Source organism: Malaya genurostris, chromosome 3 (assembly GCF_030247185.1).
Source record: "Malaya genurostris strain Urasoe2022 chromosome 3, Malgen_1.1, whole genome shotgun sequence".
NCBI classification, from domain to species: Eukaryota; Metazoa; Arthropoda; class Insecta; order Diptera; family Culicidae; genus Malaya; species Malaya genurostris.
Genome location: NC_080572.1, coordinates 105,669,099 through 105,778,864, shown reverse-complemented (window position 1 = coordinate 105,778,864; position 109,766 = coordinate 105,669,099). Strand labels below are relative to the sequence as shown.

The following is a 109,766-nucleotide window of genomic DNA, read 5'->3' as shown; positions in this document are numbered from 1 at the left end:
GTATGTAAATTTGCTATGAACTGAGGTAAATCTGATATGAACAGTACATTACATTTTACCTATGAAACTCTTACTGGATTATGCATTAAACAGCTTTTAAATGCCAGTCTATTAAAACCTACGTGAAAAGTAGGGTGGAAGATAATCACATAACTTTTCACGTAACTATAACATGATTATTATTTTGGGTGTATAAATGGCATCTCTGTGTGGAATACACACAATCAGCGCTGCCACCTATACCAATCCGATTTTTGGACTCGATACATGAATACAGATATGCTCTCTCAAAATACCGATATTTCAATTTTCATACAGTCAATCAAAGTCTTGGCATTATATTCCTTTTGTGGAATTTGGCCTTTCTGTTTCAACAGACTTCGCAGCCGATTCTTAGTGTACAGAATCATTGCATGGCTAGTACTATGGATCCTACTGACACTAAGAATCCTTCCAGGTCGGAGCTCGAACATACGACAACTGGCTTGTAAGACCAACGTCCTATGCATTGAACCGCCAACCCGGGACCAATTTTCATACAGATAAATACCTATTTTCAGTTTTTGTGTTGGGTTCCATAGAGGTAAACCAAACTGAGCGACCTTTTTTCACTTCCTTGCGATGTTTAATTTTTGGAGATAGATTTTGTACAGATACATTTCTCCGCCAAAAACAATTTTTGAAAAAAAAAAAAACAGTTGGCATTTTGTTTCACAACAAATTTGTGCGACTAGCACACACTCAAAATAATAATCATGTTATAGTTACGTGAAAAGTTATGTGAATATTTTCCACCCTACTTTTCACGTAGGTTTTAATTGACTGGCATTTAAAAGCTGTTCAATGTATAATCCAGTAAGAGTTACGTGTTTCATAGGTAAGATGTAATATACTGTTCATATCACATTTACCTATCAGTTCATATCAAATTTAGATACCAGAGAATTATAATTTTATATATTGGTTGAAGTCAAAAGGGAAATTTCAGATTCTTATATAAATCTAGGAAATAAAAAATAAAACATTTATTTCAGAAAATTAGCATAGAATTTCAATGGCTGAAAATAAAAAGCAACTAATAACGTGGGATCTCGAATCGGAAAGCCTTCATAAATCGTGTTGTCACTGCCATCCAACCGAAGCCGAAGTCGAGATACGAGAACTCCCACAACACTACCGATGCAGGTTGAAGTCGAAATACATGGTTCCAGTGTCTCTAGCTTTATACCGATTTTGAACTCGTTTTTCGGTGGACCAACGACATGTTTGAAGCATTCGGAAGTGTAGTGTATATCAGAATGGTTATAGAAATTATAAGAATGAATGTGGAATGCTTATTATAATGCTTACGATCAAGAAAACATGACAGCTTGAGTATGTTCGACTGAGAGAATCGAAGTAAGCTACACTTGGAAACAGTGACAGAGATATTAGAAATATGGAAAATGTAAATCGAGAAGTGATTCAAGAACAGTTGCCGAAGAAAGATGTCTTGTGCTGTTCTTTCTTTCTTGTTTTCGAAGAAAGATGTCGAAGAAAGATAAATGGAGACAAACTGAAAAGGACACGACAATGGCGCAGCAGCTCCCGTAAGTTTGTAGGTATTTGAAAATTATTTAATAAAATATTGCCTGGCTTTGGAACTGCTTGATAACAGCTAGTGTAATGTTGTGGCCAGCTTATTATTCCGGTTTGTGCTAGAAAACCTACGTGAAAAGTAGGGTGGAAGATAATCACATAACTTTTCACGTAACTATAACATGATTATTATTTTGGGTGATATAAATGGCATCTCTGTGTGGAATACACACAATCAGCGTTGCCACCTATACCGATCCGATTTTTGGACTCGATACATGAATACAGATATGCTCTCTCAAAATACCGATATTTCAATTTTCATACAGTCAATCAACGTCTTGGCATTACATTCCTTTTGTGGAATTTGGCCTTTCTGTTTCAACAGACTTCGCAGCCGATTCTTAGTGTACAGAATCATTGCATGGCTAGTACTATGGATCCTACTGACACTAAGAATCCTTCCAGGTCGGAGCTCGAACATACGACAATTGGCTTGTAAGACCAACGTCCTATGCATTGAACCGCCAACCCGGGACCAATTTTCATACAGATAAATACCTATTTTCAGTTTTTGTGTTGGGTTCCATAGAGGTAAACCAAACTGAGCGACCTTTTTTCACTTCCTTGCGATGTTTAATTTTTGGAGATAGATTTTGTACAGATACATTTCTCCGCCAAAAACAATTTTTGAAAAAAAAAAAACAGTTGGCATTTTGTTTCACAACAAATTTGTGCGACTAGCACACACTCAAAATAATAATCATGTTATAGTTACGTGAAAAGTTATGTGAATATTTCCCACCCTACTTTTCACGTAGGTTTTAATGGACTGGCATTTAAAAGCTGTTCAATGTATAATCCAGTAAGAGTTACGTGTTTCATAGGTAAGATGTAATATACTGTTCATATCACATTTACCTATCAGTTCATATCAAATTTAGATACCAGAGAATTATAATTTTATATATTGGTTAAAGTCAAAAGGGAAATTTCAGATTCTTATATAAATCTAGGAAATGAAAAATAAAACATTTATTTCAGAAAATTAGCATAGAATTTTAATGGCTGAAAATAAAAAGCAACTAATAACGTGGGATCTCGAATCGGAAAGCCTTCATAAATCGTGTTGTCACTGCCATCCAACCGAAGCCGAAGTCGAGATACGAGAACTCCCACAACACTACCGATGCAGGTTGAAGTCGAAATACATGGTTCCAGTGTCTCTAGCTTCATACCGATTTTGAACTCGTTTTTCGGTGGACCAACGACATGTTTGAAGCATTCGGAAGTGTAGTGTATATCAGAATGGTTATAGAAATTATAAGAATGAATGTGGAATGCTTATTATAATGCTTACGATCAAGAAAACATGACAGCTTGAGTATGTTCGTCTGAGAGAATCGAAGTAAGCTACACTTGGAAACAATGACAGAGATATTAGAAATATGGAAAATGAAAATCGAGAAGTGATTCAAGAACAGTTGCCGAAGAAAGATGTCTTGTGCTGTTCTTTCTTTCTTGTTTTCGAAGAAAGATAAATGGAGACAAACTGAAAAGGACACGACAATGGCGCAGCAGCTCCCGTAAGTTTGTAGGTATTTGAAAATTATTTAATAAAATATTGCCTGGCTTTGGAACTGCTTGATAACAGCTAGTGTAATGTTGTGGCCAGCTTATTATTCCGGTTTGTGCTAGAAAACACAAAAAAAAACATGATTGTGCGATAAAACATAAATCATGAGACGTAAATTTAATTCGTACGAGTGGACACGGTTCAACCAAATACAAATTTGTATTTGGTGCAACTTCTTGTTCAGAATTCGTGCGAGATAGTACGAATTGAACAGATTTATTCTTGAATTCGTGCGAAAGGACACGAATGGAAATGGTTTGTTTTGTATTCGTGCGAGAGGAAACGAATTAAATGTATTTATGTGAGAATTCGTGCGAGAGGACACGATTCGTGGGGATTCATGGTTGTTGGTATTTATAAAACAATTTATGCTCTAAATAATAATTTTCATGTAAGATTTTATTACAAAAATATGTTTCATATTTACTAATAGAGTAGAGGTGAGAAGATATGTAGTGTATATCAGAATGGTTATAGGAATTATAAGAATGAATGTGGAATGCTTATTATAATGCTTACGATCAAGAAAACATGACAGCTTGAGTATGTTCGACTGAGAGAATCGAAGTAAGCTACACTTGGAAACAATGACAGAGATATTAGAAATATGGAAAATGAAAATCGAGAAGTGATTCAAGAACAGTTGCCGAAGAAAGATGTCTTGTGCTGTTCTTTCTTTCTGGTTTTCGAATTCAAAGTATTAATAAAGTATTAGAAATCAGCTGTTTTTCAAAGAAGGACGAATCTTACATTGACAGCAAATGAAGAAAAACGTCGATGAATGTTTCGACTTTGGTTTCAAATCCTATTTAGAAATTTTCGTATATTCTCAGATCAATTTTTGATTAGACGATGAACTGTTGGTTCATCTTGAAAATGCATGCAAATTTTACCACTTTCCTTCTATATCTACTGAATAAATCAACATAAAAGGAGTTTCGCCCTTTTTCGATTTGTTTACTTTTATGCTTCCTGTGTGAATTATGAAGTTACGCCCTTGCGTATTTTTCGTGAAATTAGTTGGTTTTCGCGACTAAGATAAATCAGCGAGTAATTTTATCGTCCCATTCACTATTTCCAGTAGTAATAGGTTCGGAAACCATCTAAAATAAAGAAAATAAATAGTTTCGCCCTTCCTTACTAACGATTGAAGTATCGCCCTGTTTGTTGGCATGGAACACGGAGGGCGAAACTTACGTAAACAAATGGAATGACAGTTTCGCCCAGTTTTGTTCTTTGTATTACAAATATTGAGATTTTTGTAGAATCCGAATTTTTAGGCAAAATTGTAGGATTTTGAAGCTTTTATTGGCAGGTGAGAGAAACTCAATTTGTTTACTTTTGTAAGATTCGCCCATCTTTGAAAAACAGCTGAAATATGGAAAATAAAAATCGAGAAGTGATTCAAGAACAGTTGCCGAAGAAAGATGTGTTGTGCTGTTCTTTCTTTCTTGTTTTCGAAGAAAGATGTCGAAGAAAGATAAATGGAGACAAACTGAAAAGGACACGACAGGAAGGAGCCTCAAACTTCCCAACTCACGCAAGCACTCGGTCCAGTCGAACACATGGAAACTTTCATACTGGAATGGTCCGGTAGATGTAGTAAACAATTGTAATTAAATAACATTTCTCGCAAATATTTACACTACTTACACTCAAAATAATAATCATATTATAGTTACGTGATAAGTTATGTGAATATTTCCTACCCTACTTTTCACGTAGGTTTTAATGGACTGGTATTTAAAAGCTGTTTAATGCATAATCCAGTAAAAGTTACGTGTTTCATAGGTAAAATGTAATGTACTGTTCATATCACATTTATCTATCAGTTCATATCCAATTTAGATACCAGAAAATTGTTATTTTAGGGTAACAGAGGTATTTTGGCCCACTTTAGGATTGATTTTATTTTGGCCCACTTTATAAAAATATCCACCAAATATTGTAATATCTTTGAAAACCCCTCCCGCAATAGGTAATTTAATGTGATTAGCTTCAAATTGATGCAAAATGAGTTACTTAACATCGATAAAATCCGATGAAATCGATAAAGTTTGTTAGGTGGGCCAAAATATATGAAGTGGCCAAAATACCTTTGTTACCCTATATATAGGTTGAAGTCAAAAGGGAGATTTCAGATTTTTATATAAATTTATGAAATGAAAAATGCCATGAAATATAAAACATTTATTTCAGAAAATTGTCATATAATTCCAATGGCTTGAAAAGCAACTAATAACGTCGTGGTATCTCAAATCGACAAGCCTTCAGAAATCGTTTATGTTGTCACTGCCATCCAACCGAAGCCGAAGTCGAGATCCAAGAACTCCCACAACACTACCGATGCAGGTTGAAGTCGCATTACATGGTTCCAGTGTCTCTAGCTTCATACCGACGGCCTGTTTGAAGCATTCGGCAGGAGCGGGTAAACTTCCGGACTCACGTTCACGTTCGATTCACTTGAAAAATCACGTAAAATGGTTTCAAATGTCAAATTGAATATTTTACGTGACGGAAATGAATGTTATACGAACACCCCCTAAAATGAATACAATCATCACATAAGGTTTACGTGAATTGACCAAACGTCAAACAATCTACGTGAATTTCAGGTGTGAAAAACTCGATTTTGAAAATGGCGAACAGTGGCCCTCAAGTATGAGTAGTGTAAATATTTGCGAGAAATGTTATTTAATTACAATTTTTTACTACATCGACCGGACCATTCCAGTATGAAAGTGTTCATGTGTTCAACTGGACCGAGTGCCTGCGTGAGTCCGGAAGTGTGCCCGCTCCTGTCGAATGATTCAAACAGGCCGTTGGTCCACCAAAAAACGAGTTCAGAATCGGTATGAAGCTAGAGACACTGGACCCATGTAATGCGAACTCAACCTGCATCGGTAGTGTTATGGGAGTTCTCGGATCTCGACTTCAGCTTCGGTTGGATGGCACTGATAACAAAACGATTTCTGGAGGCTTGTCGATTCGAGATCCCACGACGTTGCTTTTTATTTTCAGCCGTTAAAATTCTATGCTAATTTTCTGAAATAAATGATTTATTTTTCACGGCATTTTTAATTTCCTAGATTTATATAAAAATCTGAAATCTCCTTTCTGACTTCAACCACTACAAAAACTAGTAATTCTCTGGTATCTAAATTTTATATGAACTGATAGGTAAATGTGATATGAGCAGTACATTATATTTTATCTATGAAACACGTAGCTTTTACTGGATTATCCATTCAACAGCTTTTAAATGCCAGTCCATTAACACCTACGTGAAAAGTAAGGTGGAAAATATTCACATAGCTTTTCACGTAACTATAACATGATTATTATTTTGAGTGTGTTTGACCAGTGTGTTTCTAGCATAGAACAAACACTTTCAAACTGAATTATATATAAAAAAGAATCAACACTGTGTGTATGCTGCTGGAGTAATATTTTTGTCTGCTGATTATTGTGTTGTACTTGCCATCGTGGAACTACGTTTCACCATTTCTAAAAGGTATAAATCGAAAACAAGTTCACTATATTCATTTAGTGTACTATTATTTTTGCGCATAATCAAAATTTTAGTTCGCAATTGCTTTACAAATATTTTACCAAACTGTGCTTCTTCGAAAGTGTGTACAGCATTTTAACCCCGGATTGAAAATGGCTGATGAAGATAAAAGTCTAGTAGCTGGCCATCCACCTGCAGGTAAATTCCCATTATCATGTGTATTTCATGAATAAATGAAATATAGCTCAGCAGAAAGCAAGGTGTCTGAAAGGAGATGGTATGCAATAGCTAATTGAATTAGCTTCAAATGCATTTACTGCATGCAGATTTTCAGAGGTTGCAGTTAATACGAATAATAATTACCTCTATACCTTTTTAGTCAAGGCCGGTGGAATGCGCATTGTTCAGCACAAAACCCCAAGTACAGAGAGGGCGGCTAAGGATCCAGTCGATGTTATTGGGCTGTCGGTAAGCATAACTCAGCATTTAGTTTTTGTTGTCTTGGTCCAATCACATCTTTTACAATGCAATGTAAGAATTTGATTTTCTTCTGTATTCCAGAATCCTGCTCCAAATGTCAATACTGGAGAGGTAGTACAAAGTTCCTCTGCCAGTAAACACAACGAGCATTCAGTAGAGGCAAGCCAAGTTGCCCATGCTCAGAAACCTGCGGTACAGATTCCTCCGCGGCCAGTCAATCATATCCAACAACCGCGGAAATGTTGAGTGAAAAAGGTGATACTTATAATGTACCTTAGAATTAATCACATTTATCCTACACGACGGTGGATCTAACTTTCGAACGAGAATTACTTTTCTATCCAGAAATTAAGTTACTCGCCAAAAAAAAAAAAGGTTCGGCGATCCGTGCAGGAGGAATGCATATTATTAAAAACGTTTTTTTTTATTTTCTTGATAGATTTAACATTTTGGGATGTAATCCTCTACTTACATGGATAGATCGGACTGTACATTTGTGCTTACAAAGCAAATCATTCAGTATCCGGACTTTTGCATCCATTATTTAAAAAAAAAAAAGATTGTATTTGTCATTTTTTCAGTCGGTTTCGGGATTAGTATATTGATATCGTTTCAATAATCACGGCAGCATGTGTACAGAAACACATGTGAATTGTTATTATTAAAACTAACTCTCTAAAGTAAGTCATGTTATCCGTTAACAATTATTTGGAATCAAGAAATAAATTTATATATTTAATGTCCATATATATAATTATAAAATAAAAAATCCTACTGAACATTACGTCGTATGAATAATATTCTTTTTATTCACTATTTGCTTCAAAAATGCAACTCTATCAGAAGCTTATCGCTTTTTGCATTATCAGCCGTAACATTGTGCAATTTATGTACATCATCAAGTTTCATTTGTTTATGCCGAGAGGTATCTCTTCCACGATTGCAAGTATGTATATGTGATAGACAACATTGTTTCTTGTCATTCAATCTTGCGAACGTGAATACAGTCTGTGTGTGTTTGACGTGTATCGGGCGATGGTTGTATAGAAGGTATTCTCAGTATTACTGGATTAACGCGGCGCCCTTTGTACACGTACTCCGAACGGCTGCAGTTGACACATTATTTTGCTCTCGTGAGATGTATTTAAAATAGTGCCATTCGCAGTTCTCAAGACATGTTATACCAAGATCTATCATTAGTAAATAGTCAGTAAATTTACTAACCGAAATTCGGAAAGCCTAACATTGATAACTGAACAATTAGCGAAATTGCGTGCTACCGATCTGTCTCTGCATTTTACTATACCGAGCTAGAGAATTGGTTTTAAGTCATATATTATAGATATTTCCAATTGACATGTCTGTTAACTCTCGTATCGATATGAGATATTAGAAAAAGTTATGACACAATTTCAAAAATATGGTACTCATGTACCATACTCCTGATTAGATTAGACATATTTCACAGTTGCTGCGGCGCTACGACACCGAATGTACGAGTTTATATATATTAGATCTCATCCTTGTTTCATTTCCATGTGCCAAGATTCCTATCGTAGTCCTTTAATCGTCGCCTGTGAAACGCTAGTACATTGAGGGTTTGAACTTCATTATATAACATTTCATCACTTCTACCCATACACTATCATCAAAAATTTAAGTCCTTGCTACAGGGTTGCCACTGTAGTGAAGACCCGGTACTACAATTTTGACTAAACAGCTTCAGGCTCAGCATTCAGTGATCGAGACAATATAGAATCGATAGTTGTCTGTCATAGCATACACCTCGTGTATCTTTTTAGCTAGTGAATATCACTTCCATACCAACGTAATATCGGATATGACAACCCCTTCATCCTCAGTCCTAAACCGGAGATTTATTCCCGTAAGGCTGGGTTATGGCGGGAAGCGAAATATTAAATTCGTAAAGCTGAAAAATATATTTGACTTTCTTTGATTACATTTTGTACTTGTGATAACATAAAAATAACACTACCTCTTCTTCTTTTTGTGGTTAGCGTCACCTCACTTAAGATGACGCTGATTTGAAGGCACTGCAACTGAGGCTATATTGGCAGTTAATTTTCGTTTATAGTTCAATGGACTTTCTTTTCACTGGACTACAAACGAGAATCTCGCTGTGTTGCTAAGTCGAGTCGTCAAAGTACGGATAAAAATTCTTTCTTTCTCGGGAAGTATTCGAATTTTCTCCGCACAAACACGTGCTCGCCCGTTGAGAATTTCACCGGAAGTCAAAGCAATCTCGTATATTGGTAAATCGAAAAAAAAAATAATTTCATAAGTTGTAACTTATGAACCAGTACAATATTGATTTCATTGGAGACTAATGCTTTCAGTAAGCACACTTATGAACTTCATAAGATGACTTATGAAATTCATATCAATGACATATGCATTCCTTAAAACACAACTTATGATTTTTATAACAGTCTATTTTGTGAAAATGTCATAATTATTCCTTAGAAAAACAGTCAAACCATAAAAATGAAAAACGAAGACACCGTTGCTCTAAATGAACACATTTTGGTTTAAAATTATGCACCATCTGAAGGGTGCAAAACACTTTTTCAAAATCGAAATTACAATCGATAGAGTTGATCGCCTGCGCAGATGAAGAAATAACAGATCGGCTGAAAAGTTCGTATCGTTTCTATGAGAGGGCGCCACTAGAATTAAATCCATACCATCGGCCCCCTGTCACGACGCCATCTTGATGAGATCAAAATCGGAACTTCAAAATCAGCTGATTGCAACGTAAACAAACAAACAGTAATACATTTGTTTTACGCGTTTACCTTGTTTAGTGCACGAGAATTAGTGAATTTTGGGTCGACTCTCTCACAATAATTTGTCGGTTTACCTAAAATACGGCAGACAGTGTTTTGGGACATCAAGTGGAGATAATTTTCACAATTTGAGAGTCGCCATGAGTATCAAAACATCGCATTGTTTGGGGCTCGAAACGCGAGGGGCTCAACGTAATCGGTATACTTTCAAATGGCTGGTGCTTACATACCGGTGTCAAATGGGTGCATACCATTTTCAGTTAGTACCAACCTTCAAAAGATACGTGTATAAATTTGACAGCTGTCTGATTATTAGTTTGTGAGATATGGCATTTTGAGTGAAGCTACTTTTGTTATTGTGAAAAAAATGGAAAAAAAGGAATTTCGTGTGTTGATGAAACACTACTTTTTGGTGAAAAAAAGTGCCGCCGATACCAAAAAAAGGCTTGATAAGTGTTATCCAGACTCTGCACCGGGCGAAGCAACAATTCGTAAGTGGTTTGCAAAATTTCGTACTGGTCATATGAGCACCGAAGACGATGAACGCAGTGGACGTCCAAAAGAGGCTGTTACCGATGAAAACGTGAAAAAAATCCACAAAATGATTTTCAATGACCGTAAAGTGAAGTTGATCGAGATAGCTGACACCCTAAAGATATCAAAGGAACGTGTTGGACATATTATTCACGAATATTTGGATATGAGAAAGCTTTGTGCAAAATGGGTGCCGCGTGAGCTCACAATCGATCAAAAACAACAACGAATTGATGATTCTGAGCAGTGTTTGGAGCTGTTATATCGAAATAAAACCGATTTTTTTCGTCGATATATAACAATGGACGAAACATGGCTCCATCACTTCACTCCGGAGTTCAATCGACAGTCAGCTGAGTGGACTGCACGCGATGAACCGAACCCAAAGCCTGGAAAGACTCAACAATCGGCCGGTAAGGTTATGGCGTCTGTATTTTGGGATTCGCATGGTATAATTTTCATCGACTACCTTGAAAAGAGAAAAACCATCAACAGTGACTATTATATAGCGTTATTAGAGCGTTTGAAGGACGAAATTTCGAAGAAACGGTCTCATTTGAAGAAGAAAAAGTTTTATTTCATCAAGACAATGCACCGTGTCACAAGTCGATGAAAACCATGCTGAAATTGAACGAATTGGATAGCATTTGCTATCCATGAAATAGGAAATCATTTTCTATTCAGACCAAATGAAAATATTTTGTAGTAGGTAGGTGCTTTTTTACTGATAATACAAAGAATAAATTTTGTATTATGAAAAATAATAGCATTTGCTATCCATGAAATAGGAAATCATTTTCTATTCAGACCAAATGAAAATATTTTGTAGTAGGTAGGTGCTTTTTTACTGATAATACAAAGAATAAATTTTGTATTATGAAAAATCCGTTGTAATCGTCATGAAAACCATAAGAAAGTAGCGATGAATTTCATAAGTAGGTTATGCAATTTGTAAATAACTTATTACATGCATATCTATATTTCTACATTAATCATAAATCTACCTCACGAACTTCATAAGTCAATAAAAATTTTGTTTTCTGAAGATCATAAAATTTTTTATAGAAGGTCGTCAAATGGTGAGATAACTAAGTCCTCACAAGTTCCTATCTCATGCCTCCCCTTGTGTCTATGATGACATTTGGTATCGCCTTCTGCGTTAGTAGCAGAATGAGAGGGTGCGAAATGGCTTGTAGTTTGAAGTCCATCCTAAAGCGCAATATTTATCATAGTATATTGCAACATGTGGTTCTGTTGTTTGTTGCATTATTTGTTATATATTGAATTGAATTTTATTTCATTGTATTCTATAATATTATTATTCTTATCATTATTATTATAAAAAAAGATATATTATATTTCCTGCAGTAATGCGACGAAATAATAGCATAACTTACACTGCGACATCAACTGTTATATATTTTATCATAGCATATTATTTCATATATTATGTTTTGTTATGTTATACTATGTTGTATGGTATTATACCGTCGATTATACTGCATTGCATTATATCATATTATATTGTATTATATTATATTATATTATATTACATTATATTATATTATATTATATTAAATTATATTATATTATATTATATTATATTAAATTATATTATATTATATTATATTATATTATATTATATTATCACCCTCATTCTTGTTTACGGCCGTATGCGATACGTTCGAAAGTATAGCAAATTCGTATTCCCGTTTACGTTCGAATCAATCACACTTTTGAACAACGTACATGCATAAAAACAACGCCCATCCAACTTTAAACTATCAGTTCTGGTACAGATTTGAGTTGTAAATAAATATCTTTGATATCATTTGTTATTTGACTTGTTTTTTCACTGATTTTGTATCATCATGTTTGCTTACGTCCGTATCGACCATACGACGAACACATGCTTTCGAACGAATGCGAACAAGCCATTCTTGTTTTCACTCGAACGTGTACGTACACGACTCCTGTGCAAAAGAAGGATCGGTAGCGCAGGTAGTTTTTTAAGGAAGATTCCAAGCATCAAGGAAGTGACGAATGCTACATAATAAATAAATATCGTACTCAGGACCAAGTCGGTAAATGAAATTTTCAAATTAAACTTCGTGCGAAGTAAAAAAAAAAAGCATTTGAAATAGCAGTCCGATCAGTAGTATCTGCGAAAAATATATTGCATTTTTCTTGCAATTTTGTCATGTTTTCGATAGCCTACATATTTATTTCATTGGTAAAATTTAATATAAAATAAAGCATGTTTACCCATGGCGTATTTTCCATAAAAAACTTAATAGATGCAAAATTGATGCGTAAAAACTTTGAACCTCGCATATATTCAAAGGCTCCCCAGAAAAAACAGCATTTTACTATACTGCTATGCTTTCTAAATGATTTATGCAAAACACAAATTTATGATTTGATTACAAATCACCTTTAGATTCGAAAATAATTTTGTTAGATATCGGTTAAACTTTTTTCAATGTGTTCGAACGGTTGATTCGCAACATTAAACTGACGAATCGAAACCACGGCATTTCGTCTATTCGTCCGTAAACGGGAATGGGACACTTCGTTCGTACGAATGATGTTCGAATACACGTTTCGTTTGAAACTAAAATGGCATACATTCTAGCGTTTCGCATATGGTTAATCACATGTATTGGACTGATTACATCAAGGCTTAGCATTTATTTTAAGAAGTTTACTGATATTTGAATATTTTGTGGCAAACGAGTCGCGTTTGAATTCATTCGAGTGAAAACAAGAATGGCTTATTCGTATTCGTTCGAAAGTACCCGTTCGTCGTATTGCGGATACGGACGTAAACAAGAATGAGGGTGTATATTATATTATTTTATTTTATATTTTGTTATATCACAAAGAACAGATATCCAACAGACATTCATACGTGCAAAGTCTTGTACAACGGTGATTTTTAACGGATATTCACTTGAATGAAAAAGTTTGTACTATCTTGGATGTCTGTTCTCTGTAGTTATATTATATTATATCATGTTATATTGAATTGTATTATATTATATTCTATTATATTGTATTATGTTCATTGAACTATATCATATTATATTGTGTTATTGCATTAGGATGTGATATATTGTATTGTATTATATTATATTATTTTATATTATAATATATTTCGACAACGGGGAGGGGCAGGGAGTGCATCAGTGTATCTTACAAGTGAATGACTGGATGATCGAGTGGATCGCGAACCTGAGTCACGTGGGGGAAGCTTTATGTTTCTCCCTGAAGGTCTGAAATGAGTGAGACGCACCCTTCTAACAAACAAACCATCAGGCGGGTTTAAGCTGGTACAGCGAAATTCTTTATTATATGGCCGGATGTTCTTGCTGGAAGGCGCCGGGTCCTCAAAACCCATTTTGGCCTTCTTAACAGCAGTTATATGAAAGCTATCTGATAATCAAATTCGGATCTACTGTAAGTCTACCCGCATACACTGCTAATGCCTTGAACTGATGGTGGCTTCACACATACATACATACATCATAAGATTTCCATATAGAAAACTTGGAGCGAAATATCATAAATGTTTCTTATGGATTTCAATGGCTTTTTTGCATCCATGTAGGGGAGCGTTTTTTCCTTTCTCATATAGAAAGGTTATGCAATTACTATAAAAACTGACTTTTGAACGGATGCCCGGAAGGCCGATTGCCATATACCATTGGACTCAATTCGTCGAGATAACAATGTGTGTGTGTGTGTGTGTGTGTGTGTTTGTGTGTGTTTGTGTGTATGTGTTTGTGTGTGTGTGTGTGTTTTTTTTTACAAGGTGAAATACCTACTTATGTACTTTCCCAGTTCACGCGCGCAGTAGTTGTCAAGCTACCGCTATTGTGAACCAGCGAGTGGGACTCGCTGAACCTTACCCACTAAAACACCTTGGACATCTTGCCTTGATCCCCCCGGAACTAAGCTAAGCTCAATACTTCGGGGGAGGCTGTGCTCATGCACTTCTTCGTTTGGGAGAAAATGAGCTCCTGCTCTCTATATACATCTCGGCTGTGCTCATGCACTTCTTCGTTTGGGAGAAAATGAGCTCCTGAGTTTCTCTCTTTATCCCTCTCGATCCACCTTTGGCGCCTCGACAGTCCAATGCCGCTACGTCGCGCCGCACTACTCAACTGATCCCCGACGATGGATCTAGCCTACACCGACTGAGAGTTTCCCCTTTTACGCCACGCGGGACACCCGAAGGAGTGCCGAGGTCTGCTCTGCGATTCCGGTTGGAGCATGGCGTCCGGTTCGCTGATGCCCCGACGACTCGAATCGGTGTTGTGGCGTCTGCTCGACTAGTCCCCGGTGATGGATCTAGCCTACACCGACAGAAAGTTCCCCGACGATGGAAGTTCTCCCGAAACCGACGTTTTCGATACCCGTCTACGGCCCGACCGTAAGGATGCCTGGGTCGATCCAATGATGCCGATTGGAGGATGGCTTTCGGTTCACTGGTGCCCCGACTATCTTAACGGTGCTACGCCACGATCTACTCGTCTAATCCCCGATGAAAGATCTAGACTACACCGACGGAGAGTTCCCCGGCGAAAGAGGCTCTCCCGACACCGAGTCCCCTGTTGCACCACTCGGGACACACGAGAGAGTGCCGAGGTCGGTCCAGCGATTCCAGTTGGAGCATAGCTTCTGGTTGGCTGGCGCCCCGACGACACAAGTCGGTGTTGTGGTGGCTACTCGACTAGTCCCCGCCGAAGGATCTAGCCTACCGCGACAGAGAGTTCCCCGACGCTGGACCTAGGTCATTTGACGCTGCTCTTCTCGCCAACTCCTCTGCAGTGTGGACATAATCTGAACAACTGTCCAGTTCACCGCGTTCCATTTTCCTTCGTCACTGCACATCCTTTGAACGATGTTCTCCACACTGACATCGGCGCCAACGATGGCAGTCATTTCGCCTGTCCAGAAAACCGAGCCACATTCCACACGCTTCGTCCGTCTTCTTAGGGTGCCGAAAACAGTCCGGCATTTTTCGTCTTTGGACCTAGGTCATTTGACGCTGCTCTTCTCGCCAACTCCTCTGCAGTGTGGACATTTTTTTTTTTTTTTTTTTTTTTTTTTTTTTTTTTTAATAACTATTTATTGGAATATGAGTTAAAATTAAATTATTAAGATTTAAATTGGGTGTTCAGCCACAAGTGGTGACTTTTCAGCCCTGTTATATATACAGGGTGATTTTTTAAGAGCTTGAGAACTTTTTTAAACAATAAAACGCATAAAATTTGCAAAATCTCATCGGTTCTTTATTTTAAACGTTAGATTGGTACATGACATTTACTTTTTGAAGATAATTTCATTTAAATGTTGACCGCGGCTGCGTCTTAGGTGGTCCATTCGGAAAATCCGCTTTTTTATCGACAAATTTTGTTCAGCGATGAGGCTCATTTCTGGTTGAATGGCTACGTAAATAAGCAAAATTGCCGCATTTGGAGTGAAGAGCAACCAGAAGCCGTTCAAGAACTGCCCATTAGAGATGGTCGGGTATAGAAATTCTTATACCCGAACCCGACCCGTACCCGAGTGATCAGCAAAAAAATTTACCCGTACCCGACCCGTACCCGATTGAAAATTTAAAAAATTACCCGTACCCGACCCGTACCCGATCAATAATAAATAAAAATTACCCGTACCCGACCCGTACCCGAAAAAAAATAAAAAATTTTACCCGTACCCGATTAAAAATTACCTGTACCCGTACCCGACCCGAATGAGTAGTAAAAATTTTACCAAAATTCAGTATGGAAAAAAATGTGTTTTAGATATCGAGCCGTATCAGGCTCTAGTTGGTAAGAAAAATACATTAAAATGCTTGTTTACTTTTAAACATATAAATACACTGTGAAGCATGAATAATGTAATGTAACTTTGTTTTAAACATGCATAAAAAAACAAACGGTTCATCCGAATTCAAATTTTTTGTCGTGAATACGACTTACTTTACTATGGGACGCCTTTTCAAAATTAGCCATATGAAAGAATGGGCAGAAGTTAATCGTTAATATCTCGACTTGTATTAATGGCAGCAACATAATTCTTCCACTATTTCATTAAAAATATGATCAGGAATTTGGGATAATATTTTGAACAGTGTGAAATAACCACAAATAACTCAAAAACTAAGTTTTCTGAAAATTTCAAAACAACGCGGAGAACTCTTTACCTTTGCTTGGGTTTTTCGCGCAAGGACGACGATTTTGAGGTAGTCAGGCACACATCTTCAACTGAACGTTATAAAAGAGGAACCGTGGTCGAAAATCGATCATTTCTTCTTGAGCGTTGGAGGGAAGTAGACGTCGGGGCCAGAAGAACACGCATTCAAACAGCGACATTGGAGAGCGCAGCTTCTGCGTGGTTAAAAACCTCTAACGCTCAGCTCGTAGTTCTCGCCTTCCGATCGTCAAGGCGAGAAGACGCATTAAACCAGTTTCGCATCATTTGGCACTGCGAGCGGATGTGTCGGTTTGTACGCAAAGCTAGTTTCAATTCAAGCAAGAACGATTGCATCAGTGAAAATCCAAAATAATTTGATTTGCTTTGTGCACTTTTCGCTGTGCGGAAATCGTTCGAGATAAATGCTAAATATCGTAGACAATTCTACAATTTGGTCCTTCTAAAAGGCAGAAATGAATCCTGTACAGCATCCAGGGTTGTTACGAAAAATTTCAAAATTAAAACGCGCGAAATCCGCGCGAAGTCGAAAACAAAAACGCGCGAAATCCGCGCGAAGTTGAAAACTAAAACGCGCGATATTTCAGCGAAGCGTTTACACCACTATTTTTGTGCAGGTAATGCTTACCGCAGAACTAACAGTGAAAATTAAATTGCTTACAGTTTTGCGATTTTGAAAGAAGTTAAACAGATTTCAGCAAAGACAATTATTTGCTTCGACATCTTCTTGCTCGGTAAGCTTGTCCTTCTCGGAAAGAATAATTTTAAGTTCGACCACATCATGATGATCTGATTTATTCTTTCTAATGACAGTTTCAATACAATTTATCGCTTCCTGTTTAGCTTTCGTTTTCTAAGGCAGCGCCTTTTCCTGTTGTCGGATTTTACTCTGAATGTCTTTCTTTTCCTCCTCATATTTTATTCTTTTATTTGGAGCATGGAAACGCCCACCGGAGTTAGTTTCTGTCAAACTTGCTCTCCGGCAGGCGTAAAACCTCGTCATCTCTTACATCAATAGATTACAATCATCCAAATGATACATTTCTTAAAATCTAGTGCTTCTACAGCAACTAAATCTAATGAGACAATAACATGAGGAACGATTTCCTGATAACATTACGTGATAAATGGAAGTATGGCTTTGAAAATAGTAAAATCTATGTGCTCTTTGAAATTTAACTTGGAATTCAGAAGAACACCCAGGTCCTTAACAGACGATGCGCGTTCGAGGACAGTTTATGAAATATTATAGCCGAACTTGAATACAAACTTTTTGCGACTAAAAGAGATGACGCAGCATTTTGAGGTATTTGAAACCATTTTGCTGATTTTACACCAATTAGTTAAATTATCTAAAAGTTCTTGTACGTACTCTGAGTCAGCTACAGATTTGATCATATGAAATATTTGAAGGTCATCGACGAACGATAGTTTCATACACTTGATCGAAAAATTTAGATCGTTGAGATATAGTAAAATATAAACGGTCCAATGCGATTTCCTTGAGGAACTCCAGAGGTTACAGTAACTGGTGATGTTGTACAGTCTCTTATTTTCACTATCATTTCACGACCAGTTAGATATGATCGAAGCCAATTTAAATATGATCCATTTAATCCAAGTCTATTCAACTTGTAGTTTGTTATGTTATGATTGATTTTGTCGAACACAGCAGAGAAATCGGTGTTTATAAAATTACTTGTAGACGTGCTTGTAAAGAACATATGATTAAGGAAATTTAGGTTACTAAATTTGTGGAAGTTGAACGCTTTGGCATGAATCCATGCTGAGTCTCAGATATGCAACCAGAGCAACTATGTGTAATTAAATTCAGAATTATATTAATTTCAAACAACTTCGATACAGCGCAGAAAGCAGCAATTCCACGATGGTTAGATACTATACCCTTGTTACTTATTTTGTCGTGAATACGACTTACTTTACTACGGGGGGCCTTTTCTAAATTTACACTGAACAAGAATAGATAGAACTTAATCATGAATATCTCTTGTTGTACTAATCCCAACAACATTTTTTTCTTCATGCTATAGAAAATATCATATGATTAGCAAATTGTGATAAAATTTTCAGTAGCATTAAATAACCACAAATAACTCGAAATCATAGTTTTCTAAAATGTTTGGTATCAACGAGTATCAAAGTGAAAAACTCTTGAGGCTTGTTTGTTTTTCTCGTGTTCGGACGACGGTTTTGATGCAGTTCTCGTGGTACCTCTCAGTAAATTATATATTTAATTAGTAAAGAACTTTTTGATACTTTTTCCATAGAAATTCTTGCTCTGGAAATTAAGAACCTTCCATTTCAGATATCAAAAAGTGTGAAGAGACACCATGTCAACTTTTGTAAACCGGAACACATGGAATTTCTTCCATATTTCAGAAGAAAAAAAAATCCAGAACGCAAAGAGCAATTGAAAATGTTGGATGGTGGAACCAACAAACTTTTAGAACAATTTCTTATCACCACGGATGGAATCCTGTCGGGTCCAGCACTAGATGAACGTTTTAACTTTTTCTTCTCCGCTTCTTATCTTGTCCAACTTCGCTTCGTACGCCTGTCGTGCAAATTTTGCTTTAAGAATGAGATTTTCATCACAAACAAAATTTGTGATAATATTATCGAAAAATAGCATTCCATTAATAAAGTTATTTGCATTATTGAATGTGTTTTCACTGAGACGATATCTTCCATCAGACATCAATATCTTTGAGTGCGAAAAGCTTCTTTCGATTTCCGCTTTAGAATGGGACAACGCAAGTACATATATCGAAATGTTTTTGTAATTCCTGGTAACAGCCTAGCTTAAATAGCGATATGTACCACTCGAGATTGGAGAGTATAAAATCGAAGTTTTGTCCACTAAAGGAAATATTTTCTAGAGCCGCATCCTCGTAAAATTTGGTTTTATCAAATTCACAATTTCGGTCAGTTTGACCTGCTGGCTCGATTGCTGAAACGTTCCCCATCTTTAATTTTTTGGGGTTTCGAAAAACTCACAAGCTTCAAAAATATGTAAGAAACCGTTTATTCTCGAACAAATACCTCACAAGTCTGAAATAATGATACTTGCAATTCGCGCGAAATCCGCGCCATCGCATCAAAATCTGACCAAAAACCGCGCGAAATCCGCGAAAATCGCGAAACCCGCGAAAACCGCGAAATCCGCGCGACCGTAACAACCCTGAGCATCTTAATAGTTTCTTTCAATGCAATATGCAAATCCGAAATGAGATAATCGACGTCAAAAATCGTTTAAAATTTTAGTAGTGAAAAGGGGAAAAGTTTCGCAATTCACACAATCGATCAACTATCAATTCTAATTCGATAGTGTAAAGAAATCGTGTCAGTTTTATTCGTATTCATGACATCCATTTATGTCTCTGACATTACACACCCGTACTTTTTTTTTCATATTAAAGTACAATCCTTCCGGGTAATTGTGGAATATAATTTCATTCAAATGGCTGCCTCGGCTGGCCTTGCAGTACGCCATACGGTCGGTCCAGCTTTTTAATACATTTTCGATTGTATGCAGCTTTATTTCAGCTATGGATGCACGAATGTTATCCTTCAAGGCTTGAATTGTCTCTGGCTTGTCCACATAACACTTATCTTTGACAGCCGCTCAAAGATAATAGTCTAACGGTGTCAAATCACAGCTCCGAAACATCCGAATTTCGACTGATAATTCGATCTCCGAAGACTGTGCACAGATGATCGATCGTAGCGTTGGCTGTGTGGCACGGAGCGCCGTCTTGTTGGAATCAAAAGGTGTCCAAGTCTACCTCTTCAAGTAACGGGAAGAACCAATCGCTAATGATGACGCGGTACCGCTCGCCATTGACCGTGGCGGCGGCTCCTGCCTCATTTTCTAAGAAAAAAGGCCCAATGATGCCGCCAGACAAAAATCCGCACCAAACCGTCACTCTCTGAGATCGGCTTCTCCATGATGACGTGCGGGTTTTCCGTCCCCAGATGCGACAATTTTGCTTATTAACATACCCGCCGAGATGAAAGTGTGCCTCATCCGAGAAGATGATTTTTTTGCACACATTCCGCAACATTACCATGATTTTGAAAGTAAAACTGCACTATTTTCACGCGGTCCTCAAGCGTATACACAACCATTTTCGTTCAGCGGAAGGATACAACTAAGTTTCTGTCAAATCAGAAGTGACATTTAGGTTACCAATGTCGAAATAACCGCTAGTTCAAAAATAAATGTTAGATGGCGGACCCTGTAGATTTCCAATGTCTTTGGTACTTTATACTCATTTACAAATGTCAACAAAAGGGGGTAATATCAACTCAAATTTTTCGAGAAGCATATTTACCCAAAATGTCGTAATACCCGTTGTATTCAATTTTGGGTAGGTATGGTTTTTACGAAACAGTGCGACTTTTGATCCAATTCTTTAGAACCACAAGTAAGCGTGCTCGTTATCTTGACACACAAATAAAAATTCACATTCGAATCACTTGAAAAATCACGTAAAATAGTTCCAAATGTCAAATTGAATATTATACGTGACGAAAATGAATGTTATGCGAACATCCCCTAAAATGAATAGTGTGTTATCAGTTCGTTTACGTGAATTGACCAAAGAATCAAACAATGTACGTGTATTCCCGGTGTGAAAAATTCAATTTTGAACATGGTGAACAGTGAGTCCTTCAAGTGTAAGTAGTTTGAACATTCGTAGGAAATTTTTTTGGTTACAATTTTTTACTACAAAGCAAAATGAATTATGATTTTGATTTAAATTAATCTGTCAACTATGCCCGTTTTGTAAGCTTCACAAACCCACACCCACGATGTTATCGGTAGCTGGTGGTTTTTACAGCCATTGAACCGGTGGAACCCTCAACGAATGAACACGGTGAAAATTTGAGTATTTCGCAAGAAAAGATTTTCACCCTTACTTTTGCGACTCCACGTTGTCACGCATCGAGATTTTCACTTGTAGTCCAGTGAAAAGAAACGAAAATTAACTAGCAATATAGCCCAACTTGCTGTGCCATCAATCGGTGTCATTTCAAGTGAGGTGACACCACCCAGAAGTGCAGAATAAGAAGAACTTCTATGCAGATTTTCTGAAATAAATGTTCATGTTTTTATGGTAAGAATCCTAATGATTTTTATGAAAATTTTGAAAATCTCCAACCAATATTTAAAATAACAGTTTTCTGGTATCTGAATGAGATATGAGTACTACACTACATTTTATATACTGCCCATACTTGCATATCAGTCCCATATGGGAAATCGGCATGTTGAGAAAAAGACGATCAAAAGTTTATTTCCGATTTTTTTTATTTATTGTGCTCCCTAATGCTGGTCCCGGGTTGGCGGTTCAATGCATAGGACGCTGGTCTTACAAGCCAGCTGTCGTATGTTCGAACCCCGACCTGGAAGGATTCTTAGTGTCAGTAGGATTCATATCACTAGCCATGCAATGATTCTGTACACTAAGAATCGGCTGCGAAGTCTGTTGAAACAGAAAGGCCAAATTCCACGAAAGGAATGTAATGCCAAGACTTTGCTTTGCTCCCTAATGCTAAATCTTGGTGTTATTACATGAAATATCGGTAATACACCTTTGCTGTTCCAATATTGCAACAAATGAAATTATTGAAATTTTGCACTGAATGGGACTGATATGCGGGTACTTTAGCATATGGGACACAGAAATGAGTTGATATTTTTTTATATTTTACTGAACAAACCCTCAACTTTCATTGCAATTTCTGAGAGTTTATTGAGGAAAGGCTCCATTCCTCAAGCTAACTCAAAATTGGCGAAAATCGATATGAGACTGATATGCGAGTATGGGCAGTATATGAATCAAATAATGTTTACTGGATTGTGCATTAAACTGCTTTAAAATGGCAGTCCATTAAATCCTACGTGAAAAGTAGATTCCGACCGCAACACCATAGAGCTAAGGCAGTGTGTCTTATTAAATATGTTATAAACAAAGTAGGGCGGGAAATATTCACATAACTTTTCATGAAGAAAAAAATGTTTTTTTCTGGAAAAAGATGCCGTTTGACAGGTCTGGTCCTAGGCGGGAATGTCAAAACCCCTTGAATCAAATTGATTATTTTTCGGAAGAACTGTTTTGCAATGAAAAAATCTCGTCAACGTGTAAACATATTTATGTGAAGTACAAATGGTCGGGTAATCGATCCGAAAAAAAAATTTACCCGTACCCGACCCGTACCCGAGTGAGCGATAAATTTTTTTACCCGTACCCGACCCGTACCCGAGTGAGCAGTAAAATTTTTTACCCGTACCCGACCCGTACCCGATTGAAAATAAAATTTTTTACCCGTACCCGACCAAAAACCCGTCGGGTACGGGTACGGGTCGGGTTTCGGGTAAAATACCCGATACCCGACCATCTCTACTGCCCATGCATCCCGAAAAATGCACTGTTTGGTGTGGTTTGTACGCTGGTGGAATCATTGGACCGTATTTTTTCAAAGATGCTGTTGGACGCAACGTTACAGTGAATGGCGATCGCTATCGTTCGATGCTAACAAACTTTTTGTTGCCAAAAATGGAAGAACTGAACTTGGTTGACATGTGGTTTCAACAAGATGGCGCTACATGCCACACAGCTCGCGATCTCAAGAAATGGACCGGTAAGTTGGCCACCAAGATCATGCGATTTGACGCCTTTAGACTATTTTTTGTGGGGCTACGTCAAGTCTAAAGTCTACAGAAATAAGCCAGTAACTATTCCAGCTTTGGAAGACAACATTTCCGAAGAAATTCGGGCTATTCCGGCCGAAATGCTCGAAAAAGTTGCCCAAAATTGGACTTTCCGAATGGACCACCTAAGACGCAGCCGCGGTCAACATTTAAATGAAATTATCTTCAAAAAGTAAATGTCATGTACCAATCTAACGTTTAAAATAAAGAACCGATGAGATTTTGCAAATTTTATGCGTTTTATTGTTTAAAAAAGTTCTCAAGCTCTTAAAAAAATCACCCTTTATATGATTTGGTTATTACCATGAAGACATCATTTGCTTCCGCAATTCTGAGATTTTTGTGTAGGGAAAATTCTAAACCTACTTGTATTGTGTAATGGGGAAAAGGAACTTATATACTAACTTACTAACTAATACAGAGAGCGAATCGATTCAATTGAAGATTGCATCGATTTTTGTCGGAATTTGCTTATAATATTATGTGACATTACATCTAATGGTTCTATATTTGTGAGTCTGTGTAACTCATTTGTACTAAACCAGGGAGGACGCTTCAGAATCATTTTCAGAATTTTATTCTGAATCCTTTGAAGCGTTTTCTTCCTGGGGGAACAACAGCTTGACCAAATTGGTACCGCATAAAGCATGGCTGGTCTGAAAATTTGTTTATAAATTAACAATTTGTTTTTTAGACAGAGCTTAGAATTTCTGTTTATAAGAGGATATAAACATTTAATATATTTATTACACTTTGCCTGGATTCCTTCAATGTGATCCTTGAAAGTGAGTTTTTTGTCATACGTTAAACCTAAGTATTTAGCTTGATCAGACCATGTCAATTCCAAGCCATTCAATTTGAGAATGTGATTATTGTTTGGTTTTAGAAAAGAAGCTCTTGGCTTGTGAGGAAAGATAATTAATTGCGTTTTTGCTGCATTTGGTTTAATTTTCCATTTTGACAGATAATCACTGAAAATATTTAAACTTCTTTGTAGGCGACTGCTGATCACTCTTAGATTTCTACCTGTGGCTAACAGACTTGTGTCGTCACAGAATAGCGATTTCTGACAACCAACGGGTAGATTTGGAAGATCAGAAGTGAAAATATTATACAAGATTGGAGCTACACTCGAACCCTGCGGAACACCGGCTCGTACGGGTAGCAATTCAGATTTACAATTCTGATAGCTAACCTGAAGAGTACGATCAGTTAAATAATTTTGAATCATTTTGATCAAATAAATAGGAAACTGGAAATCAGACATTTTTGCTATTAAACCTTTGTGCCAAACACTGTCGAATGCTTTTTCTATGTCTAGAAAAGCAACTCCAGTGGATAACCCAGAAGATTTATTTGATTTTATCATGTTCGTTACTCTGACAAGTTGATGAGTAGTTGAATGTTCATGACGAAATCCAAACTGCTCTGGTAAAAAAATTGAATTCTCATTTATATGAGTCATCATTCTTAACAAGATAATTTTTTCAAAAAGTTTACTGATAGAAGAAAGTAAACTAATTGGGCGATAACTTGATGTTTCTGCTGGGTTTTTATCAGGTTTTAGGATAGGAATTACTTTAGCGTTTTTCCATCTTTTTGGGAAGTAAGCTAATGAAAAACACTTGTTGAAAATTTTAACCAGGAGTCTCAAGGCAACATCGGGAAGATTTTTAATAAGAATATTAAAAATTCCATCATTACCAGGAGCCTTCATGTTTTTGAGTTTCCTAATAATTGATTTAATTTCATCAAAATTCGTCTCAATAATGTCATCGTGTGATAACACTTGGGTTGAAATATGATCATACTTCAGTGAGACTTCATTTTCAATAGGACTCACAACGTTTAAATTAAAATTGTGGACACTCTCGAACTGCTGAGCAAGTTTTTGAGCTTTTTCACCATTTGTAAGAAGTATTTGATTTCCTTCCTTGAGAGCAGGAATTGGTTTCTGAGGTTTCTTAAGAACCTTAGAAAGTTTCCAGAAAGGTTTAGAATATGGTTTAATTTGTTCAACTTCTTTAGCGAAATTTTCATTTCGCAAAAGAGTAAATCTATGTTTAATTTCTTTTTGTAAATCCTTAACTATGTTTTTCATAGCAGGATCACGAGAACGTTGATATTGTCGTCGACGAACATTCTTCAACCGAATGAGCAGTTGAAGATTGTCATCGATGATAGGAGAATTTAATTTAGTTTGAGCTTTGGGAACTGAAAGATTTCTAGCTTCGATAATATAATGATTCAAATTATCAATTGCTGTGTCGATGTCCGCAGAATTTTCTAAAATAGTTTCATGATCCACATGATTTTCAATGTGAGATCTGTAATCCAACCAATTAGCTCTATGATAGTTGAAAATAGAACTAATTGGATTAATTATAGCTTCGTTGGAAAGTCTGAATGTTACAGGAAGATGATCTGAGTCAAAATCAGCATGAGTAATCGGTTCACTACAAATGTGACTTTGATCTGTTAGAACCAGATCAATTGTAGACGGGTTTTTCACGGAAGAGAAACAAGTAGGATTACTGGGATGAAGAACTGTAAAGTAACCAGCTGAGAGTTGATTATGAAGTATTTTACCATTACTGTTATTTTGCCTACAATTCCACTGGACATGCTTAGCATTTAAGTCCCCTATTACGAAAAATTTCGATCGATATCTTGTAAGTTTTTGCAAATCGCCTTTAAAGAAATTTAATTGTTCGCCGGTGCATTGGAATGGCAAATATGCTCCAGCGATGAAATAAATTCCATGAATGGTTTCAACTTCGATTCCCAAGCTTTCAATAACTTTAGTATTGAAAGAAGGTAAAATTCGATGTTTAATTTGCCGTTGGACAAAAATGGCAACTCCACCACCAATTCCAGTAAACCTGTCAAATCGATGAACCACATAATGTGGATTACTTTTCAATTTTACATTTGGTTTAAGAAAAGTTTCTGTCACAATGGCAATATGAATTTTGTGAACTTTGAGAAAATTATAAAATTCATCTTCACTCGATTTCAAAGATCGAGCATTCCAATTTAAAATATTCAAATAATTATTTAACATCACTGTTAAATTTTAAATTCATTATAATATTATTTGCAAATTTCCATCCGATTTGAAATGCTTCAAAAAGTGATGAAGTCGAATTCATTTGGATGATCATTTGAAAAAGTTGATCTTGTAGGTAGATCATTTTATTTTCAGTTATATCGCCTAAATCGACTTCATTTAAAGAAGCGAATGGCATTGAAGGAATATTTGTAGGTAGACTGCCATTAGAAGAAGATGATTTGGCCGGTCTACCTATTAATAAATTGTTTTCGTTAGAAGAAGAACTGCAAGGCACTCCTGTGTTTTGATTATTTACATTAGAAGAAATAGGAGATAGATTTCTACCTAATATACCAGCATAACTGACATTAGAAGAAGATGATGACGAGGTCGATCTACCTGTCAATAAATTGTTTTCGTTAGAAGACGAATTGGCAGGTGCCTTAGAAGAATTTTCAGGTATATTCTGTAAATTTAAGGTCGTTGATTTGACTTGTTGTCTAAGCGAACGAGCGTTTAAAATTTTTTCCCTGACAGGACATTTCAAATAATTGGATTTATGATTTCCATTGCAATTTGAACATGAAAATTTATCAGTGGTTTCATTCATTGGACAAACGTCTTTCGAATGCGATTTACCACAATTCAAACACCGTATATCCATATGACAATTTTTGGTTCCATGACCGAAGCCTTGGCAACGACGACATTGCGTTAAGTTAGCAATACGATTATGCCGTTTATAATGTTCCCAATGAATTTTAATGTGGGAAATGAAACGTACTTTTTCTAAAGTTTTCAAATTGTTTACATCACTTCGATTGAAGTGTATTAGGTAAAGTTCATGGGAAATTCCAGAGCGTGGTTTAGAAGTACCATTCGCTCTTTTTTTCATAAGTATTACTTGGGAAGGGGCAAAACCAAGCAATTCTTTTAGTTCATTTTTAATTTCATCAATACTTTGATCATTTGATAATCCTTTCAAGACAGCCTTGAAGGGTCTGTCTGATTTTATATCATATGAATAAAATTTATGAAGTTTTTCGGACAAATATCGAATAAGACGTTCGTAATCTTCCAATCCATCCACCAAGACTCGACATTCTCCTCTTCGTCCGATTTGAAATGAGACTTTTACTTCCGGGAGAAAAGTAGAAAGCTCAGTACGGAATGCTTTGAAGTCGGAAATCATCACCGTCACTGGTGGCATAGATTGATGTTTCTTCCCAGAACGACAAGCGTCCATTTTGGGAATTTTTGAAGAATTTTCTTCTATGTCGCTACAATCGGATTCAGGAAGAATCTCGTAAATATTGTTAGACGGCATAGGATCAACGGAAGGGAAATCCGTCCGTTGTCTTTTATTTTTACATTCAGATTCTATAAGATCGTGAATGTTATTAGAAAAATGTTGAATAACGGATTGTGATTTATTCCGTATTGAATTATTTTTAGCCTTAGGCTTGTTGCCTTTCCGGTTGGACGCAGGCATTTTTGAAATTAATGAAATTTTAAATTAAATTAACTAGGCTAAATTAGTCTTCGATTAGACTCCTAGCTAGCCTTAAAAAAGGCTGATTAATTTCTTAGTCACTCTAATATCACTCTTTGTATCACTTAGTCACTCTAATATCACTCTTTGTATCACTTAGTCACTTAGTTAGTGATTCAGGTAGCCTTGAAAAAGACTGAAGCCTTGAATCAATGAAACTCTAGGTAGCCAGAAAAAAATTCCAGGAGCCAAGAGCTATACGCGTGCGGTGCGAACGACTGTTCAACACCGACTGATGCAGTGTGGACATAATCTGAACAACTGTCCAGTTCACCGCGTTCCATTTTCCTTCGTCACTGCACATCCTTTGAACGAGATTCTCCACACTGACATCGGCGCCAACGATGGCAGTCATTTCGCTACGCGGTTGGATAAACCGTGGGCAGCTGAATATTACGTGCTCCGGCGTTTCTTCTGTTTCCTGGCACTCAACACACAACGGCGACCTTGCGTGGCCAAATCTGTGCAAATATTGCTTAAAACAGCCATGTCCAGACAGGAATTGCGTCAGTTGAAAGTTTACCTCGCCGTGCACTCGAGTTGTCCAAACCGACAGGTTAGGAATTAATCGATGCGTCCACCTTCCCTTCTCCGCGTTGTCCCACTGCTGTTGCCATTTAGTGAGCGTATTGGCTCTCTCTCTGCTCCGGGCTCGTCCTGTGCCTTGATCCCTGTAGCATAGGCTATCCTCTTCCAGTAGCAGACAGATGGGGATCATTCCGGCTATCACGTGCACAGCGTCTGACGATATTGTTCGGTACGAACTTGTCACGCGCATTGCCATCAGTCTGAAAGTGCGGTTCAACTGGGCTCGGTTCCTTGCTGTTGTCAATGCCATCGACCACGCTGGAGCTGCGTATCGTACGATCGATGATGACACGCTCGCCAGTAACCTCCTCTTGCTACTGACAATCGCGGAATTATTGGGCATAATCCGAGATAACGCCAATATCACCTTCATTGCCTTCTTGCATATGTAGTCAACGTGACTATTAAAGTTCAGTCGATCGTCCAGTATAGCGCCCAGATGCTTGACCTCACGCTTCGAATTGATGATGCACTCACCGACCGAGATGCTCGCATGTTGCACCGCCTTTCGGTTGCTGATGATGACCATTTCAGTCTTTTCATGTGCCAGCACAAGCTTCTTTTCCCGCATCCAATTCTCAACGACGTCTACTGCCTCCATGGCGAGAACCTCCACCTCTTCTCGAGACTCGCCGATTACTAGGAGCGCCACATCATCCGCAAAGCCGACAATCCTAACTCCCCTGGGCAGATTTAGCTTCAGCACTCCGTCGTACATAATGTTCCACAACGTGGGACCCAGGATGGATCCCTGTGGAACGCCAGCCGTGACAGACATATTTACGTATCCGGCGTCTGTCTCGTATATCAGCGTCCGGTTCTGAAAATAACTTTTCAGAATCTGACATAGGTACTCTGGTATCCTCAACCTGTGCAGAGAGTCGGCTATTTCTACCCAGCTGGCACTGTTGAAAGCGTTTTTCACGTCCAATGTGACCACCGCACAGTAGCGGTTTCCCCTTTTCTGCTGCTTCTGGGCCTTTTCCATGGTTTCCATGACCACTCGTATGGCTTCTACAGTGGACCTGCCTTTCCGGAATCCGAACTGCATGTTCGACAGACCGTTCTCGCTCTCAGTGTACTTCGTGAGCCTGTTAAGGATCACTCTCTCCAGCAGTTTTCCGACTGTGTCCAACAAGCATATAGACCTATATGCTGACGGATCGCCGGGTGGTTTGCCTGGCTTTGGTAGCAGCACCAGCTTCTGCCGCTTCCAGATGTCAGGGAAACTACCATCCTCCATGCATTTTTGGAATGTAGTCCTGAACATGTCTGGATTCTCCAGAATCGCAGCTTTAAGGGCCACATTTGGAACCCCGTCCGGGCCTGGAGCCTTCTTCACCGGTAAGGCTTTCGCTACAGCAAGCAGCTCCTCGTTTGATACTCGGATTTCGTCGCCGCGGACATCCTGTACGTCGTACAGTACTGGCGGCCATATCGTAGGCTCATGCTTCGGGAACAGGGTCTCGATTATAGTTTTCATCCTTTCCGGGCACCTATCCGGTGGAACTGCTGGACCTTTCATCTTTGCCATGGCCATCTTATAGGCATTACCCCACGGATTCTCGTTGGCGTTGTTGTTCAGCTCTTCTAAACACTCTTTCTTGCTGAGCCTGATTGCCTTGTTGAGTGCGGCTCTTGCTATTCTATAGGGCAACCTTCTTTCCTCCCTTTCGCCGCTGTTTCTAGCTCTCTGCATCCTTCTCCTGGCATGTAGACAACGTGCCCGCAGGTCAGCGATCGTCGAATTCCACCAGTACGCCGGACGTCGCTCATTTCTGGGTTTTCCCATTCTAGGCATGGTTGCATCACACGCACGTGATAGTGTTGCAGTCAGCTCTTCCGCGCTGAGGTTTATTGTGTTGCGCTCGAGCCTCAGTGCTTCCACAAATACGTCCTTGTTAAAGTTCGCTGTTTTCCACTTTCGCTCACCAAACTGCGTTCTGCTTGATTCCACCTGCGAGTCGCGTCCAACACAATACCGGATCGCTTGGTGATCGCTGTGGGTGTATTCTTCGCACACTGTCCAGTCCATGCTCCTTATCATTCCCGGGCTGCAGAAAGTGACATCTATGATGGACTCTCGACCATCCTTACGGTAGGTGGTAGTGGTACCGTCGTTGGCAAGATCTACGTTCAGCTTAGCTAGGGCCTCCAGAAGACTGCTTCCCCTTGAGTTCGTGAGGCGAAGAACCAGCTACTACTACTGGTCTTCGGTCGGTTAGCTCTTCCGTTAGTTTGTCCAACATCCGGTTGAACTGTTCGATCGTCCATCGTGGAGGTGCATAACAACTACAGATGAAGACTCCGTTGATTTTGGCTATAACAAACCCTTCATCTGCGCAGTGCACCACTTCTTGAATGGGGTATTTTCCCACTGCCCATATCGCTGCTGTTTTGGCTCCGTCTGATGTCCAGTTTCCATCTCCGGGTGGAATTTGGTATGGCTCCGAAATGATCGCAACATCGCATCTATGTTCCGCAACAGATTTCCGCAGAAGATGTTGTGCCGTATCACAGTGGTTGAGGTTGATTTGCACTACCTCCACTGGGACTTCGTTGCACTCGCTCGTTTGAAGGCCGGGCATCTGCTACCGCCTGTAGGATGTTTGTTATCCCCCGTGGCAGCGCAAATTAGGCATTTCGGAGGCTTCGTGCAATCCTTTGCCTTGTGACCTTCCTCGCCACACCTTCTGCATAGTTTACTCCTATCCGGCCCTTGACAGTTCCGTGCGAAGTGACCAAAACCCAGACTCTTAAAGCACACGTCCGGTAGCTGGGAAACGCTCAGTGGACACACAGACCAACCCACACATATTTTCTCCACTTTCAACGCTTTATTAGCTGCATCTACTGGCAGCTTAATTGAGGCTACCTTGGTGCCGTCAGGTCCATTCCTGATACGGATGGTCATCTGGACCTCTCCTAGCTCGCATTGCTCCTTCAGGGCTAATTTTACCTCCTCCTCCGTAGTAATCTCGTCCAGATCTTTACACCGGAGAGTCACTTCCGGGCACAAGGCTCTTACTTCCACCTTGTTTCCGAGGGCTTTCTCGGTAAGCTCCTTGTACGAGATGCTGCCTGCTTTGAGGTTTCTTTTCAGCTCGAGAAGCATCTCACCATTACGAGTGCGCCTGACCTTTTGCACGTCTTCCCCTAGCTCCTTAAGATCTGGGTTCATCCGCATAGCGCGTAGGACTTCGGCGTACGAGTCGTCGCTCGCTTTGACGATGAGAGCCTCGCTCTTATTCCTCGTCCTGACGACCTTACGTTTTTTGGGCGGGTTTTTTTTGCTCGCTTTCTCCTTTTTTTTGCCGACGACCTCCCATTCAGTGCGGCTGTTTACCGCGTCGGTTGCTTCTGGTGGTAGTTTAGCTCCAGTGACACGGGCATCCTTGTGTCTCTTGGGACCACCTGGTCTAACATCTCCAGGCGATGCCCTTGGCCTCTTTGGTGTGAAGAAGGGCGTGGACTGCACCCCAGGGGGGACCCTACTCGCTGTGTTGACCTCCCTCGTAGCTGTGTCGGCTTCTACCCTTTGCATTTGCGCTGCGCGACGTGCCTCTAAAGCAGTTTTCGCCGCTAACAACTCCTTCTCCCCAGCTTCTGCTCTCTGCACTACGTTTTTCCATTCCTTTACAGCAGAACCAAGAGCGCCTTGGAGCTTAATCACCAACGCCTTGATGTCTTTGTGCACGTTACTTCTCTTATCCACATACTCGTGCAGCTCGTCCACCAACTTTTTCGCTGCCTCTACCCTCGGTGGTTGTGGTGGTTTCGTCCACGCGCTATACTGCTGCTGACCCTGCTGCTGAGCTTGCTGCTCGTTCGTGTGCTGCTTTTGCACCTGCTGGGTTTGCGGCGGCGGTGTCCTCACCAAGCCACTCTTGACAAACGGATTTGTCACTTCTTTCTCAACTTCGATTTCGATTACTTCCATTCTTCAGGGTCCCCACTCCGGGCCGCTATCTCCACTCGTTGTACTAGTCGCTTATGATCCCTAGGTTATCTTTGCGAGCAGGGAGGCCTAGCGAGGGTTGAACACGTACCTTCATAGGGTTCGTGTCCAGAGCCGGATCAGCGTAAGCCAGGAGTGCTCTCAACTGGGCCTACTACCCACCTTAATTGGTGCGAGTATTGAACGTACCCGGAGGCCTGCCAAGGTTTTAACGGGACGGAGGCAGACGTACTGTTGGCCCGCTCGCCGTTTCAAGTCGGTATCACCCTTCCTTACTCAGGGAACAGAACAGCACGAATGTCAGCCCATCATCGTCATCCGATCCGTTATCCGCATCATGTCCGTTGTTGTTCGCCGTGGCCAGTATATAATAATCAGGGTCTTACTGGTATCGAACCTGATGTGCCGGTTGGCACTCCTGCTGGGCTTGTGTGCTTTGAGCGGTACACAGTCGCTTTGCTAGGGCCTACTTGCGGACACATGCAGCTTTTTATAGAAGTTCAACAGAGCCCACTGCCGAACCCCACCACATCCTAGGCAGGCCCCCTAACTCGCAGTGACCATGGGGAGGGGTCGTTAAGCCCTTGGACTAGTCCCTGCTGCCCCCTATGTGTTTGTGTGTATGTGTGTATGTGTGTGTGTGTGCGGTGTGTGTGTGTGTGTGTGCAGTGTGTGTGTATGTGTGTGTATTTCACAAACTCAGATTCAAATGAAAGGTCTTATGATTGGTGATATGCACCAAAAAATGACAAAATTGTCACTCACTTTTCTTAGAGATTTCAATCCAACGAAAAGTCTTATGATCCCATTAATTATTTATAATTATTGCTGTTGAATTTTATCTTTATTCGACTTCCAGTTCCGGAATTACAAGGTAATATGTGCAAATCTCTGAGAAAGTTCACACTCAATTTTCCAGGAAAGTTCTTAATCGGTTTTTAAATAAGTAGTTAATTTAATTAATTAATAATTCAAATTGAATAAAAGTTCTTGAAATTCTTTAAAAAGTCCCCGAAAAGTTGATCCAGAACCACCTTCCGGTTCCGGTATTACAGCGCGATCAGTGGAAAATTTTCGTTTTTCATGAGTATTTTCTCACAAGCGATAGCGAAACGAGGTACAAATTTTCATAAAACTTACTGATAAATTTTTCTAGTTGGTAGACCTTGTTAGTTAGTGGATATATAAATTTACTTTGGGACTACTAGTTTCCGGTTACCGTTTCTGAAAGCTCCAAAAACGGAACTTGCTTCTTTTTATCAGCAACGGTTAAACCAATTCAAATTGAAGCTCTCATTGTCTTAAAAGATACTGTGCATTTTCATCCAAATCCGACTTCCGGTTCCGAAATTATAGAGCAATGAGTGTCAAAACTTTCAAACTGTCATACAAAATGATGCAAATCGGCACGTGCTGGTATGGAAGAAGAAAACTTCACCGCCTAGCATACAGAGTGCTTTGCTCAATTTTGTATAGCGTGCAGAATTGCCACATTTAAATCTATATAACTTGACATAACTGTTTACGAATTGAAACGGTTATGGTATTTTATACCCAAAGAAAGCTTTAGATTTTATTCAAGTTTGAACAAAAACTCTTGACGAGATCATCTAGTGATGTTTATGACATCGATTTCACCACTAGGTGGATTAAATTTATGAAATGTTCGTCTTCTGAAGCAAACCAATCAGACACCCAGTTTTCGACTTCTTCGTAGGAATCGAAGTGCTGCTTCAAAAATGTTTAGCAGATGATTAAGGCTTGTTCACACCAAATGTTAATTATCGACACATTTTTATTTGACGTTCGCTTCATACCGGGGTATTTGGCATAATTTCTTAAATTTTTTGTATGTAGCTCATTTTAAAAAAATAAATAGAACGTTTATCTCTGTTCGGTAGTTTGGCTCTGACGGTAAGATGTAAATAGGTGAACTCGCTTTGAATTTTCGCGTTGCTATAACAGCAGTATTGCATAATTTTCGAACTATTTTTTCTGAGGTATTGCTTCTTAAAGCCGAAGCAAAGATATTTTATTCAAATTTATCACAATTCGTTAATTAAACGTCGAGTAATCGGTAATATAACACGATGCAATAGCCCTTTAAGAAACAAAGAGAAACGGGGTTTCTAGGGCTGTGAACCATTTCGCGATTAATTTTAACTTTTGGTTGAAATCTGACACTCGAGCGTTTAATTTGATGTTGTCAAAAATAACTTTTTGACAGATCGATGATTTTCCGACACTGAAAATTTCATTGAAAATTCTAATATTAATTCTTTAGTTGAAATTATTTACGTTGGGAATAAATCTAAATAACTAAGCAGTTAAATTCAACTAAAACTGCGGCCCATTTCAAAGTTTGACGGATGGAAAGTTATTTGGGTTTATTTGCACTGGAAATAATTTTGACTAAAGAATTAATATTATAATTTTCATTGCAAGATTTTTTTCAGTGTCGGAAAATAACCATCGATCTGTCAAAAATAACCATGCTTTCGAGCAGGGTTATTTTTGACAACATCAAAATAACAACTCGAGTGTCAGATTTCTACCGAAAGTTAAAATTAATTACGAAATGGTTCACAGCCTAAGTAGAAACTTCTCAATAGCGGCCCTTACACGAGTCATTAAAAATGTAATTACTAAAAAATAATATCATTTTATTGAACGTGTATAGTGCAGTAATGACGAGTTTTCTATGCAAAATTGAAATATCATTACTTGGTCATCATTAAAAATGACAAATATAATTTTCGTGTAAGGATCGCTTATCAAATTTGAAATATATCATTACTTAGTCATCATTAAAAATGACAAAAATAATTCTCGTGTAATGGCCGCTAATAGCGGCCCTTACACGATCATTAAAAGTGTCATTACTAAGTAATGACACTTCTGCTCAAACGTACGTCATTACTGCATTACTGTACATCATTACTTTTTAGCATTACGCGTTCATTATTAATGATGAGTATTTGTAACTACTTCAGCAATAGCAATATTTTTATTTTCGTTTAGCTGAAAATAAATTTGATTTGCCATTGAAACGTTAAGGTTAATGAAATATTAACAATTTTAATCTACACATCTACATCTGTCATTTTTTCGCGTATAGTTCTAAAGATATTCAGCACTTCCACAAAAAAATAAGAAGAAGAAATAATGTTGGTAATGATGGAAAATCCGGAATTCCATCATTTTTCATGTCATTACTGAACTCGTAGACCTTACACGATCATTAGCAGTGTCATTACTTTTTAGTAATGACACTTTTAATGATCGTGTAAGGGCCGCTAATGACTACGCATAACATCACTTTATAACCAAGTAAATCAGAATATAATTCATGGAGATTATGAGAAGTGCATTAAAAAAAGCTTTCATCAGTTAGCAAGATCACTTTTGCTTTAATTGTCTTCGACATTCGTTGTATTACAAAAATGCTATGCATTATCTTGATTTATGACTAATAAATGCATATAGTGGTGATCACTTATTTAGGCAGGCTCATACGAAAAATTCCTGAGTATCGCATTTCGTAGATTGTTCTTTATTCGCTGGTAAACTGTGGTGCACGCTTTTCAACGAAAGCAGTCATGCCTTCAAGGCGATCCTTGGTTGAAAAAGTTGCGTGAAAGTGACGTCTTTCGAATTTCAATCCTTCATTTAGTGTGGTTTCATAAGCTGTATTTACTGCTTCCTTGCATAGTTGTACTATCAATGGTGAAAAAGTAGAAATTTTTTCACCCAGTTTGATTGCCTCATCAACAACTTTGTCAGTAGGGAAAACTTTACTAACTAGTCCAGCACGTTCGGCTTCTTCAGCGCTTATCATATTACCAGTGAGACACATTTCCATGGCCTTGGATTTACCCATTACACGTGTGGTGCGCTGAGAACCACCAGCACCGGGGATCGTTCCAAGAGCTATTTCCGGTTGCCCAAACTTAGCCTTGTCACCCGCATAAATGATGTCGCACATCATTGCAAATTCGCAGCCTCCACCCAAAGCGTAACCGTTCACAGCTGCAATGACAGGCTTTTGAGCTTTTGCAACACGGGTCCAATTGTTCAGAAAATTTCCGGTGATGCACTTGGCATATGTGTTATTCTGCATCTCCTTTATGTCAGCTCCAGCCGCAAACGCCTTCTCGCTGCCAGTAATCACGATTGCTCCAATGGAAGCATCAGCTTCGAACTTGTCTAGTGCTTGACTTACTTCGTCCATTAATCCGTTGCAAAGCGCATTTAACGCCTTTGGGCGATTCAATGTAATCAGAGCAACATTCTTCTTCTCCCCTACTAACTCTGTTTTAATGAATTCCAGTGTCTTTGGAGAAGCTGTGAAAATAGTAAATGGAAAATGTATTTTCTTCAAATTGTATTTGTCGTGCATTTTACTCATATAAGTACAGTGTAAGATTTTTCAGTTACATAATATTGTAATCAACGTTATCAATAATCGGTTTTTGCTATTGTCGTTGTTTTCTAAAATCTGAAATTCAAATCAAATCTTATTTCATTTTCAACGATGCTCTGGTCGCATTTTCGCGACTTTTGTTCCAAATCTTTTGAACGGTATTGTATGTGACATTTTTCAGATCGGCTACAAAATTATCAATCAGACATAACAGAATGACCTTGAATTTCTGGTTCCATATTACGCAATCAAAAATGAAAAATATAATAGATACTTCTACAAACAACAATGAGTACATGTTATCTAAGTTTCTTTGAAGATGAAAGCATGTACTAAACATAATGAGCAGGCGCAGAACTATGTAATCAAATAAGGCTTACATCATGTTACCACCTTGGTAACCATGCCAATAAAAAGGATATCTACGGGTCTTGAGTATACAGCACCACTTACCGCAACAATAGAATCGCACGTTGTTGATATTTGCAGCTTTCACCAAACCGCTAGCGAACAGTTTTCCAATATTGGCCATTTTAATCTCTGCCGTGATATCAAACTTGTTCTTGGAGTAGAGCTTGTTCCAAAGAGCACACCCAACACACTGTACTATTGCTAGCTTTATTTGACTGAGCGTTACGAGACTCGACAGACGTAGTCCAGACGAGCACACACATTCTCAGAACCGGCATTTTCGTGCGGTATATAGGCGTGTTTGTTTTTTACGTATACTTTTTGCCAACGAGGATGCATGCAACAATTCATTGGTTGCTCGTTGCATATACGTATAATTTTTGAAATATTTTATTAGTGCCTTCCGTGTCATTCCTATTCACGGTTAGATTTGATTTTATAATTTATTTTGGGTTGGCTTACAGAAATTATATTCAGTTTATCTGATGCGTTTCTTTAGTATTAGGCTGATTGGGCTCAGTGTCAATGGCTGTCTAAATTTGTAAGACTCAGTAGAATCTGTTCATAAAATATTTCGGCTAACTGAGACAAATACTATTTGTGCTACTGGGACAAAGACAGATGAATGAAACAACAGAAATTTACTTGAGTCCGCAACATTCTCCTGTCCGGCAAAATGGCCAAAAAAACAACTTCGTATGTGCATTTGTGCAGAGCTCGGAACATGTTCAGATTTTGCACGGCCGGTGCGTGGATCAATTTTCAGTCTTGCCACTGTGTCTTCATTCCGCATGAGAGCACTGCACACGCAGTCAGCAGTCTAATTTTCTATCTACTTCCGCAGGATACTGAGTTATACGTCAGATTTTCATGATGACTTTTTCACTGATTAGGTATTTGAAATGTTTAAATGATCTATTTATTCAGATATTAAACAATTTAAATATTCAATGAAGTGCTTATTCCGTTCTATAAATATAAAAAAACCTTAATGTAATCCATAACACTGTGATTCAGGGCCGCTTTTACAGAGGGGTAGCGGGGGCACGGTACATCTAAAGCATAATTCATCGACAAAGGAAATCTTCCTGCAATTAAAATATTACCTATATTTGCTCAGTGTCTCTTCATGCTAATCATCCTTGCTCCGGAATGCAACAGATTCTTTTACTATTGGCATAGAACTAAAAGCACAGAGAACAGACATACAAGCTAGTACAACCTTTTCAAAAAAGCTATGTAAAGCATACAAGTGAAAATCCGTTAAAGATCACCGTTGTGTACGACTTTGCCTGCATTAATAACCATTGTACGGAAGCTCAAACGCAAGATCCCATAAACGGAGCGCCTCTACAGGAGGATTGCTACTTGGTGATTGCTTTTTTAAAACAACCGTTAAATTTCTTATATACATTGAAATCTCTACTTGGCTCTCTGTTCTCTGTGATTGTAGTTTTCATGTTTCATTGACAAAACTGCCTGATATCGCTGACGTTGACAAAGTCTGCGCTTCATTTGATATTGTTGTTTGTATCTGAATTAAAAGTTTTTTTTAAATGATTTTATGTTTTGAACTATTAATTTAGTGAATTCTAAATCAAAGATGACAAACTCCCATCCAGAACCATTATTGTTATCTTTTATTTGCATTTCGTTACATTTACTTCAGTGTAAAATTCTGCAGCACACATGCTGGATTCGGAACCTTCGTGAGCTATTCGCTTCAGAGCACAGCGATAGCGTGACGACTCCACTGCTAATGGATCTGATAGAAGTTTATGGTTCGATACGGAAATCAACGAATGCTTTCCAGAAGTAACTTCAGTTCGTGCTCTTCCGCTGCATTTCCGATTGAGTTCTTGTTCGCGCCGCAGTGCACATTACCAGTAACACCTGGTTTTAATCTAATGTTAATAATAATTAGATTCGTTATTTAAGTATTATTTAATCACCAAAGCTCGAATGCACCGAACTTCCGCTTGAAACCTTCTGCTGTTGCTGTCTTCTGTGCTTTGGTCTGTTGCTGTTGTTCTCCAGAGACCGATATCAATTCTGGCGGCCAGCGTCAATTCGCCATCACTTCCTCTGCAGCTCAGAAATTATCCGTGTGACTGCTGTGTCGACCACGTTCCATGTGCTTTCCTCGCGACACATCTTTTCAACGACGTTGTCCACTCGCACGTTGTGCATTTCCCTACGTACTTCCTCGAATCTAGGGTATTTGAATAGCACGTGTTCTGGTGTCTCATCGACGTTATCGCACTCCGGGCATTACGGTGAAGTTGCGTGCCCGAACCGATGTAAGTACTTCCTGAAGCAGTCCGTGGCCGGACAGGAACTCGCCATGCTTTCTATCTACCCACGTCGACAGGTTTGGGATGAGCCTATGCGTCCACCTTCCTGTCTCCGTCTCATCCCACTCCAGCTGCCACCTTGCCATCGAGCGGATTCTCACAATCTTCCTGGCGTTTCTGGTGTCTCTCTGCTGGTAGCACTCGATATCCTCTTTCAGTGTGATGCAGATGGGGATCATCCCGGCGATAACGCATACTGTCTCCGACGATATTGTTCTATACGCACTTGAGACTCGCATGGCCATCAGCCGGAACGCATTATTTAGCTTTTCACGATTCCGCTTTATTTCCAGCGCTGCACTCCAAGCAGGTACCCTATACCGCAGTATCGATGAGGAAATACTAGCTATCAGGCGTCTTGTGCTGCTTCTCGGACCGCCGACGTTTGGTATAATCCTCCCTATTGCGTTCATTGCTTTCGCCGACTTCTCACAGGCGTAGTCTACGTAGTCCACCGTCGATACTCCTTTGTGGAAACCGAACTGCATCTTCGACAGTCCGCGTTTGCCCTCCGCACATTTAGTCAACCCGGATGCCCCGGTGGCTTCCCTGGCTTTGGCAGTAATACCAGCTTCTGAATCTTCCATATTTCTGGAAAGTTGCCTTCATCCATCTCTGCAGCACCGTCCTGAACATGTCCGGGTATGCCAAGACCATCCGGGCCGGGAGTTTTCTTCGATTTCATTCGCTTTGCCGTTTCTACAAGTTCGTCATTGTACACTTGTCGATCCTCGACGTTTGCTTGTGCTTCTTCCTAGCCATACAGTGTTGGCGGCCATGAAGTCGGGTCGTGCTTCGGAAAGGGACCTTCCACGATTACCTTCAGCTTGTCTGGACATATTTCAGCAGGCATCGACGGCCTTTGATCTTTGCCTTTCCGACTCGGTACGCATCCCCTCAGGGATTAGCATCTGCTTATCGGCACAGCTCCTTGTAGCAATTCGATTTGCTACGCTTGATCTCGCGCCTAAAAGCAGCCCTATCTTCCCGAAACTCCACCAAACGCTCCTCTCTGGCTTGTTCCATTCTTGCTCTCTGAAACCGCTTCCTAGCTCTGAGACAAGCAGCGCGGAAATTATTACAGCAGATTTTTGCAAAACTTTGATTTTTGATGCAGCGACGAACGACTTTTAAATCAAGTCGGATTTTTCTACGTGAATTTTATAATAGATTATGTAGCTTTTGTGATTCATTGTTTACCCAAGGTAGACAAGGAATTTCAATTTAATTTTACAGTGTTTTTGATTAGTTTAAATAATGAATACCGAGATACTAATATGATGTTTGAAGAAACTAGTAATATTTTATTTTATTAAATAATAAACGTTGTGACTGGGTTCTAAATATGCGATTTAAAGTACTATATATGATGGAATAAATATTATGGAAAAAATGTTGCTTTGGTGATGATGCAACATGGACATGTTGCATGCAAGCATGTATTCCTTTAAAATGTCATTCGCAAGTCATTTAAAAACATTTATTGCGGAATTCTGATAATATTGTCAGTTTCATTCTGAAGTTGGAAACAAACAGAACTGTTTTCGAACAGTCATATCGCACAATATGTCCATATTGTTTCGGCAATACAGCTCTGGTTCCTGTCAGTTTTATCGTCACATGAGCGTTGTTGCTTCGATTCTACGGTATAATGAATTCGGCGATCCTGCGAAGGTTCTCCAAATCCATCAGGAAACTATGCCTGATCCTGGTACCGGAGAAGTTCTAATAAAGACAATCAGTGCTCCAATAAATCCAGCAGACATAAACACAATTCAAGGTATAGTTCTATATTTCGTATGTCAAATATAATATTTCATAATGTCTTCTTTCAGGAAAATATCCCGTTAGACCTGAGTTTCCTGCTGTTGGTGGAAACGAATGTGTTGGGGAAGTTGTCGCTGTTGGTGAGCAAGTGACTCGATTAGCAATCGGTGATCGCATAGTGCCATTCGCTTCCGGATTAGGCACATGGCGATCACATGCCTTGTATAACGAAACTAATTTGATGAAGGTTCCAGCGAATATTGGCATTGCTGAAGCTGCCACCATAACTGTGAATCCATGTACAGCATATCGCATGCTGAAAGATTTCGTAAATCTAAAGGCTGGAGACTCGGTGATACAGAACGGAGCAAACTCTGCTTGTGGACAAGCAATCATTCAACTTTGTCGCGCATGGGGCATTCATTGTGTGGGAATTGTCCGTGATAGACCAGAAATTAATCTGCTCCGGAATTATTTAAAAGATTTGGGAGCAGCGGAAATTCTGACCGAGGAAGAGCTCAGAACCACGAAAATATTTAAGGATGGAATATTCAAGAAACCCAAGCTTGCGCTGAACTGTGTAGGGGGAAAAAATGCATTAGAAATTTCACGTCATCTGGACAACCACGGAATTATGGTTACGTACGGAGGAATGTCGAGGGAACCTGTCACTGTGCCGACTGCTTCACTAATTTTCAAAGATCTGCAGTTCAGTGGTTTTTGGATGACTCGCTGGACGAAAGATAATGCCAAGAGTTCCAAACGATCTGAAATGTTTAATGAGTTGTTCGGATTAATAGAAAAAAATGCTTTTAAGGCACCAGCACACGAAATGATTTCCTTTACTGATTACGTGACTGCTGTAACAAATGCTTTGAGCATTCAAGGATTTGTGGGTAAGAAATTTTTATTTAAGTTTTAGGCACTTTGTTTTACTTTCATATGTTGTTAGAATAAAACCCTTTTGAAATTTGAAACAATTTGATTATATAGAACAAAGTCCCCTGTATTTCATTTTTCTTGACTGTGAAGAATAAACTATTTGGAAACATCGTAGTAAAGCCTCTTGAACAGAGCTGACTTCGTAATTGGGGTACTGCGAGTCGTAATCATTCAAAAAATCACAATATTCCGGAATTTTTTTCAAAGCCATTGCAATATCATGCTTTCTAAGAATATCTAGTTCACCTGCACTAATCGGATTCTTATGGCCGGGTAATAGTTTGGCATGTTGCAAATCGTAGTATAGCGGATAATTATTTTTGCATGCTTCACATTGACATTTGAAGCAATATTGTTTATCAAGACTAATTTGTCGTTCTGATAGTATTTCAAGGCAGTGGTGGTAGCTTGAAGAAGAAATTGATTAATCGATTATGATCATTGGTAGTTGACTTAGGCTTACCCATAATTATCGAATAACTGTCCACCTTTTTTAATCGGTCGATTCAGTAAGGCTACAACCTGTCCGGTTGGCAGTGTCATTCGTACCAGATTCGGTGCGCAGGAGTGATTTATCATGCTTAATATCGGAAATGATGCGCATCCAAGGTCGCTGTGCTGAAACTCTTCTACTTCTTCCGGACAATAGTTCATATATGCAGTAGAGTGCATATTTACAGGAGAAGTTTGTGCATGACGAAAAATGAGAACTCGAATGAGATTACGATGAGATTCACTGGTTCCACAGAGACTTTTCAATGGAGTATAACTTAGCAAAGCTTCGCTAATTATAATAGAGTAAATAGCGCGCTGAGTCAGATCACTTGGACTGCGTAAAGTTTGATTGGTTGCTAAAAGATGTATGGTGCTATAGATTTCTTTAGCGTGTATATTTCTCCAGTCGAAATCAAACGGACTCAATTTTTGTACTTCAAGGGATTCCACGTGTTGTAATAATTCTCCCAAATCAAAGTTGAATGTACTTATGGCCATTGTTGTAGTTCTGAGAGCCATCAAAATTACTTTGCTAAATAACAGTCGCAAATGTTTTATAATAGAACATTCGATACGATGATATTCATCGTATGCTTTTTCAAGACACTTCTCTGAACAAAACATCGTAACTGAACAGCTATTGCAGGGTATTAAAGTTAAGAATTGGTCTCGTTGGCAATAATCACAGTTCAAGTAGCAAAGCTTGGCTTCTAGCATTGCAGAAAAAGGTTTTTCCATTATTAATAAATCTCCTGCTTTTAAATTTCGATTGGTTACCAAGCATCGTCCAAAATTTCCATCTTCCTTCAATTCCAAACATTCAGCAATGTGAGGTATCTTTGAATTCGGTTTATAACTCAATTTGGGTTCGTGCAGAATGTGGTTAGATCGGACGAGATCTATGTTATTAATCATCGCCAAGCAGTCTTCTTTTCTTTTCAATAATTTTGGTAATAAATGTTCTGGATATGAATTCAGTTGGGTCAATCGAATATTTTCCAAACAGTCACGATATTCCTTCAATTCGAAACAAATCACTGAGCGGTTAGCGTAGGCAATGGCTAGGCTTTCTGATCCCACATGTGATAATGCAATGCTTTCGTTGTAATATTCAAGCGCCTTGATGTATTTTTTAATTTTCGGATGAAAGGATTTATTGCCCAACTTTCGACATTCGATCGCTCTAGATTCATTTTTTCCATCTGCTGTAAACTGAATTTGTTGCATAAGACCCGACTTGTCTAATAGTTGACGAACACAGTAGATTATTTCGCTATTATTTTTACACGCTTTTAATTCAGTTGATATTTGTTTTTCCTGACCACTAATCACAACTTTTCTCCATAATTTGGAGTATAGATCATATGCGTCCATTATATATGTTGCTGAAATAATAAACGGGAGTGAATTCTTACAGGCGTATTTATTTTTAGTTACGGAATCATTCTGGTTGGGTTATTACTTTTTAATTAGTACTTAGGTAAACTACGTTTGGACTGTTTTTAGATGTGTTATTATTGTGGCGTATCATTTTGGGAACGGGATAGTTTCGGAGTTGCTGGTGCTGTTTCTCTCACACTACTAACTTGATCAAGGCTTCATTTTTTCTGCCCTATTTCGGCCGAATTATTGAGGCTGCTGGTGAACTCATACATCATCTTAACACGAGATGAAATTTTATCGCATTAATGAAAGTATGTTGAATAGTGACACAATGCACGTCTCGCCAGAAGCTTCTTATCAGAAAGGATTCGTTCCATGTAAGCAACGCGCCTAATAATAAACAAAATTTATTCCTACATGACACGGAGGAACGGTTCACCATGGTTTCCGTTGCCATAAACAAACTGGAATGGACTGTTTTGGAACTAGAGTATCCATTTATAGGATACTCGTGTCGATGCTTCACAGTGCAGTTTCGGTTGTTATTTGACGTGATAAGAAATAAACATGACTATTACAAACCTATTTATTGTACTCAATCTGGGCAGCGAGATGATCTACGTAATTGATCAGCGCTTGAAGGCACAGACGATTCCTTTAGATAAGTCAGCTCAAGGTAATTTGAAATAAAAATTCGTTTTTTCACCAATTAACTCAAACCTGATAACAAATCGGTCGCGAACGATAATGCTTCAGCATTAGATTATAGAATATTAATATCGATTTTTGTGTAAAACAGGCAACATCGAATAATCTCACTGGGTTTTCATACACTTTGCATTATATTTTAGTGGCAGGATTTATTTTTAGAGTTCGAAGTCACTTGGTTGTGATACCTTCAATAAAATTGTAGCGTGACAATAACCAGTAGTACAATGCAAATGATTATGTCGAAAGCATATTTAAATCGCTTCAAGTTATTTTATTGGTTTACACTCAACTTAAAATATTTGTATTAGTGAACTACCGGTTCGAGTGGCATTCCGCGAATAGAAGAAAAGTCCAGTTTACTATCAATACTCTCGTCTAATTGCCCAATCACCGCAACATTGTCCCCTCTGATTATATGCAATCCAAGCACAACTTGTTCTATTCCGGCATTCATGGAATATACTCGTTCGTGGGATTCGTCTAGGATTATATTAATAGTTTGGTCAAATCCTTTCATTGTACCAACAAAATTTCGGCCGTCAGCAGTTATGATCGACACGGTATTATTCACGTATGACTCCAAACCTGACATGATGCTATCAAGTGTGTGGTTTATAGCACTATCTTTGCTCACCTGAAATACCGAATAATTGATTAGAAGACTTAATAGTAATACAAATTATTTTTGAAGCAAAAGTAATTAATATTAAAGTAATAGTAATAGGCAGAAGCACGATTATAGACTCGATAATAACTGAATACAGAGCGTTGATGTTAAGAAATAATGTTGCTTTCTATTGATACAACTTTGACGTTTTATTCATGCAACACACGATGCAGAATGAACACTGGTGGCAAGATATAGAGGTACATCGGAATATAACATGACTCAAAATTCTATTGCAGAGCTAATATCAGCTGTTTTTCAAAGAACGGCGAATCTAACATTGACAGCAAATGGAGAAAATCATCGATGAATGTTTCGACTTCGGTTTCAAATCGTGTTTAGAAATTATCGTATATTCTCTGATCAATTTATGATTAGTCGATGAATTGTTAGTTTATTTTCAAAAGGCACGCAAATGTTACCACTTTCCTTCTATATCCACTGAATAAATCAACATAAAAAGAGTTTCGCCCTTTTTCGATTTGTTTACTTTTATACTTCCTGTGTGAATTATAAAGATACGCCCTTGCGCATTTTTCATGAAATTGACTGGTTTTCGCTACTAAGACAAATCTGTGAGTAGTTTTATTGTCTCTTTTACTGTTTCCAGTAATAAAAGGTTCGGTAACCATCTAAAATAAAGAAAATAAATAGTTTCGCCCTTCCTTACCAGCAATTGAAGTATCGCCCTGTTTGTTGGCATGGAACACGGAGGGCGAAACTTGCGTAAACAAATGGAATGACAGTTTCGCCTTTTATAGTTCTTTGTATTACTAAGATTGAGATTTTTGTAGAATACGAATTTTTAGACAAAATTGTAGGATTTTGAAGCATTTACTGGTAGGAGAGAGAACCTCGATTTGTTTACTTTTGTAAGATACGTCCTTCTTTGAAAAACAGCTGATATGTAGTATTTTCGGATATGTAGTTTAATTTCTCAAAGTTATGTAGTATCACCGTCGTGGTATATATAAAATAAAACTTCGTTTTTGGTTATAGCAAATGGACGTCATCCGACGGATGATCCTTAAACGCTCATTGTTTAAATTTTTCTTCCCCATATCTTCTTACTTTATGCCCCGTTTACACTTCTGCTAGCTGCCAGCATGGTGGTGCCAGTGTACTGCTCTCTTAGGAAAAAAAAACGTTCAACGGTGGTCCTTTGTTGGTCTAATACGTTGGATCATTGGACCACAGTTGAACGTTTTTTCCTAAGAGGGCAGTACACCGGCACCAGCATGCTGGCAGCCAGGAGAAGTGTAAACGCACTCATACATAGAACAATCTTGCCACCTGTCTGTTTTCCATCGTGCATGCAACATAGAATTCTCTGTCACAGCCGAGAGGGACGACACTTGAAAACTTCATTTCAGATCCAAAAGGATTAATCGTCTTTTTCGGATATGCATAGTCTTGTAGCCACTTGTTCATTTTTACTGATCATAGTTTTTGTTAGGTTTTTAGTGGTTCGAAATAAAACCATATATATATATATATATATATATATATATATATATATATATATATATATATATATATATATATATATATATATATATATATATATATATATATATATATATATATATATATATATATATATATATATATATATATATATATATATATATATATATATATATATATATATATATATATATATATATATGTCGTATGTTCGAGCCCCGACCTGGAAGGATTCTTAGTGTCAGTAGGATCCATAGTACTAGCCATGCAATGATTCTGTACACTAAGAATCGGCTGCGAAGTCTGTTGAAACAGAAAGGCCAAATTCCACAAAAGGAATGTAATGCCAGGACTTTGCTTTGCAGTAGAGAAGACGTTCAATATGATACAGTTTCACTAATACGAAACGAATATCAATTTATCTTCGAGTAGTTGTGTTTGTAAATAGTTTGATTTTTCATCAAACTGGAACTATCGCATTTCATAATCGTACTCTAAAATCTCAGTCCCGCGTTCATGTTCCTAGTTATTAACAAACCAAATTATCAAATTCTTGAAATTTTAATTAAATAATGCATCACAAAACGATTTTTTTTGTCCAGCATTTTATTTTCTTGATTGGTTGCGTTATGTTGACAATTCGTTAAATGTCATGAAAATATGAGGCAAATTTAGAAGAGATCGCATGAGCTTAGACTTTCTTATCAACGGTTGGATGTTTAAATAAGGATAAATGCAATTCGATTAGTTTCCATTAATCCGATTCCATCGAATCGACGAAAAATTTTCATTCGGAATTCCATGTGGAAATCACAATGAATTCCAAATAAATAACTCCAGTGCAATAACCGACTCCGAGTGAATTTTGCCTCCAACCGGTTGGTTCGGAAATCTATCGGAATTGATTGAGAAAATTCGGAATGAATTGTCAATTCGTTTTCTTCTTATTCTGTTCCGATTTTTTTGTCTTCGCGCTGATTTTCAGTTTATTTCTAAATTAAAAATTATATAACTGATAAATTCTAATTTAAATCTTCAAATTTTTCGGATATACAGAACTAGTAAATAACCAGTTCTCTTAAAATTTCAGCATAATTTTTACACTAACACATTCATAAAAATTGCGAAAACTCAATGACTCAATGTCACTGTCAATCGGGTTGATCGAGCACACAACTCATGCAGAAATTCTAGCACTGAACCGATCGAGCACTGCGAAATCGAGCAGTCGAGTAAGAATTCATTACTCATTCCGTCATTTCGATAATGTAAGAAATATTGAACTAATTTTGACGAACGCTGACGTTCCGACGTTCTGACGCGGACCGTCTGAATCGTACATAATAGTCTGTGCCCATAAATTAAAATTCGCTGGGATAGAAAACATCATATGTTTTTCGGCTAAAGTACAATTCACACGATATATCAGATGACCGTTACTGGCAAGAAATGACAATGGAAAGGAGCTATTTGTAACACTTAATAAAACACTTAAAATTAGGTTGTTTTGCGGTTCCGTGCATGCGTGCAAAGTTGTGGGCAACGATGATTTTTAACAGATTTTTACTTGTATGTTTTAAACATTTTTTTTGAAAAAGTTTGTACCAGCTTGGACGTCTGTTCTCTGTGCTAGAACTTGAAATCGTAAGGGCATGTTCAGGAGTGTTGCATAATTTATGTCAGTTTTAAAATTTTAATCTAGAATTTATAACAAAATACACTGGCAGCTTCAGCAGCGTTTTATCTGAGTTTCAAATATAGAAAAAATAGAACGGCAGCGTATACCAGTTTTAAATTTGACGGTAGAACTGTTCGAATAAATAAAACTTAAACGGCTTGCTGGGGATACGTTTGTTTCAGTTTCAGTTATATTATAGACCACCCATATGAATCTGGCAGCTGCTGAATTTGCTCTGAGGGTATTTCGAGATGAAAACAAACATATGTTTTTTGAGAGACGAACCAGCCACCGGCTGAAAGTCTCTTTAATAAAGAAAACTAAGGGCATATTCAGGAGTGTTCTAGTTCTAGATGCATAATTAATGTCAGTTTTAAAATTTAAATCTAGAAATTATAACAAAATAAACTGGCAGCCCCAGCAGCGATTTATCTGTGTTTCAAATATAGAAAAAATAGAACGGCAATGTATACCAGTTTTAAATTTGACAGTAGAACTGGTCGAATAAATAAAACTAAAACGGATTGCTGGGGATACGTTTGTTTCAGTTTCATTTACATTATAGATATATGATTCTTGCAGTTGCTGAATTTGCTCTAACTAACTAACATATGTTTTTCGGCTAAAGTTTGACTCACACGTTATATCAGGTGACCGTTACCGGTATGGAATGGCACGTCAGAATTGCACTTCGATGCAAAACAAAAAAGTGTTCTGCAAATAGCAGAAACTTCACGTTTGCTTAGTAGTTCAAATTGAAATGCCGAGTTTTGCATTAAGCAGTTCAATTCGAACTGTCATGCACTGATAAGTCAAAGACGAAACGTAAACATATTGAATGGAAAGGAACTGTTTTAGGAGAATCACGTAACTAAAAACGGGTTTTAAAAACGTGGACCATCTCGCGAAATATTTTAACTTTTAGTTAAAATGTGACATTAGAGCAGTTATTTTGTCGTCTAGAATAACTCTTTTCGAAAGCATGGTTATTTTTGACAGCCTGATAGTTGTTCACTGAGAAAATAACTTACCAAAAATTCGGTTGCAGTACTTTAGGAAAAGTTACTTATTTATAATTTTTTTTTATACATTACCCCATTGAAAATATCAATACATTTTCAAACAAAGTAAGTGTTTGTAGAAGTTTTTCTTACGTTTTCTGTATTTTTAACTGAAAGTTAAAATAATTTGGCCTAAGAAAGTCTTCTTTGTTACCCCTAGAGTGCATATAACGTGACAGCTTTGTTCCAAACGAGCCAACAACCTATCAAATACAATGTAATTTGATAGAAGCTGCTCGATATTTCTCTATATTGTATACAACATTTTCAATCTGGTAAAAGATGCTACAAGACTCGTGCCTCTCAATGCATGAACCGTGAGAGGATTTTTCTACATTTCTTCGTTCCACTTCATACTCTGAGTATTTCACAGCCCTTAAAAAATTACAGTCTAGTAATGATCGGTGCTGTGTGGAATTCACCAAGAGAGAATCGCAAGTTGACAATTATCGCAAAAAATCGAATCGATGATTCGACTTGATGATTCTCATACTAGGTTGCAATATTTCAAAACCCTTGTGTGGAGCATTCACATACCTTTTTATAGACATAACAGTTCGGCTGAAAAGTTCGTATCGTTTAATAGAAACACACATTTTTTTGACAAAATTCGTTTTTATTATTCAACATAATTGCCATCAGAGGCGATGCAGCGATTATAGCGATCTTCCAACTTTTCGATACAATTTTTGTAGTACGATTTGTCCTTTCCCTTAAAAAGGCCTCAGTTTCAGCAATTACCTCTTCATTGCTTCTAAATTTTTTACCAGCGAACATTCTCTTGAGGTCTGAGAACAGGAAAAAGTCACTGGGGGCCAAATCTGGAGAATACGGTGGATGAGGGAGCAATTCGAAGCCCAATCCGTTCAATTTCAGCATGGTTTTCATCGACTTGTGACACGGTGCATTGTTTTGATGAAACAAAACTTTTTTCTTCTTCAAATGAGGCCGTTTTTTTGAAATTTCGTCCTTCAAACGCTCTAATAACGCTATATAATAGTCACTGTTGATGGTTTTTCCCTTTTCAAGGTAGTCGATGAAAATTATACCATGCGAATCCCAAAATACAGACGCCATAACCTTACCGGCCGATTGTTGAGTCTTTCCACGCTTTGGGTTCGGTTCATCGCGTGCAGTCCACTCAGCTGATTGTCGATTGGAATCCGGAGTGAAGTGATGGAGCCATATTTCGTCCATTGTTATATCTCGACGAAAAAAATCGGTTTTATTTCGATATAACAGCTCCAAACACTGCTCAGAATCATCAATTCGTTGTTGTTTCTGATCGATTGTGAGCTCACGCGGCACCCATTTTGCACAAAGCTTTCTCATATCCAAATATTCGTGAATAATATCACAGACTAACAGACATGACAGTATGAATAAATTGTTATAAAAATCATTTTTCGTGATGCACTAGTTCCACCTATATTGTACTGCGCGAACTATTTACTATCGGTACACCCCTTGTGTTACGTAAAAGGTTTTTTTCTAGTTGGTTTCCCCTCGTTTGTCAACACCGATCAGCTGCTTACAGGGTTGCCTGATTTCATCAAAATATTTGATAATGAATCGTCACAATAAATTATTGGAGTACGTTGATAATATATTTAACTTTTTTAGCGATGTTGGAAAGTAAACATTTATTTTACTCAACGTTGTTCATCTAGACTATTTTTGATTGTGTTGGTAATTTCCATCCGAAATTAAGACCAGAAGCAAGTAAATATTGTAACAAAACGGGTTCGATTTTGTATTGCGTTGTAGGATGACAAGTAGGCACAATTCTGTATATAGTTTTGGCAATATGTAATTAATCTGTATCCTGCATGAAATTCGCATGGAGGTATACAAATCAATACATTACAGGTAATTCTGTATGAATGGCAACTCGGTTGGTAAATGAAAAAAATAAACACAGTCTAGATGACAGACAGGATGTATTTGATATGCTAACGTGGCGCCATCATGACATATCCGAGTACTGTCCCAACTAAAGGAATATTCGAAATGACCGTTTATATGGTTAAAGAATCTAATTTGAGTGTCCTGTCTGTTAGTCTGTGATAATATGTCCAAGACGTTCCTTTGATACCTTTAGGGTGTCAGCTATCTCGATCAACTTCACTTTACGGTCATTGAAAATCATTTTGTGGATTTTTTTCACGTTTTCATCGGTAACAGCCTCTTTTGGACGTCCACTGCGTTCATCGTTTTCGGTGCTCATATAACCAGTACGAAATTTTGCAAACCACACACGAATTGTTGCTTCGCCCGGTGCAGAGTCTGGATAACACTCATCAAGCCATTTTTTGGTATCGGCGGCACTTTTTTTTCATCAAAAAGTAGTGTTTCATCAACACACGAAATTCCTTTTTTTTTTCATTTTTTTCACAATAACAAAAGTAGCTTCACTCAAAATGCAATATCTCACAAAATAATAATCAGACAGCTGTCAAATTTATACACGTATCTTTTGAAGGTTGGTACTAACTGAAAATGGTATGGATTTAATTCTAGTGGCGCCCATGACATGAATTAAGCGCGGTACTTGCGACATCATGTATTCCACGTAGAACGTGATAATAATAATTGTCGCTGGAAGTATTTTCTAGTTTTCAACTGCAACGAGAATACATCAGAGAGCCAAACGGAGACATGCACGCTCTTTGAACATAACTCATGGTTTAAGTTGCGATTACTCAAATTCATAAACAGGAACAATATGTCAAAATTTGAATTTGCTCAGGCCATTTATTCATACAATAGAGTAAGCTTTGAGTTTTCAAACATCTGAGTGAAAAAAATACTTCTAGCAGTTCAGTGCATTTTCGTTCCCGGAATGTTCTTATCGAATTTAAGAATGCAAGAATATGTCGTTTTTCATTGTCGTTTCTAGATCTGGTTTTTGGAACCATTAATCATCAATGTTTGAAATAGAAATTTTGTGGTTCCAATTATGCTAAGCGAGATGTACAACAGAAGGGTATCAAAATCGTTCAAACCGGTCAGAAGGAAACGGTTTCGAATCACTTTTTTGGGCTTCCCATTTAAAAGAAAGAAGAATGAATTGTATATAAACATTTACGAATAAGAATATTGTTTTAAGTACTTGAGTTAAACTTACTCAAATTTTGAAAAAAAAACAATATTTTCCTTATTTTTAGCAAAAAAAATCAAATTTTGACAGCTTCGTCCCTTAACTCAAAAATGAGTAGATAGGTGGTAACTCAAGTTTAGAGTACACAGAAAAAAATAAATTGTGATATCACCTCAATATCGCTGCACATCATTGTTTAAGTAGATTGTTGTAATATAGCACTCCTAAGAGCCTTATTGAAACGACGTATGAGTATTGATGTGATTAAGGAGATGTACTGTACTCATTGTAATGTAGCACGACGTAATGAAAAATTGCGTGACGGCTATCGATGTGACCACAATGTGATTTAAAACAACGTAATTTCAAACGATGTATTTCATGAAAATATGTATTATTATGAACCTATTTTAAACGGTCAGGATGTTCACTGACCCTGTTGCCCTGCGAACATAGAATTGTTGAGTTGAACCTAAAATAAAATAAACACAAAAATTAAGCTAAACGAACGCCAAAATTAGACACATTTTTTCCTTTTTTATTCCCATTGCTTGAAAATCACAAAAAGTTTGGTCATGCAGTAGCGTGCATTACGATTAATGTGCAATGCATAATACGTTAGCGGTTGCAATTCTAATTTTTTTTGTGAAAATCTATGGAACAGTTTCGTTTGAAACCGATAATAACTCAGCTTCGAACTTTACTGCTATCAACTGCAATGGGTTGGGAGCTCAGCTACAAGCGAACACGCCCCACATTATCAGATCCGAATCAATTCCGAATCGGCGTGAAATTTTCATTCGGAATTTCATGTGGAAATCATAATGGATTCCGAATCAATTCCAACTCCAGTGCAACAACCGATTCCGAATGAACCGGTTCGCCTACAACCGGTTGATTCGGAAATCATTCGGAATTGAGTGAGAAGATGCGGACTGAATTGTCAATTCGTCTTCTTCTTCTTCTTTCCTGATTTTGCACGTTTTCGTGCAAAATCAGTTTATTTTTAAACGAAAACATTATATAACTGAATATACAAGTTTAAATCTTCATGTTTTTCGGATATACAGAACTAGTAAATAACCAGTTCTTCTTAGAATCCCAACATAAACTATTGAAATTCGCTGGAAATTAACAAAACGGCCTACCTTAGTCAGCATCATCCATTCCTCTAGCTGGAGTGTAGTGAAATGGCTTAAGTCGCATAAATTTCACACTAACACATTCATAAATTGAGCGAATATTCAATGACATTTAAAATGTCACTGTCAATCAGGTTGATCGAGCAGTCAACTCAGGCGAAAATTCTAGCACTGAACCGATCGAGCACTAAAAAACCATGCAGTCGAGTAAGATTTCATTGCTCATTCCGTCATTTCGATAATGTGGGGCGTAGCTTGCATTCTTTTAAATGCATTGCTAATGCCGTTTTTCATTGAAAAGCACTGGTGGCGTAGATTGCTCTGGTTTTGCATTTTCGAGCATAAATGCAATATTCTGACGGTGTTTCATTGCCATTTGATTTATTGAAATAAAAAACATCGAACTCTGATACCGACGCTGGAAATAGAGGTTATATTAGGAAAAATTAGTCTGAATAATTTTCTGAACATTAAATCCGTGACAGTTATAGCGTTAATGATATTATTCATTACAAAATATTTCATATTACTCACCCAGAAAACGGAAAAATCTTGTAAGTTTTCCCTCAATTTACGAACTTAGCTCTTAGCTCACGAAAGGCCCACAAAGTTTGACACAAACAGCATTGCACTGGAGAAAAACACTTTAATTTATTAATGCGCGCAATAGTGTAATATCACACAATTTTTAGGGGAAGTATAGATGTGCATTAATTTCAACGTGTTAATATATCCAAGCGTGTAACAACATGCATTTCATAGGACAGAATTTCACGCGAACAGAATTATATCGATGTTCTCATGCTTGATATTACATTATTTGATGAAAAATGTTTACTATATAACTTCGATTGTGATATTATGTCGATTTGCATACAAGATTCAAACAATTTGGTGTTTATAAATTCAGTACGTTGTTTTGTTGTAGTAATAGAAGATTAGGGTATGATCCCTTAAACGCACGGTTTCACGCAACGATTTATTTTATTGAAATAGTAACAAAAGAAAATTTGGTTTAATATAGCAAACTCTACATAGCAAAAAAAAATTGAAGCAATCTCAATGTGATTATGTTAAGGTTATACGGTTATACAATACATTGTTTCGATGTAATAACGTGTGATTTATTTCTGTATTTTCAAGTTGTCAACTTTTGACCTGAACTTTCTAGCCGCCTATTCTTTGGCTGCTAGAAAATTCACGCATAACTTGTTCTGTACTTTCAAATTCAAGTTTCAAAAGTTCCGAAGTTCAAGCAACAAGAAAGAACAAGAAAGTAGATATGGGAACTTTCTAATTGCTTTAGTTGTTGTGAAACCAGTTATAGGGCTTTTTTTGGCGCATAACTAATGTAGTGAAACCTTTTATATTTTTTATATATAACTAGTTCACCCGTCAATACATCGTCTCGCTTAATTTTTTTAAGTTCATATTCCCGGACGGCAGAGTGGTCAAACCAAAGATAAACTCATGATAGAGTTGGAAGTTGCTACGAACTATATTTGCCAAGGAGTCTCTCTTCGGTTTGACTTTTTCAGTTACTGAGGGCTAGGTAAATTTGCGATACAGTTTTGATAGACGAGTGGCAGGTACTGTCGTCGTTTTAAGCTTATCGAAGTCAGTGAAGCTGTAGCATCTGGGATGCTTAAATGTTTCGTTATCTAACATTTAATATTAAAAAAAATAAAGCTTTTCTATCCCTTTTGTCTATTACAGTTTTACGAGAAATCACAGAGGTGTTATTGGATCCCAAGTTTCTTCATTACATTTCTACCGCATACCATCATAACATGCTTACCATCCATCAGACTCGTATCCTACTGACTGATATTGCTTGTTGCTCATTAATGCGACTTGATGTTAATTCTATGGATAAATTATGGGACTTAATGATAATGATATTTAAGTGGCAAATGTATCTCACAAACAAAAGTCCCCAGGCACTCATGGATCTTACATTTCGTCACTTAGATGGTATTGGTCGCTTGATCCCAGAAATGAGAAAACAAATAATGATAGATAGTGTAAAGAAATGCATAATCGAAATGTGGGAACCACTTTGTGAAGATGATCAAATTATTATTCATCGTCGTATTTATAAATGGCTTAAACCGTATGTAACAAAGATTTCAATTTTGATTCGCATGGGCTTACAAAAATCAGATGGAGAATTCGAAACTGAAATGACCAATAATGTTTTTTATAATTATTACATTAATAATATTGGAGAGAACATTTACGTAAAGACAGCAAATATTAAAGATTGGAAAGATCAGGTTGATCAGACTGAGAAAGGAATAGTGAAATCGGACGAGTTGCCTACTGAGTGTCGTGAGCTCGACACACTTGTTCAACAATTAAATATACAACATGATGCAGATGATACTGAGCCTCTTGCGATAAATGTACAGAAGTCCAGCTCGACTCATAGAGGATTGCATGAAATCGTAATTGATCAAGGCGTGAGTGGCGAGGTCAAAGTTAATGAAGCTACTACCAGTAATGAAAGTAATTTAGTAAAGTTCATGAAAAAAATTAGATTAGAAAATGACGAATTCGCGGTGATGAAAGTGGATACACAAAATGTAAATGAAGAACTTTTCAAAATGTTTGATAATAAACTAGATTAAGACAAGTAGTTTTTTGATAAATTATGTCAAATCAATATAAAATGTTGAATGATGAAGCAAGATTTACAAAACAATTAATAGAATTCATAAGATATATAAGATTAATAATGATTTCACCCTAAGCTTTTAACCAGAAAGATTGTGTCACATACTAACTATCCATGAACTGTGTCTATTGAATTGTCGAGATCAATTCTAGTTTATTTATGACGTCACAAAAAAAACTAATAATCAAGTTCATCTTGACATCCGTAGGAGAACGAACGCAGTGTATTATTCGAGTTGCAGTGCACGTACGTTGTGCTCGTATATCAGGCTTGATTTAGGTATGGATAGACCAGAGCTATATGAAAAATAGATGAGAAAAACAACAACTTATGTAAGTGAGAACAATATGACCGAATACGCTAGTATTTCCGTTTATTTACTTTTATCGGACAAATACAGATGGCTACTGCTGTGGCTAAGACTATAAATGTGGCAAAACTGACCGGGAAAACATACACTTGCTATTTTTCGGCATACTACTAGCATAGATACTAAAATTTGTAGTTCGAGTATTATATGATTGTTTTATAGTTCATTGCAATTATTAAACAGTTTCCACAGCATTGTTGGATTGATGAGCTGTTTAGATTTTTTGACCATTTTTTATCAATCCGATGAAGTTTCCACTACACGATCAATAGTATTGTCAATACTCCTTGTATTGACAATAGTATTGTCTCGTGTAAGGGCAGCTTCAGATTCTCAAAATGCTGCACAGATTTTAAAAATCCTTCTCAGCAGGCGGTTCTATTTTGTTGGTCGATGAGCGCATATTGAACGACATACTGCACGAAATATTCGTTCAGTTTGCTGGAACGGTTTATTGTTGTTTCTTCTCTTGCAAAAATAGTATGAAATCTAGGTGTAATCTTCATATAGAAAGAAGATTTGTTGTTATTCTACGTGAAGTAGAAGTATTGTACAGGTATGTAGTGTTAGTTAAAAAATAAGTGAAAAAAACTTTTTTTTTCCAAATAAAATTTTTATTAGGCTCATTTGCTTTAGCTTAACGTGGCCGATTGTCTTGTTGTTAGGGAGAGAGAAAGGGATGCCGTATTACGGGGCGGCATACTCCCCAGTTAGTAAGGGGACATAGGGAGGGTGGGACCTACACAGTATTGAATTGAAATTTGAATACATCATTGGTTTGTGGCATACATCTTTTAGACACATTTTGCGTTCGATGAATCTTCATGTTTTTCAGCTTGTAGCAATGAAGAGATTATTCTGGATTGGGATGCTTCGTTGGTGTGTTCTGACGTTGATGTGACGTTTTTGGGTAGCTTCCAGCAACTCAGTCAGTTCAAGGCAGGTGCATGCTCCGAAGCATCGTTTACACAGGCCATACTTCCAGCAACGTAAAGAAGAGTGCGGTAGAGCTGTAGACGAGAAAGAGATAGGGAGAGCACTAAATTTGAGCATTGATAGTTTTCAAGAAGTTATAGATGAGAGTCATATAAGGAAGATTTCGAGTTGCCAAGACGTCGCGGACTGGTACGAAGGGTGGTATACCTCGGGCCCGAAGGGAACCTATGAGTTGGGACCTGGCATCACTATACTCGACACACATCCAAACAACATGCTCGATGTCATGATAACCCTCACCGCAAACGCAGACACCACTCTCAGCGAGCCCCACACGACGGAGATGCGCGCTGAACATATAATGATTAGACATGAGCCTTGACATTACACGAATAAAGTCTCGGCTCACGTCTAACCCCCGGAACCAAGCTTTCGTCGATACCTGTGGGATTATTGAGTGTAACCATCGTCCCAGAGTTCCACTATTCCATGTATTCTGCCAGCTAGCTAGAGTTTTCTGACGACAGCAACTGAAAAATTCATTGAAGCAGATTGGTCTTTCATAGATATCACCTTCTAGTGCGCCCACCTTGGCTAACGAGTCCGCCCTCTCATTGCCCCGTATGGAACAATGTGAGGGGACCCAAACCAAGGTAATCTGGTATGATTTTGCAGATAAAGCACTCAATTGTTCCCGTATTTTCCCCAGGAAATACGGTGAGTGCTTTCCAGGCTTCACTGAACGGAGAGCCTCAATGGAGCTGAGACTGTCCGATACAATGAAGTAGTGATCTGTGGGCAGAGTGTCAATGATCTCAAGGGTATACTGAATTGCAGCTAGTTCTGCGACGTAAACTGAAGCTGGATCACTGAGTTTATAGGAAGCGGTGAAATTTACATTGAATATACCGAAGCCAGTGGACCCGTCTAGATATGATCCGTCAGTGTAAAACATTTTATTACAGTCGACTTCTTTAAGTTTATTATTAAAAATTTTTGGGATCTCTTGAGGGCGTACAGGATCCGGGATTCCACGAATTTCTTCTTTCATGGATGTGTCGAAAAACACAGTAGAATTAGAAGTATCCACAAAATGAACACGATTGGGAACAAACGAAGAAGGATTTATATTCTGAGCCATGTAGTCAAAATACAAGGACATAAAACGGGTTTGTGAATTAAGCTCGACGAGCTTTTCAAAGTTTTCTATCACCATCGCATTCAAAATATCGCATCGGATAAGCAGTCGATATGAGAGATCCCTGTTTTTCAACGGTAAGACGCCCGCCAGCACTTCAAGACTCATCGTATGGGTTGATTGCATGCAACCCAAGGCAATACGTAAACAACGATACTGAATTCTTTCCAGTTTAATGAAATGAATATTCGTAGCGGAGCGGAAACATAAACATCCATATTCCATTACTGACAATATCGTCGTTTTGTACAACCTGATCAGGTCTCCTGGGTGAGAGCCCCACCAAGTTCCGGTTATTGTACGAAGGAAATTGATTCTCTGTAGGCATTTTCGTTTCAAATACCTAATGTGACATCCCCAGGTACCTTTGGAATCGAACCAGACCCCGAGATATTTAAATGTGAAAACCTGAGCTATGGTTTCACCCCCTAGTTGAAGCTGTAATTGCGCAGGTTCTCGCTTCTTTGAAAATACAACCAGCTCAGTTTTCTCCGTAGAGAACTCGATACCCATTTGAAAAGCCCATGTCGACAAGTTGTCGAGGGTATCTTGCAATGGTCCTTGGAGATCGGCAGCTTTGGGTCCTATAATAGACACAACACTGTCGTCGGCAAGTTGTCTTAGCGTGCAAGATGTGTTGATACATTCATCAATGTTATTTACGTAAAAGTTGTATAAAAGGGGGCTTAAGCATGAGCCCTGAGGAAGACCCATGTAACTGAATCGCTTTGTCGTCAAATCACCATGCTCAAAATGCATGTGTTTCTCGGACAATAGATTATATAAAAAGTTGTTCAAAACTGGTGAAAGACCATGCTGATGCAACTTCTCAGATAGAACGTTAATGGAAACTGAATCGAATGCCCCCTTGATGTCGAGGAAAACTGATGCCATTTGTTCTTTACGAGCAAATGCCATTTGAATTTCTGTTGAGAGCAACGCTAGACAATCGTTCGTTCCTTTGCCCCTGCGGAACCCAAATTGTGTACCTGAAAGCAATCCATTTGTTTCGACTCAATTGTCTAGACGGAAGAGAATCATTTTCTCCAACAATTTCCGAATACAGGAAAGCATAGCAATCGGCCGATACGAATTGTGATCGGAGGCTGGTTTTCCAGGTTTTTGAATAGTAATAACTCTCACTTCTCTCCATTCGTGTGGGACAATATTACCCTCGAGGAACTTGTTGAATAAATTCAACAAGCGCCTTTTGGCAGAGTCGGGCAGATTTTTCAACAAGTTGAATTTAATTCTGTCTAACCCCGGGGCTCTATTGTTACACGACAAGAGCGCAAGTGAGAACTCTACCATCGAAAACGGTGTTTCGTTTGTATTCAATGTCGCGACGCGGGATATCTTCTGTTCCGGAACAGAATCAGGACATACTTTCTTAGCGAAATCAAATATCCAGCGGTTAGAATATTCCTCGCTTTCGTTCGCGTGATTTCGATTGCGCATGCGACGGGCCGTATTCCAAAGAGTGCTCATTGCTGTTTCTCTCGTTAATCCGTCAACAAACCTTCGCCAGTAACCGCGTTTCTTAGCTTTAATCAGACGTTTCATTTGAAATTCTAACGCCGCGTATTTCCGATAATTATCTGGAATTCCGTTCCTTCTAAACGAGATGAAGGCTGAAGCTTTTTTCGTTTTCAGCTCTGAGCACTCTTTGTCCCACCATGGGTTGGGAGAACGCATACTAGTTTGCGCGCTAGGTACTCGTTTCGTCTGAGCTTGAATTGCGGTGTCAAGAATCAAGCCAGCCAAAAATGTATACTCTTCCTCCGGAGGAAGCTCCTGTGATGTTTCTAGTTTCTCAGATATCGAGCTCGCGTAACGTTTCCAATCAATGTTTCGTGTGAAATCGTACGAAACATTGATTGTTTCCGATGGTCTTCCACGGTTGGTGCACTTGGTTCCACTTGCAATCTAACTGTAGCGAAGTCGAGCAAAGGGATAAATCCAGCGCACTTGGTTGTGCTGCGGGTCTAGGGTTCCGTGTCATTTCTCCCGTGCTTAGAATTGTCAAATTGAAGTTGTCACACAGATCTTGGATTAACGAAGAACGATTATCATCATATAAGCAGCCCCATCCTGTACCATGCGAGTTAAAGTCCCCTAAAACCAGCCGCGGTGAAGGAAGAAGTTCTATGATGTCTGCAAGCCGACGATGCCCTATCGAGACTCTGGGAGGAATGTAGATAGAAGCTATACATAGATCTTTGCCTTTAATATTAATTTGGCAAGCAACAACTTCAATTCCCGGTGTCGAGGGGAGGTTAATACGATAAAATGAATAGCACATTTTAATCCCTAAAAGTACCCCTCCATAAGAGTCTTCTCGGTCCAGGCGGATTATGTTAAAATTATGGAAGTCGAGGTTGATGTTAGAAGTAAGCCAAGTTTCACTCAAGGAGAATACATCGCAATTATGAGTATGTATTAAGTGTTTGAAAGAATCAAGTTTTGGGATGATACTTCTGCAATTCCACTGAAGCATAATGATCATATCTTCGATTCTCAGTGGTAAATTATCCATCAAAAGATACGATCGCTGCAAGGAGGGGCCATTGTTCAGTCAACTGTTTTAAAAATGTCCTTACTGTTGGCAGTAGAGCAGTTAGGAAGCTTTTCAGAGGATCAGTAATATTGAAGGCTGTTAATATCCAGTCCACGATATCAGAAAATTTCAATAATCCAGCGTTTGTTGGATTTTCTGGTTGTGCTTTGGGGTCATTCGGGTTTTTTGATGCCCCAGGAAGTGCTGGGTACTCCTTATCATCCCTAAGTTTTTCGAACCCAGGAGGTGTTTGCTTCGGTTTTGAGTCAGCACTTTTTGTTTCCGTTTGGTTCTTTTGTGACGAAGAGGACAGTCTGAGGCCTTTACGAGGAAGCTTGGGAGAAGCCAGATTTTGTCTTTTCCTGCTTCCTTCAATCTGTGTGTAGGAAGGTCCTTCGCATGGGTCGTCAGAGGTATCCTCTTCAACTGGCAAGATTGCAAACGGGTTCTCAGGGGTCGATGGAGTGGTTCTTTTTAAGATTTCCGCATAAGAACGTTTGGAACGTTCTTTCACGGATCGCTTCAATTTCTCCGCACGCTGTATGTACGTAGGGCACACCGAAAGATCATGAGGATTCTCCCCGCAGTAGCAACACTTTTCCACTGCTCTTCTGCAGAGATCGTCCTCATGGGCCTCTCCGCATTTGCCGCATCGCAGTTTGTTGCAACAATAGGTTGCCGTATGACCTAGCTGTTTGCAGCTTGTACAATGCATTACCCGCGGTACATACAGTCGAACAGGTAGACGAACTCCACTCACTACCAAATAATTTGGAAGTGCAGATCCGGCAAAAGTCACGCAAAATGAGTCCGATTGGTAAAATTTACCATCTATCGATTTGGAGTGCAATTGCTTGCACTCCAAAATTTTCACTGGTTGAAGGTCGGAGTTTTTGAAACGGCCTACCCCGTCCTTCATCAGATCTTCGATTGTCAAACTTTCGTCACGGACCACACCGTCGATCTCCACCACATGAGACGGGACGTACACGCGGTACTCCTTCGTGAACAACTCGCTGGTAGCAATCTCGTTTGCTTTCTTCAGGTCGGACACAACAACGCGTAACTTGTTTGACGAAACCTTATCTATTGTTTTTTTTTTGCCGAGTAATGTTTTTCCAGGTCCCGAGCAATATTTAAAACTCTGAGAGACTTTAATTTGGGCCGGAAGTATACCACCCACGGACCCCCCGAGCCATCGTCTTGGTAAACTTTTTGGCGAGCAGGCAATATCTTAGAGGGAGATGGAGGCATCGGAGAGGGAGATGGCATCGGAGAGGGAGATGGTATCGGAGGGGGAGATGGTATCGGAGGGGGAGATGGTATAGGAGGGGTAGATGGCATCTCGGAAGCAAACTCAGCCTCTAAATGTTCTTCGTTCATTCGTTCAGCTTCGCCCTCCTCCGAGACACCCCCACTGTCATCAATATTCATATTTAAAGTGCGGGAGTAAAGAAGTCTCCCGCACTTGAAATGAGAAAGAAAGAAATAAAATGAAAAGAAAATATATGAATAGTAAAAGTTGAAAGAAAAAGTTTGAGAAAATACTTAACAGTATGTCACGGTAAGCTGTTAGGTGAGTTGCTCCTTCACTCCTTCGTTGTGCTTCAGCGTGACCTTGACTCAGGATTTGGCTGCTGCGATGCGGGTAGCAAACAATAGAAATAACTGCTGCCCGAGGATAGCACAATAGCGTCTACTGTCGATACCGATACAAAACCGGTGCACAGACAGAACTCACTTGCGGGGATGCTACTTTTTATCACTTTTATTTAATGCCTATACTACAGCCTCTGCTGTGATAGGCACCTTCGTCTTACCGATGTCGATTGTTAAAAAAACGCGTGTGCTCACTTCGAACATTCGGTTACGAATGGAAAAAAACTTTGGAAATTGTCTGCCGGGTTTGTTTCAAAATCGGCAAACGAAGATCCCGTGTTAGCCTCCCGTTGAACGATTGATTGGACGGTCATTGGACCAATGATCCAACGTATTGGACCAATGAAGGACCACCGTTGAACGTTTTTTTTTCTAAGAAGGATGGCACAGATTAGCATTTTTTGCTCACCAAAATGATCCCGATCTAAAAAGTAGTTATGAGAAGTGTACACAGACTGATTTTTTGTTCGATCACAGAGTTATGGAAAAATGACCAGGCATCCCTGATCGATGGTGATTCTGAACTATACATGTTGAATCCGAAACAATTACAAGCAAGATTCATTGAAACCGAAATTCAGTTTAAATCAGTCTCGTAGTTCACATGATAACCCGGAATGTATATTTGAACACGATTTGTTACTAATATGAAAACAAACATTATCCTAGTTAGCGTAGAGCGACTGGACGTTTATTGTTTCGGTTCAAAAAAACATTGAACTGCGACTGACGGTGAATCGAGTTCATCGAGGGGTTCTGCCAACCATCCCAGAGGGTACTGGAACCGGTTACAAAACTTCTGAATGACTTTTTTGAAAAGACGCAAAAATGTTATCAGGAAAAACAAACCGGTTCCAGTACCCTCTGGGATGGTTGACCAAATGATTAGTTTATTCAAATTGATGCGTTTTAGTAAATCTTGCGCATTTCAGATTGTTCCAGAACTGTTCCCATATACATTTTTAGTTTTTTAGATAGAATACCCCAAATGGCAAAACCGACTTATCCCAAGGCGATCTGGAAGAACACCGGTGTTTTTGGACCATATCAACACCGATTAAGACAGAATGAAATTAAAGAATACCCGGTTTTTCTAACACCAAATGCATCAAGATCGGTCAATTTATTCAGTAGTTACAAATTTTTGAAAAAAAAAATCGATGAAAATCTCAACCCGAGCGTTTGAGTGTTAATAAGCGTCGATAAACATTGAAAAAAGACGATGAAATTCCATAGCAACAACACAAGTTTAGAAGGTTGTAAACATACCGCGCACAATATTTTGTTACTTCCATTCACTTTAATGCCTCGTAAGATAAGAATATAACAAATCAAATAGATTCTTAGTAATAATTCTAATTGATTCTTACTTTCCTGTTTAAACATTCACTCGATATGCAGCAAAATACCGCGATTTCTTTCATATTACAATTGAAGACTAATTCCACATAAACAAACATTTGCATAGTTACGACGCATGTAGCGATTCGACGCTTGTTTTTTTAATAGTAACATATTTGAAGGCACACTGCTTAAGCTCTTAGATGCCAAGGGCATTTTCTTATTTAAATTATAACTAACTTAAAACTAGGGTATTATTCCGATCGCAATGGTCGATTCTGGCAGATTCAGTCTGCAGCTGGCGGTCGACAATGGTCGGTGGATTAAATATGACATTAGTGTCTTCCAGATGACGATTATACGTTTCAATGGGTCCGCGGGAAACACCCCCAGGTCACAGAGACCCAACGGGTGGCCCGCATGTTGTTCATCGACTGAAGCAGTTTTCGGTGGGCGATGATTTTGCCTAAGAGAATGAAAAAAAGTATAGAGAAGTAATTTTGTGGAAAACGGGATGAAAAAGGGGGTATGAGAACAAATGACCAAAAACGATAAAGATCTAATTAGTTGACATCGAGATGGTGGAGAAACGGAGAAAGGGGGAACGAAGAAGTTAGTGACAGCAAAAAGATCTTGTTATTTTCTACAGAGATGGTGGACGCGAGGGATTTGGAGAATCGGGCGAATGTTAGTCTCGAACCTGTAGGTGAAGATTATTCTTAGCCTCTACAAGAGAGAGGAAACAACGGATTACACTTGTATATTAATGTGTTTAAGGTACTGGTATATGAAAAGCATATATAAACTATCCCGACTCGCCAACACATCCCGAACCGGAACATTGGACGGTCTACCTCGGGCCCTAAGGGATTCCAGTAGCTCCGACCTGACGTCGCGATACTCTACGCACGACCACACGACATGCCTGATGTCCTGATAACCGTCGCCACAGGTGCAGAGACCGCTCTCCGCGAGCCCAATACGCCGGAGATGTGCGTTGAAAGTGTAGTGATTTGACATGAGCCGCGACATAACACGAATGAAATCGCGACTCACGTTCATCCCCCTGAACCAAGGTTTCGTTTACCCTAGTTTCGTTTACCCTAGGGATAATGGAGTGTAGCCATCGTCCCAGTTCGTCATTGCTCCATGAAGTTTGCCAACTTTCGAGAGTTTTCTGACGAGAGATTCTGAAAAATTCATTGAAGCATATTGGTCTTTCATAAATATCACCTTCTAATGCGCCCACTTTAGCCAATGAGTCTGCCTGTCCATTGCCTGGAATAGAACAATGCGATGGGACCCAGACTAAGGATATTAAATAAGACCGTCCAGATAAAGCTCTCAAGTGTTCCCATATTTTCCCCAGAAAATAGGGGGGATACTTTCCTGGCTTCATTGCCCGGAGAGCTTCTATTTAACTTAGACTGTCCGTGACAATGAAGTAATGATCTTTGGGCAAGGTTTCAATGATCTCAAGAGTGTACTGAATGGCAGCTAGTTCTGCGACGTAAACTGAAGCCGGATCACTGAGTTTGTAAGAAGCGGTGATGTTTTGATTGAAGATGCCGAAGCCTGTGGACTCGTTGATGTATGATCCGTCAGTGTAGAATATCTTTTCACAGTTGACTGTTCTGAATTTGTTATAAAAAATATTGGGGGCCACTTGAGGGCGTACGTGATCCGGAATTCCACGAATCTCTTCTCTCATGGATGTGTCGAAAAATACAGTGGAATCAGAAGTATCCAAGAAATGGACACGGTTGAGAACAAACGAAGAAGGGTTAATATTCTGAGCCATGTAATCAAAATACAAGGACATAAAACGGGTCTGAGAATTGAGCTCGACAAGCCTTTCGAAGTTTTCAATCACCATCGGATTCAAAATATCGCATCGGATTAGCAATCGATATGAGACATCCCAAAATCGATTTTTCAACGGTAAGACGCCCGCCAACACTTCGAGACTCATCGTATGAGTTGACTGCATGCAACCTAAGGAAATACGCAAGCAACGATACTGGATTCTTTCCAGCTTGATGAAATGAGTGTTGGCCGCGGATCGGAAGCAGAAGGATCCATATTCCATAACGGACAATATCGTTGTTTGGTACAACCTGATCAGGTCTCCTGGGTGGGCACCCCACCACGATCCGGTTATCGTACGAAGAAAGTTGATTCTCCGTTGGCATTTTTGTTTTAGATACCTAATGTGACATCCCCAGGTGCCTTTGGAGTCGAACCAAACCCCGAGATATTTAAATGTGAAGACCTGAGCTATGGTTTCACCCCCTAGTTGAAGCTGTAATTGTGCTGGATCTCGCTTCCTTGAAAATACAACTAGCTCAGTTTTCTCCGTAGAGAACTCGATACCCATTTGAAGAGCCCATGTCGACAAGTTGTCGAGGGTATCTTGCAATGGTCCTTGGAGATCGGCAGCTTTGAGTCCTATAATAGACACAACGCTGTCGTCGGCAAGTTGTCTTAGCGTGCAAGATGTGTTGATACATTCATCAATATTGCTTACGTAAAAATTGTATAAAAGGGGGCTTAAGCATGAGCCCTGAGGAAGACCCATGTAATCGACGCTTGTTGTTTTGTTTCAAGTATTGTAATTTTCACTGTCTGCTAGAAAAGATTGCGATGCTATAAAATCGCCGCAAAGATAGCGAAACCAAATACAAATAATAATACCCCTAAGTCCCATACAAACGAACCGCCAATGTTTGGTTCACAGCCTGAACAAGTAAGCCTAGCAAATTACTCCCTTTCATTGCGATAGTTTGAAAATGTGGAAGGAGATCGTTTCTGGCAACGCTTTATGCTAGTTGCTACGGTGCAAAACAAACTTGTTTGTTTATGTTTATCGTTGCTGTATTAAACTGCAACAATCAGTCTAAATATCACCGGCACTAGCACAAAAGATGAAAAATGAACACAAACACCCACGAATCTACAAATATCAATACAGCTAGTAGTATATTCATGGTGGCTTAACCATTGTAGATTATTGTTTAACTTACATTTCGCTTGTGATCTTGATTATCAGATAAAAACTGTTTGTTTATTTATTTTTCACTATAATAAACAGTAACTATGGTGAACTTGTTCTTACCCTTCAGTGTTGCTAGTTTTATAGAAAACTCGTTAAAGTACATTGTCACTCTGACAGTGTATCATGACAGTGTACCGCACGATGCAAAATGTGTCCTTGAAAATTTGTCGAAGTATTCCGTATTATAATTTGTATTTGGCGAAACTGTCATTCGCATCGATTCAACTCCTTCGAGACCACAAACCAGAAAAAATATTTTTTTCAAATTGACCGTTACAATGACAAATTTTTATTAGCAGAATAATTATTAAGTAAACTTCAATCATAATGAACTCATTTTGATAATGCGTATGTGATCTGCCATCGGCTACAACATGCACGAATCTTTTAAAGCGTGTGCTATTTATTTGACATAATGGTTATTTTTTGTTTAGTATGTTTCCTTTTCATTCATATTTCGTATTAATCGACGCCTTGGTCTTCAAAATCTTGTGCTCTATTCGAAACATTGTCGATGTTACCTACAAAAATAAACTATTACAAAAAATCGTAAATCGTCCACTTTACACAGTTGGTCGTCTGTATCAGATATACATTTGTTGATGCTTTCAATGAACAATGAAATAACACTTATCGCTAAAGAATTTTACCAGTTGAAACTGCAATTGACCTCAATCCACCAGCCAATTCATTTTTGTTGTGGCTCTAATGCTATTTAATTTCAGTACAACATATTGCGAAGGGGTTAAAACTGTCAAATATGCTGGCAGAGATGCCAGGTGAAATTTTTCGGCGTCTGCGTAATAGAAATGCTCATATGCGAGCTCAATGTTTCATATTTGCGACGAGAAAAACCAAACTAAAACTCTACAGTAATAGCAAAAGTCATTAAATTGGACGATTGTTTATCAAAATTTCGAAAAACTGCAAAAAAGTCTGCTTAATTGCAAAGTCTGCTAACAAACGAAATTGCAAATTTACATACCAATCTGCAAACCTGGCATCTGTGGTTCTGACGCTCATTATTTCGCTATTCTGCGACGATTCCATCGCATTCTATGTCCAGCTAAAAACCACTATAATAATTGTACTGAAACTGACAGTGAACCGATTTCGTCGAGGGGTCCTATTTGAATGGTATATGAGAAATCATAGACTATTCCATCTTGAGTTTATCTTTGGTTTATCGACGCTTATTAACGAAGGGTCAACCATATTACACTATTACTAAGTTCACTGGTTCACGATTATTGATACGATATTTTTCGATGGATCGTATGGGACATTGTAATCTTGAGTTTATCTTTGGTTTAGGGACACAATACTGTTTGTGTTAAGCGACTTTCCCTTTGACTCGGAGTACTCTTTATCTCAATTTGTATTTGGTAGCATCAGTCGATGCCGGTTATCATAAGACACATGTGAAGGCAAGATATAAGCACTTGTGAGTGATAACTCACCATTTGACGACCATATAGTATTATAATATAAAATATATCAGCATAAAATATACCCTATATATTTTGATCGACTGCAGGTAAGAAAAATTCGGTTTGATTTTTTTTAATTTCGCCCTTCTGAGAAACAGTCAAGAATTTTTACACATTGAAATAGATATATTTTGTTACCCCTGGGTTTTCTTGTAGTATTTGACAGTTCAAAAAATCAAAAAAATTTGGAGCGTTTTAGTTGGCAGCATTATTTTTCACTATTTGCTGCATTGTGAGAAAGTAAACGAAGAAAATTTGATGCGTTAGTGGAAAAATTGCGAATACAAGTTATCCACCAGTGTAAAACTACTAATAAAATATGTCTCTCTTTGGAATGATGGGTGATCTTGAGGATGACCCTATTTTTGGGTAAGCTTTGATGAAATATCTTGCTAAATTGCCTTAGCAAAAAGGGCGTGAATGTTGAGTATGGAGTCACGAGAAATGTTGACGTTAGAAATATTAAAAACTATGAAGGACTTCGAGATGTATCTAGAACTTTTAAGAATAATAAAATATAAATAATAAATGTTTATTATTGTATATTTTAAACTTATTTTCGAATAAAGATGTGATTTTATTTTTTTACTCGCTTTAGTCATCATATGCGTTCGATGCGGCAAATGAATAACATGATGAATTCATTATTCGCGGATCCATTTGGAATGTTTGGCGGTATGGATAGTATCGCTGGGCCGTCCCTAGCTGGGCCTCGTGGAGGATCTGCGTTGATGCCTTTTATGGGACCTAATATGAGCATGAATCGATTGCTGAATAATAATGCAACTCCGTCATACTGTTCGAGTAGTGTATTTTCAATGTCTTCTGGACCAGATGGACCGCAAGTATACCAAGCTACTTCCAGCACCCGCACAGGGCCGGGGGGAATTAAAGAAACGCGCAAAACGGTTCAAGATAGTCGCTCAGGAACAAAAAAAATGGCCATCGGACATCATATTGGCGAACGGGCTCACATAATCGAGCGCGAGCAAAACGTACGCACAGGGAACCAGGAAGAACGGCAGGATTTTATCAATCTGGATGACGAGGAAGCAGAAGAGTTTGACCGTGAATTCCAAACTAAAGCTCGAAGCTCTCTAAGTCTCTCAGGTGGACGACGTTCTGGAGCAGAAATTATGGAGCTGCCATCAAACCAACCAAAGTAAGTATTTGCTATGTCAAAGATCTAAATTCATTTTGTTACGCATACAAAAAAATTTGAAGCATAGTCAAATATTAAAATGAATTTGTATGCAATTCAGCGCATGTATGATGACAACTTTTGATTATAAATAAAATCGACAATTTCGTAATTTAATGTTCTAAGAATCGTTTAAACTTTGTGCACCAAATGTACATTGGAAAATGCTCAAACAAAAAAATCCTGCTACTATTTTCCATTGCAAACTGTTTAGCCCACAGCATATTCGTGCTATTGCAAACACTCCATACAACGTATCTTCACCGGGTAGCAGTGGCCAGTATCAGCAGCAGCAAAACACGTCGTCATCGCCTATTCCTGCGAATCGTAACCGTATAACTGGCGGTCCAGTTGCATCGACAATAACGCCACGTAGAGGCATTCGATCGCCAGCGTCATCTCCGCTTGCTTTGCCTCCGTCACCCGGGAATGGCCACATTACGACAAGGTATAACTGAAGTTCAAACCAATATCCCTACTAGCAATAAGGTTTAACGATATTTCAAAAGTTATGTGCTTGCACGTAATTTCTAAGAGTACAACACGAAATACTCTCATAATCAAGTTAACATCGGCATAAAAGACAGCGTTGATAATAAGTGGCTCTATCCTTGACATATATTTTCTAGATTTTTTTTGACAATCATGGTGAAATAGTAAAATGTATCTCGACCTAACTAATATCACGGGTGGTTGCTTATGTAATTCAAGTGTATCGCGAAAAACTAACTAATAACTAACAATAAGATTATATTTTAAAAAATGATAAAATCTATTGTTTTTTCAACTCTTGTTCCAGCGTACATCCCCATCCGTATAACATGGCAGGTAGAAAGAATCGTGCTATTAAAGGTCCATCTTCCTCACCTTACCACCAATAGATTACCGACACGGAACACATACTAGACAGCCGGTGGAATAGGCTATGTTCACTGCAAATTACTTTAGGACCAGAACTGTTCATCGTAAAAGGAAAATTTATGTAGTCCTATTTCTAAGTTGAAACGAAAATCTGATATGCGATTAGCAATCTTATATCCAATCAAAACCACTATAGAGCATTCAGAATTCCGAGGCTCAGAATATTTATGTTCGGTTTCGAATCAGCAATGGCTGCAACCATACTATTTGTTGTGGTTAATATTGTTGTTTATTATTCCACAGACAAATAGTCCTTTTTTATGATGAGCTAGTTTACTCAAAACGTTCATATAACTGATACAAGTTCCCTCGATATTCAGTGTTTCTTAAGGATGATCTAGTTTAAGTTAATAAGGAATATTCTTCGAACCTCTGTAATCATAGACATAATTCACGATTATAAGTTAGAACTGATTTCCCAAAACGATATTGAGGTGTAGATATTGTTTTACTACGTGATTGCCTGTCTAATAATATTAATGGTATTAGATAGAGACAGTCACAAAATACGTTTTCTCACACTATTGATGCTTCATCTGGATGCTGACAATCATAATGCAAAATTATTCAATTAAAAAGAAAATGACATTCGTTAATGTTAGTTCAATATCACAAAGATCAAAGGATCAACTTTTTCCAAACATTTAACTTTCGGGAACTCGCTGTTTTTATCACATCGTTTAGCGTATTCGATTTCACAAAATGAATTGAATCATTCCTATTTTTGAAAGACCCTTGAGATATGTAAATAGGCACTCATTGATAATCGAGAAAATCTGTCGTAAAGCCGAAATTACATCGGCGATCCCGGTTAGAAAGCTAATGCAGTGTCAGCGAAACATTATTATAAATAACTTGAAGCAGTTTTAATTCGCTAAACTGTGACAACTAACAAATGTGTCACGATTGTTAGCATCAATGATATTCAGTGAGTTATTTAACTAAATTGAAAAACAAAATAAAAACATAGCAAGGATATATTGAAAATTTCCGTTCAATGGCTTGAATTATAAAATCATCTATGTATAACTTAATATTTCGACAATTGGAAACACATCGTTATTATATATGAAAGATAGAAGCAAACTAATTGTTTGGCAAGAAAAGAATTTGTTGGTGGTGTAATTTGTGAACTTGTGGAGTTTTTGTTTTTTTTTAGTTTTTAAAGTGTTTGTAAACGAATTACTACATATGATAATGGAAATATTTAATAAAAGATTGGAGCGACAGAGCAAAGTCGTTGTTTGTACTTACCTTTCCTATCAACTTACTCGTGCTTGCTTCCTGTGCCCCTCTTTTTCTTTTGCCTATCGAATCAGATTCAAGCAGTGTTGGGAAGAAAATCGGAAATCGCATGAAATTTTTCGCAAGTGATTTTCAGACAAAAAATCATTAATCCGAAAACTCGCTGAAGAAAAGTTCACTATTGATTTTGTTTTGCAAATGCTATTCTTACAAGGTAAAAGATCAGTTGCGAAAAGTTCACTAGCGAACTCGATGATATTTAAGAAAAAAATATCGCACATTGAATATACAGGGTCCGGCACTCGAAGTGTAACCAATTAAAAAGGCCATAAATTCAGTTTGGAAAATTACTTTTACTTAATTCAAAGTACAAAATGTGAAAAAATAATACAAAATTCAGAATCAATTCACTTTTGCTCGACTTGATGACTTGAGAGAGCGAAGGAGTTGCTTCGTTTGGCCGAAAGCGGTCAATTTCCGAACATTGTATTTTCTGACGAGAAAATTTTTCCAATTGAGCAATTCGTAAACTCTCAAAACGATAGGGTTTACTTGACCGACCGTTCATACGAGAATTTGAGTCATCGATTGGCCACCAGGAGGCAGCACCCGCAACAGATAATGGTTTGGGCCGCTGTAACCGCAGATGGGTTTTCATCGCAATCGTTTTCATCGAGCCTGGCGTCAAGGTAAATGCGACATATTATCGGGAAAGTATTCTGGAGGTTGCTTTGAAGCCGTGGACAGACAAACATTTCGGTGGCAGACCATGGACGTTTCAGCAGGACTCGGCACCGTCTCACAAAGCTCGAGTGAACCAAGAATGGCTGAAAAACAACGTTCCGAACTTCATCACGTCCACACAATGGCTCTCGATTTCACCAGATGCGAATCCAATGGATTATTCTCTTTGGGCAATTTTGGAGAGCAAAGTCCGAACTAAAAGATACACCAGTCGCGAGGCGCTGAAAAAAGTTATTGTCCGCGAGTGGGCCAGAATACCTGCAAGTCACATTCGGCCAAACGAAGCAACTCCTTCGCTCTCTCAAGTCATCAAGTCAAGGCAAAAGGTGGTTATATCGAGCAAAAGTGAATTGATTCTGAATTTTGTATTATTTTTACATATTTTGTACTTTGAATTAAGTAAAAGTAATTTTCCAAAATGAATTTATGGCCTTTTTAATTGGTTACACTTCGAGTGCCGGACCCTTTAACTAATATGATTCTCGAACAGAAAATATTTGAGAAATGATGATATGATGGTAAGAAAAAAATAACAAAAAATAATCATAGAGCATGTTATGCAGCTAAAAAAATTTACCAAATAGTTTGAATTGAATACGCAGATGTAACAGGATCGCAGGCTATCGCTACGCCAAATCAAACGCTGCGCCTGATGTGTATTAAAGACGTGCAAAATGCTGCGCTCCTATTACTTCTATAAATCAAATTCATGCTAAATAGCTGTTGGGTTGGTTTAAATCTAAATAGTGAAAAGTAATTAACTAACTGGAATTATGACAGCCTTTCGTCGCTATAATCCTTATTTGGAATGTGGCAGACAATCACCCCTATTCTGTACGTCGATCGATTCGAAATATTCCGATCGAATGTGCAATTTCCATTCTGCATTCCGTTCGAGTTGGGTATGAACTCGAATATCATTCGTTCGAGTTGTTCAATTTTCGAACATTACTCGATCGACTTGCGTATTCACCCCGATTCTGTATTTCGTTCAAATCGGATTGTTTCGATCGAATACGAAATTTGGCATTCTGTAGCTCGATCGAGTTCGACACCCTTATTCTGTACGTCGATTGATTCGAAATATTTCGATCGAATGTGCAATTTCCATGCTATATTCCATTCGAGTTGGGCATGAACTCGAATATCATTCGTTCGAGTTGTTAAATTTTCGAACATTACTCGATCGACTTGCGTACGTATTACTTATGTTCGGTTTAGAATCGTTCTAATTTGTTTATACAAGTGTGACGGTTTCGTTTACTAAGAAATGAATAATATAAATAATATAGAACGTGTAAATAGTGTTGATAGCTTTGATGGTTAGTGTTCGAGATTTCCGGGAGATTTGATGGTTAGTGTTCGAGTGTTCCCGAACGAGAGTCGATCGAATCATACAAGTCGAACGGAATAAAGAATGCAAAATTCGAACTCGATCGTAAGTGTAGGTTCATTCGAATCACAAATCCGTCGGATTGCAGAATCGGGGTGAACAACAAAACAGTACAGTCATTCATCTTAACGGGTTTGCAGACTCAGCAGAAAAATATTGTTTTAAAGCAAGGTTCTCAATCCGGCTTATCATTTTTTACCTTGGGGAAAGCATCATTGCGCCACTCTTTCTTTTTTAAAGATATTTTCACCGTTTTGGCATATATTGAGTCCAATACAATTATGACAGCCATTTGGAAATTTACTTCCTTTTACAATACGATGTAAATTTTTTTGCAGAGCTTATAAAGGGTGCTTTTACTGTTGGTATGATTTTGACAACACTGATTTTGATGAAGTTCTTGCGACGCAACTAAACGAACTGCTAGACAGCTTTTGGAAAATATTATTCAGTTTTTAAGCAGAGATAAAGTTCTTCAATAATTTACACAGCACGCTACAAGTTTTGTTTCAATATAATTTGGAATTATCTTTAGATCGACACAAAATAAATACATAAAACTAAAAATATGGAACCATATTATATCAAGAATGTCATTTGATTAGTCTAAAATTATTTTCCTCGAAAATGTTTGAGTGTGAATGAGTATTCCAATTCGGTTTATACCGCTGAAATTCCACAGCTGTAGCATAGCTACACCTATCACACCGGGGAAAAGTTAAGAGTTTTCTTCCGTTTCGCATTTTGAATTTTTATGTTCAATAACCGATTGATACGAGAATCGTCAAACCGTGCCATAGCCTGTACTCGATCGTTGGTTTCCATAATAGCTCTGTTGTAGACTTTTTCTGCAAAAGTGAAAAGAGGCATGAGACTTTTTGATTTATCATACCAGTAAAAAATACCTTTGATGAAGCTCAATTTTTCCGGTTCCAACTGAATACTTGGTGGTGCATTGTGTCCAGCGTTATTTGATTTTCGACCCGTAACACTGCTCACAGCTAATCTTTCATGTCCCCAAAGTGCAATTGCTAGTTTGCTAACGAATTTCAAATCAAATTTTTCGCCTGGTTCGATTGCGTCGATGTCTAGCATGGTCCTATACGGTATAACTGAATCCATTACTACAACGTCACCGTTATCCTGAAACAAAACTATGAAGCTTCAAATCCAGATGAAAAAATAGCTCAAATACCAGTGAATAAGCTCCGCTCAACGATATATATTTGTTCGAATCATATTCTTGCGAGGAAACCGCTGGCACAGTTGGCAACGAAGCAGGTATCAAAGAGGGGCTTACTGTCTGTGGTTTTTGATTGACCTGTGCCACGGCTGAAGGGAATATTTTAGGATGCTCACTCCCCGATGGAATTGGTTTTGCCAGAGCATTTGGATCATACGATCTCAATTTTGTTGTCAATTCTCGATTTATTTGGAGAAGGTCATTGTTACGCACATGAACATCACGTAACCGCGTTAGTAACAGATGGTTACGGCGCTTGAGCCATTCGTTTTCTCTACGGAGACGCTCCATCTCATCCAGCGCCGCAGAACCAGTTAAAGCTGATTGATGACTGCGTTCATCAGGTGGTTTATCGTACTCACAGAATTCTTCATCCAATAAATCTAGTTCTGAATGTGTAGTGTTGCTTAATAATCGTGAATCAGGATTATGTGGTTGCCAATATTCGGTGAAATTTCTTTTTATCCTTTTTGGATACGGTTGATTTGCGTTGGATCCACCTGATTGATCATTGTTTAAAGAACTGGCCCTTAAAGAGTAATTTAAGATATAAAAACAAACTATCTAATCTAAGAATATGGCATCTTACTGGAACTCGTTAACGATTGAATCCAACAGTCTATTTTGCACTGTTCCGTTTCCATTTTGATCTGATTGGGATCCTAATTGTTCATCTAAAAAATTGTTCAGACCGTCTACTTCTGCAGTTTGGTCGAAACTGTAGTTATCTTCTATTTTCTCTTCTTTTATGGACATTTCCATTTCAAATCCCTCTGCTAAACTATTTGGACTGTTCTTTCCAGATGTTTTCATTTTCTGATTCCACTGTATTTCTTTGATTTTGAGATAAAACTGATGAAAGTTTCCGAGTTGCTGACTGCAATTACTGCAAATATATCCGTCGATTTCAATATTCTCTTCGGCGAAATATTTCCGAATTAGCGCTTCTATATTTCGACGTATGCCTTCTTCTCCACGAATAGCAATTAGTGATCCTCTGTCTAGTTCGGTCTTAGCAAAACACAACAGACAATGAGCGCTTGTTTTTGTCGCTTGCTTTTCCAGCAGCTGAGGTCTTGTTACAGAGTCCATTGTAGGGCTCAGATGGAATATACCTTTAGCAACATTAGTCTAATTCTTCGCATACGAAAATTATGAAAGATTTCATTTATTAACGTCTGAAAACGCAAAAAAGAATTGCCACGATGACAACCTTAAGAATTTGATAGAAATAAAAGTAAACAAATTATTATAAATTTGCTTTTGACATTTTGATTTGCGGTACACGTTACCAAAAAACTTTCTTTAATAAAGTAACAAAATTAATTACTTATACGCTTAAGCAAAGCTCTTCAAAAATGTTTAGAGCGGCCCGTACACGATCATTGAAAGTGTCATTACTAAGAATAAATGTCATTTTTAATGAACGTGTAAGGGCAGCAATGGTGAATTATCCATAAGCGGCCCTTACACGAGTCATTAAAAATGTCATCACTAAAAAATAATATCATTTTAATGAACGTGTATGGTGCAGTAATGACGAGATTTCTATCAAATTTGAAATACATCATTACTTAGTCATGAAATACATCATTAAAAATGATAATTCTCGTGTGTTCTTCATTAAAAATGATAATTCTCGTGTAAGGGCCGCTTAAGGCTGTACACCATCCCGCATAGCGTTTTGGCTACCTGGGCAGCCATGGCCACCAGAAGGCTACCAAAATTGATTCAGTTACGGTTGTCAAATCCAATTTGACAAAACAAAGTCGCCTGTATCCAAGTTAGCCGAGCGTTTTTATCTTCTTACCTTCGCTGAAAATGTCAAAGATTTCAATGTGGAAAAATCCTGGTGGATACGGTTGTATCGTTTGAGTTGTATTCCTGGCAGCGGTGAGGCAGCCGGTCACCAGAATGTCTGCCAGCCATATTTTTCCAGCTGGCAGCGTTTAGTCAGCCATCTGGCAGCCATGCGTATGCGGGATTTCGCGGTTAATTGTGACACTAACGTGACAGGCTAAGGCCAGTGATGGCCCATCTTGCCCGTGTATTGTTAGATTATTATTTTATTTTATGTTTCAATTTCGATTCTGGTTTTATTCACATGTATTGTTCATTTTCATTTTTATAGGTTATATTTCGATTGTGGTTTTAATTTCGATTCTTTTATTTATTTTCGGTTTCGCAAAAAATCGTGCAAAATACACAAAATTTCATCGCACTAGTGCGAAACAACATCCTCACACGTTGAGAGCTCCACCGGAAGTCAATGCGATTAATTTTAACTTTTGGTTGAAATCTGACACTCGAGTGGTTATTTTGATGTTGTCAAAAATAACCCTGCTCGAGAGCATGGTTATTTATTTTTTCTTTTTTATGCGATATTCACCTAACCAGAGACCATTTTTGTAGAAACAGAAAATGAAAATTATAGAATGATAGTACTCAAGAGAGAGCAAGGATGTGAATATATAGAACACAAGGATGTGAATATATAGAGTACACGGAAAATAAAAACTATCTATTAATTGACTTCTTTTTACCACCACGATTGTCATCTGCATACAGTTGGCTTGAAACCGAATTTTTTTGTTCTTTGGTTCCAGTTCGCTGTCAAATGCTGTGTTTAAGCAGTGTTCACATCGTTCTTCATGCGGTTGCACCAATATAAGGAAACGATTTCGACGGAATATAATCAAACTATAATAAACCATAAATATCTTTTCTCATTCAAAAAGAATTCAAATAACTGGTTATAGAGAATATAAGAGTAGAGTTATACTTATATTGTGTTTGACTAAATTAACTTTGGACACTAGTGTGGTTTGATTGTTCCGCATTTTGTTCCCTCTTGCTTAAATTTTCAGTGAAAGAGTGATAATACTGAGTTTCCAGAGAGTTGGGTATTGAATACCAGTGATTTAAAAGTATTGCTGAAAGTGACAGTAAAATGAAATGTGTTATTGCCAGTTGCTATGCAATTTTTTCGAAGCCTGAGTCAAAAGATGACATTTTCAGCCACAGGTAATTATAAGAAAATCATTTCTGCTAGCAATGGTTTCTGGAGGAAAATTAGTGATAATATCATAAATTTCGCTAGGTTTCCTTCTGATAAAAGCGAGTTGGAAAAATGGTTAGTCTTCATTAATATATTTACGGGCCAAACAATACAGAATGTTTCAAATCGACGGATTTGTAGGAGGCACTTTAGACAGAAAGAAATAAATGTAATTGGAAGTCAACTACGTTTGATCAAAGATTCGATACCAGTCATGATACCAGTAGTTTTTGCAACAACTAATCCTTATGAAACGTATATTTTATTTGATATTAACATTAGGCGCTTGCTAATCGTTAGAGAACATTCACAGAGAACAACTCGAGCTTTTATTCCCTAGCTCAAGTTACGGGTCTCAATGTTTCGAAAGATTTGTAGTTTTTGTAAAGTATTATTTGAAATTAAAATCTCATTGATATTAGATTCAATGTGCGAACGTTTTCTTAGACATAATCGAGAGGAATGTTCGCTAGTGAGCTTTTCACTACTGATTTTGAGACATGTGAGAGCAGTTTCAGTGAGAATGCGCCTAAAACAAATTTTAATTGTGTGAAAATCAACACAAAAGTTTTTTATGACTTTTTTTTAAGTATCATAAATTGAAAAGCATCAATCGGAAAGGTGAGTGGATTTAATATATATGAAGTAAAATCGATATTTCGTAATTTAATACCGGATGCTATCAAAATTTACGCAACTAAAGTTTTTTTTTTGTAATTTTCAAAATGTCTACCGATTTTGGTTACCGGCACCCCAAGGTGTTCAGTTACCGGTACCCCACTTTTTTCGACAAATCGCCAAAAATTGTCAGATGCCAAGTCTGCAAATATAACTGTAAATTATCAAATTTCTTAGTTAACATGTAAACCTTTTTTCGTCTAAAAACTTTTTACATACTTTTGAAACATCGATTGTTTACAGACATTCGTCAGAATTAAACTTTTGAAAATTGGCGCGATCTTTTTGTTTTTGCTAGCTAAACTTATTGTATTACCTGGCATCTCGGGTGATATGCAACACGTGGACAACTTAACGGCTTTAATACATCCGTCATATAAGTAAAAACTGCTTCTCTGGTTCTGCTAGCCACGACGACTTCAAACAAATCGTCTAAGTCAAGGAAAATAAACTTTAATGCAATGAGTAATGCCATTAAACGTTGCTTAGTGGATGAGAAGCAAATAAATTCGACTGCAGCAACGTAATCAATCGCGCGAAGCCGGTGGAAGACCGGCCTAATCAACACCAAAGGCGCCACCATACAAATCATTGGCCAAGAGAGCCAAGGCGAAGTCACCATCAGACAATGAAGACTTTTGTCCAAAATGCCTCCGAAAAGAATAAATTTCGTTTTGCCTTTCTCATATAGAAAGGTTATGCAATCACTGTGAAAACCGACTTTTGAACCGAAGCCCGGAGGGCTGAGTGTCATATACCATTCAACTCAGTTCGTCGAGTACACAAAATGTTTGTGTGTGTATGTGCATATATGTGTATGTAACGTTTTTTGCACTAACTTTTCTCGGAAATGGCTGAACCGATTTTCACAAACTTAGATTCAAATGAAAGGTCTTGTGGACCCATAAAAATTCCTGCATATTATTTGGATCTGACTTCCGGTCCCGGAGTTATGGGGTATGTGTGGATTGAGCTTAACGTTATTGTGTAGCATGTTTATTCTCTGTCCACACTGGATGTCGACTCGACATACAGGCGATGCATGCGCGGCAACACTAGCGCGCAGAACTGGAGTACCCGCCAGTTTAAAGCAGATCCTGAACGAGGTAAGTCGTGGGCCGGTAACAATCAGTTCTGGTAGACTTTCCTTCTAGTCCCCTAAGTTGGCACAGGGTAAAATATGCACAAAAATAAAAATATGTGTTCTATCTTTTCACATAGATGGCGCGACCGATTTTCACAAATTTAGGTTCAAATGAAAGGTCCTGTGGTCCCATACTTAATTCCTGAATTTCATCCGGATCCGGAAATATAAGGTAAAGTGTGTTGAACATTTTATATTATCACTGAAAAGGGCGAAACCCCGTAAAAAGTTTTCCAGCACCTACTGTAATTGGAGCATTATTAAATAAAGTCATAGAAGCAATATTTAATGAAGTCATAAAACATTACTACAACGATAATAGCCATAGTTTATTTATATCAGATGGTATAGTATCGTCCCGGGTTGGCGGTTCAATGCATAGGGCGCTGGTCTTACAAACCAGTTGTCGTATGTTTGAGCCCTGACCTGGAAGGATTCGTAGTGTCAGTAGAATCGTAGCACCAGCCATGCAATGGTTATGTACACTGTGAATCGGCTGCGAAGTCTGTTGAAACAGAAGGTCGAATTCCACTACAGGAATGTAATACCAAGGCTCCGAAGTTTAAAACGTTTTTTTCCAGTTGTGTTGTTTCCGGTGACGATAGAAATTGAGAAAAAATTATTATGGCAAAACACCCACAAGTCGGTACACCTTTCCATAAGCCTTTCCATAACCTTTGGTTTAAATCTGAGACTTGAGTGGGTATTTTGTGTCGAGTAGTTAAGTTTAACTAAAACTGCGGCCCATTTCAAAAGATCAAGTGCAAGATTTTTTTCAGTGTCGGAAAATAACCATCGATCTGTCATATAAATAACCATGTTTACTTTTTTTCTTTTTGACGACTAAGTCAATATTTCTTTTTTCTTTTTTATGCGATATTCACCTAACCAGAGACCATTTTTGTAGAAACAGAAAATGAAAATTATAGAATGATAGTACTCAAGAGAGAGCAAGGATGTGAATATATAGAACGGAAAATGAGAGACTGTGAAATTCCATATATTTTTTGCCTGAGTGTAGACCAATAATTACGAGATATTGGAAGTAAGGATTATGAAAATAAAAGCAAAACAATTTTGTTTAATTAGAAATTACGCCATGTTCAAAATATTTTCCATATTTTAAGAAAAATTGAAAATTCAAAATACCTTCCATATTTTAAGAAAGATTGATTGTCAACAACAATGTTTCAGAGCTCGATATTGGGAATTGGTTCAAAGAAGTGTTAGCGATTTTGTAAGAAGATGGGATCTCTGAAGTCCATATGATCGCCGAAGGGTACTGAATGGTGATGAGCCTTCCTTCTATCTTGATCCAGCTATCGAGGAGGTGATTCCCAGACGTAGAGAAAAAATGTAATTAAGGTCTCGACCAGAGTCCTGCAAAAGAAATATATAACTGTTATGTTCACTTGTGCGGCTTATGGAAAGGTGTACCGACTTGTGGGTGTTTTGCCATAATAATTTTTTCTCAATTTTTATCGTCACCGGAAACAACACAACTGGAAAAAAACGTTTTAAACTTCGGAGTCTTGGTATTACATTCCTGTAGTGGAATTCGACCTACTGTTTCAACAGACTTCGCAGCCGATTCACAGTGTACATAACCATTGCATGGCTGGTGCTACGATTCTACTGACACTACGAGTCCTGCCGGGTCTGGGCTCGAACATACGACAACTGGTTTGTAAGACCAGCGCCCTATGCATTGAACCGCCAACCCGGGACGATACTATACCATCTGATATAAATAAACTATGGCTATTATCGTTGTAGTAATGTTTTATGACTTCATTAAATATTGCTTCTATGACTTTATTTAATAATGCTCCAATTACAGTAGGTGCTGGAAAACTTTTTACGGGGTTTCGCCCTTTTCAGTGATAATATAAAATCTTCAACACACTTTACCTTATATTTCCGGATCCGGATGAAATTCAGGAATTAAGTATGGGACCACAGGACCTTTCATTTGAACCTAAGTTTGTGAAAATCGGTCGCGCCATCTATGTGAAAAGATAGAACACATATTTTCATTTTTGTGCTATTTTACCCTGTGCCAACTTAGGGGACTAGAAGAAAAGTCTACCAGAACTGATTGTTACCGGCCCACGACTTACCTCGTTCGGGATCTGCATTAAACTGGCGGGTACTCCAGTTCTGCGCGCTAGTGTTGTCGCGCATGCATCGCCTGTATGTCGAGTCGACATCCAGTGTGGACAGAGAATAAACATGCTACACAATAATGTTAAGCTCAATCCACACATACCCCATAACTCCGGGACCGGAAGTCGGATCCAAATAATATGCAGGATTTTTTATGGGTCCACAAGACCTTTCATTTGAATCTAAGTTTGTGAAAATCGGTTCAGCCATTTCCGAGAAAAGTTAGTGCAAAAAACGTTACATACACACATATGCACATACACACACAAACATTTTGCGTACTCGACGAACTGAGTTGAATGGTATATGACACTCAGCCCTCTGGGCTTCGGTTCAAAAGTCGGTTTTCACAGTGATTGCATAACCTTTCTATATGAGAAAGGCAAAACGAAATTTATTCTTTTCGGAGGCATTTTGGACAAAAGTCTTCATTGTCTGATGGTGACTTCGCCTTGGCTCTCTTGGCCAATGATTTGTATGGTGGCGCCTTTGGTGTTGATTAGGCCGGTCTTTCACCGGCTTCGCGCGATTGATTACGTTGTTGCAGTCGAATTTATTTGCTTCTCATCCACTAAGCAACGTTTAATGGCATTAGTCATTGCATTAAAGTTTATTTTCCTTGACTTAGACGATTTGTTTGAAGTCGTCGTGGCTAGCATAACCAGAGAAGCAGTTTTTACTTATATGACGGATGTATTGAAGCCGTTAAGTTGTCCACGTGTTGCATATCACCCGAGATGCCTGGTAATACAATAAGTTTAGCTAACAAAAACAAAAAGATCGCGCCAATTTTCAAAAGTCTAATTCTGATATATGTCTGTAAACAATCGATGTTTCAAAAGTATGTAAAAAGTTTTTAGACGAAAAAAGGTTTACATGTTAACTAAGAAATTTGATAATTTACAGTTATATTTGCAGACTTGGGATCTCACTGACAATTTTTGGCGATTTGTCGAAAAAAGTGGGGTACCGGTAACTGAACACCTTGGGGTGCCGGTAACCAAAATCGGTAGACATTTTGAAAATTACAAAAAAAACTTTAGTTGCGTAAATTTTGATAGCATTCGGTATTAAATCACGAAATAGATCGATTTTACCTCATATATATTCAATCCACTCACCTTTCCGATTGATGCTTTTCAATTTATGATACTTAAAAAAAGTCACAAAAAACTTTTGTGTTGATTTTCACACAATTAAAATTTGTTTTAGGCGCATTCTCACTGAAACTGCTCTCACATGTCTCAAAATCAGTAGTGAAAAGCTCACTAGCGAACATTCCTCTCGATTATGTCTAAGAAAACGTTCGCACATTGAATCTAATATTAATGAGATTTTAATTTCAAATAATACTTTACAAAAACTACAAACTTTTCGAAACATTGAGACCCGTAACTTGAGCTAGGGAATAAAAGCTCGAGTTGTTCTCTGTGAATGTTCTCTAACGATTAGCAAGCGCCTAATGTTAATATCGAATAAAATATACGTTTCATAAGGATTAGTTGTTGGAAAAACTACTGGTATCATGACTGGTATCGAATGTTTGATCAAACGTAGTTGACTACATTTATTTCTTTCGGTCTGAAGTGCCTCCTACAAATCCGTCGATTTGAAACATTCTGTATTGTTTGGCCCGTAAATATATGAATGACGATTAACCATTTTTCCAACTCGCTTTTATCAGAAGGAAACCTAGCGAAATTTATGATATTATCACCAATTTTCTTCCAGAAACCATTGCTAGCAGAAATGATTTTCTTATAATTACCTGTGGCTGAAAATGTCATCTTTTGACTCAGGCTTCGAAAAAATTGCATAGCAACTGGCAATAACACATTTCATTTTACTGTCACTTTCAGCAATACTTTTAAATCACTGGTATTCAATACCCAACTCTCTGGAAACTCAGTATTATCACTCTTTCACTGAAAATTTAAGCAAGAGGGAACAAAATGCGGAACAATCAAACCACACTAGTGTCCAAAGTTAATTTAGTCAAACACAATATAAGTATAACTCTACTCTTATATTCTCTATAACCAGTTATTTGAATTCTTTTTGAATAAGAAAAGATATTTATGGTTTATTATAGTTTGATTATATTCCGTCGAAATCGTTTCCTTATATTGGTGCAACCGCATGAAGAACGATGTGAACACTGCTTAAACACAGCATTTGACAGCGAACTGGAACCAAAGAACAAAAAAAATCGGTTTCAAGCCAACTGTATGCAGATGACAATCGTGTCATCAGGGTGGTAAAAAGAAGTCAATTAATAGATAGTTTTTATTTTCCGTGTACTCTACACGGATCCGCGAAACTACCTAATTTTGAGTATTTTCCACTCAATTTCGGGGTTCCTTTCAATAGCGGCCCTTACACGAGTCATTAAAAATGTCATTACTAAAAAATAATATCATTTTAATGAACGTGTAATGGTGCACTAATGACGAGATTTCTAACAAATTTGAAATACATCATTACTTAGTCATAATTTAAAATGACATTTTTAATGCTCGTGTAAGGGCCGCTAAAAACATATTTTTAGCTAAAGTGGCTATAAGTACACTCAGAAAAATGGTATGAAAAAAGTTACTATATGGGGGGTCAATTTGACCATGTGAATATAGTGGTTATCAACGACTATTATATCAGATGATTTCAACAATAGTCAAGTTCAATTTTACTATGGATGGTTTTGGCCTAAGAATAGTAATATTGAACAGCATATTATATGAATAACTATTACAATTAGGGTGATTAGCGTAACCATGGCAGTATTTTTTACATTATACTATATGTTGTTACCAAAGTCATATTTTCCACATTTCACTTCTAGTTATTTCGAAGTTCAAACTAGTAGTAGATTCGGCAATGGTGAGCATCAGGAAAACATGCACAAATGTTTGAAAGTAGTATGAATAACAATAAACATTCCTCTATACATATTTTATTTTCGAATCAACTTAACTGTAACTTTATTGTACTTCGATAGCTGCTCACGTTGATGAATCGGAGTGGCATCGATCATCGTGATGGTAATGTTCTATCTCTAACGCTGTATCTCTAGCGCTGCTGTTTCCACTGCTGATGTTTGCCCAAGTAAAATCGCAGGTTTCATACAGGACCGATGATGTTTGTCTCAAACCTAGTTCCATGCCAGGATGAAGACAGTGTTGAACATGATGGTATCTTCGAGTGTACTTTGTAGATTAAACAGTAATGTATTTAATGTGACTGATGGTACCGGTTTAGCGAATTTTACAATTTTTTTTTTTCGAGAAACTTCAACGAAATCAATACCTAAGTCTAGATACAAACCTCGAAACCCCCCAGACTACCCCACAGCGATATCTTGCTAATTTTTCTGCCGGAATTGAACAATTTAAATCCTATAACCAACGTATAAAGACGCGACTTCGCGTATAAGCAAGTAACAGTTTCTTTTTAATCACTCTCTCTTCCGATTATTATGATGTGATTAAAAAGTTTTTTTTTTATATCACTATTCTGTTTGAAAGTCGAAAGTTTCGGGTATCATTTCATGCAAAGAGTTGAGTGATAAACGTGGAAACCGCTTGGTAATTAAAAGAAGAGAAAGTAAACAAAGAGAAACTGTCACTTGCTTATACGCCCTTTTGAAAAAATAACCGAGATATACAAAAAATAGAACGGCATCGTGGACCACAGAGATGCCAGATCTGCAGATTTGTCTGTAAAACTGCAGATTTCGTACTTAGTGCTGTAGACATTTTTAGTTGTACAGGCTTTTGAAATTGTCGCGACCTTTTTTTTTGCTCGCCAAGTCAGTTTAGCGTTACATCGACGACACGACCTGCCACTCGTCTATCAAAACTGTATCGTAAATTTAACTACCCCTCAGTAACCGGAAATGTCAAATCGAAAACGCTAGTGAATTTTGTTTAAACTGGCAGCACAAGTTGATATATTTATTGATTTTGAATAACAGTCACCATAACCTTGGTAACTGCATATCGAAGGCAAGATGAATGTAAACAAAATAAATTTCAGATCGGTTATTATATTACGGAACATTTTAATGGATTTATCTGACTCGAGCGGAATGTAAAAATTGAGGAGTATGAGTTATGTCTTTTATAAAGCCAAGTTCAAAATTCAGGTCTTGACCTAAAACCGTTGTGTGACTAGTGATGTCTGATTTTTCGTATTAATCGATTATTAGGTATTCGATTAATAAAATAGGAGTCGATTATTGTAATCGATTACTATTAAGCATTAATCGATTAATGCAATTAATCGATCAAATTATTCTAAACAGAATCAGAGCTGCCAAATGAAAATCTGTGTTGAATATTACGCAGAGAAATGAAGCATGTTTAAACTAACGAAAGAATGAGATTGTTTTGAACGATTTTTCCCTTCTTCATCAACAATGTTCTCTGTTTGATTTGAATCGAAATGTTTGTCTAGTCAAATGAAAAAAAATTGGTTTTTGGCTGATTCTATTGTTGAAATAAACTAACTATTTATTACATGTCAACCAAAGTTTAGTTGATGTTATCGTCAATGTCTTTATTAAATCAATCCTGTTATATCTTTATATCAAGACAAAAATTGGTTCAATTTATCTGTGATCTTATTTGTGTTATGATACATCAAAGTTTACTATTTGAATGGACAATATTAAATTTATTTCTTTAGAGCAATTTTTTTCCGCGTTAATAAATAGCATTTTTCTCTCGTGAAAAAAGATTGTGCGTGTTTTGAAAATAAATTTGATATACTTCTTTCATTCCATAATGGGTTTAAACAATCCAAGCGTAGGTATTGATTTATAATATTCTTGAAAATTGCATGACATTAAATAACACATTTTTTTAGAAAATAATTATTTGATGCAGATTGGAAACTAATCAAAATATCCGGGCTTTAATGTGAATTTTTTTTAGAAATTTGAATACGAGCATAAATTGAAATAAAATAGTATCAAAAATTTTGCAAGGCAATTTGAAAAAAAATTAAAAGAAATCATTTCATTTTTAAAACCAAACCAGAATATGTGATTATAACAAACATTTATTTCAACTAAAAAGTTTGTAAATTTAAACCGCTAAAAATAATTAATGTACAATAGAATTCGTTCATTACAAACTAATTTTTCAAATTGAATTTACTGTGAAATTGTTTGACAAGGATTTGACAAGAACGCATAAGTAAAATATTTGTTATTTCTTTCAAAATATTAACTGAAACAAACTAATCCACTGAGAAAAAATAATCTTCTTATTTTGTAGTTTCAAGCAGCAATATATGCAATATCAACCAAGATTTTCTTTTGTCACTATTTCAATAAAACAATTCGTTGTATAAAAACTGAATATTTCTATTTTTACAATATTTTTCTCTGTGTCATCTAATTTTTACCATTAGTGTGTCATACAGCAAGCAAAAATGTGAGAAAATGTGGTTGAAATGTCTAGAAAATTCAATAAAATCTATGATCATACGGACGAAAAATTTGGGTGGGCAGAATGGATCAATATTAATCAATATTATTTAAATTGAAATTTGCATTTCCTTGAATTATGACAGATGAAAATGGAACTCTCATCATATCAACATTTAGCCTTAGGCTGCAGACAGAGTGAGCGCGAGAAGCTGAGCTGAGCTTTTGTAGTGAATACGACTTACTTTACTATGGGGTGCCTTTTCAAAATTTACCCTCTGAGAGAGTGATAAGTTTTTGATCGTGAATATCTCTTGTTGTATCTAACGAATCAACATAATTTTTGCTAGATGCCATCGGAAATATGATCACAATTTTATGATAAAATATTCAGTTGGGTGACATAATCTCAAATAATTCAAAATTAAACTTTTCTGAAATGTTTGGTATAAACGAGTATCAAAGAGGATAATTCATAAGGCGCGTTTGCCTTTCTCGTATTTTTAAATCTTATAGCTCAGTGAAAGGATTTATATAATCCAACTACCAATAGATTCGAAATTTGTCAACTTAAACGTGTATAGCAACAGCATTGAAGTATTTCAATAGTACACTATTGAAAAACCTATCTCATTAGACCCATGTCAACACCAGCCAATCAGAACGCGTTCTGAGGAAGAGAACAAAATATCTGCTGCTGTACAACAAATCGTTCGAGAAAATGTTCCGAACAGTGTTTAATATCGTAGTGAGTTCCACAACTTGGTTCTTCTGAAAGGCAGGAATGAATCCCGTACAGCATCCGGATAGTTTCTTTCAATGAAATGCAAATCCGAAATGAAATAATCGAAATTAAAATTCTATATGCGGCTATTTTTATAGCCGTTAGGACCGCCCATTAGTGAAAAAGCTACAAACGAAAACAGGTAAAAAAAGCCTCTCAACAAAAATTGGATCAGTTTGGATTCTATCGCCACTGCGAGCAGATGTATTTTGTGTTGTTCGCAAAGCTAGTTTCGCATCCGACAAGAGCGATTACGTCACAGCTGCCAGTCATTTGCGTTGGCGAAAAAGCAACGGTGAAGAGCATTACACAAAATCAGCCGTTCTAATGGCTCTAAAAGTTTTCTAAAGAACTATTAGGTTTTCTTGCTCGCAAATCGATGGGAAATATCCTCAGTTTAGTGCAAATCTAGAACTGTTTGATTTGATTTTTGCATTTTTTGCTGTGTGAAATTCACAGTAATCTAGATCAAGTGAAGCCTTCTTTGCTTTTGCGAAAAATGTGGAAAAGGGGAACGCTTGCATTAGTCATACAATTAATCAACTAATTCATATTCGGAAGTGTTAAGGAACATTTCAGTTGTTTTCGTATTCACGACAACCAGTTATGTCTCTGACATTACCCACCCGCCTTTTTTCTGACCAAAGTAGGAAACGTACTTACAGCAAAACAGAGGGACCATGTCAGAGTGAAAGCTGAGTCGATTTCTCATTTGTTCTCTAAAAGAGTCCTTTTGATTTGCTACTAGTATCATTCCCGCTTTTGATTTGCCAATGTTAGTCACCAGCTCGGCTTCGCTTCTCGCGCCCAACTTTATAAATCTCGATTAATTGATTGCTATTAATCGATTAGCTCGATTAGTGGCACTGTCGTTAATCGATTACAAATACTCGATTACTTTAGCCTTTTAATCGATTATTTTGATTAATCGAGTAAAAAAATACATCACTATGTGTGAGAAGGAAGACATGGAAATGACCGACAATGAGCTGAGCGAGGCTAGTGCTCTGCCGACGACACGACCAGGCACTCCGAACAAAAATTGACAATGAAATTGTCTGTTAACGATTCACCGCCAGTTACCGCAAATATAGCGACCCCTTGATAATGATAAAAATAATCCTGTTGAAAAGTCGTATTGGTTGAGTATAATGCACGGAAGTATCCGGATGTGAACTCTTCGACTTATCTTTGATTAACCGCAGATTTCTGTTTTTTTTTTTAAATTCTAACTCTGAGAAATATTTATATACAAGCATTAATATTTTTGTTCTTGGTTCATACGGTAGTGAAAAAAAAACGATTAAAGTAAAGAAAGGAACATAAAAGAATTTAACTATATTCTAAATTGAACGCCATATTGGCGAACAATAAAAAAGATGGCTACTAAACATCCGGAGCCACCGGATATTAACATAATACCAGACCTACCAGAAGATAAAGAGATAAATGATTGGAACATGGCAGGAACGGAGAATAAAAATACAAATGGCTCAACCGATCATCGAAACAACAAACAAGGAGCAAACTCATATACGGAAATGAAAAACATAACCTATAACAGGAATGACCAAGGCCCCTATAGACTATATTTCGAGCTATGGGACACGTTGGTAGAAACAAAAAGAATAAACAAATTCACCCTTGGAAACAAACTGAGGAAGTTGGAAATATACAAAAAACACGTCGAAGATATGAAACAGGTAGGAAGAAACCGTATAATGGTTTACGTGAACAGTTACACAATGGCCAATGCACTAATGGAGGAAATTAACAAAGATAAAAATGGCGAATACAAAGTGTACATACCCACGCATCTTATCAGTGTAACAGGAGTAGTATATGGAATCCCAGCAGAAATACCCATAGAAGAGATATTGGATGACATACAGTGTGACGTGCCTATTATTAGTGCAAGACGTATGACCCGCAAAGATGGTTTAGAAAGAGTACCGATAAATAGAATAAGCATTATGTTCCGTGCGAGAGAATTACCACAGAGAGTGAGAATATTCTCCTGTAGCAGCCTTGTCAAACCGTTTTTTCAAAAAATAGTAGTCTGTAGTAACTGCTTAAGGTTCAACCATCATGCAGATAATTGCAAAAGCAACAGGAGGTGCGACCGGTGTTTGACCCCGCACAACAGTGAAGAGGAGTTCATGAATTGCACAAAACAGATTCGGTGCGCCCACTGTAATTCAACGGAACACAAAACAGAAGATGTAACATGCAAGGAAAGAACAAGACAGATTAATATAAAAAAGATAATGGCAAAAAATGCTATTACATACACCGAAGCAAAAGAACTGTTCCCAATATGGACACAAAACGAGTATGCCGCACTAGAGAATTTAGAGGAATTCCCAAAACTTCCAAATACCTACAGAGAAATGGCATCCGGGAAATACACCAATCCACTACGTGAGCAATGGCAAAAAATAAACGAACAGAGATCGACAGTTCATCCAAGAGTTAAAAACCTTAAAGAAATTAACAAAATGACTCCTGCAGGTGGAAAAAGGCCTAGAACCACAGACGAAATAAAACAATACCAAAAACTATCACAAAACAATACCACAAACAGTAATAACAACGGAGTCGCTCTTAACAATACGCAAAAGGTAACGGAAAATGAAAAATGGGAACAAAGAATACAGGAAGCCAAAATGAACGCCGAGACATCAGCATATCAAAACATGCAGAGCACAGTGATGACGTTTTATGCCGATTTCTTACAAGACATACAAGCATCGGAAGAAATACAACGCAAATTTAAAAAATGTACACAAAAACACTTCAAACTAACGAGTTGCGTTTGAAAATCAAGGAAAAAAAAAAAAAAAAAAAGTTATACAACCACGATAACATAACACAACAGTTGAAAGTTTTTCACATTCATGAATGAAATCATGAATTCATGAATGAAATTCTCGAGTGAAAAAATGAATAATCTTCGAAGAAACGTGGCACCACTTGCAAGTAAAAATATTGAATAAATATAGTGACATGTTTCGCTTTATAAAAAGCGACTTTATCAGATCACATTATAAGGGAAAAACACCCAACACGGCTCAAAGAGTCCTCGAGACAAAACGGAGGACAAATTCAATAGATCAAAGTAAGTTTATTTTTTGAACAATACCGTATATGCATCATTAAATATTGAAAATTTTTGTATATTTATTTTTATTTTCATATTTCCAGCTCGACTCAAGGTGGCCGCATCCGGAAACGCCGCTTTTTATTATGCTACATGTTTTAAGGTAGAGGCTTTAAGCACTACTGGCAACAAATTTATAAGCCTCCTTTAAGTGTTAATAAAATGAATTTTTGATCCTGAATGGTGTGTTTATAATGTTTAGAAATTACAAACAAAATTAATTGACTAAATTTTTAATTACTGATGATTTGGTAATTTGTTTTTTTCATTTTTTCGTTTTATTGGATTGCCGAATATTCAGCGAACGTTTCACTGAGCAAACAGTAAATCTTATGCTGGCGATTTCGGCAATATTTGACGTTTGTCAAATTTGAGGGTGCCGAGACGCTCAGTTATTTTATTTTTGCCGAGATGATTGCTGATTACTCGGCTGTGCGAATCTCGGCATTTTTTTGCCGAGACTCAGCTAAAAAATTTAAGTGTGCACGCGAAATAAAATACGGATCATACAATGCAATGTCCAAAGTATGGACAAAAATAAAGCAGAGATTAGAAAAGTATTAACAGAAGGTAAATACGATGTTGCTATGTTATCGGAAACATGGACGCGGCAGGAATGCGAAGATAGTAAGCGATATAAAATATCAAATTATCACTTTATTCCTAAATCACGTGAAGATAACTATGGTGGAGTTGCGATACTATTGCACAATAAATATAACTATATACCAATACAACTGCCGGATACTTCTGATGGCATACAGATATGTGGCATAAAACTAATACCGACAAACATCATCATAGTAACCATATATGTGAGTCCAACGGCAACAAATAAGGAATTTGAACAAGACATAAATAATTTATTTGACAAGCTACGCAACTACGGAAGCGTTATACTAGGAGGCGACATTAATGCGCACCACTATATGTGGGGTAATGATAAGTGTGATAAAAAGGGGAGCATATTCGCAGACGCTGTGGTTAGCAGTAACATGATTTTAATGAACAACGGAGAGAGCACATTTGTACCAATACAACTAAACAGAAATCCGAGCGCAATAGATGTGACTTTAGTCAGCCCTAGTTTATATAACGACGCAGAATGGAAGGTTCTAGACTACGGAATAGGTAGTCATCACATGGCTATAGAGATAACGATAGGCGAAAATGTACAAGAGAAACAAAAGTATATATACAAGATGAAAAAAATAGGTGTCGCTATGAGCACGCTAGAGGCGAATAACGTTAAAACGATAGCAGATCTGAAACAATGCGTAAAGAAAGCATACAGAGAAAACCGAAAAAAGGATTTACGGACACCAAAGTCATGGTGGACAGAAGAAGTAGATGAGGCATGGAAACAAAAAACTGAAGCAAGAAGAAAATTCAACGTTCTATCAAATCAGAAAAACTTGCTGGAGTATAAAAAAAGGCAGCAATATTTCTAAGACTCAAAAGAGAGGAAACAAGGAAAAAACTAGAAGAATTCCCCTCGGATATAACCCCTTTTTCAAGCTCGAGTGAGCTTTGGGCTAAAGTTGGCAGAATAACAGGAAAAAGGATAAGAAGAAAGTAAAATAATCTGCTAGAAGATGACCGAAAAGAAGTAGAAACTTTTCTAGATATGCATTTTGGACCTCATGATACGGTACCATACATGCCGACACCATCAGTAACACAAGACGAAATTCTCAACTTGAAAAATTAGAATGCCATCCTAACAGGTAAAAAACGATCTGCACCAGGCGAAGATCAGATAACCTACGAGATACTTAAAAGTCTGAATCAGGATGTTGTGAAAAATATTATTCGAGAGATAAACGAAATGTGGCAGAGAGGCTACGTAGAGGATTCGTTGAAAAATATCAAAATTGTAGCCATACCCAAAGCCAACAAAGATCAAACTCTTCTTTCGGGAAAAAGACCAATCTCGCTGGTTCCCACTTTGACAAAAGTAGCGAATACAGCAGTTTTATGGAGATTAAACACACAAATCGAAGAAAAACAACTCCTGTCTTCAACATCGTTCGGGTTCAGAAAGGGCACATCAACAGTAAATTGTTTATCATACGTTTTGAACACAATAAAGGAAAATAAAAGGAATAAGAAACTAACAGCCATGATATTTGTAGATCTAAGCAACGCGTTCAACACTGTAGACTGTGTAACACTAGTAGAAATAATGTATAATCTGGGGATAACACAGGACGTGATCGCCTGGGTTAGTAGCTTTCTAATGAATCGGAAAATCAATTTCCACATGAGGAACGAAACTGTGACACGGACAATCAATAAAGGAATACCACAAGGAGATGTGCTCTCACCAACATTATTCAACCTGTACACTACACCGCTGCACGAAATACAAGGCAACGGTGTAGAACTAGTGCAATACGCCGACGACTTTGGTATACTAGTGTCAGGAGAGAACATGGAAGAAGTAAACGAGAACGCACAAAGCAGCATTGATAAATTCACTGCAATAGCACAAAAATTGAGTTTAAAAATCAATGAAATAAAAACAAAGGCAATACTGTTCAAAAATGGAACCAACGAACTGAACATACACATCAATGGCGTGAAATTGGAGACCGTACGAACCCACCCATACCTAGGAATCATATTCGACAGGTATTTGAGCTTTGGAGCATACATCAGAGAGCTGCAAAAAAGAATTGTGAGCAGAATCAACATGTTGAAAGTTATATCTGGTATACAAAAAGGAGCCCACCCAGCATGTATGGTTCAAATACATAGAGCCTTGGTGAGAAGCACGATTGAATACGGATGCAGTATCCATGGAAATGCAAGTAGAACAAATAGGGAAAAAATTATTGTAACCAATAATGCATCACTGCGGAAAGCTACCGGTTGTACGAAGTCGACACCACTAAATGCACTAGCAGCAATATCAGGCGAAGAACCAATCGTATATAAACATGAGTATGTTACAGCCCGAGAAATAGCCAGATACTTTGAAAAAAACAATATAGTAGCCGAACAACTTAGAAAGCTGAAGCAACCAGAAACAATAGAAAATGAAAAGTACTCATTTCAAGAGAGAATATTTTTTCAATACAAAAACATATTCAGTAAAATAACACCGAACATTAAATTCATTAGCACCAAAGAAGTGGAAATACATCCATATATTGAGGGACTTACATGTTGCAAAAGAAACGCGCCCCCCAAAGTACTGAAACAAAATATGCTGTACCTATTAAACGGCCCCTACAAAGAAAAAGCGCATATTTATACAGACGCATCCAAAAACGGCCCACACTGTGCCGTGGGGATATACGTGGAAAAGCAAAAAAGAAGAATATACTACAAATTGGAAGAAGAAACGAGCATAACATCGGCAGAAATACAAGCCATCAAAATAGCAATGGATTACATCGAAGTTAACCAAATGTTTAACACGGTAATACTTACCGACTCTAGATCTGCATGTATCATGCTCAAGGACGTCCAAGAACACACATACGGATCAGAGTTACTAGTAGAAATATTGCAACTTGCTCAACGTTGGCAAACAACATTGCAATGGGTTCCCAGCCATGTATCAATAGTCGGTAACGAAATAGCCGACAAACTGGCTAAATTTGGAATCACAAACCAAAATGGACCAACATACCCAAACAAAATTTTACGAACGGATGCGCAGTTCCGACTGAATCAAATCAAACAACAGAAGGTTGAAAACTGGTATCAACAATATGCGACTGAAAAAGGAAAACATTATTACGAGATACAACCAAAATTTTACCAAAAATCATGGTGTACCAGAACTAATATGCAAGGTTCGGACATACGACTCACAAATAGATTAATGACGGGACACGATTTTTCCAAATATTGGCTAGGGAGAATGAAAATAACTGATAGTGAGGAATGCGAAGTTTGCAAAACTCCCGAAACAGCTGAACACACAATATTGCACTGTCCAATATATGACAACATACGAACGAAATATAGCTTCAACCTGAAATACAGCAATTTAATCGAGATCTTTAAAACAAACAAAGCAGAAGTATACAAGGAGGTTGTCAAATTCGTACGACAAGCTAAGTTGAATTTGTAAAACTTCAGCGATTAAATGACAAACACAACGAAAGCAGCCCACAGTTTAACGATTGAAATAAGACACAAACAAACAAACCAGCATCTGGCGATATGGTTTAGATACCGAGCCAACAACAGAAGCTGTCAGTGACAGCTTCGAAACAGAAAGAAGAAGAAGAAGAAGAAGAAGATAAAAATAATCTTCTTGAGCAACACTGTTTAGGTTGCTTCGAACTAGTTACGAAGGAGCTCCAAAGTAAATAAACAAACAATTTGAAAAAAAAACGCAAAAGATACGCGAATGGTATACATTTTTACAGATTTTGTTCAATATTTCAGTAACTTCTACTGTGAAATCCAAAGAAGGTCACCTTTCCGTTGTACGCAATGGAAATGCTAACCAGTCAACATGTTCTAACTGCAATGGTTTCGTGAAAAATCAAATTCATGATCGAGATATATAAACAATTTATCGATCGAGCGTTTTTTAATGTTCTAACGGGAATTATGTAGCATACGGATACAAAAATAGAAAATAAATTTGTTTCCTACGGTCTGGATCGAATTCTAGAATGTATCTAGGCCAACCCGCGCCATGATTTAAACATAAGTGTTCCCATTTTCGTTCGGTAGAATGGTGTTCGAATTTCGGGAAGGTCCCGTTACGACGGTTATTCAAGGTAGAACGTGTACAATCGCTATCCTCCACAATACGGCCACTATGACCGGTACACGCTTGATAGTAGCTTCAAAAGAGATTGACGCATCGATCGCCGTGATTCACGAAATCACGTTCCGTATCATCGTACATAGGAGGTCCAATCATTTCGACTATTTAGTCGTAAATAATGTAATATTTTCTACCGCCCGTTCACCATGCGCTACGTACATCTAGTCAAATAGCTGCTACATGTCTGCCTTTTCGGGGTGTTTTGGGTGAAAGTCAATGTTAAGCTGGTCCTTTTATTTTTGGTTCACAGAAATCCGCATTTCTTCTGGTTCACAGAAACAATTTGTTTTTGTTTTGAGATTATTTATATAGTCCGTTCAATTAAAAAAACATACGTAGCCATGGTTATGGTAACTGTCATCTAAAATCAACAGTTTTCTACTTTTGTTGCCAGTCTCAATAGATTTTCAAGCAACTTCGTTTTGACATTACTAGTTACTGAGGGGTAGTTAAATTTTCGATACAGTTTAGATAGACGAGTGGCAGGTCGTGTCGTCGGCTCTGCGGTACCTGCATAACGTACGGTCAAATGATTTCTTTGTGGAATTCCACTAGTAATCCTCGAATAGTGGCCAACAAGGTGAAATACTGTTTCCACTGCTGCGCAATCAACCGACACAAAACAATTTTGACACCGGCATATTACACCGAATCCTACTGCGTAGAAAAGCTAGCAGTTGAAGTGTACGGATGAATCGCTGGAAGCAGATCATTGCCCTCGTTCGTTAGTTTCATCCATAGTTTCGATTAAATTCCGAAAATCGAGTTCATTTAAATGCATTTCTGCTTAATTTGGACAAAGTTTAACACTAATAGAACTATTCCACGCTTTCAAAACATGTTAATTTGTTTTGGGGTACCTTGGTAACTAGTCCATAGCAACTTAAACAGTGTTGCTCGAGAAGATTATTTTTATCATTTACAAGGGGTCGCTAGATTTGTGGTAACTGGCGGTGAATCGTTCGCGAACAGTTTTAATGCTGATTTTTCTTCGGAGTGCCTGGTCGTGTCGTCGGTTACATACTAGAGAAAATACCTACTTGCTAACTGCAGATTTTTTTTGTTCGGACATTCAGACAGAGATATTTGAAATTTAATATTTGGCTTGCTGGGGATAAGTTTGTTTCAGTTTCAATTATATTATAGAACACCCCATATAAATCTTGCAGCTGCTGAATTTTCTCTTATGCATCTAGAACTGGAACACTCCTGAATGTGCCCTAAACGGGTTAATTGTTTTACCAATTAAACGGGTTCGTGTATTTCGCGTGTGCGGTAACATTTTCGCGGTTTTCATTAGAAAAATGCATTCACATTTCCGATCTGTTTTCCCCGTTAGTTACTGATCATATTTAAAACTAGCTCAAGGCGACTCTACAACAGTGTTTGAAAGTAGCGAGACTAAAGAAAAACCAAAATTATTCCGATCAGCAATGATGTTACGGGAAGACAGATTCTGCAGATTGATTTTTAGTTCAATTACAGATTTTAGAAAAAAAAAACTTCAAGGATCAGCTCCATGGGGCTGTTCCCGCTTGTGAGGAATTCTGGCAACCGTCAGAAGGCTGGCTGCATTCCAGCTGCTGTCAAAATTGTCCAGGCGAAATTGCGAAATTACGTCACCGTACGTGTCTTGTTTATTTCCCTCCTCTTTCTTTTTTTTATTCGACTTCATTTGATATTCGTCAATCCCGCATGTACGTACAATAAATGAATGTTGAGTCGAGGTAAATTAGATTGAAATATGGGTATGTTTGGTAGTGAGAAAGCAATGTTATTGGCAATAACATTTTTCATGATTATTATATATGAAGGGCAATAAATTATTGCCTTTCATAAGTATCTTTTATTGAAAAAATAAAACCAAGGCGTTTAAAATGTAGAACCGATTCAAAACGGTTCTGCCAGTCTTGTATGGCAAGAATCCGACAGAAACAGAACCGGTCATAACCGCTAGGCGAAATTCTCTGCCGGAAATGGTTGTTGCATTGTTGCCAGACTTTGGCAGAATTCCGGCAAAAATGGTTGGCCGACATAGTCAGCCGTCTGGGGGGAAATCTGCCCGCTGCGTACAAGTGGGTTCGAGCTTTTGATATGAAACAAGGCAACTAAAATTTCTTATGATATTTTCAATCAATCGATTGATCTATTACACGCGATTATTTTTATATACGTTGGTTATGCGGTTGTTTTAAGAGAATTTCCGAAGCTACGCGGTTTTTTATGCGGATTCCCGGAATTACGCGGTACGCGAAAAAAAGGCATCAGTGTATCAACAGCCAACATCGAATACGCTAGCCCAGACTTTTCGATAATCGAGTTCGCTTATTTAAATTAGAAATTAAATACTTGCAAATTTCTCAGGTGAAAACTACATAACAAAGCATTTCATCCAAACTCGCATGACACAAGCTCAAAGTAAACCAAATAAATCTTCAAATCGTTTCATAGCGCTTTGTGTCTTGTTGTCTAGTAGCTACCTTCCTCCAGACCCTGTCAGCTTGGAGCGATCTCAATCTTCAGTTCAGCAACGCCATCGCACGGCGTCTCATTCAACATGTCATGTCAATTGTATGGATGTGCAGCCCTGCTATTTTGGCGCGTACGAATTTGACATTTCTCTCCCCTACTTCTATGTATGAGATTCGATGCGGACTCACCTGAGGGCGACATGCTCGCAAAAAAGGATGTTGCCAATTATTTGTTCGGGAAATGTGAGAGCTGGATATCTTGTTAATATGATGTCTTTGCTTCCTCTGACATGTTACACGTGATAATTTCGCTTATATTTATAGATTCGCGTGCTACCCTACAGCTTCGCCTTTACATCAATTGACCAATCAGAGCGATGCTTCCCAGCTAATAGATCTCTTACTCTTGCAAAACCATCGTATCCGTAAAAGAAATCCAGTAAGACCGCATATCATCTTAGATTTTTAGCTGACAAAATAGGGAACTGCTCGCTATTGATCAAAATTCCAAAAAAATATTGAATTGAAAATATGTGGCTTGATACATCCAAATCGAAATTTAGAAATGATTCCAATCAAATAGTGAAATAACAGTAATAATTGATACAAAATTGACTGTGATGTGGCTGTTCAAAACCTGACCACATTTCTAGGTGTATTTTTTCTTGAGTTTCTAATTTGCACCCCTATACAAACAAAAAAACAAAAATGTGGTCTACATCAAAATGACCTGATATTCATGTTGATATTTACAGATGCATGCGTTTTATTCGTTTTGATAAAATCCTTATTTTTTCATACAAATTTCTAGAAAATATAATAATGCTGATGTTACGAACTTTGCCAATAATTAGTTGGCAGTATGATAATTTTCAGTAGGACTTGATTCGCAACTAAACTAAATATCATGAGAAGGATTGTTCGATACCAATGAGGAATAAAAACGGTAGTGTTGGAAATTGAAACTTCACAATATTTAAATTGCTTTGGTATTGCGATATACTTGAGAAATAAATATGTTTTGATTCAATGGAAACTAGTTCGAGTTGTATGACGAGGCAGCTCGTGTTTTAGTATTGCTAGCCTTGCAGTTCAATTCATTACCCAACCCGTTTATGCCTCATAGGTTTGATACCGTTATTCTAACACGGGGAAGTCATAACTAAAACATAAAATTAAGTATGATCATTTATGAGCTGTATTTTTTCGTCCAATAGCTACGCTCATCGGAACGTGATAATTGTGCTACCAATACTTTTGTCACTGCATATATGATCCAGAGCCCGTTCGACTTCGTTTGGTGTGTAAACCTGTAATAAACCGAGCTTGTATCTGTAGCAATATAACCAATGTTGCCTAACCTACCCTGTCAACAACCGTTTTTAGTGTTTCGTCATTCACGAAACCCGCCAGTCTCTCTAGCACCATGTGACAAAGATGAGGTCCACCCCAGTCTGGATGAGTTCGAAAGATTGCCGTTGTCATTTTCCGAAATCTCACTAGTAGGCTAAGAAGCACTCGCATCAATGGACCAAACTCATCCGACGGAAGCTCTGGTTCAACCGTATCTACAATGATGCCACCTTTAGCGAGAAATTTTTCCAGAAACCTGTGATCGTATGCTATTCGAGTCGTTAGAAAAATGTAGTCAAACTTTTCTCTCCCTGTTAATTCGTTGATTAGATTGGACTTTTCTACATTAACGTCAATGAAATTTGATCGAAAATGTTCATTGGCAAATGTGATTATGTCGTTGGCACCTGAAAATGAAAAAAGTGGTTATGAGTATAAGTTACCGGATAAAATTAAACGAAGATTAACTTGTACCTCGTTCCTCTGTGAGCGTTGTCAATTTGAAATTCGATAAAATTGATCAGAATATAAAATATTGTTCGGTGAATCTTAAACTTACCCAATTCATGGATGACTGGAGCTGATCTCGTGTGGCAAGTAACGGCAACGTTAGCTCCCCACTTATTGGCTAGTTGTGTTATCACACATCCTACTGGTGAGCATGCATCTTGCACTAATATTCGTTTTCCTTTGGATGTATGCTCTGTCAGGCCGTTGGCATCCATCAAACTTAAAGCTATACAACCACTGTATGGCAAACTGGCAGCACCTTCGAACCCAATTAGGAATGGTTTTCGAGATAATCGAGTTTCTGGCACAACTACAAGTTCTGCCGCTGCACCTGACTCGTACCATGGGGACACTAACCACACTTCATCGCCAATTTCAATTCCACTTTTAGTACCCTTTCCAACAGCTTCAACTATTCCTGCACATGAACGCCCCAACACTAATGGAAGTTCTGGATTGTAGCTTACGTCGTAGTTCTTGATCATTCGACGAAGTGTTCTTCCATATCCGAACGCTATTCGTCTATCAATTCTGTTCAGTGCGGCGGCTCGAACACGTACCAAAATGTCGGAGGAAGATTCAAACTGACGAACAGCGGTATTGCACACGGTCACATTGTTCGGATCCCGAAATGAGGTACATGCGATCGATTTCATAATTGGTGTGGCCAAATGGGGTCGAGCTAGCCAAAACCCGAGTAGGACACCTCCAGTGGTGCCGAAACCAATTCCAACCAGAATAAAAAATGCATTGTTGCGGGAGACTGAAAAATAGCAAAATGTACTAAAAAACTACCAGCATTATTCGAAAGCATTTACTCTCGTCGCGGAAAAGTATCCGTAGTTGCTCGTAGATTATTGTAGGGTCAGCAACTTCTCTGGCGGCATGTTTCAGCCGTTGAACGAACGATAAAATATTGGACCACGCATTTCTCATTGTTGTGCTGGCATTGGCATCGTTTAAAGCCTGGAATTAATATATTGAAATTTTGCATGTCGTCTGAACAACAAACAGCCAAATATAATGACTGGTGGATTCGACGAAAAAATATTTTCTCTTCGATACCCCCTACCTACCCTCATGGCCATATTACGTCCTTCATCTGAATACTGCCTCACGACTCGCAGTCCATTTTCGGTAGCCATCGTAATGCTCGACTAAGACGTTACCAATTCATTGCACCAGTATAGGAAATACAGAAAAGGTCAGACTATGCAGTATTATTGTTTATAACCCTTAACCTAGGATTACGATCGTTTTCTTTATGTCCGTTTACCATCGCTTATCACTAACATTGAGTATTCGACAGGAGTGACGAAAGCATGAATGAAAAGAAATACAGATGGACACAATCATTGATTGTGATGAATCAAGTATTGATTGTTAAGCTCAATAAAATATGTACAATTATTACGTAACATCTATTTAAATTTGAATAAACTAATTGTCATGCAAGTGTTTTCAAAGGCCACTCACCTGCATCGATTGAACAACATCTGCAAGACGGTCACGCACTTCTTCCATTCCGAAGGAAACACTTTCAGCCTTTTTAGAGCTCAAAATTTCACACGGTAGCTGTTTACTTGATCTAGTGTGTGAGATATTAGTAAATTTGATCTACAATTCGGTGGTCATTATTCCATGTTTCACTGCAAAGCCCCTTTAAAACAGAGGGTAGCTGCTTACCTGAAACAAATTATAGGTATAGATAAAACAAATTGTTAAATTAGAAATAGTGAACACGTGTGCATTGTAGAAGCAATTTGTTTGTTCGTCATACCAAAGTTTAATTGAAATTGTGCCAAGAAAAATGATTCTTTTCAAACCTAATCCTAAGCTATTCAGTGAAGAGAAAGTGAACAACGAAACAAAAACAAATCGATTTTATCATTTCTTTATTTTGACGTTTTGCGGTATGTCTCGTTAGTACATCTAGTGACCGCAGCGGTGCTGTCGTAGTTACAGAGAAAACGATAGTGCTCGAAACCGAGTAGCTCACACCAGACCCTGTCAGCTTGGAGCGAAATCAATCTCCGCAGTTCAACAACGCCATCGCACGGCATCACATTCAACATATCATGTTCATTCTATGGGTGCACAGCCCTGCTATTTTGACGCGCACGAATTTGACATTTCTCTTCCCTATACTTCTATGTATGAGATTCGATGCGGACTCACCTGAGGGCGACATGCTCGCAAAAAGGATGTTGCCAATGATTTGTTCGGAAATGTGAGAGCTGGATATCTTGTTAATATGATGTCTTTGCTCACACATAGAACCCGCATAGCGTTTTGGCTACCTGGGCAGTCATGGCCACCAGACGGCTACCAAAATTGATTCAGAGACGGTTGTCAAATCCAATTTGACAAAACAAAGTCGCCGAGCGTTTTCATCTTCTCACCTTTGCTGAAAATGTCAAAGATTCCAATGTGGAAAAATCCTGGTGGATACGGTTGTATCGTTTGAGTTGTATATCTGGCAGCGATGAGCCAGAATGTCTGCCAGCCATATTTTTCCAGCTGGCAGGGAAGAGAAATGTCAAATTCATGCGGGCCAAAATAGCGGCACTGCGCATCCATACAATTTACATGAAATGTTGAATGTGATGCCGTGCGATGGCGTTGCTGAGCTGACACCAGTATGTTAGTACTAACATCAAAATAATCGATTAAAAGGCTACAGTAATCGAGTATTTGTAATCTCATTAACGACCAGCGTTGCCAGGTCATTTTTCCAAAAATCTGTATTCGGCGCAAAAATCTATCTGTAACATATCGGTATCAGAATCTCGTCAACATAACTTCACGGAAATGTCACCAAAGCTCATTTTGGTGAGCAAAAAAAGCCTTTTTTCCTGTCCATCCATGCTATCAACGAAAATCGGTATTTATCTGTACGATCCGTGAATTATCGGTATTTTGGGAGTTCATATCTGTAATTCGGTATAGAGGTCAAATATCTGTATAAATACCGATAAATCGGTATACCTGGCAACGTTGTTAACGACAGTGCCACTAATCGGAAAATAACCATCGAACTAATCGACTAATAGCAATCAATTAATCGAGATTTATATCAGTTAGGCTGTGAACCATTTCGCGATTAATTTGAACTTTTGGTTGAAATCTGACACCTGAGTGGTTATTTTGATGTTGTCAAAAATAACTTTGTTCGAGAGCATGGTTATTTTTGACAGGTCGATGGTTATTTTCCGACACTGAAAAAAATCAACAACAGTATCCACCAGGATTTCTGAGGTAGACGTGGCTGCCTGCCTGTCATACCGATTGAAATCTTTGACATTTTCAGCAAAGGTGAAAAGATGAAAACGCTCGGCTAACTAAGATTCAGGCGACTATGTTTTGCCAAATTGGATGTGACAGCCGTCACTGAAACAATTTTGGTAGCCGTCTGGTGCCCATGGGTACCCAGGTAGCCAAAAGGCCGTGGGGGTAGCCTTAGGATGCAGACATAGTGGACGCGAAAAGCGAAGCCGAGCTGGTGACTAACATTAGTATTTCAAAAGCGAGAATGAGACTAGTAGTTTATTAAATGGACTCTTTTAAAGTACAAGTGAAAAATCAGCTCAACTTTCACTTTGACTGGGTCCCTCTGTTTTGCCGTAAGTACGTTTCCTGCTTTGATCAGCACCAAGCTCGGCTCAGCTTCTCGCGCTCACTTTGACTGCAGCCTAAGTCTAAACGTTGCTATGATGAGAGTTGCAGTTTCATCTGTCATAATTCAAGGAAATATGAATTTCAATTTAAATAATGATTTTTGATCCATTCTGCCCACGGTTACAATGCTCATACATTTTTCCATCCGTTTCATCATAGATATCATTGAATTTTCTGGACATTTCAACCACATTTTCTCATATTTTTCTTACTGTATGATACACTAATTGTAAAGATTTGATATTCAACACAGATTCTCATTTGGCAGCTCTGATTCTGTTTAGAACAAATTTGATCGATTAATTGTAATAATCGATTAATGCTTAATAGTAATCGATTACACTAATCGACTCCTCTTTTATTCATCGAATACCTAATAATCGAATAATCGAATAATACGAAAAATCAGACACATGGGGACGGGTATAGCGTGATGGGATAGTCGATGCCTTTCACGCAGCCCGCCTGGGTTCGATTCCCAACCCCGCACATAGGGTCAGAAAGATTTTCTGGTCCGAAGAGGCGAATGACCTAAGATGTTAAAGCCTCTATAATTGAAACAAAAAAAAAAAAATCAGACATCACTAAGCACTAGCCATTTGAACAGCCCGGTGGCAACAATAAGGCGCTCCAGCTAGTGCTATCGTAACCAACATCTCAGTCCTTCGGGGCCTTCAAAGCTGTCAGTGAGAGCAAAGTAAACAAAATGAAGTAAAATACAACACTTCATCGATTGTGAAAGTCAGTATTACAATTTGGCACCGCACGTTTCATAACGATGTCTCATTTATAATCAAACATAAAAAAATCAACTTTTACAGCTAAATATCACAGATATTTAGCAACAACGAACTTATATACTTCTTCGTTGTTTTCATCTTTGCGGAAAAGATGATGGTCACAAAAACATGGCGGCCTAGCAGGAACTTGCATTTGAAAGTACACCGATTGGCATATTGTCGCAAAACTGAAATGCAGAGGCGCTGCTTGTTTAGAGATGATACTTTCAGCAAGAGCTGTCAAATTGGTAGAAAAAATTTTAATTACTCCACCTTTTCAACGATTTTTTTTATAAAAACGAGAAAATTCATTTGAAAAATCATAGTAGAAGTTGAAGAAAAAGGTTTTACTCTGAGGTGGTAATGTTGATCTAATTCATTGTGCGAAAACTAACATTTATTTAGAATGGAGTATTAAAATTGGTTCAGTACCATTTTTCAAATGCCTAGATTTAACAGATAAAGTATCAAAAAAAATGGTGCTCGATCGCTCTACATTCTAGTACTCGGGACATCAACATTACACTGGTTTCTGTTTAAAAATATATTGGTCCGAAAAAACCTAACCTTACTCAATTTCACACGTTTTCCATGTTTAATCGTAGTTTACACTAAAAAAGTAGTAGTAATAACTTCAAAATCGATTTTCTTCTACTCCGAGTGTACTTTTATCGCTGATATCTATTTGTAATATTGAATAAACGATAAAAATGTTGCAAATCACTACTGCCGATATGAAAATTTTCGAAAGAATCCTCCTTTTCTTGGTTCCATGTTTCATTGGCAGGTATCACCACAGACTAACAGACAGGACACTCAAATTAGATTCTTCAATCATTTTAACTGTCATTTCGAATATTCCTTTATTTGGGACAGTACTCACATGTGTCATGATGGCGCCACGTTACCCTATCAAAAACATCCTGTCTGTCATCTAGACTGTGTTTATTTTTTTCATTTACCAACAGAGTTGCCATTCATACAGAATTACCTGTAATGTATTGATATGTATTTGCATTTGTATGCGAATTTCATGAAGGATACAGATTTAATACATATTGCCAAAACTATATACAAAATTGTGCCTACCTCTCATCCTTCAACGCAATACAAAATCGAACCCGTTTAGTGGCAATATTTACTTGCTTCTGATCTGCCGCCACTTAAATTCGGGTGAAAATTACCAACACAATAAAAAATAGTCTAGATGAACAATGTTGAGAAAAATAAATGGTTACCTTCCAACATCGCTAAAAAGTTTAATATATTATTAACGTAATATAATAATTTACTGTAACGATTCATTTCCAAATATTATGATGAAATCAGGCATCCCTGCAAGCAGCTGATCGGTGTTGACAAACGAGGGGGAACCAACTAGTAAATTAACTTTTACATAACACAAGGGGTGTACCGATAGTAAATAGTTCGCGCAGTACAATATAGGTGGAACTAGTGCATCACGAAAAATTATTTTTATAAGAATTTACTCATACTGTCATGTCTGTTAGTCTGTGGTATCACTACCGGTAATACAGTTTCGCGGCAATGTGCCAAATACGTTTAGCCCCTCGAGTTTTGAGCCCCAAACACTGCGATGTTTTGATACACATCACGACTCTCAAATTGAGAAAATTACTTCCACTTGATGTCCCAAAACACTATCTGCTGTATTTTAAGTAAACCTACAACTTATTGAGAGAGAATCGATTCAAAATTCTCTTATTTCGTGCATATTCACGTTGCAATCAACTGATTTGGAAGTTCCGATTTAAATCTCAACAAGATGGCGTCGTGACAGGACGGCGGATGATTTTATTTGTCTGTAAATCTGCAGATTTGGGGTATAGTGCTGCAGACATTTTTTGTTGTGCAGACTTTTACAGACTTTAGAAATTTTACAGACTTTTGAAATTTCCGCGACCTTTTTTTTTTTTGCTCGCCAAGTCAGTTATGCGTGTCATACTTTATTGAGAAATTACTGCCGGCAAGACATACTTGCTGACTGCAGATTTTTTTCAGATTTACAGACCCTGTCTGCAGATATTTGAAATTTTTACCTGGCATCTCTGCTCCAAGCTGACAGGGTCTGCCGTAAACGCTTATTATAAAGGCGAATGGAAATGTCATTGACCTAATAGGAGCTGCATTCACACTTCCGAATATTGATAATCATTCGTTCAACTTGAATTGTAACGGTGCATCTATACTAAAGCATGATTTATCGACAATAAACATATCCTACGACACAAATATCGCTGAACGAACGATAGTAAAACAATACAACAAACAAACGTTTTTGTAGATTTTTATATTTAGTGGAGGAAAACTTCGCATAGATCTTTGTGAAAAAAATTCTGAAACTGAATTCAGGAAGTAAATTCTAAAACTAAATTCAGGAATGAAGTACTGGTTCCGAAGTCAGTTAAAAATTCAAGTTCGGAGGAGTGTAGATCTAATTTAATTCAAGTTTCAAGATTTCAAAATCCAAGTGGACTATAATCCAGGTTCTGATTTCACTTTCAAAATCCAGTTGTAGAATACTGTTTCAGAATTCAATTCAAATGAGGCTTTACACCTCGCCGAAGGTCTACTTTCGTCGCTACCGTTTGAAGGCTCGTCACGACACCCGAAAAGCGGATACCCCAAGTAGCACATGTAACTTGTTCATGAAAAAATAAAATAAAACAGATGCTACATAATGGTTGCATGAAAAACACGACGAAACAAGTCGTATTATGATGGTTATAATGGAGTCAAAATAATGTTACGAATTGACATCTCATCACACTAAGTTACAATAAGTTCCAACGTAACTTTTCGGTAATCTAACTCTTACGACGTGTTCGCATTGACTGTTTTTAGTTGCCAACTGGTCACCGTAACAAAATGTGACAATAGAAAAGATTATACGCAATTTTTTTACCGGTACATGTGCAAAGCAAACTTGTTTCGTTTTGGGAAGTACATTCTCTCCACACTTTGTCACGGCAGTGTATGCATAGAATTATGCAATTGGCTACCATTATGACCAGGGAATGAAATATTCATTAAATTAAAAAAAAAAGTAATAATATAAAATATTTGATAATATTAATCACAAAAAAGTTCTATCTGAACACATTTCGACATTTCAGCTGTAAATTGAATACGACGGGTATAAAAATATGAATAATATTTTGTATGTCGATGTTCCGAAACCCAAAATATCGAAGGCGCGCACGTTCTCAATAAGTACAATGATCAACTTCACCATAAATATCGAATAGCACTTAGATTTTGAGTAGGTATAGTGAGTTTAAAAAGGATTGAATTCTATATTTTAACCCTGATTATCGGATACAATTTTTGGTCGTAAATGTTGAATGGGAAAAACATCAACAAATTGTAACTTGACATGAGCTTATATTTTCTGTTTCATTGTGACTGATGTACGCGCTGAATCTAATCAAATATTCGTTACTGAGAAGT

General features: G+C 37.8%; 11 protein-coding genes across 17 annotated transcripts; 4 read left to right on the top strand and 7 right to left on the bottom strand.

The window, feature by feature from the left end:
• Nucleotides 1-6,734: 6,734 nt before the first annotated feature.
• On the top strand, nt 6,735-7,989 carry LOC131434935 (death-associated protein 1). The gene is made up of 4 exons (XM_058602232.1): nt 6,735-6,923; nt 7,105-7,193; nt 7,287-7,580; nt 7,645-7,989. Exons 1-3 carry the CDS (start codon nt 6,878-6,880, stop codon nt 7,449-7,451), a joined length of 300 nt encoding a protein of 99 aa, XP_058458215.1. The 5' UTR covers nt 6,735-6,877; the 3' UTR covers nt 7,452-7,580; nt 7,645-7,989.
• Nucleotides 7,990-28,794: 20,805 nt separating this feature from the next.
• On the bottom strand, nt 28,795-32,639 carry LOC131433918 (uncharacterized). The gene is made up of 4 exons (XM_058600533.1): nt 31,243-32,639; nt 30,947-31,171; nt 29,805-30,870; nt 28,795-29,013 (listed from the first exon to the last, which is right to left on the bottom strand). The coding sequence occupies exons 1-4, from the start codon at nt 32,637-32,639 to the stop codon at nt 28,795-28,797; spliced, it is 2,907 nt and encodes a 968-aa protein (XP_058456516.1).
• A 3,399-nt stretch (nt 32,640-36,038) lies between these two features.
• Nucleotides 36,039-37,711, bottom strand: LOC131437904 (probable enoyl-CoA hydratase, mitochondrial). The gene is made up of 2 exons (XM_058607560.1): nt 37,534-37,711; nt 36,039-37,001 (listed from the first exon to the last, which is right to left on the bottom strand). The coding sequence occupies exons 1-2, from the start codon at nt 37,610-37,612 to the stop codon at nt 36,211-36,213; spliced, it is 870 nt and encodes a 289-aa protein (XP_058463543.1). The 5' UTR covers nt 37,613-37,711; the 3' UTR covers nt 36,039-36,210.
• A 2,034-nt stretch (nt 37,712-39,745) lies between these two features.
• On the bottom strand, nt 39,746-40,432 carry LOC131433917 (uncharacterized). Its single transcript, XM_058600532.1, has one exon. The coding sequence runs from the start codon at nt 40,430-40,432 to the stop codon at nt 39,746-39,748; it is 687 nt and encodes a 228-aa protein (XP_058456515.1).
• An 866-nt stretch (nt 40,433-41,298) lies between these two features.
• Nucleotides 41,299-42,534, top strand: LOC131436069 (enoyl-[acyl-carrier-protein] reductase, mitochondrial). Its single transcript, XM_058604535.1, has 2 exons — nt 41,299-41,625; nt 41,681-42,534. The coding sequence occupies exons 1-2, from the start codon at nt 41,412-41,414 to the stop codon at nt 42,532-42,534; spliced, it is 1,068 nt and encodes a 355-aa protein (XP_058460518.1). The 5' UTR covers nt 41,299-41,411.
• LOC131436068 (SET and MYND domain-containing protein 4) lies at nt 42,423-45,292 on the bottom strand. 5 transcript variants are annotated; one of them, XM_058604533.1, is made up of 3 exons: nt 44,636-45,292; nt 43,018-44,434; nt 42,423-42,961 (listed from the first exon to the last, which is right to left on the bottom strand). In XM_058604533.1, the coding sequence occupies exons 2-3, from the start codon at nt 44,421-44,423 to the stop codon at nt 42,598-42,600; spliced, it is 1,770 nt and encodes a 589-aa protein (XP_058460516.1). In that variant the 5' UTR covers nt 44,424-44,434; nt 44,636-45,292; the 3' UTR covers nt 42,423-42,597. The 5 variants fall into 5 exon arrangements, with proteins under 5 accessions (XP_058460516.1, XP_058460514.1, XP_058460515.1 ...); XM_058604531.1 differs by having other exon boundaries at nt 44,512-45,291; XM_058604532.1 differs by having other exon boundaries at nt 43,018-44,822; nt 45,015-45,291.
• LOC131436070 (protein OSCP1) lies at nt 44,973-57,855 on the top strand. Its single transcript, XM_058604536.1, has 2 exons — nt 44,973-45,108; nt 55,975-57,855. The coding sequence occupies exons 1-2, from the start codon at nt 45,000-45,002 to the stop codon at nt 56,886-56,888; spliced, it is 1,023 nt and encodes a 340-aa protein (XP_058460519.1). The 5' UTR covers nt 44,973-44,999; the 3' UTR covers nt 56,889-57,855.
• Nucleotides 45,378-45,975, bottom strand: LOC131436071 (U6 snRNA-associated Sm-like protein LSm8). Its single transcript, XM_058604537.1, has 2 exons — nt 45,899-45,975; nt 45,378-45,777 (listed from the first exon to the last, which is right to left on the bottom strand). The coding sequence occupies exon 2, from the start codon at nt 45,733-45,735 to the stop codon at nt 45,448-45,450; it is 288 nt and encodes a 95-aa protein (XP_058460520.1). The 5' UTR covers nt 45,736-45,777; nt 45,899-45,975; the 3' UTR covers nt 45,378-45,447.
• An 11,896-nt stretch (nt 57,856-69,751) lies between the features above and the next one.
• On the top strand, nt 69,752-72,912 carry LOC131436351 (myeloid leukemia factor). The gene is made up of 4 exons (XM_058605024.1): nt 69,752-69,910; nt 70,140-70,703; nt 70,957-71,190; nt 71,542-72,912. The coding sequence occupies exons 1-4, from the start codon at nt 69,861-69,863 to the stop codon at nt 71,621-71,623; spliced, it is 930 nt and encodes a 309-aa protein (XP_058461007.1). The 5' UTR covers nt 69,752-69,860; the 3' UTR covers nt 71,624-72,912.
• A 2,614-nt stretch (nt 72,913-75,526) lies between these two features.
• On the bottom strand, nt 75,527-77,513 carry LOC131437915 (uncharacterized). Its single transcript, XM_058607586.1, has 4 exons — nt 76,878-77,513; nt 76,241-76,817; nt 75,951-76,188; nt 75,527-75,893 (listed from the first exon to the last, which is right to left on the bottom strand). The coding sequence occupies exons 1-4, from the start codon at nt 77,378-77,380 to the stop codon at nt 75,748-75,750; spliced, it is 1,464 nt and encodes a 487-aa protein (XP_058463569.1). The 5' UTR covers nt 77,381-77,513; the 3' UTR covers nt 75,527-75,747.
• Nucleotides 77,514-100,723: 23,210 nt separating this feature from the next.
• Nucleotides 100,724-103,731, bottom strand: LOC131437086 (reticulon-4-interacting protein 1 homolog, mitochondrial-like). Of its 3 annotated transcripts, none has more exons than XM_058606182.1 (8): nt 103,619-103,731; nt 103,315-103,524; nt 102,915-103,126; nt 102,657-102,804; nt 101,888-102,601; nt 101,803-101,811; nt 101,341-101,735; nt 100,724-101,285 (listed from the first exon to the last, which is right to left on the bottom strand). In XM_058606182.1, the coding sequence occupies exons 3-8, from the start codon at nt 102,981-102,983 to the stop codon at nt 101,199-101,201; spliced, it is 1,422 nt and encodes a 473-aa protein (XP_058462165.1). In that variant the 5' UTR covers nt 102,984-103,126; nt 103,315-103,524; nt 103,619-103,731; the 3' UTR covers nt 100,724-101,198. The 3 variants fall into 3 exon arrangements, with proteins under 3 accessions (XP_058462165.1, XP_058462163.1, XP_058462164.1); XM_058606180.1 differs by having other exon boundaries at nt 102,915-102,995; XM_058606181.1 differs by lacking the exon at nt 101,803-101,811 and having other exon boundaries at nt 102,915-102,995.
• Between the last annotated feature and the right edge of the window lie 6,035 nt (nt 103,732-109,766).

Coding starts and splice junctions, on each gene's coding strand:
- LOC131434935 (XM_058602232.1), top strand. CDS start 6,878: ATGGCTGATGAAGATAAAAGTCTAGTAGCTGGCCATCCACCTGCAG. Junction 6,924..7,104: donor AGCTGGCCATCCACCTGCAG/GTAAATTCCCAT, acceptor ATACCTTTTTAG/TCAAGGCCGGTGGAATGCGC. Junction 7,194..7,286: donor TCGATGTTATTGGGCTGTCG/GTAAGCATAACT, acceptor TCTGTATTCCAG/AATCCTGCTCCAAATGTCAA.
- LOC131433918 (XM_058600533.1), bottom strand. CDS start 32,639: ATGGAAGTAATCGAAATCGAAGTTGAGAAAGAAGTGACAAATCCGTTT. Junction 31,172..31,242: donor GCAACGAAGTCCCAGTGGAG/GTAGTGCAAATC, acceptor TGCGGAACATAG/ATGCGATGTTGCGATCATTT. Junction 29,014..29,804: donor TCGGAAAACTGCTGGAGAGA/GTGATCCTTAAC, acceptor GATTGTCAGTAG/CAAGAGGAGGTTACTGGCGA.
- LOC131437904 (XM_058607560.1), bottom strand. CDS start 37,612: ATGGCCAATATTGGAAAACTGTTCGCTAGCGGTTTGGTGAAAGCTGCA. Junction 37,002..37,533: donor CGTGCGATTCTATTGTTGCG/GTAAGTGGTGCT, acceptor CTATTTTCACAG/CTTCTCCAAAGACACTGGAA.
- LOC131433917 (XM_058600532.1), bottom strand. CDS start 40,432: ATGGAAGATTCAGAAGCTGGTATTACTGCCAAAGCCAGGGAAGCCACC.
- LOC131436069 (XM_058604535.1), top strand. CDS start 41,412: ATGTCCATATTGTTTCGGCAATACAGCTCTGGTTCCTGTCAGTTTTAT. Junction 41,626..41,680: donor AGACATAAACACAATTCAAG/GTATAGTTCTAT, acceptor GTCTTCTTTCAG/GAAAATATCCCGTTAGACCT.
- LOC131436068 (XM_058604533.1), bottom strand. CDS start 44,423: ATGGACGCATATGATCTATACTCCAAATTATGGAGAAAAGTTGTGATT. Junction 42,962..43,017: donor CAGTTATTCGATAATTATGG/GTAAGCCTAAGT, acceptor TTCTTCTTCAAG/CTACCACCACTGCCTTGAAA.
- LOC131436070 (XM_058604536.1), top strand. CDS start 45,000: ATGACTATTACAAACCTATTTATTGTACTCAATCTGGGCAGCGAGATG. Junction 45,109..55,974: donor TTTAGATAAGTCAGCTCAAG/GTAATTTGAAAT, acceptor TGTCTATTACAG/TTTTACGAGAAATCACAGAG.
- LOC131436071 (XM_058604537.1), bottom strand. CDS start 45,735: ATGTCAGGTTTGGAGTCATACGTGAATAATACCGTGTCGATCATAACT.
- LOC131436351 (XM_058605024.1), top strand. CDS start 69,861: ATGTCTCTCTTTGGAATGATGGGTGATCTTGAGGATGACCCTATTTTT. Junction 69,911..70,139: donor GAGGATGACCCTATTTTTGG/GTAAGCTTTGAT, acceptor TACTCGCTTTAG/TCATCATATGCGTTCGATGC. Junction 71,191..71,541: donor AATGGCCACATTACGACAAG/GTATAACTGAAG, acceptor CTCTTGTTCCAG/CGTACATCCCCATCCGTATA.
- LOC131437915 (XM_058607586.1), bottom strand. CDS start 77,380: ATGGACTCTGTAACAAGACCTCAGCTGCTGGAAAAGCAAGCGACAAAA. Junction 76,189..76,240: donor TGAGCGGAGCTTATTCACTG/GTATTTGAGCTA, acceptor GTTTTGTTTCAG/GATAACGGTGACGTTGTAGT. Junction 75,894..75,950: donor AAAATTGAGCTTCATCAAAG/GTATTTTTTACT, acceptor TCACTTTTGCAG/AAAAAGTCTACAACAGAGCT.
- LOC131437086 (XM_058606180.1), bottom strand. CDS start 103,362: ATGGAAGAAGTGCGTGACCGTCTTGCAGATGTTGTTCAATCGATGCAG. Junction 102,996..103,314: donor ATGTTGTTCAATCGATGCAG/GTGAGTGGCCTT, acceptor GTAACGTCTTAG/TCGAGCATTACGATGGCTAC. Junction 102,602..102,656: donor GATACTTTTCCGCGACGAGA/GTAAATGCTTTC, acceptor GCTATTTTTCAG/TCTCCCGCAACAATGCATTT.